General features: G+C 45.7%; 1 protein-coding gene across 2 annotated transcripts; it reads left to right on the top strand.

The window, feature by feature from the left end:
• Positions 1-1,586: 1,586 nt before the first annotated feature.
• Positions 1,587-105,641, top strand: USP12 (ubiquitin specific peptidase 12). Of its 2 annotated transcripts, XM_053900701.1 has the most exons (9): positions 1,587-2,008; positions 57,218-57,298; positions 70,277-70,490; positions 79,632-79,861; positions 85,317-85,393; positions 85,509-85,592; positions 98,405-98,602; positions 101,066-101,144; positions 102,416-105,641. In XM_053900701.1, the coding sequence occupies exons 1-9, from the start codon at positions 1,961-1,963 to the stop codon at positions 102,515-102,517; spliced, it is 1,113 nt and encodes a 370-aa protein (XP_053756676.1). In that variant the 5' UTR covers positions 1,587-1,960; the 3' UTR covers positions 102,518-105,641. The 2 variants fall into 2 exon arrangements, with proteins under 2 accessions (XP_053756676.1, XP_053756678.1); XM_053900703.1 differs by lacking the exon at positions 70,277-70,490 and having other exon boundaries at positions 1,994-2,008.
• Positions 105,642-143,513: the final 37,872 nt, after the last annotated feature.

Here is a 143,513-nt window from a genome sequence, read left to right on the forward strand (position 1 = left end):
AACAGAACAGGAATTGAGGAGGACAGGAGTTATATACAGGCATTTATCCACAGAGACAAGGCGGGGTCTGGGAGCCTGGTGACACCGGTAGGCCCTGGGGGTCTAAGCAGAACAGAACACAAAGAATTCGGGTGGGTGATTCTTCCGAGTCTAGGCAGGGAGGCAGGGAGACAAGCACCGCAAACCTGAGTGTGCGGTGGGGTAAAGTAAGGTCCTCGCCAGTGGCTTGGGTTTCAGGGCAAAGAGGGAGGGACCCAGCTTCCTTGGAAGTAGGTGCCTGGAGAACCAGGCCAGCTACTATGGGGACTTCGCTATATTCTATTCGCAATTTTTGCTCCCCAGGCAAGCTTATAAAGGAAATCACTATGGAAACAGCATTCATGTACCAGAAATCTGTTTTGCACCCAGATTTTGTTTGCTGTGTTTTGAATGCTTTGAACCATTAGATAAGGCATATCTGATTTTTGAGCTTCATCTGAATTCAGGCCCTCGGCCACACTGAAATGGGGGAACCCCGAAAAGCACCCCATCACGGCAGCTCACCCATCGGGAAATGTTGCAACCTTTCTAACATAATAAAGTCACTCTACTAGCTTGAACTACTTTCTTAAGTAGGAAGAAATAAAGCTGAGCTGCCTGACACGAGGAACAGGATGCGCGGAGTATTTTCTCAAAGTACAAAAGAGGAGCTGTACCCTCAGCTGCCACGGCTCAAGTAGCTCTCACACGACATTTTTCTCACTTGCGAGACTTGTCTATGGTAACGTCATCATCACGGCTGGGTTGAGATCTTCCCTGCTTTGGAACTCAACTTTCAGAACAAATATATTTAGGTACTGTATTTATAAACATACTCTAAATTTATGGCCAGCAGGGGAGGCGGGAAGGCAGCTTGGCTCCCTTTCCTCATTATTTATTTCTTGATTCACGGAGCGAAATCTACAGTTTCATTTTTATCTTACTAATTTGTCTTTCGCGAAGTCACGGTGTTCTGACCCAACATATGTCAAAGAAACAGACCACCTTACATTTTGTTAAGTGCCTGGGACGTAGGGATGCTTATCGGGTTATTTTAACCGTACAGAAGCAGATTTCCTCCCACGCCACCCAGAATTATCCAGATCATCAGCTCCGTTTTCTGTTTGGGCAGTGGGGGCCGGCTGTCCCCTCGCTCTCGGCAGAGGCGGCGGGTCAGTCCCTTCCGGGACTTACTCAGGCCGCCGCCGCCCAAGCAGCGGCGGGCGGGCGCTCCCCGCGCGCCGCTCTCGCCGCCCGAGCTCCGCTGGCGCGCGGGCTCTAGGACCGCGCGGGACGCGGGCGGGAGGCGGGGTCCGGCCGTGCGCGGGGTGGGGCCGCGCCGGAGTTCCCCCGCTCGCGCGCTCCGGAGCCGAAGAGGCGTGCGCGGCGGGGTGGGCGGGGCCGCGCGGGGCGGTCGGAGCGCGCGGCGGGAGGGCGGGGGCCGCGCGCGGTGGTCGGAGCGCGCGGCGGGAGGGCGGGGCCGCGCGGGGCGGTCGGAGCGCGCGGCGGGAGGGCGGGGCCGCGCGGAGCGGTCGGACCGCGCGGCGGGAGGGCGGGGCGCAGCGGGAGGGCGGGGCGCGCCGCTGGGCCGCGCAGCTGTCGGGCTGGCCGGGCATTAGGGCCGCGGCGGAGCAGGCTCCCCAGCGCGCAGGGCGGGGTGTACGGCGGGCGGCTTCGCGGGCAGGCGCGGGCCCCGAGGCAGCGGCTGCGCCCTGCGCCGGGGAGGAGCCGGGGGCGGGCGGGCGGGGACTGGGGCCCGAGGCGGGGAGTGCCGGAGCGCCGGCGGCGACGACGGCAGCGGCGGCAGAGCAGGCTCGGTGCGTGGGTCCTCGGCGGCTGGGGGTCCGCCCGCGGGCTGCGGTGCGAGCGGGCGGCCCGGCTCCTCTCCTCCCCCGCCCGCCGCCGCCGCCGCTGTGATTGGGTGGAAGATGGCGTTGGGCGGATGGAAATCCTAATGACAGTCTCCAAATTCGCCTCCATCTGTACCATGGTAGGTGCGGCGGGAGGGCGGCGGGGGCGGCCCGGGACCCCCGCGGGCGGGCGGGCGGGCGGCCGGCCGGCCGGCCGGCCTCGGCCCTTGTCTCCCGCCCCTCGCCCGGGCGGCCCGCGGGGCCTAGCGCGGGGGCCGGGGGCCCGCGGCCCGGGCGGGGGCGGTTGGACGGCGGCGGGCGGGGAGCGCGGGGGCTCAGCTGCACCCCGGGAAGCGGGGAGGCGCCCGGCGAGCCGGGGCGGCGCGAGGGTGGCCGGCGCGGGGGGCGACCGTGCCGGACGTGGCGGGGCGCGGGCACCGGTCGTCAGCGCCCTCGGGCTCAACTGCTCAAGTCTTCCCGCGGCGCCGGGGCGGAGCGGCGAGGCGCACCCCGGGCTGTGGGCGCGCGGCCCCCGGCCGGGGTCGGAGGTGGAAGGACGCCTCTCCGTTTCCGTCGGGCGGCGCGCGGAGCGGGGAGGTGGCCCCGGGCGGGGGTGGGGGGGGTCCGCGGGGCGGGAAGGCAGGGTCTCATTCCTGCCGGGAGAGGACGGAAGTCAAGTGCAGATTTCCTCCCCGCGCCTCTGGCGAGGCCGAGGCCCCCACCCGGTGCTTCAGGGGAAGGGGGTGTGTGTGAAGGTGGAAACTTTAAATAAGTGCTGTTGAAAATTTTCCTATTTTCTGCCCTTGCTGAGCAACGAGCTCTCCGTTTTCCAGCCATGTGTCCAGGTGGCAGTCTCGTCTTTGCGAATCCACGTTAATCTTGAAAACAGCTTAAGCTCTCCCGTCGATTGTTTACTTTAATAACACCAGACACATCTGTGTGTGGCTGGAAGTATTTCTGTACGGGCTCGTTGTTGGGGTTTCGTTGGGGGCTTTGAAATAGACTTTAAGGGACAAGTGCTAATGCCTGTTGCAAAGTCCCGAATGCATTAAAGCAAAACGTGGGGGCGTTTGAATCTTGTTTTTGTGATTGGCCAGAAGGGCCACAGTTTTCCACGCGATGGGGCAAATTCGTTCCATTAGCTGCACATGAGCCACCATCTAGGGATCATAATTGGGAGCCCTCACGGAAAGAAAGTTAACTCTTTGCAACGTGGGCCTAGTGATGGTGTTATTAAAGACTCCTGAAATCTTTCCTTCTGTTTTGTGTCTTGCGGGCCCTTTTTGTGCACCTGATCGCATACAGGAGCTCCCAAGCAAGCTTCGGCTTAAGAGTAGTACATTGTATATGCCTTTCTTTAAGGAGCGGCGAATCAGATTGGAAAGAGGCTTCAGAAGCAGAATCTATACTGCGCGCTGGGAAACAGCACAAAAAATGGCTGAAGTCAGGTGGGATTAAAATCGCACAGCATTAAATCATTGAAGAGTGAACCGTTGAAGAATCCATTTCCCCAAATGGATGTTTGTTCTTTCTCATAAATACACAGTTTAGGAAAGCAGTGATGTTAAAGGGACTAGATTAAAACGATTCCCCAGGATCTTTTGGATTCATTATTGTTAGGTGTGCCAATTATCTTGTTTCAGAAGGAATGTGATAATTAAGTCTTTGAAAGTGATAATCTTGCCAGATTGCTGAGCTATACAGATTGTCTGGTCATAGTTCACTGTCAGAGTCTCTTGCTTCAGGAGCGATGTGTTTCCTTTTTACTGACCATTTGTTCACTCAAGTATATCAGATACATGCTTAGCGCCTGCTAAGTGCCAAGACTGGCTTGAGTGCTGGGGGGGAACAGTCGTGATCAGGGCGGTCCCTGCTTTTCATAGTGTATATATTCTAGTTGAGGGACACAAACAATATTCAGGTTAACATAACAATAAATATATATGCTTTAATTAGATTAGGAGAATGAGGAAGAGGTTTGCCAAGTCAAACACTAAGTCATGCCATCTGACCCGAAGAATGTTAGACTCTTAAGCTCTTTCTAGGGCTTTCACTCAAGTGCATTTAAACATGTATTTGTGCGTCTTACTGGTGAGTAGGGAAATATCAGTGCCTGGTCAAATAAGATTGTTCCAAAAACTAGTGTTAGAATTGGATGTGTCTGTCTTCATATTTGAATAAATGCTGATGCACTCCCAAAATAACTCTAAATATCTCAAAGTAATCTGTAATCTTTAAAAAAAATTTTTTTTTCTTAATGTTTATTTGTTTTTGAGAGAGAGAGAGAGAGAGAGAGAGAGAGAGAGAGAGACAGAGCATGAGCAGGGGAGGGGCAGACCGAGAGGGAGACACAGAATCCGAAGCAGGCTCCAGACTCCATGCTGTCAGCAGAGAGCCCGACGTGGGGCTTGAACTCACGAACTGTGAAACCGTGACCCGAGCCAAAGTCGGACGCTCAGATGACTGAGCCGCTCAAGCACCCCACAGTAATCTGTAATCTCTTGAGGGAAGACTGCAACCCATCTTCCGAGAGTTACAAAATTGACAGTCAAGAAAAGCAAAGATATTTACCTTTATGCCTTTGTAGGTGCTGTTTTGCTAAGCTTCGAACACTCTCCTTTCACCTCTTGTCTGGTGAGGGCATACCTGTCTCTCAAGCTGGTAGCCTTATCCTAATCTAATCCTGCCCCTGTCCCTCCTCACCCTCTCTCCCCCTCGTATAATTTCACAGAATTTTTGTAACCTCAGTGGCATTAATCCTACTGTACTGAAAATTTTTCTGTTGTCTCTTTATTAGACTGTGAAGGCCTTGCGGGGAAGGACTCTAATTTATTTCTGCAGTTTGGTGTAGGGCTAACTTTTGCATACAATAGAACAGCTTCCCAGAGCCCTGCATTTCTCCTACCCATGTCTGGCGGAAGTGAGTTTGGTTGGCATGGATGAGGTTGGGGGTGTGTATGGAGTGTTAGACGGAAGAGGAGTTGGACCGAAGGAGAATGATGCTTACTACTCAGAGAATCAGCATCTTTGGCGATATTTTTTTTTTTTTTTTTTTATTTTTGGGACAGAGAGAGACAGAGCATGAACGGGGGAGGGGCAGAGAGAGAGGGAGACACAGAATCGGAAACAGGCTCCAGGCTCCGAGCCATCAGCCCAGAGCCTGACGCGGGGCTCGAACTCACGGACCGCGAGATCGTGACCTGGCTGAAGTCAGACGCTTAACTGACTGCGCCACCCAGGCGCCCCATGGCGATATTTATGATGAGTTGGAATTTTGTTCTAGAAAATAAAGTTTACCTAATTTTTTCATTTGTCGACGTAAGGTCTCTGGGCAAATTGGCAATACCTTCCTTGGATTAAGTAGCTGTTAAAAACAAATCTTTTCGATATGTCTTACCCTGGATCACCATCGTTCTGCTAACATGTGAAAATCAGTTTTTCTTAAGTTAGTGTTATAGCCTGGCTTAAATGAGTGATTACGTTTAGATTGCAGTGAATAATAAATTTGCAAACATATCTCTGGAAATACCTCATGCTATTACTTGTCCATGAAATAATATATTTTCAGAGTGCCTGGCTGGCTCAGTTGGTGAAGCCTTTGGCTCTTGATTTCGGCTCAAGTCGTGATCTCACGGTGCGTGGGTTCAAATCCCACTCTGGGTTCTGTGCCGACAGTGGGGAGCCTGCTTGGGTGGGATTCTCTCTCTCCCTCTCTCTTGCCTCTTCCCCCTTCCCCGTTTGCATGTGTGTGATCTCTCTCTCTCTCTCTCTTTTTCTCAAGACTTCAAAAAAAAAAAAAATAGTATATGTTTATTTTGCCGGCTTCAGATTTCACAGAGTAGCTACCTAATAGCATGTATGTGATAATTGTGAAATGATGGGAAAAGTGACTGGATACATGTAAAGGGTTGAAAATTGAGGTGGAAGTTGGTAGAGCAGTTTTGGGTGGCCTAGGACAGGACTAGGAAGTTATAGTATGGGTCCTGGCCGTTACACGGAGGCAGGTGCTCTTAGCACAGTAGTGGGGACTCTCTCATACATATTAGCGTCAGCTGACCATTATTGTTTCCTGTTTGGGTTGTAGAAGTCAAGGCTGGGAAGCGATTGTTGGGGAGGGGCACTGGATAAAGGAGAAGTTGTTGCCGGTAGATGGGGGTGGGGGGTGGGGGGGGTGACGCCGGCCTGGCTGCTTGCTCGCTCCCAGTCACGGGTCAGGGAGTAGGGAGAGCCCTTACAGTGTGGTGTCCATGAGGCCAAGGCCACAGGTTAGCTCTTGTTGGCTCTGACAGGTTTACTTCTTAAAAGCCAGTCCCTAGGACGGCACCCGACGCATGGTAACCTTTAAACTACTTCTTGAAAGAAAGGCACGGGCGAGGCTGGCTATTTGTCTTTTCTTATGGTTTGGAGTCTCATCGAGGTCACTCAGTAAGACTTAAGATGTAGGGACGGTCAGTGCAGTTTATCATCACTCCAGAAGGAAAGGAAAGGAAAGGAAGGAAAACTTCTCACACCCTGTGACATGTTGATTGCCGCCCCTCGCCCCCCCCCCCCGTGTGTGTGTGTGTGTGTGTGTGTGTGTGTGTGTCAGAGAGAGAGTGTCTTCATGTACTCACAGTATTGTATTAAATAATAAAATTCTTTGTTTTTTCTCAGGAAATAGGGTGGATGTAAATCTTTTATTAAAATAATTTTTACTAATATTTTATTAGTATACAATAGTGTTTCTATGGAACACTCAAAGTGGGTTGCCGTTGTTTTACTAATTTTTGCTGTTTTTATTGTAACTTAATTTTGGAGAGAAAAATTTCAAAAATAAGGAGGTTTTTTTATCATGTAAATGGTTAAATACTGATAAAGAACGCTTGAGCATGTGTTTGAGGAGGCTTAGTGGAGAAAACGTTTAGAATAAGTATTATAAAAGTTTTATTTAAGCCTGCTAGTCTTCTGATTTTGGCTAAGATATATTTTCGTTATTAAAAATTATTCATTCTCCTTACAGAAGATTTGGAAAATATTCTGTAAAAAAGAGTTTGAAAACTCTTAAGCAAAAAGAAAATAACTTCCTTTACCTGCCAGAGCATATTTTGTCATTTTTAAAAGAACTTAATGGAGCTCACACCCTAGATAAAATTTTACATTTCAGTTTTCCCCATGACTGATTGTCTTGCCAGGTTTTACGTTTGTACAGTGGCAGGGGAAGCACGGAGAGTTTAATATTTAAAATGATAATATGGCGAGATTGTTAACTCAGTAAGGTATGGTGATAGGCCACTAGGTTGTTGACCGGTTATTTATTGATCATTAGAGGATAAAGTTATATAGTCAGTAGAAATAGAATTTTATAAGCGATGGTGGGTTTATTCTAATCTTGGGTACTTATTATCACAAGCAGAGGTAAGACCATTGGGATTTGGAACTTCTAATATGCTTTAAAAGTGTAGTTTTAAATACCGCATTCGAGTGCGTGGAATGTGTAGAAAGACTGTCTTTTGTATCATGTAGTTTTGCTTACCTTCGTCCTCTGGCTAATCTTTTTATACTGGATCTCAGAGCAGGTTAATGATTTACCCTACCGTGACCCATGTGGTCAGTTTCAGCCAGACTGGATCACAGCGTGGCTTCTTGTCTTACTCGCTTCCAGGCCTTTGACGGGCGCCCGGAGATGAAGTGCACCTCCATTGTGTTACGTGCACGTGTCTTTCTTCCTGGCTTTGAAGTCCTGTTTCTTCTAGCTCTCCTGAAACTTTTAGTCTCAGGAAAGATTATTTAAGATTATTATTTGTTTACTTAGTAGCATTAATTCCTTTCCAGAAACCTTCGTTTTTCAGCTTTAGGTAGTCTAATCTACAGGCTAAATCAGATTTTCTTTTAGTAGCTTGATTCCAGAAATTTAATCTAGTGTTTTGTTGTGTATCCTAAAGTATGGCGTATTAAAACAGTTGGACCAGAAGGTAAATTCTAGTCCACATTTTTTTTTTTTTTTTTTTTTGAGAGAGACAGAACGTGAGCGGGGGAGGGGCAGAGAGAGAGGGAGACACAGGATCCGAGGCAGGTTCCAGGCTCCGAGCTGTCCCAGCGGGGCTCAAACTCAGGAACTGTGAGATCACAACCTGAGCCAAAGTCGGGCGCTTAACTGACTGAGCCACCCAGGCGCCCCTCTCGTCCACATTTTGACATTTAGATCTGTATATATGGGAAAGTCTCTCTTAAAAGTTCCAGTTGAATTTTCTCATTTGTAAAATAAGGGGATTAGACTAGACACTTTAATAAATATTTCTCATGTTTCCTTTTTGATCTAAAACTCAATACTCTGATCTTTGAGAGTTTATAAATTATTGATGCTATCGTTTTGGAAGCTTTAATCGTATTTTATGTACTAATTTTTTCTTTTTACTTTTTGACTACCTTCCTCCCCCCACACCTTCCACTGCAACCACCAGTCTGTTCTCTTTATGTCTGTGAGGTGTATGAGGTGGGGGTTTTTTTGTTTTTGTTTTTTTTTGTTTGTTTTTAAGATTCCACATAATGAGAGTTCATACGGTATTTGTCTTTCTTTGTCTGACTTAACCTAATGCCCTCGGATCGATCCATGGTGTAACATGTGGCAAGATTTCATTCTTTTTTATGGCCGAGTAATATTCCACTGTATGCATATACCATAATTTCTTTTATTCATGCATCCGTCAGTGGATACTTAGGTTCCTTCTATGTCTTGGCCCTTGTAAATAGGGCTGCCTGTATCTTTTTGAGTCAGTGCTTTCCTTTTCTTCAGATAAATACCCAGAAGTGGAATTGCAGGGTCATGGGGTAGTTCTGTTTTTAATTTTTTTGAGGAACTTCCATTCTGCTTGCCATAGTGGTCGTACCATTTTATGTTCCACATCCGCAGTGCACAAAGGTTTCCTTTTCTTCATGCTCTCACCAACACTTACTTCTTGTGTTTTCAATACATTCTAACAGGTATGAGGTTTTGTATCTCGTCATGGTTTTGATTTGCATTTCTTTGAGGATTAACGATGAGCATCTTTTCATAGACCTGTTGGCCATCTACATGTCTTTTGAAAAAAGTCTGTTCAGATCTTCTGCCCATTTTAAAAATCAGATTTTTTTTTTTTTTTGCTATTGAATGAGCAATAATAATAATCTATGAATGAGTTCTTTCTATATATATCTTGGATATTAGTCCCTTATCAGATACATGATTTGCAAATACTTCTCCCATTTAGTAGGTTGCTTCTAATCCTGTTTTAGATAATATAAGGAGCGTGGAATTAGATACAGTTAAATATGAGTTATGCCTAGGTTCCCAGTTTTGTTCGTGGAAAGTGACAGTCCAAAGTAAATGCATGTTTCTTCCTTGAAAAGCATGTAGTAGAAGTTAGTGATATTGCCATTTTATTCATTAGCAGGCTATTCTATGTAACTGTTTACTCAGGTTTGAAGTTTTCTTCTTTTCTGATATCATTCAAAAGAATTTTGAATTATTGCCCTTGATGGAGGTTCCACATTTGTTTACTTCATTGTGTGACCTTGGAGAAGTTACTTCTGCATGCGATGGTTTCCTTATCTGTATAATAGGGATAAAATGAGCCTGGGTGGCTCAGTAGTTTGAGCGTCCGACTCTTGACCTGGCCCGGCTCTTGATCTTGGCCCACGTCATGATCCCAGGGTCATGGGATGGAGCCCCGCCTTGGGCTCCATGCTGACTGTGAAACCTGATTGGGACTCTTCCTCTGTTCCTCTCCTGCTCTCCCTTGCTCGCTCTCTCTCAAATTAAAAAAAAAAAAGAAGACAAAATTCTATCTGGCTCATGGTAATCACTTATGTAATGGCGGTGGAGGTTCTTGTTATTCTACCCTTCTAAAGTGATTTGCTCCCCTGGGCATGGAAAGGATCCTGGGGCACTACTGATTAATGTTCGTGGCCTCAACAAATGTTAGTAAGCAGAATTGAAATTTCTTTTATGCAGTGCGGTTCCTGAAGTTCATTTTCATCACAAGAAATAGCTTAGTGGTAGTATATTACACTGTGAAAGCACAGATTTATGTTGAGGTGGATCAGAGTCTGATATTACAAACCAAGAATGTAGATTGTCGTTCTCTGTTTTGAATAGTTCGTAGAAAGATTTTATTCCTTTTGTCTGGGAATAAAAACGGTCTAATTTGTGACATTCTCAACCATGTTTTAGAAGTTTAGGGAAGTTGGGAATACCACCTTTCGATGAGAAATCTTACCTTATTCTTTATACTAGAGGGAAGAAGCACACCAACTCTTTGCCACTGTGAGAACGGGCTGTGTGCATTAAAGTCAGCTTCAGGCCTTATTTCCTTTCATACCTTCCTATTGTTCATGCCTCTTTCCGCTCCTGGAACCACGTCTCTTGCTGGCCTGCAGTGTAGTTACCCAGCCTACTTTCGTATCTTATCTAAAACTTCTCTCCCCGCCTCACGGCTGGAACAGGATTATTTAATGTGTGTAAAGTACTTTAAGGATTGTAAGAGAAAGGTAAATGCTAGACCTTGTCAAGAGTTACGTATGGGTGGCTGGACTGAAAACTTGAAACCGGACACACGGTGTTGTTGAAAATCCCTAAAACTAAAGTTTGATCGTTTAAAGCCCCACGCTTAGGCTTTGTGTTAAAGAGGGAGGTGAGGGGAGACCATTTAAGTATACTTTGCTTTGGAAAAAGCAAAGTTATTAAGTCTTTGCTTTCGCAGACGCGCTCCATCCAGAAGAAAGTTGTGATGACATCAAGTACAAGATATTTAACAGAGGACCTGATTGCAGCTCTTCATGATTTCATGATCCTAGATGTTCTCTGGCTTAGGCTTTTCTGTCGCTTCTCTGTGAGAAAGACCATTAGCTGTTTTTTAAAAAATGGTGTAGTGGCTACAGAGTGTAGACGTTTGCCGGTAATCCCGTTTGTAGTAATCCACATGTCTAAGGCTGCGTGCCAGTAAAAATTTATGTCCAACTTAAACCGAGAAGTGATGTTTATTTCAGTGATGGCTCACAGATGTTCTTCTCGAAATGCTTTAGGTGCGGGAACCATCCATGCATTTCAGGCTTGTGAATGCTGGTTTAAATCACAGCATCTTTTAGCCGAGTTAGAGTACCGTTGCCTTTGATTTTCTTTTGGTGTTTTAGTGACCCAGTAAGTCTTCTGCCTGATAGTAAGTGTTCTCCATGGGAGGATGGGGACTATTCGGGGGAATAACGGGCACTGTTATTAAGCTGATAGTGACGTGCTTTTTTTGTTTGTTCTTTGGGTTTTTTGGGGGTGTGTGTAGAGAGTGCCTTTTCTTCAGTAAGTACTTTCAGGAAATCTGAATGGAGAACTACACGATTATCAGGGTGTGTGTGGGTACTGAGAATACAGAGATGACCATGATAAGCCCTGGCCTCATAGAGCTTCCCCTGGAGTGTGTCCTGACTGGTTTATAGATGTGCTGAGAAAGTAATCCTCGTGGCCACTGGGCAGCCAGGAGCCATCCGGATTGACCAGAGATCCTTGACCAGTCACATCCCGGTGAGAACAGCCTTCTCTGTATATTTTTGTGGGCTCTACGGTTACTGTTGTCTGTGTATACCACGATGAGAAAAAGGTTGGGAAGGAGGGGAGACACAAAAGACGAGTGTAAGGAGATGGTTTTTGCATAAGTAATGATACACACACGTGAAAGAGAAAGTGGTCCACTCTGGGAGAGAGAAGAGGAATTCAGGGGAAAAGCTTCACAGAAGAGATTTGAATTTTGTGAAATGAAGTCATGTATTGCATGGGCAAGAAAGGGGGGATTCCAGATGCAAGCGAAGGTATGCAGTCATGGGACAGATGATGTGCTGCTTTTAGAATCTGTAGCTGGTCTGCACGGAAGGAGTCCTTGGAGGCTGGAGAGGAGGAAGGGGCAGACCACGAAATACCAAGAGAGTTTACCAACAACTATTGCCTCTCTTTAGGTATCATTAAAATGTGTATTTAGCCCGAGAAAATGTAAGTTCAGAGGAAAGTTGTAGGGATCATGAAACAATGGAATTGATAAAAATGTGTCAGTATATTTAATTACATTGATTATTAAAAGTTCCTTTTTTGGGGCGCCCGGGTGGCTCAGTCGGTTGAGTGTCCGACTTCGGCTCAGGTCACGATCTCACGGTCTGTGAGTTCGAGCCCCGCGTCGGGCTCTGGGCTGATGGCCCAGAGCCTGGAGCCTGCTTCCGATTCTGTGTCTCCCTCTCTCTCTGTTCCTCCTCCGTTCATGCTCTATGTCTCAAAAATAAATAAACGTTAAAAAAAAATTTAAAAAAAAAAAAGTTCCTTTTTTTTTTTTTTTTTTAAAGATGACAGTAACAAGATGGGGTAGAAAAGTATTCAGTGGGTAGTTAACCCCCCCCCCCCCCCCCCCCCCCGGGCCCACAAGCCCCAGTATTAGAAAATTTAAAGTTACGTATGCATATTGAAACTCAAGGATAGATAAATACGAGTCCACACAAGAAACAAATTTTCTTGCTTCCAAACCAGCAGAAATGTAAACCATCACTCAAACTCTGAGGGCAGGAAGATGGGAAAAACAAGAAGGGGGGAAAAAGTGATAAACAGAAGACAAAAATGAAGTGGAATAAGCCCTACTGCATTCATTACATTAAATCTAAATAGATTACATTTTTCTGTATTATGGTGAAGGGACTATGAAATTGGATAAAAGCCAAAATATTGCTAAACAAGAAACCTGCCTAAAACAAAAAGACGACATATCTAACAATGCAACACTGCTGCCATGCCTAAGAAAACCAAACCTATGTATAGACTGGTCTTTGAGATATTTCAGGATCATTTCAAAGTTATTTAGGGCTTTTTTGTTGTTGTTAGCTTCATACTTTCTCTGGCTGTCGTCTTGAAGATCCACTTGGGGTTAGGAAGGCTCAGGTAATAGTAACCCCGTTTTCACAGGTTGGAGACCTAGGCTTCAGGTCGCCACCACAGTAACTAGGGATGGGGTCCAGAGTTCTCGACTTCCAAGCCTGTGATGATGTCCACAAGCCAGTATGTTGAAGCTTTCATGGTTGGGACAAAATTGTTTCTCCTTCTTTTTTAAACAAGAATTTGGGAATTTTTGTCTCTAACTTCTAAGCTGTGTGTGTGTGTGTGTGTGTGTATGTGTGTAGGTTTGAGTCCCGCTTCATTAATTATTGGTACTTGGATTTCAGCTACGAAATGGAATAGTAATTCCCATTAGACCCCATGAGTGGATGCATGTGAAATGAGATGATTCATGTGGAAGGCCTTTGTGCTGTGAAGCTAAAATCATTACATGACCATTATTGATAGGACTTCTTGTCCTCATAAGGAGAGGACGCGAGTGCCGTAAACTGTGCGAGTTAAGACGGGGCTCACAAGTTCGCTTTGACAGAGTGTAGTCACGTCAAAGTTTGCAAGTGAGTATTTTACGGATCCTGGTCTTAGGATGCGCAAGTGATTGATGAAGCAGAGTTTTAGGTTATTTGTTTTTTAGTCTAATGGCTCGTAAATTTATGGTTAAGAGAGGGTTTTGTTTTTTGTTTGATAAGGTATTTGTGGGTTTGGCTCTCTTACTAACATACAATTGTTTATTGAATTGTGCTGTGAGGGAGCAGTTAACTTCTTTTTTTTTTTTTTTTTACACGTTGATTTATTTTTGAGAGGGAGAGCAAGTGGGGGGGGGGGGGGCAGAGCGAAAGGGGATCCGAAGCGGGCTCCACCCTGACAGTAGCGAACCTGATGCCGGGCTTGAACTCAGGAACTGTGAGATCATGACCTTAGCTGAACCTACTGAGCCACCCAGGCATCCTGAGAGCAATTAACTTCTGATGTCAGCAAATTTCCTGTAATTCCCATCTAGTAGCATTTTTTTAAAGGTCTAAAATTATGGAAAGTAAATTTTGTTAATTTCTACAGTATTGGTCTGTGTGGGTCTTTCAGGGATCCTTGACGAGAGAATTTTGTAATTGTTTCAAATTACGATCATACCAGGAGCCCATCTGGGCACATATAAAGTAAACAGTGCAGGAGGTTCTAGGGGCAAGGAGGGAATAAAATAAAAGCCTTCTGTTCTTTGGAATGGAAAATATGTTTGTGATACGAGATTCTGTAGACAAAAACAATTATTCTGATTTGTATGTGATTATCTCAGTTCAAAAAATTAGGCATAACTTTGAAGAAGCTACTGTCTTTTTTTCTAGAATATTGTTCCACAACAATGTTTGTTTTTGTTTTGTTTTTTGCCGATGTTGGAAAGATTCCCTGGTATTTAATTTGCTTTATGAAGATACATGCAGGATGATTACGGTGGTACCTTGGGGATAGCAATTGGCAATTTGAAATTTGCATGAGGGAAATGTTTTGAAATAGTAGGGGAAGAAGGGTGTTCTTGTTTCTGGAAAACAAGATACTGTATATATATATATATATATATATATTTTTAAGTTTATTTATTTTGAGAGAGAGAGTGGGGGAGGGACAGAGGGAGTGAGAGAGAGAGAGAGAAAGAAAGAGAGAGAGAATCGCAAGCAGGCTCTGCACTGTAAACGCAGGACCCGATGTGAGGCTTGAACTCATGAATTGTGGATCGAGACCTGGGCCGAAATCAATAACCGATGCTTAACTGACTGAGCCACCCAGGTTCTCCAAGGTATAATATTTAGAATGTTTGCACCTTACAGCCTTGAATGATGGTTCGTCTAGGAACTGGTGAGGAATAGAAATGGAGTGTTTGTCATTCATTATGTGATGGACTTAAGGGTGTAACACTGATGATGTTCTCAGACTGATAGTAGTCAGGGTTATTTATTTAAAGGTGAACAAAAGTTGGAACAATTTTGAAATGTCAAAGGCTCAAACTAAATAGATATAATTGATCAAAACCCAGAAATACTGGGCCTTGATTCTGCTAGGTAAATTTATTATTCTTATTGTCATTATTTGCATATACTTCCTGAAAAGACACCTTTTTTTTTTTTAACCAGTTTCTTTTGTTTATTAGTTAGTTTCATTTGACTCGCTACATTGTTTAGATTTGAGGAGGTTTACCCTCTCCCAGACTGGGAACCCAGTTCAACAAAGACCTGACATGTTCCCATGCTTGGTGAAGTCTATGCCTTGACTTTGTCAACTTGACAAAGCGAAAGTTGGAGGAAGAAGCAGTCTTGACTTCTGATGTGGTCCCCCCCCCCCCCCCCCCCATGAAAATCAAGCCTTAACCCTGTAACCACACTTGGATACTGGCAACCTTCTTGTGTGACAACACACTAGATGGCCTTTTTTTTTTTAAATTTTTTTTAATGTTTATTTATTTTTGACACAGTGATACAGAGCATGAACGGAGGAGGGTCCAAGAGAGAGGGAGACACAGAATCCGAAACGGGCTCCAGGCTCAGAGCTGTCAGCACAGAGCCCGATGCGGGGCTCGAACTCACGGACAGCGAGATCATGACCTGAGCCGAAGTCGGCCGCCCAACCGACTGAGCCACCCAGGCGCCCCAATGTTTATTTATTTTGAGAGAGAGCAGGGGAGGGGCAGAGAGAGAGGGGGAGAGAGAATCCCAAGCAGGCTCTGTGCCATCAGCACTGAGCCCAGTGTGGGACTTGATCTCGGGAGTGTGGACATCATGACCTGAGTCTATATGAAGAGTCAGTGGCTAACTGACTGAGCCACCCAGGCACCACCCCCCCCCCCCCCCCCCCCGTTTGTATTAGTTTCTTAAAACCGCCCAAACTCGAGTGGCTTCAAAGAACAAAGGGGTATTGTCTCCAGGTTGTAGAGGCCAGAGGTCCAGAATGCCGGAGTGAGCCGTGAGTTGGGTCTTTGGAGGGCTGCGGGAGAGCCCTCTCCGCCCTTCCCAAAGCTGTTGGCGCTTGTTGGCGGTCTTTGGCCTATAGATGCATCCCCCAGGCCTCTGCCTCATCTTTGCTTGGCGTTTTCCCCCTGCGCCCCTGTCTCACATGGCCATCCCTCTTGTCTGTCTCTGTCACGTTTCCCCTTTCGCAGAGACACCAGTCGTACTGGGTTAGGGCCCACTCTAATGACCAGTCTAATGACCTCTCACTGGATTATCCAAATAGGGTCACATTGTGAGGTCCTGAGGGTCAGGACTACAGTTACCTTTGTGGGGGGAGGGGGGTCCCGTTCACCCCCTAACAGCAGTGGGGCCGTCGGAATCCGTGAGTGTTCACCAGGTCGGGGGATGTGGAATGTAGGGCTCTTTCCCTTTCAGCCCTTGTCCTCAGAGGACTTGCAGTCTGGTTGGGAGACCAGACTGCCACGTGGCAAGGTGAAGGTGCCGCAGACTGGACGCTTACCCGGAAGGCAGGCTGGCCGCTCGAGCCGGAGGAGGCTCTTGGGAGGGGCGGACAAGGAGCTTGGGGGGATTTGAGAGGTAGCTCCAAGGAAAATGAGGGCGGGGAGAGGGTTTGGGGGAGGGAGCGAGAACGGATGAATGAGTGAAGACAGCTGGCAGATAAGAGTAGTGATTAGAATTACGTAAGAGGTTGAATGTTTCAGCAGTTTTGTCCTCAGATTAGTTAAATTGACTCTGTTGTGTTGGTTTAGGCAAAAAACCTCGTGAAGGTTGTCTGGTACTTTTAAAAAAGACACTCGTATGTGGTTAATAATCACATTTGTAGCGTACGGTTCTCCTTTGGGCTACAGTGAGTTAGTGAAAAGAAGTACGTTCGACCCAGCGGGTAAAGGAAGGTGGGAGACCTCATACAAAGGGCACCCACCCCTTGTCTCCCCAGTAGCGAGTGACAGAGAAAGACAGTCTGAGAACCTTCCGTCCTTTTCAGCTGTGGCACTCTTACTGTTCTTTAGCCTAGTGTATGTAAGACGAGCAAAAAAAGGATCAGAGGGACTCGTTCCGCAGAAAATGTATTTTAAAAAAGTCAGCAGAACCTGGTTACGGTGGGTCAGTCATTAGTAGAAATAGTTTATGCGGAATATATTTTTATGGCAAATACCTGCTGTGAAGAAGCCTCACCAAGATCATTATTTACATTTTAGACCACTTTATTATTACTTTATCTTTTCAGCAACTGTAAAATCTGTGAAATGGGCCAATAGATAGTGGTATCCTGTTTCACAAATGAGAAAATGGACAGATAGCTTACTTCAGACTACAGTTGTGTAGTCTGTGATTTAAGGTTAGAATTCTGCCTAAGATCTCTCTAAATTCCATCTGGTGCTTTTGCCACTGGACTACTGGTAATATAAATGTAGAGCACCCCCCCCCCCCCCAATACTACCACAGTAGCATTTACTGCCCACTCCGCCCCTCATCCCCCAGTTTCTTAATACCCTCAATCCAGTCATTGTTGAAATTGCCTGATTATCTCAAATGGTTTTATATAGCTCGGTCCATTCGTTGCATTTGGATGTTCTCTTTTTTGGGGGGGCGGGGGAGAGGGATGGAGGGAACAGAAGGGGGAGTGGAGGGGGAAGGGAGATAGGGAGGGAGGGGGAGAGAATCTTAAGCAGGCTTCATGCTCAGTATGAGTCCTATGCGAGTCTCCGTGTTCTCGATATTGAGAACTGTGAGATCGGGACCTGTGCCGAAATCGCGATAGATGCTTAACGGACTGAGCCACCCAGGCGGCCCTGGATGTTTTATCTCTTAAATACGGATCCCTCAGCCTTTTTGTAAATGACAGTGTACCAGTTGAAGAAATTCAAGTGTCCCGTAGCTTCTCTCGTATTCTGCATTTTGTTGATTGCATCCTTTTGGTGGTGGTTAGGATTTCCTCCATCCCGTGTATTTCTGTACACTGGTACATCCGGAGGCTTGATCCGGAGTCGTCGTCGTCGTTTTGTTCGTTTTGGCAGGGCTGGAACAAGTGCGTAGGTGGGTGGTGGTGAGAGAACATGTCAGAGGTGATGTGTACTTGCGTTTCCGTCACATTGGGAGGTCCGTGTGTCTTCTCGTGCAAGGGAGGTTGACGTGCGTTCAGGTGTTGTCAGCGGGACTCCTATTATGCAGCCCCCCAGCCGCTTTTCACCTAATGATTTTAGCAACTGTTGCAATAATTGCCTGGATCCAGCATTTCATCAGGGGTTAAGAATAGAGTTTTAACTGCCTTTGTAAGTTTTTTTATTTGAAAGAAATACAGAAAATGCTTAGAGAGGACGTAGACCTATTTTCTGTATCATGTTTAAGGCTGTGTAGATGTGAATTTCTTGCATATGCAGCATATTTTCATAATAGCACTCCAAAGCAATTATTTAGTCAGGGTAAGCTTTAAAACAAAGTTTAAATTTTTTCATACGTAAACATAATTTTGTGATATTACAAATGGATAAATACATGGGATCCTAATACAATTCTTGCATCTGAATGAAGACTCAATTGTGATTGTACAGTAATGCTAGACAAAGTAGTTTCTCTTTTCCCCTTTTTAATATGTTCTGTTTTGAAGTCGTGCACTTACTTTTGTTGTTATTAAAGCAACTTCAAATTTTAAGCATATGATTAAGAAAAGTAGATGAAATAGGACGCCTGGGTGGCTCAGTCAGTTAAGCGTCCGACTTGGGCTCAGGTCATGATCTCGAGGTTCGCGAGTTCGAGGCCCGCATCGGGCTCTGTGCTGACAGCTCGGAGCCTGGAGCCTGCTTCGGATTCTGTGCCTCCCTCTCTCTCTGCCCCTTCCCTGCTCTTGCTCTGTCTCTCGATCTCCTTCAAAAATACATAGACATTAAAAATTGAAAAAAAAGAAAACTAGATGAACTAACCAGGGTCAGTCACTTTGCTTTTCAAATTTAGGCTATTAGAGTGCATTGATTTCTGTTTGTAATGTTTAAAATGAACCAGAAATTTGTGTCTCTGTAACATATTACCACCAATTTAGTGGCCAAAAGCAACGTAAACTTTTATTATTCTGCAGTTCTTGAGACCGGAAGTTTGAAATGGGTCTCCCTGGGCTAACAAGGTGTCCGTAGAGCTGTGTTCCCTTCCGGAAGCTCCAGGGGTGAGACTCTTCCCTTGCCTTTTCCTGTTTCTGGAGGCTGCTGTCATTCCTGGGCTGGTGGCCCCTCCGTTTTACAGAGCCAGTGAAGGCTGGTCAGTCTTTGTCCCACCACACCACTCTCAGCCTGCCTCACATTTACAAGGACCCTTGTGATTGCATGGGACTCATGTGATAATCTCCTATCCCAAGGTCAGTTGATTAGCAACCTGAAGCCCCCGCTCCCTTCCTATGTTGAAAATGGTAGAGGTGATGGGGGCGGGGCCTTTGGGAGGCGACTAGGCCGCAGGGGTGGAACCCTCATGAATGGAAGGACTGTCCTTAGAGGAGACCCCGAGAGCTGTCTGTCCGCGTCTCTGTCGGGTGAGGATCCACCAGAGGTTAGCGGTGCGCAGTCTGGGAGGGGGCTGTGGGCGGGACCAGCTGTGCTGGCCTCCCGATCCGGGGACTTCCGGCCTCAGAAGCGTGAGAAATAGACGTGTGTTGTTTCAGCCTCCTGGTCCGGGGGGTCTGTTAACAGCAGCCTGGGCTGACGAGGACACCTACCTGAAGATGCCTGCTTTAATCTGCTGGAATCCAGTTACCAAGGTCTTACAAATTTTTTCCCGGCTCATGTCTTTTTTTCCCCTGTATTCCCTTTTACTTTTTTCTGTTGCATAATGTGAATGTTTTCTAATGTAGCCTTTTAGTTTCACTATTGATTTTTTTTTTTTTTTTTTGTGGGTGCGTGTACTTTTAGTGGTTGCTTTAGGTTTTGCCATACACATCGTAAATTTTCAGAATCGGCTTCACCTTTATTCTAGCTTAATTCCAGTGGAATAGAGGAATTACTCCCTCGTGGGCCCATTTCCTTTCTCCCCTTTCCTGGCATGATTTGTGTGCATAGTACATCTGTTAATGTCATCAACTCATCAAGCACACGGTTATAATTGGTACTTTACAATTTCTGATCCCTAGCCCTGTCGTCCCTTACAGCTTTGCTCCTACTCCCCTCTTATGTGCTGTTATCGGTACATATATCGCGTGTGTATTTATATGCAGTATATTCTAGTCCCGGCAATATTTTATATACATTTTTTATATAATTGCCTTTAAAATCAGTTGAGAGATGAAAGGAAGAAAAAAAGTGTTTATTTTGCCTTTCGTGGTGAAATAATTACCATTACGGGTCCTCCTTTTCCTTTTCTTTTTTTTCCTTTTTGGCTCGTGTGGGCTTGAATTACCGTCTGAGTTCACTCGCTTTCAGCCTGAACAATCTCCTTGAGTACTTCTCGTAAGATGTGGCCACTAGCAAAACGTTGTCAATTTTTTTTTTCCCTTTTCTGTCTGAGAAGGTATTTCACAGTTAGTTTGACAGCTTTGCCGGATTTAGTGTTCTTGGTTGATGGTTTTTTTCCTTTGAGCACCTGAATGCGTTACCCCACTGCCTTCTTGTTGCCATTGTGTCTGCTGAGATGTCAGCTGTTAATCTTACTGACATTCCATGGTAAGTGATGACGTCTCTTTCTCTCGCGCTTTCCAGATCTTCTCCTTGACTTTGCCTTTCAGTGCCTGTGGTCTCTTGCTGTTTATGACTTGCATCTTCTTACATTCTGGTTTATGTAAAACGCCTCTGCCTTCCAGTTGGAAGTATTGCTGCTTTATATTTGCGTTTCCGTTATAGTATACCCGTGTTGTCAGTCAGAATGATTAGATTAATTCAGAATGGTTTTGCCTCAGTTGAGACTATATTATCATCCTCATTTACAAACATTGTCACAGAAGGCATTTATAAGGAAATTCAGTGCCAACTGAAACGAAGTAAAACTATGAATATTGTTGTGCTTGTTTCACTGCATATCTACGCGACACATTTCCATACGAGCCCTTTAAAAAGGCAGTGGATGTGAGGGTGACTGGCCACATGGAATTTATTAGAGGGGGTGTATTAGTTTCGCGGGGCTTTGTAACAAGTACCACAGACAGTGCTTAGAACAAGAAAAATGTATTGTCTGATAGCTTTGGAGGCCAGAGGTTAGATTGGGTGTCAGCAGGGCTGTGGCCCCTCGGAAGGTGCTAGAGAAGCATCTGTTACAGACCTCTCCGGGCTTCTGCCAGCTTCTGGTGCAACTTAGCTTACACATGGCTGTCTTCCTTGTGGCTCTTCAGATTGTTTTCCTTCTGTGTGTGTCTGTGTCTAAATGCCCCCTTTTTGTAAGGACACCAGTCCTATTGGATTAGAGATTACCTCGGTGACCTCATTTCAACTTGATTATCTCTGTAAAGACCCTATTTCTGGGGCGCCTGGGTGGCTCAGTCGGTTAAGCGGCCAACTTCGGCTCAGGTCATGATCTTGTGGTCCATGAGTTCGAGCCCCACGTCGGGCTCTGTGCTGACAGCTCAGAGCCTGGAGCCTGTTTCGGATTCTGTGTCTCCCTCTCTCTGACCCTCCCCCGTTCATGCTCTGTCTCTCTCTGTCTCAAAAATAAATAAACGTTAAAAAAAATTAAAAAAAAAAAAAAAAGACCCTATTTCTAAATTAAGTCACCCTGAGCTCCTGGGAGGTCAGACTTTTTAACACATTTTTGGGGAACGCGTTCCACCCCTAACAGATGAGTTAAAAGGAGTGTTGCCATCTAAAGTCCTTTCAGAAACAAGGTAGGAACTTAAGGAACTGTACTTTTTTAAGGGGAATAGCAATTGGTTAGTTTAAGTATGTTTTAAACTAACTAGTTTAAGTACCTCTAACTTCACTTACAAGCCAGCACTGGAGCTTTACCTCGGTGGGGCTTATACTTAAACTTTGCATTAACCTGATAATGGCTGACATCAGGAAGTGGTTAACCAGTTGCTTGATTTTCTTTTTTTTCCCCTCTTTGTAATTGCTCGATCCCGACCCTGCCGCCCCCTTTAACAGCTGTGCAATATTTTCATTAATTACATGGATACTTAATAAGAACTTTTGTTGTTTTGGGGCTCCTGGGCGACTCAGTTCGTCTAGCATCTGACTATTGATTTCAGCTCGGGTCATGATCCAGGGTCATGGGATCGAGCCCCACGTTGGGCTCTGCGCTGAGTGTGGAGTCTGTTAAGATTCTCATTCTCCCTTTCTCCCTCCCCTGCCCGTCACCCTACCCGCCCCCCCCCCCCCAACACACACTCTCTCTCTCTGAAAAAATTTTATTGTTTTGCTGATTATGAAAAGAATGTATGTGAACAGGAATGTGTAAAGAAGAAACTAAAAGTCACCTATGACCCATTAATTAATTAGTAGTAATTGATAGCGTGTTTTTGTCTGTTCTCTAGGTCTTTTTCATGCCTAGCAAATATAATTTTTAAAACAATTTGTTTTTAATTTTTTTTTTTTTAATGTTTATTTATGTTTGAGAGAGACAGAGAATGTGAGCAGGTTAGGGGCAGTGAGAGAGGGAGGCACAGAATCTGAAGCAGGCTCCAGGGCTCCGAGCTGTCAGCACAGAGTCCGACGCGGGGCTCGAACTCACGAGCTGTGAGATCATGACCTGAGCTGAAGTCGGACCCTCAACCGACTGAGCCACCCAGGCGCCCCTAAAACAGAATTTGTATGGTTACATATCCTTTTAACGGCCCGTGGGTAATTGGATTAATTATTAATGCTAGTGCTCTCAAATTAGACACTTCTAAATTTATGGCTTCTATCTTTTCCTCTTCTGTAACCTCTTGGAGCCCAAGACATATTTATTTTCATTGTTTCTTATTTTCTTTTCTGACAACAAGAATTTGGTGCCAAGTAGGCTTGGGAGTTAACAGGGGATCTTGGGACAGCTAGCCCTTCATGGTAACAGGTACTTCGGGGTGGGGGGGGACTAAATCTGGAATCACGATATTCACAGCGATGAGCAGATTCGAAATGACCTCCTGCAACATAGTAATTTAGATTGTAGCGAAGGTGGGAGCTAGTTTACATTGTTATTAATTTGCCCTTCATTCTGAAAAGCTACCAAACTGGCACAACAAAGGTTGGGGAAAAAATGGTTATGCGGGAAGCCTTCAACTAACAGATTGGTGTCCGAAGATTCTCTTTAAACGTCAGGTGGTCGGAGCTCACTGTTCATTTCCCTGTGGAAGCAGTAGGTGCAGTTCCTCAGCCAAGTGGACAAGGAGTGTTCGACACTGACCGTTACTGCCGTTTACAACATTATGGTGCAGGCTTCTTGCACAGGGGCTGCTGTTGCCACGGGGAGAGGAGCACAGCTTAGAATTTCACGTCTTTTGCTGCCTGTCCTTTTTCAAGAAGGAACCTCGTAGGGAAATATCTTCCACTTTCATAGTGATTGGAGGAGAGCCCGACACTTGGGGAGGAAGGGAAGTAGGTGTAATGAGTGGGGGGGGGGTGTGTCGACGTTTGACACCCCTGTTTTCAGGCTTTCCCTCTACTGCTTTTAGTTACAGCCAGGGGCAGATGACCTTAAACTCTTGAGTTCATCTGTAAAATGGGCCAAAAATAATAGGTGTGACAGTTCGTTACCTTACCTTCAGCTTGACGTTTTTCTAAGCCCCCTACCCATACTAACACAGTTCCCACAACAGCTCTGAGGTTGCTACTGTCGCTGCCTTTTATGGATGAGAAAACTGAGGCGCAAAAAAGCTTATGGAATTTCCCCAGTGTCATACGGTAATGAAGCTGTGGAGCTGGGAATCCTGTCCCTGGAGTCTGGATCCAGAGTCTCTGTAGTGAGTAGTGATCATACTCAACTTCCTGTCCCAAAGTACGGCTTCCCGGGTTATTGGGAGGAGTAAGTAAATAGCGTATATCAGGTGTCCCATTCAGTGAATGTTCGTTCCCTTCTTCGACTCTTTCAGTGTCCGCCGGGAACCCTGTATCTTCCTGACGGGCTCTACTTGTGATCGCAAATTACGAATTGCCTATAGTAGCCAAAGCAGGGTTTCATAACGTAGTTCCTCTCTTGACTTGTCTACGCGTTACCTTCTCTTTGCAGGTGAAAATCCATCCCCGCTCACAGTTTCGGGCAGTTCCCGGGTGAGTGGAAACGGGAAAGGAAGACACGGGGAAAAGTCTGAATCAGCCCAGTGGCATTGTGACTTGATGTCAGGGATAATCAGGGATTGGGGACCCTGATGCAGCCGGGCCCGCCTCCTGCCTTTTCTTTGTAGTCTTGAATTAAATTTAGCGCTTCCTTATATAGACTCTAATGAAAAAAACTTAACCTTTAGATGAAAAATTATAGACCTCTTCTTTTAAGTTTATTTTTTTGAGAGAGACGGAGCAGGAGCAGGGGAGGGGCAGAGAGAGAGGAGAGGGATGGAGGGGCAGAGAGAGAGGCGAGGGGTAATCCCAACCAGGCTGCACGAATGCTGAGCCCAGCACAGGGCTTGAACCCACAAAACCGTGAGATCATAACCTGAGCTGAAATCAAGAGTCGGTAGCTTAAGCTGACTGAACCACCCAGGCAGCCCAAAAACTGCAGACCTTTCTGATGAAGGAATCGATGAAGGAATAATTAAGTAGGCAGACCCCGATGGATCATCTAAAAATAATGGCACACTTCTCTTGCTGACAACTCCATTTTCTCACCCGAGACAAGTAATGGCAATTTTCTAATATTGTCTAGTATTTAGACCATGTCCTAATCGCCCCAGTTATTTTCAAAATGTCTTCCGTGGGGGCACCTGGGTGACTCTGTCAGTTAAGTCTCTGACTTTGGCTCAGGTCATGATCTCGTAGTTCGTGGGTTTGAGCCCCGCGTCATGCTCTGTGCTGACAGCTCAGAGCCTGGAGCCTGTTTCAGATTCTGTGTCTCCCTCTCTCTCTGAACCTCCCCCACTCATGCTCTTTTTCTGTCTCAAAAATAAACGTTAAAAAAAAAAAAAAGTGTCGTCTATGGTACATATATATTTTTTGAACAACAGTCCAATCAAGGTTCATATTCTGCCTTTGTCTCTTCAGTCTTTTTAAATCTAGAACAGCCCCTCAAGTTCTTTTTTTCCTTAATGACACGGACTTTTTAAACAGACAGGTTGTCTCCTGTAATGACCCTTTCTGGATTTGTCTGGACATTTCTTTGCGGTATTTCTTAATTTGTTCATAAAGTAGAAATGCAGTCGCAAGGCTTGATTAGACTGAGGTTAAACATTCTTTGACAGGAACATGTCATGAGTGATGTTGTGTACTTGATAACGTAACGTGGAACCTGATGGTAGTTGTATCTATTAGCGATGCTGTCTGATACTCTGATGGAAGTAGAAACCACCGTATCTCTTATCAGAAGTGATATATTTCACTTTGCAATTACCGTGTAAGCTGGAGTATTTGACATTTGACTGATACCCTGTTCCCCTATGTACCCACTGACGATTAGGGCAGTTTCAATGATCTCCTTGGGCTTTACAAAATGATATTTTTCTAACTCTGTCCCTTCCATGCTTATTAGCAGGTATTCCTCTGCAAAGAATTTTCTCTCGTTAGCTGGCGTTGAAGTAGACTTCTTGTAAAGGCAGAATAAATGTTGAATTCCTCAATGATGAGGTTTTAGAATGAGGAATCATCAGTGTGACCTTCCCCACCAGTGCTGGGACTGAGTCTTCCCCTATTTTTCACTCTTTTACTCTCCTTTGAGCATCATGATGGATTTCTGAATGTTTAGAATCTGTTACAGTTGTTTTAATATTTACAGTTACCCTCTCTGATGCTCAAACTCTGGTGGATTCTGCGGGGCGCCCCTCAGTGGCTGCCGCCGTGACTTCTGATGTCTAGCCGAGTTGCAAGAGTCGTGCAAGGAATTCCCAAAGAGCCCTCACTGCCGTTCGCTGATTGTTTACATGTTGCTAAATCTGCTTGGCGGACGGACACACACACGCGAGTTTACCCGGAGCATTTGAGGATGAGTTGGAGACTTGGGCCGCTTTACTCTTCAGCTCTTCAGCAGGCATTGCCCAAGAACGAGCGTGTTCTTTTTCATAACCAGCATAACTTAGAAAATCAATACTGTTACCTAATCCGTAGTTCATTTTAAAATTTAGCCAGTTATCCCAGTAATGCCCAGTATCAGATTAAAGATGATCTTACAGTGTAGTTGGTTCGCTACTTGTAATCTGTCCTTTAATAACCGTCCCTCGGCCTTATTTGGTGTGTGTGTCTTTATTGGCCGTGACACTTTTGAGGAGTACACGCCATATGTTTTTGCATCGTATTCCTCACTTGGGGTTTGGCAGATGTTTCTTTATGATTGGAGTCAGGCTCTGCATCTTGAACAGGAATACCCTGGAAGTGATGTGTCCTATTCGGGAAGCATATGATGTTAGTGATTGGTTCCGGTATTGGCGATGTTCATTTCGATTGGTTGGTTGGTTGGTTGTGGTTTTCCAGCAGGTTTCTTCATTGTCAACTTACTGTATTTACTCTGTACTTAATTTGGGGGGAGACACATTTAACACTGAGCAAATATACTGCTCCCCATCCCATCTCACTAGCTGCTTTTAGGACTGCCGTTTTTGTCTCTAGCCGCTGTTACAAATTTTGATGCTTAAATTGCCCCTGGCCTGGCTGGTGGATGTCAGGCCGGCTCCTCTTTCCCTTGGTCATATCTTTGTCACTCTTTGAACCCTTCTTAATTTCCTGACATAAGATATTCTAGGTGCTTCTCACACTTCTTTCCCTTTTCTCTAAAGTATCTTGGTTCCTTTTAGCGGAGAATGGTGTTTAGAAACCAAGATACGGGTTCTAGGTGTGCTCACTGGTATGGGGTGTCACGGATTTGAGGCTTTTTGGGGGGACGTACAGCAGGGGAATTGCTAAAAATTAGTTCACGGTGACATTTTCAAATCAGATTTAACGTTAGAGCGGATTTTTTTCTCTGAACCTTAATTTTTTCAGGTTTAACTGCAATTGCTACGGGAGGCTCTAGAGAAATTCCTGTGTGGCGTTTCTGAAGCTCACTGGTTTTAGTGCCTTGTTTCAGCTGTGTGGTTATTGGCTGTCAGCTGACTGGGAAATAATTGTGAAACCTGCTGATCTCTTGTTAGAGCAAATGAATGTTTTGCAATTAAAATTTGTTTAGATTTCAAGTTACGAACTTTTACAATGAAACTTGTATTTAGATTTACACATGTTGTTATGTATGTATGTTATTTACACATAAAGAAAAAAACAGCATTAATCAAATTTCCAGTCTCGTAAGGATTCACAGCGCTACGCTTGGTTTTGTTATCTATAAAATGAGGATACTATTTAAAAGGGTTGTTCTGAAGATAAAATAGATCCTGTATATAAAGTACCTGGCATAGTCTTTGGCCTTCATACTACTTAATAAGTGGGACCTGTTATTACTAATATGAACATACTATTAATACTATTATAATAAACACTAAAAAATACTCTAAAAATTACTCGTTTAAAATATTTTTAAGTTTCCTCGCTTATTTTGAGAGACAAAGTGCAGTCAGGGTAGGGGCAGAGAGAGGGGAGAGAGAGAATCCCAAGCAGGCTCCGCACTGTCAGCACGGAACCTGATGCGGGGCTCGAGCTCATGAACTGGGAGATCATGACCTGAGCTGAAATCAAGAGTTGGACGCTTAATCTACTGAGCCACCCGGGTGCCCCTAAAAATGACTCGTTTGATTAATATTCCTTGATGTAGAAACAAGATTTCACAGTCTAGAACTTTTGATTTTCTGTGTGTTTAAACTGATTTGTTTGACATACAAATGTAATGAGTTTTCAGACTAAACACACCTGTGTAGCCAGTGCCAATGTTAAGAAAGAACATCACGAGCACTTCTGAAGCTGCCGCCCTTAGGTTCTCTCGCAGCGACTATGGCCATCTTCTCTCTCTGGGGACAGTCCACTACTTTCTCTCCTTTTTCTCTATGATGCCTTACCCCAAACATAACGCACATAGTCAAGGAACCACCTTATTTTTGAAGTTAGAATTGTATTAGATGGGAACCTTTAAATGAGTTTTGTAAATAGCTTTTGATGTAAGTTGCATATCGTAATCTAAACAAAAACAGATTTCTTAATGTGTATTTATTTTTGAGAGAGAGAGCCTGCAAGCCGGGGAGGGGCAGAGAGAGAGGGAGAAGGAGAATCCCAGGCAGGCTCCACACCGTCAGCACAGAGCCTGATGGGGGGCTCGAGCTCGCCAACTGTGAGATCACGACCTGAGCCGAAACCAAGAGTCAGACGCTTGACTGAGTGAGCCACCCAGGAGCCCCCGATGTAACATTTTGTGTGTTTTATCGAGGTTCTCCTTTTTTACACCGTATGTTTCCTGAGGTTCGGGGCCAAATATATTCCATATATGGCTTTACTCTAGTGGTGCCTTGTGTATGCTTAGAAGTCAGGAAGTTCTGTATTCTCCGGTTTGAGTTTGGTCTACTAATTGACCTAGGTTATGTTAGTTATCCATTTTATTCGACTTTCACCTTATTAAACTACCTGCAGGGTCTTCATCAAGGTCTGTTTTGTTCTAGTTGTTCGTACGACTTGGACTTGGGTTATTATAGTCACCCCACCTCTGCCGCCCTCAGCAGTGTGACAGGAAATGAGGGTTCTGCTTAGAGTAACCTTTTTCAAGAAATTTGTTTGTTTATTTAGAGAGCGAGAGAAAGAGCATGAGCCGGGGAGGGGCAGGAAGAGACGGGGAGAGAGAATCCCAAGCAGGCTCCAGACTCTGAGCTGTCAGCATAGATCCGGATGTGGGGCTCAGACCCACGAACCGTGAGATCCTGACCTGAGCCAAAGTCATGAGTCAGATGCTCAATCGACTGAGCCCCCCTCCCCCCCAGGCACCCCTTAGAGTAATCTTTTTATCTCCGAGCAGGAATCGTCCGAGAGTCCTGCAGCACTGGGGAACTTGTCCAGTCTTCCTTCCTGCTTTCTCGCAGTTGACCTGTGCTGGGGAAGCAGCCCTGGCTGAGTGACAGCTGAGGCCTCCAGTGGGAGAGGATAGTGGTCGAGGGGACTGTTGGTTCCTGAATTCTGGACAGAATGGACCCTATGGAAACAGAGTTCGTACGTTTGGGGCAGGCTCCTCTTACACACTGTGGCACGTGGAGAGAAGCGTGTTGGCCTTTGCACTCCCTCCCCACCTTCCCCCGCTGGCTTCTGGCGGTACGTGTATATTTGGCTCTATGCCTGCATATAAAATAGCAGGTGTCTCATGACTTGTAGGCTTTGTGGACCTTAACATTTAAGTGTTTGGACAGAATATAAATGTTTAGGGATTCAGATGGTACAGGGAAGGGTCACTTGTATTTAACTGATAAATTTTGTCACGCGTAGAGATTTGAGATAAAAAGTAAATTGTAAATGTTTTCATCCATTTTTTGATACATTTTTATTCACGTTCAGATTGCTCCTAGGTATCTTTAACGTTAGTGATTAGTGTTTGAGTCACCTCTGGTTATTTTTTGGGACCTAGAGCGTGGCATGTCGTCTTGGCTTTCATTTAGGTGGACCCCCGCGTACAGCACGTTTACGTTCATTTTCCATGGCGTCAGTGGATACTGTGGCGTGGGATAATAGCATTTCTATTTTTATAATATTGACAATTGATTTTTTTTGGTTTGTCTGCTAAAATCCCCACATGATGTATCACTGACTGCTGACCTATTCTTTCCTTTATAAAAGTGATTTTACAAGTCTTATTCATTATAACATCCATCTTATACAATGATGAGATCATATCTCCAGGCATAATTAACAAATGTGTTTAAGCTCTTTACTTCTCTAAAGGCATCTGGAACTCTCGTTTAGTGAGATTGTCTCAGCTCCGGGAGACTTCCTCGGATAACCGTTTGTTGTTCAAAAGGAAGTAATTGTGAGAGTATTTTTTTTGTAACGTGACAGACTTTAGGGGACCTGGATGAAGGTAACTCCCTCTATTCCGAGAGATTTGGAGGAAAGTTCCCCGTATGTTTGGGCATATGATACGTGCGTTCTCACCTTGGACTCCTTGACCTCTCATCTCCCCACCCCCATTGAGTATGGGACGCCAACCCTCCCCTTCTGTGTCACTTTTCAGCGTATAACAGAAGGTGAGCCTAGGTGGCAAGCCAAGAGTGATAGAAATTTTAGAAATTGAATTGCTTTTGGTCCGAACACTTCACTGCATGTTGCCTCTCCAAGTTCTGTCTCACAGATCTTTAGTGACCTTGTAAAGAGAGCTCGATTCCTTTTCGTTTATAGCGTGACACACATCATCACGATGTATGGCAAACAATCGTTTTTAGATAAATCAGAGATTAAAATCTTCTGAAATTGATCCATAATTGTGCAACGCTTAGGAAGACATTGGAGATTTTTGCTTGGAATAGTGGCATGAATGAAAGGGCTTTAATATGGGCTGAGAGTTTCTGATGAGGTTGATTTAGCATCAGAGATATTCCTCCTATCATTGTACTGTTAATTGCCAAAGCTTTTGATATGGTTTATACAGTGTTTATATTCTGGGGACAGTTGACTGACCACTTTGAAGTAATACACTTGTGAAACGAAAAACTCACGTTAGAGGGAACCGGAGGCCAGGCCGAGCTCATACACATCCACCACTTCTTCAACATTGATTTATTTTTGAGAGACAGAGAGACACAGAGCGGGAGCAGGGGAGGGGCAGAGAGAGAGGGAGACGCAGAATCGGAAGCAGGCTCCAGGCTCCGAGCCGTCGGCACCGAGCCCGACGCGGGGCTCGAACCCACGGACTGTGAGATCGTGACCTGAGCCGAAGCCGGTCGCTTAACCGACTGAGCTACCCAGGCGTCCCTCACGTTCCACTTCTAAAAGTTCAGTGGAAACGGCAGAAAGATGGGAGTGTGGGGAGTGTGTTGTGTTCAGTTCATTCAACTCTTAACAGAGCTCGAGGATAAGTGGCGCTCCAAGGGACCAGATTGAAAAGCAGCAGGGCGAAGACAGAGACCGTCGCGGGTGGGAAGGGTTCGGGGCAGGGGAGAGAAGAACCAGTAGAGAACGACCGGCAGGAGCCTTCTCGGGAGAGCCCGTGTGGAAGGTGGAATTTGGAATCTGTAGCTCTTGTTGGGGTGTGGCTGTGATGCAGTCACCATAGCGACCCGTTAAAGAAGCTGGTTTGCGGTAGCTGGCTCTGGAGCCTTCTGTCTTTTTCCGTTCAGGGTAGCTGGCCTGCCAGGATTTTACCTGTAGGATGAAGCAGAGACCTGGTCTTTGCAGGAAGCGGGTGATGGCCTAGGCCCCTAGGCCTCGAGTGGAGAGAGCCCAGAGGGCTTACGGTGGCTCGCTTTTACCACAGGAGCGGGGGACACGGCTCAGCCCGTCCCTCCCAGTGCCACTTCCTTTGTGAGCCTGCCGGCCTGCTCCTCGCACTCTGGAACTTGTCGCGGGCGCTCCCCGGACGAGTGTGGGAGCGGGGTGGGGGGCGACCCCGTGCCAGGTGCTTCTGCTGATCATCTTGCACTCACAAATCCGAACAACTGACCGAGGATTTCCAGACACTGGAGGAAAACCAAGAGCTTGAGAGAGAACAAGAAACTTCCGGAGTCCCCCTTGAGTGTCAGTAGTGTAATGACTAGGGCCACGTTTCTGTTCCTTCTCTTTTTCCCTCTCTTCCCTTCCTCTCCCTCCTTTCTCCTCCCCCCCCCTTTTTTTTCGATGCTGCTTTTTGTTGGAGTGATCATATTTTTTCCTTTATTTTTTTGCTAGTTATCTGTACAATTAAAAAAATTTTTTTTATGTTTGTCTCTTTTTGAGAGAGAGGAAGAGACAGAGCATGAGCAAGGGAGGGAGGGGGGAGGGCAGAGAGAGAGAGAGGAAGACGCAGACTCCGAAGCAGGCTCCAGGCTCCGAGCTGTCAGCACAGAGCCCGACGCGGAACTCGAACTCATGAACTGCGAGATCATGACCTGAGCCGAAGTCGGACGCTCAGCCAACTGAGCCACCTAGGTGCCCCTACAATTTTTAGCATATAATTAAATTTTCTTATGTCTTAAGTTACTCAGTATCTCTTGTCTTCCCCTGTTTTACAAGTGAAGCTCCTTGGCATGCATTAGCTACTCTTTGAGTAATCTCTCTCTCTAGTTACTGTGTTTTTGACTAAGTCATGGCATATTTAGTTATAATTATAGAAACAGATGTGTCACAGTCTCCGCATACATAAGGAACTAACAACTGGGAGGTGGAAGAAATGAGAGGTAGTAGGAAAGGTAAATGTGCTAATTTTGTTTCATAGCAGGAATTTCTCAAGTTACTATATGAAGTTGGTAAATCTAGCTAGGGATTTAAATGTAGAATTACTAGAAACCCGAGAGCAATATTGTAGCCATTAATACACAATAAAAATGAAGAAGTGACCTGGGGAAGGGGAGTTTGGAGGTAGGGTGTGTGCGTGTGTGTGTGTGTGTAGGTACACGTGTACGTGCACACACCAGTTTCTCTTGCGTGGCACAGGTGTAAAGTCTGTTGGCTGAGGCATGTATCCTTGAAAGCGATCGTCGTCACCATAAAAACTAAAACCGAACTGTTACCAGTGTTATCCCTGGAGAAGGAACGTAAAGGGAGCGAGTGGTAAATAATGCTTTTATGTTCTTCGTTTCTGCCCCCTTGACGATTTGCATTGCCTTCGTGTTGTGAGCCTGCAGTGCTGAAGTCATCCAGAAGGCAAGGCATACGGAAGGGATTTGATACTCGTTCTAGTACTCATAACAACTGTCCGTCGGGAGCTCATTTCAGATTTTTGAGTGGATTGAAGATTGGCATATTTGTCTTCTGCCTACACAATAGCTATCAAAATAAAGTGCACTTAAAGAGAATACTGTCTTCTACCGGAATTTTCCACTGTGTTGCTCAGTTTGGTAACGACCACTTAGAAAAACTTGAGTGACTAATGCTTTAATCACACCTTTACACAGTGCTTTAACGGTAGAGAGACGTTTCACATTCAGGATTTGATTTCCATGACAATTTCCACGACAAGGTGGGCACAGGAGATGTTTTTCTGTATCGTAAGGGGGAGGAAACTAAGACTGATGAAGCCACTCGCCAAGGTCACAAGGGCTTGTAAAGTGGTGACCGCACCTGCTCCCCAACTCTTCGGATGCACTGCCCGCCCCACTTCTCTAGCGCTTCTGCCGCTCAGCTCCTCCCGTCCCGTGACGTCGGGCGTCCCTCTTCCCGCTTCCTACCTTTCTGCTTTGTCACGTGACCCAAACTCAAGTGCCGACATCAGTGGCCTTGATTTCTTCCCGCATTCTGAAATTTGTGTTCTAGTCGTGTTTCCAGTACATCAACCTGTGTTTATTTTACAAGACCAACTTCACCGCGGTTTCTAAGAAGCGCCGCCCGCGAGCGCCGGGTGTGTTTCCACCGCCTGTTCTTTGAGCAGCTGGACGGCCCTCATCCCTTCCCCTGCTGCACTGACTGCTGCTCAGAGTCGGAGAATCCTTCCAGATACTCCTCCTACCCCTGTTGGCCACTGTTGTGCTTTACCGATTCAAAGCAGTGGAATTATTTTCTTCTTCTTCTTCTTCTTCTTCTTCTTCTTCTTCTTCTTCTTCTTCTTCTTCTTTTTAGTAATATAATTAATTACCAAGTTGGCTAACATAGTGTATACAGTGTGCTCTTGGTTTGGGGGTAGATTCCCATGATTCGTCGCTGACATCCCCAGTGCTCATCCCAAGTGCCCTCCTCGATGCCCATCACCCATTTTCCCCTCTTCCCCACCCCTCCGCCCCCATCAACCCTCAGTTCTCTGTATTTAAGAGTCTCTCGTGGTTTGCCTCCCTCCCTTCTCTGTTTGTAACTATTTTTTTTTCCCCTTCCCTTCCCCCACGGTCTTCTGTTAAGTTTCTCAAGATCCACATATGAGTGAAAACATAAGGTATCTGTCTTTCTCTGACTGACTTATTTCACTTAACGTAGTACCCTCCAGTTCCATCCACGTTGCTGCAAAAGGCCGGATTTCATTCCTTCTCATTGCCAAGTATTATTCCATTGTGTATATAAACCACAATTTCTTTATCCATTCATCAGTTGATGGACATTTAGGCCCTTTCCATAATTTGGCTATTGTTGAAAGTGCTGCTATAAACATTGGGGTACAGGGGCTCCTGGGTGGCTCAGTCGGTTGAGCGTCCGACTTTGGCTCAGGTCGTGATCTCACAGTCTGTGAGTTCGAGCCCCGCGTCGGGCTCTGTGCTGACAGCTCAGAGCCTGGAGCCTGTTTCAGATTCTGTGTCTCCCTCTCTCTGACCCTCCCCTGTTCATGCTCTGTCTCTCCCTGTCTCAAAAATAAATAAAACGTTAAAAAAAAAAACATTGGGTTGTGTACAAGTGCCCCTGTGCATCAGCACTCCTGTATCCCTTTGGTAAATTCCTAGCAGTGCTATTGCTGGGTCATAAGGTAGATCTATTTTTAATTTTTTGAGGAACCTCCACACTGTTTTCCAGAGTGGCTGCACCACTTTGCATTCCCACCAACAGTGCAAGAGGGTTCCCGTTTCTCCACATCCTCGCCAGCATCTGTTGTTTCCTGAGTTGTTAATTTTAGCCACTCTGATCAGCGTGAGGTGGTATCTCATTGTGGTTTTAATTTGTATTTCTCTGATGAGTGACGTTGAGCATCTTTTCATGTGCCTGTTGGCCATCTGGATGTCTTCTTTGGAGAAGGGTCTATTCATGTCTTCTGCCCATTTCTTCACTGGATTATTTGTTTTTCGGGTGTTGAGTGTATTAAGTTCTTTATAGATTGTGGATACTAACCCTTTATCTGGCATGTCATTTGCAAATATCTTTTCCCATTCTGTCTGTTGCCTTTTAGTTTTGTTGATTGTTTCCTTTGCGGTGCAGAAGATTTTTATCTTGATGAGGTCCCAATAGTTCATTTTTGCTTTTAATTCCCTTGCCTTCGGAGATGTGTCGAGCAAGAAATTGCTGTGGCTGAGGTCAAAGAGGTTGTTGCCTGTTTTCTTCTCTAGGGTTTTGATGGTTTCCTGTCTCACATTTAGGTCTTTCATCCATTTTGAGTTTATTTTTGTGAATGGTGGAAGAAAATGTTCTAGTTTCATTCTTCTTCATGTTGCTCTCCAGTTCTCCCAGCACCATTTGCTTAAGAGACTGTCTTTTTTCCATTGGATACTCTTTCCTGCTTTGTCAAAGATTAGTTGGCCATACATTTGTGGGTCCAATTCTGGGTTCTCTATTCCATTGGCCTGCGTGTCTGTTTTTGTGCCAACACCATGCTGTCTTGATGATTACAGCTTTGTAGTAGGGGCTAAAGTCTGGGATTGTGATACTTCTCGCTTTGGATTTCTTCCTTCCTTCCTTTCTTTCTTCCTTCCTTTCTTTCTTTCTTTCTTCTTTTTTTGTTTTTTTTTTTAACTTTTACTTATTTTTAAGAGACAGGGAGAGACAGAGCATGAATGAGGGAGGAGCAGAGAGAGGGCGAGACACAGAATCCAAAGCAGGTTCCAGGCTCTGAGCTGTTGGCAGGGAGCGTAATGCGGGGCTCGAATCCTGGAACTGTTGAGATCATGACCTGAGCCGAAGTCGGATGCTTAACCGACTGAGCCAGCCAGGTGCCCCTCACTTTGATTTTCTTTTTCAACGTTACTTTGGCTATTCAGGGTCTTTTGTGGTTCCATACAAATTTTAGGATTGTTTGTTCTAGCTTCGAGAAGAATGCTGGTGCAATTTTGATTGGGATTGCATTGAATGTGTAGATTGCTTTGGGTAGTATTGACATTTTAACAATATTTATTCTTCCAGTGCATGAGCATGGAATGTTTTTCCATTTCTTTGTGTCTTCTTCAGTTTCCTTCGTAAGCTTTCTGTAGTTTCCAGCATACAAATCTTTTACATCTTTGGTTAGGTTTATCCCTGGGTTTTTTATGGTTCTTGGTGCAATTGTAAATGGGATCGATTTCTTGACTTCTCTTTGCGTTGCTTCATTATTGGCGTATAGGAATGTAACCAATTTCTGTACATTGATTTTGTATCCTGCGACTTTGCTGAATTCATGGATCAGTTCCAGCAGCTTTTTGGTGATCTTTCAGGTTTTCCACGTAGAGTATCACGTCGCCTGTGAAAAGTGAGTTTGATTTCTTCTTTGCCAATTTGTATGCCTTTTATTTCGTTTTGTTGTTCGATTGATGAGGCTAGGTCTTCCAACACTGTGCGGTGAGAGTGGACATCCCTCTCGTGTTCCTGATCTCAGGAAAGCTCAGTTTTTCCCCATTGAGGATGATATTAGCTGTGGGCTTTTCATATGTGGCTTTTATGATGTTTAGGTATGTTCTTTCTATCCCGACTTCCTTGACGGTTTTTATTAAGAAAGGATGCTGTATTCTGTCATGCTTTTTCTGCATCTATTGACAGAATCATATGGTTTTTATCCTTTCTTTTATTAGTGTGATGATGTATCACATTGATTGATTTGCGAATGTTGAACCAGCCCTGCAGCCCAGGAGTGAATCCCACTTGATCAGGGTGAATATTCTTTTTATATGCTGTTGGATTTGATCTGCTAGTATTTTGTTGAGAATTTTTGCATCCGTGTTCATCAGGGATATTGGCCTGTAATACTCCTTTTTTGTGGGGCCTCTGTCTGGTTTGGGAATCAAGGTAATGCTGGCTTCATAGAATGAGTCCAGGAGCTTTCCTTCCGGTTCTATTTTTGGAACAGCTTGAGAAGGATAGGTATTATTTCTGCTTTAAATGTCTGGTAGAATTCCCCAGGGAGCCATCTGGTCCTGGACTCTTATTTGTTGGGAGATTTTTGATAACTGATTCAATTTCTTCGCTGGTTATGGTTCTGTTCAAATTTTCTATTTCTTCCCGTTTGAATTTTGGTAGTGTGTGGGTCTCTAGGAATTTGTCCATTTCTTCCAGGTCGTCCAGTTTGTTGGCATATAATTTTTCATAGTATTCTCTGATAATTGTTTGTATTTCTTAGGGTTGGTTGTGATAAGTTCGTTTTCATTCACAATTTTATCTATTTGGGTCCTCTCTGGTTTTGAGAAGTCTGGCTAGGGGTTTATCAATTTTGTTTATTTTTTTTTTAGAAAAACAGCTCTTAGTGTCATTGATCTACTGTTTGTGGGTTGTTTTTTTTTTGATTCTGTATTGTTTATTTTTGCTCTAATCTTTATTATTTCCTTCTGCTGGCCTTGGGGTTTCTTTGCTGTTCTGCTTCTAATTCCTTTAGGTGTGCTGTTAGATTTTGTATTTGGGATTTTTCTTGTTTCTTGAGCTAGGTCTGGATTGCAATGTATTTTCCTCTTAGTGCCTTTGCTGCATCCCAAAGGGTTTGGACTGTTGTGTTTTCATTTTCATTTGTTTCCAAATGTTTTTTAAATTTTGTCTTTAGTTGCCTGCCGGACCCATTCATTCTTTAGTAGGATGTTCTTTAACCTCCATGCATTTGGAGGTTTTCCAAACTTCCCTGTGGTTGATTTCAAAAAGCAGTGGAATTTAAATGGTGTTTACTTCAAAAATTAACTTATCTTTTTGGGTTTGCAATACTGAATAAGCAACATCTGGCCTTATCTGAACCCTGTAGTTACATTTTCACCCAAGAAATTTTGGATTTCAACAAATGACTTGCTGTCCAGGAGAACAACAGTGGGGACATAAGTGTATTTGGCTCTTGTCTTGGGAGGCCAGAGTGTGTAATACCCTTGATCCTTGATCGTGTGTGTGTGTGTGTGTGTGTGTGTGTGTGTGTGTGTGTGTGTGTGTAATTGTGGTAAAGTATATATAATGTAAAATGTGTCATTTTAACTAATTTTAAGGGTACCTTTCAGTGTCATTAGTTACATTCACCATGCCATGTGACCGTTACCACTATCTGAAGACTTTTTCATTATCCCAAACAGAAACTCAAAGCCATTTGGTGATAACTCCCATTCCTCCCTCTGTCCAGACTATCCTGGACTCTATTTTCTCTCTTATGAATTTGCCTGTGAATTTCATGTGAGCGGAAGCCTTTTGTGTCTGGCTTCTTTCACTTAGCATAATGCTTTCAACGTTCATCCATTAGTAGCATGAATCAGGACTTCATTTTTTTTTTTTTTTTAAGTTTATTTATTTTGAGAGAGAGAGTGGGAGCACGAGCTGGGGAGAGGCAGAGAGAGAGGGAGACAGACAATCCCACGCAGGTTCCACATTGTCAGTGCAGAGCTGGTTGAGGGCCTCGAACTCCCCAACCGTGAGATCACGACCTGAGCTGAAATCAGGATTGGACGCTTAACCTACTGAGCTGTCCAGGTGCCCAGGACTTCATGTTTTTAAATGGCTGAATAATATCTCATAATAGTCTATTGAATTACTTCACATCTTGTTTGTCCATTCATCTCTTGATGGGCATTTGGAATTGTTTCCATCTTCTGGCTATTATGAATAATGCTGCTGTGAACATTGACATACATGCATCTGTTTGACTTCCTGTTTTCACATCTTTTGGATATGTACCTAGGAGTGAAATTGTTGAGCCAAATGGTTATCCTGTATTTAACTTTTTGAGGAGCCACCAAGTCTGTCTACATCCTATAAAAATAAATTTTTATCTATTATTTTTATTCTAGCCATCCTGATGAGTATGGAAGTGGTACCTTGTGATTTTGATTTGCATTTGCCTGAAGAGTAACGATATTAAGCATCTCTTCATGTACCTACCGGCCAGTTGGTTTGTCTTTTCGTTCTTGAGTTCTAGAAGTTCTTTATGTATTCTGGATATTAATAGTCATGGCCAAAAAAGCTTTTAATACGTTGCTGAATTTGGTTTGCTTGTATCTTGTGGAGTATTTTTGCATCTGTATTCATAAGGAATATTGGTCTGTAGTTTCCTTACAGTATCTTAGTGTGGTTTCATTGTCAGGGTAATTAATGCTGGCCTCATAAAATGAATTAGGAAGTATTCCCTCCTCTTCAGCTTTTTGGAAGAGTTGGAGAAAGATTGGTGCTAATTTTTTTTTAAATATTTGGTAGAATTTGTCAGTGGTGACATCTAGTCCTGGACTTTCCCTTTTTCTTTTTCTTTTTCCTTTTTTTTTTTTTTTTTTTTTTTTTAATTTTAGTCCTGGACTTTCCTTTGTTGGGAGGTTTTCAGTTACTGACTCAATCTCCTTACTTGTTTTAAATCTTCAAAATTTTAATTTTTTTCTTGAGTCACTTGGTAGTTTGTATTTTTAGGAATTTGTCCATTTCTTCTGGACTTTGCAATTTGTTGGCATACAGTTTATAATATTTTCTTCTTCTTTTTATTTCTGTCAAGTTGGTAGTAATAGTCTCTCTTTTCTTATTTTATGAATTTGAGTCTTCTTTTTTCTTCGTTAATCTAGCTAAAGGTCAAATGTGTTGATCTTTCCAATGAATCAATTTTCTTTAGGTGTACAATGGGATCTTCATTTTTAATGTAGGTTTTTCCAGCTTGTAAATTTCTCTCTGAGCGTTGCTTTTGCTGTATCCCATTTGTTTTCAAATGTTGTATTTTTGTTTTCATTCATCTTAAGGTATTTTCTAATTCCCTTTGGTTTCTTCTTTACCTGTTGGTTGTTGAAAGGGTATGTTGTTCAATTTCCACATATTTGTGAGGTTTTCAGTTTTCCTTCCTTCTTTTACCAGTTTGAAGTTTTATTACAGTGTGATCAGAAAAGATGCTTTGTATGGTTTTAGTCATTTTAAATTTATTAAGACTTGTTTTATGGTCTAACGTGCGATGTATTCTGGGGAATGTTCCAACTGCACTGGAGAAGAATGTATATTTATTGTTGGCGGGAGCCTTCCATTTATGTCTGTTAGGTTTATTTGGTTTCTAGTGATGTTCAAGTTCTCTGTTTCCTTATTGAGCTTCTGTCTGGGTGTTTCATCCATTATTTAAAAAGGGTATCATCTAACTATTGTACAGCTGTCCCTTTATCCCTTCAGTTTTATCAGTTTTTAAAATTTGTTTATTTTTTTAATTAAGGTATGATTGACCTGTAACGTTAATTTCAAGTGTACAACATGATAGTCGTTGTGAAGCGGCCATCACCATAAGTCTAGTTACTATCCATCCTCCTAAAGAATTACATAAATTTTTGTTTTTTTGTGGTAAGAACTTTCAAGATCTGCCCTCAGCAACTTTCAAATATATAATAACAATATTGTTGACTATAGTCAACATGGTAGTTCTATTTTTAATTTTTTGAGGAATCTCCATACTGTATATGATTATGTTGAATGAAGTACATTCCATCCAGACCCATTTTGTTAAGAGTTTTTTTAAATCATGTGTTGATGTTGCATATTGTCAATTGCCTTTTCTGTGGTTACGGAGATGATACAATTCTTATCCTTCATTTTGTTAATGTGGAGATTCATGTCGATTGATTTGTGGATGTGAAACCATTCTTGATCTTGGTGCACGATCATTTCAGGGTGTTGTTGCGTTCAGTTTGCTACCATTTTGTTGAGGAGTTTTGCATCTGTGTTCATCAGGGATACTGACCTGAAATTTTCTTTTTTGTGTGTGTGTTCTTATATGGTTTGAAATCAGGATAATAGCTTGCTTTGTAAAACGGGTTTGGGAGTATTCCCTCCTTTTCAGTGTTTTGGGATGAGTTTGAGAATAGGTATTCAATCTTTTTTGAATGTTTGATAGGATTATTCACCAGTGAAGTCCCTCTGGTCCCAGACTTTTGTTTCTTGGGAGGATTTTGATTACTGATTCAGTCTTCTTACTAATAATCAGTCTTTTCAAACTTTCTGTTTCTTCACGATTCTGTCTTAGATGATTGTATGTTTCCAGGAATTTATCCCTTTTCCTAGGATGTCCAGTTTGTTGGCATATAATTATTCATAATAGTCTCTTAGATCCTTTATATTTCTTTGGTATCAGTCGTAACTTTTTTTTCATTTCTAGTTTTATTTATTTGAGCCCTGTCTCTCTTGTTCTTAGTGAGTCTAGCTAAAGCTTTGTCAATTTTTCTATCTTTTCAAGGAAAAGATACTCTTGGTTTCATTGATCTTTTCTGAATAGTGTCTCTATTTTATTTTTGCTGTGATCTGTATTTTCTTCTTTCTCCTAACTTTGGTCTTAGTTTTTCCTTTTCTAGTTCCTTTAGGTTTTATACCTAAGGTTATTCTAACTTTAGGTATAAGTCACCTAAAGTTAGAATAACCTTAGGTATAAATCACCTAAAGTTAGAATAACCTTAGATATAAAACCTAAAGTAACTAGAAAATCAATTATTAGAGTTATACCTAAAGTTAGATTGCTTATTTGAGATTTTTCTTGTTTCTTGAGGTAGACGTGTATTGCTGTAGTCTTCCCTCTTAGAACTGCTTTTGCTGCATCCCGGAGATACTGGTGTGTTGTGTTTCCATTTTAATTTGTTGAACTATATTTTTTGATTTCCCCTTTTGAACACCCACTGGGTGTTCAGTAACATGCTGTTTGATTTCCACATATTTGTGATTTTTGGTTCTGTTTTTTTCTTGTAAGTGATTTCTAGTCATATTGTAGTCAGGAAAGATACTTGATATGGTTTCAGTTTTCTTACATTATTATTAAGACTTGTTTTGTGGCCTAACATAGGATCTGTTTTGGAGAATGTTCCATGTGCACTTGAAAAATATCTATTTTGCTTTGGATGGAATGTTCTGCGTATGTTTATTAAGTTCATCTAGTTTAATGTGTTGTTTAAGGCTGTTGTTTCTTTTCTGATTTTTTGGTCTGGGTTATCAATTGATTTAAGTGGGATATTAAAGGCCTTCACTATTGCTGTCAGTTTCTCCCATTAGGTCTGTTGATATTTGCTTTGTATATTTATGTGTATATTTGTATATTTATGTTGGGTGCATAAATATTTATTTACAAATGTTGTGCCTTCTTGTTGGATTGACTTCTTTATTATTATGTAATATCCATCTTCATCTTTTATTACGACCTTTGTGTTAAAGTCTATTTTGTCTGACATAACTACCCTACCTGTCTTCTGGATTCTATTTGCGTGGTATTTTACATGGTATATACATTCATCCTTTCACTTTGACTGTATGTGTCTTACATCCGACGTGAGTTTCTTGTAGGCAGCACATAGATGGCTCTTGTGTTTTTATTCTTCCAGTCACTGTCTTTTGGTTGGAGATTTGAGGCCATTTACATTTAAAGTAATTACTGACAGGTGTGTACTTCTTGCCATTTTGTAAATTGTTTTTGTGTGTGTGTGTGTGTGTGTGTGTGTGTGTGTGTGTGTTTTGTACTTCCTCTGTTCCTTTCTACTTCTCTTGCTTTCTTCCCTTGATTTGATGACCTTCTATAGTGTTATACTTATTTTCCCATTATCTTTTGTGTATCTGCTGTAGGTTTTTACTTTAGTTTTACATGAGGCTCACTTTTAAGAGCCTATATATAGAAGTCTATTATAAAGGTAATGGAAGTTAAGTTTGGATGCATTCTAAAGCTCTGCATTTTTACTCCTCCTCCCCCCTATGTTTTATATTTTTAATGTCACGTTTTGCATCTTTTTATTTTGTGTATCATTTAACTAATTATGGAAGTTTTATGTTTACTACTTCTGTCATTTAACCTTCATACTAGCTTTATAAAGTGATTATTTCACTACTTTTACTATGTATGTATGTGCTTTTACTACTTTACCAGTAAGATTTTTACTTTCCTATGCGTTCTTGTTCCTATGAAGTTAACATTTCTTGTCAGGGTCATTTAGTAGTGACAGATTCCTTTAGCTATTGCGTGTCTGGAAAACTCTTACCTCTCCTGGAGTTCTGAATGATAACCTTGCTGGATAGAGTTCTTGGTTGGAAGTTTTTTCCTTTCAGCACTTGGAATATACACGCCGCTCCTTTCTGGCCTGCAAATGAATCATCACATGGGCTAGGTGTGTTTCAGTCTGCTGCTTTTGCCCTGGGTCCTGGACGAATGAGTCTGCACACGAGCCCCCCAAGAGCAGAATCTTTGTTTCCTACAGCCCTGTTTGTCCTCGATGTAAGTCCCATTGGTTTTCGAAGCCAGATGTGTTGAGGGTTTGTCTCTCTGGTGCAGGTCCCAAGGGTTCAGGTGCTTGAAGGGATGCTCCTTATTAGTGAGGTTCCTCTTGACTCCTGATTGTGGGTCATCGCACCAGGGGTGGGGTTTTTGGCAAGATAGTGTCTCTTCCTCTCTTTCCCTTGTTGACGTGACTTTGTTGTGGAGGATATGTTTAACTGATTTTCAGCACATCGCCCCCTCCCCGTTGTTGCGTAGGTAGCTATAGATTTGTTGCGTCTGTGGGAGGAGGCGAGGTCAGGATTCTCCTATGCAACCATCTTTTTTCAATTTTTTATTGATAGAGTTTGAGGTTTTGTAGGTTGGTGCGTATTATGTTTATAATTGTTATATTGTCTTGATGGATTAAACCTTTTAATAATATATAATGTCTCATATCTACCACCCCCCCAGTTGTACTGAGGTATTATTGACATATAACATATGCAAGTTTAAGGTGGTGATTTGATACATGTGTGTTGCAAAATAATTACCCACTTTAAGGCTGATTAACATCTCCATTTCCTCACATAATTGCTGTGTGTGTGTGTGTGTGTGTGTGTGTGTGTGTGTGTGTCGCACGATAACATTTAAGGTCTGCTTTTTTAGATCTTTCAAGTGTATAATACAGTATTTTTATAAGATTTGGGGGGGTATATTTTACATACAATGTTACATTGGTTTCAGTTATACATAGAACTTTTATCGACTTAAAACTCTATCTTGTCTGAAATTAATAGCCTCTCCTCCAGCCCTCTCTTAGTTACGGTTTCCTCAGGATATCTTTTTACATTCCTTAACTTTCAATTGCTTGTTGTTTTGTTGTTGTTGTTGTTGTTGTTGTTTAATCTAAAATGAGTCTTGTAGACATCCTATACTTGGATCATGTTTTTTAAGTCTGTTCAGCAAATCTCTACCAGTTAGAGAGTTGAAGGCATTTACATTGAAAGTAATTATTAATAAGGAAGGACTTCTGCCTTGGTAGAAGGTAGTAAAACCTCGGTTTGCAAGCATCACTCGTGCCTGACACATGCTTGTAATCCAAACACTTGTCTGTCAAAGTGAATTTCCCCATAAATAATGGAAACTCAGCTAATTCGTTCCACAACCTAAAAACATTCATATAAAAATGATTACAATACTGTAATAGAATACAAAATAATAAAAAAAATACAAAATATAAACAAAAATAAATTAACTTGAACTTACCTTTGAAAACCTTCATGGCTGGTATGAGGGAGACAAGAGAGAGGAGGGTTATTGTGTAGGACGACTTTGACTATCACTACCGGAATCACCGCTATCTGTTGGCTCAGTGGCATCTTTTTCTGCACGGGGCCGTTGTATATGCTCGCATGGATGTTGAGTACAGTACAGTATTAATACACTCTTGTCATACACTGTATATAATGTAATTGGCAATAAGGCACAGAGGAAAGGGTCTACGTCTGCAGGCAGCCTCACCTAGAAATGGAGCTAAGCATCCCTAAGCCTTCTCTTGCCTGGAAAAGCAGAGGGCCGTCCGTAGGTGCTTTGAAGGGACAAAAAATACTCTAGTGCCAGTTGTGGGCACCTTCCGATGTTCTGAAAAATCACTGATTTCTGCCAAGCGCCACGGCCTGAGACCGAGCCTCCAAGCACGGGAGGTGATCCCCCACAGTCCCGCAGCAAGAAAGAGAAGAACCATTGGTGCAGTTGTGATCACGTGACATTTGGCGTCATGTACTACTCGTATTGCAAGACGTCGCTCGTTTATCAAGTTAAAATTGATTAGAAATGTTTGCTCCTCTTGTGGAACACTCGCAGAACAAGTTGCTCGCAATCCAAGGTTTTACCCTATTTGTGTATTTTAGTTTTGTCCTTGTTTAATCCCTCCGTTAGTGCCTTTTTGTTATTTACTTGATTCCTGTGATGTACCATTTTGATTCCCTTTTCTGTATATTTTTCAAGTTATTTTCTTAGCAGTTTTCTTGAGTGTTACAATTAGCATCTCAAATTTATAACAACTTAGTTCGAATAGTACCACCTCCGTTTCGTTAGTATACAAACATTCTGCACCTGTACATCCCTGGTCTCCGCTTTTATACTGTTGTCACAGACGACATCCATACATTGTGCACCTATTAACACAGATTCATACTTGTTGTTTGATGTGTCTTTTAAATCCTGTATGAAAAAGAGGGGAGTTAAAAGCCAAAAGTACAGTAATACTGGCAGTTGTATTTACCTGTCTTCTTTGTTTCTTTACATGGCTTTGAGTGGTTGCCTAGTGTCTTTTCATCTTAGTCTGAAGGATTCCTTTTAGCATTTTCTTGGAGGGCGGGCCTGCTAGTAATGAATCCCCTTATTAGGCCTGTCTTGTGGGGCGGGACGCCTGGGTGGCCCCGTGGGTTAAGCATCTGAGTCTTGATCTTGGTTCGGGTCACCACCTTACGGTTTGAGTTCAAGCCCCGCTTCGGAGCCTGCTGGGGATTCTGCCCTTCCCCTTCTCTGCCCCTGCCCTGCTCCTGCTGGGGATTCTGCCCTTCCTCTTCTCTGCCCCTGCCCTGCTCGGGATTCTGCCCTTCCCCTTCTCTGCCCCTGCCCTGCTCCTGCTGGGGATTCTGCCCTTCCCCTTCTCTGTCCCTGCCCTGCTCACGAGCTCTTGCGCTCTCCAAATAAAAAACAATGAATCCCCCTAGGCCTGTCTTGGAATGTCCTGACTCTTTGTTCATTCCTGAAAGATAGTTCTGCAGTTACAGAATTGTTTGACACTTTTTTAAAAAAAATTTAACGTTTGTTTACTTAGAGAGTGTGCAAGCGAGCAGGGGAGGGACAGAGAGAGAGGGAGACACAGACTCCGAAGCAGGCTCCAGGCTCTGAGCTGTCAGCACAGAGCCCGACGCAGGGCTCTGAACTCACAAACCATGAGATCATGACCTGATGCAGGGCTCGAACTCACAAACCACGAGATCATGACCTGAGCCGAAGTTGGACGCTCAGCCGACTGAGCCACCCGGGTGCCCCGACGCTTTTTATCCCTGTGCCTGCTCGCATCTACAGATTTCTGATGAAAAATCAGCTCTTAATCTTACTGTGGATCTTTTGTATGTGATGAGTTGTTTTTGTCTTGCCAATTTCAAGATTCTGTCTTTGTCTTTTGACAGTTTGACTGTAATGTGTCAGAACCTCTGAGGTTTTCCTGCTTGGGATTCGTTGAAATCCTTGGATATGTAGATTCGGGTATTTCATCAAATTGGGGCCATTATTTCTTCACATTTTTTCCTGCTTGCTTCTTTTTGTTCCCTCTTCATTGGGGATTCTACTGATGCAGATGTTGGTATTTTGATGGTGTCCCATAGGTCCCTCAGCTTATTTTTCTACATTGTTTTTCCATTGTGCTGTTTGGCGTGGATAATTTTAATTTCCTCATTTTCAAGTTTGCTGATACTTTCTCCTTTCTGCTCAAACCTGCCATTGTTCCCCTGTACTGAATTTCTTTAAAAAAAATAATAAAATTTTTTTTAATGTTTATTTTTGAGAAAGACAGAGACAGAATGCGAGTGGGTTGGGGCAGAGAGAGAGGGAGGCACAGAATCCGAAGCAGGCTCCAGGCGCCGAGCTGTCAGCCCAGAGCCCATCACAGGGCTCGAACTCACAGGTTGTGCGATCATGACCTGAGCCGAAGTCGGACGCTCAACCGACTGAGCCACCCAGGCGCCCCTCTCTACTGAATTTCTTACGTCAGCTGTTGTACTTAATAATTCCTGGTGTTCTGTTCAGTTTCCTTTTTATTACAGTCTCTTTGTTGATATTCCCTATTTATTCATACAGATGCTCTTGCTTTCTTCTAGTTCTTTGAGCATATTTAAGACCTTTGATTTAACACCTTAGTAATTTTAACATCTAGCATTCCTCAGGGTAGTTTTTGTCAAATTCTTTTTTTTTCCTCCCACAGTGCTGTGGTTTTCTGTTTCTTTGTATGTTCTGAAATGAGAACTGGACCATTTGAATATTACATTGTGGTGACTCTAGAAATCAGATTCTCCTCTTTCTCAGTGTTGCTGTTGAGGGCTGTAGTCATCTGTTTGTGCAGTGACTTTCCCAAAACAACTTTGCAAAATCTGTATTCTTTGCAAAATCTGACCTTGTGTGTCACCTTGTGACCTGACAGAAATTTACCCACAGGTCTAGGTCACCCCTCCCACCACCCAAAACGTCCAGAAAGGGAAGTTCGCGCGGTGCAAGAGGGTGGAAACAGATGCACGTATGTGTGCTGTTGCCCCAGGCTGCCTCCAGTGTGACGGGGTGCACGGCCCCAGTGTTGGGAGGGCAGGGTCCCCAACCGCCCCCCAGTACCAGTCCACGCCCCACACGTGGGCCCTGCGCCCGCCAGTGCCGCAGGGCCGGGGGACGGGCTGGTGGCCGAGGCACGCGCCGTGCTCTCTCTGCCTTCGTCAGCTGCCCCCCTGCTCGGTGTCCGTGTTCTGAGATGGTTGCTTCTGACAGGTTTTCCAGCTCGGTGGGCTCGTGAAGGCACTGACCCAGGAGCTTCAACGTTCCACGGCGTCACCCCGCCTGTCCTTACGCGTTGGACGTGACCGCACGTAGTCCAGCTGCGGTTCCTTTCTCTGTTTGACAAAACGAAGCGTGGTGGTAACTTTACTTTGCGTTAGGGTGAGCAGGTACAGTGCGCCTCTGGAATCTGGAGTATGAACTCTGTTGTTGTAGTGACAGAGCAACTCAGGAACTGTGATTTCATTTCAGCTTAGTGACACCTTGTATCTGTGTAGTGGTTTTCTTCACAAGGATGTGAAGGACTTTGCAAATAGGCCGTTATCCTATAACCCGGACTTGAGAAGATGAAGTGTGCGTATTTTTACAGGTGGAAGAAAGTGGAGCATGTTTTTATCATACAGAAACTGAGCATCATCTTACAAATCAGTTACTCGCGTCAGGTGTATGAAGTTGGCCAGTACCAGTCCAGGGCTCCTTGTTTTTATAGTGCCAAAAATCCTACCACCTGATAAAATAGGTTGTAAAAACTATAACGAATGTGGCAGAAAGAGCTTAAAACAATGATACATTTCTGGTTATTTGTTCACCAAAGTAGGTGAATCTGTGCGTTGCCTTCACCACAAGCTGCTGTAAAAACCAAATCTTACCCTTTTTTGTTGTAGGTAAGGTGCCAGTGAGGGAGTTCAGATATGGTTATGCTGTAAATGTGTAACTGTCGCGGTGCCTGGGTGGCTCAGTCAGTTGAGCATCCGACTCCTGATTTGCGCTCAGTCATGATCTCATGGTTTGTGGGTTCAAGCCCCCACGTTGGGCTCTGTGCTGACATTGTGGAGCCTGCTTGGGTGTGTTCTCTCTCTCTCTCTCTCTCTCTCTCTCTCTCTCAAAATAAATAAGTAAACTTAAAAAAAAAAGTATAACTATCCATGAGAGTATCTGATAAATTTCTCATAAAGTTTTTTGGTATTGAGATGAGTAGGATTTATAGAATTCATTGTGCTCGATCACATTAAGTACCGTATCCCATTATGCTGAGTTGGGTCCTATTTTGAGAATTTTCTTTTCGGTATTGTTAAGCTAAATGTGAAGGCTTGGCAGAGCAATTCTTGCTAAGCCCGGCGATGGTGGTGATACACCATTACTTCCTGACAGAGATGAATTAATGAGAGATTTTTCAGTAACTCATCTCATGAATATTTACGGATCAAAAACATGGTTGTTGTTGTTGGCACTGAGTCATGTTCGTACTTTTTTCGTTCCTTGACTGAGTTAAGAGATTTAAGTGACTCTGAATCTTCTTTTCTTTTCTACGTATCAATATTCTCTACAAATGACACATTTACCCATGGATATATAACTCTTCACTGAAGGTGTTAGAGCAAATAATATGAAGATTGTAGCTTTTAACATGTCTGATAGGAACATTGAGGTTCTAATGGATATGGAGATTCAAATCACAGCCTGATGTTTTTGGTCTGGTCATTCATCATTGAATTATAATGATTCACGTATGTAACTTAGCTTTTGTTTCTTACGTGCTATGTTTGTGTATATATCACCGTTAGATGAAAAGGATTATGGGAGTGCTGTCCTGAGTAATTTTAAATGTGCCATGATTTGGCCAGCGATTAATTGTAGTATTGAATTTTCCTTAATTGCTGGATGGGGAATTTTACGTGGGTAACATACCACACGTGTGTTCCTGTGGCGGCAGCTGAAGCAGGAAGTAAGCTGCTTTAATTTCTCCCGAAAAGAGGTGTGTTGTTGAGAACCTGCCAGAAGTCTTCCTGATCGGGCTGAAGGTTTGGAGTAGCATGGAAGACGGGAGGAAGATGGGATGTTCACATACGCCGTTGGAAATAAAGTTTGATGGTTTCTCCTTCGCCACGGAACTTACACAGATGGCTCTCAGAAGGCCCGTGATGGGAACTGAGGCCGGGGCCCTTCAGGAGCGTGATTTCCAGAGCTTGATAACTGGTTGTGTTGTAGTTCAGGGATGCAGCAGGGCGTTCGGACTTCCCCCTTCGTGTCGGAGACCGTACCTCCCTCCTCTGTGGGTGCCATTTGCACCATATGCTGTCTTCCCACGGGGGGCTTTGCTCGGTGCCGGTCCCGGATTCCCAGACGGCACCTGCAGCCCTGCGATAACCCTGCGAGGACGCGGTGCCGCTGTGAAGTCTGGCTCGGGGTTGAGAACCCTTTTCTGCGGGCTACGTTTTCACTTTGATGGCAGAGGTCGCACCAGAGGAGGCCGCTGCAGAGGTTCTTGGGATGGCTGCACATCAGCGTGGAACGTCCAGCGCCCTTGTCGGTTACTTTGGGAATTTCAGTCTTTTGGGCGGTTGATCTGAAGGGCGGGGGATGGGGGGGGGGGGTAAGAAGGGGTAAAGGAACTGTGTTTAGTGCCTTCTGTTGCAGACATTGTTCCAAATCCATACATTTTTAAAAAACAGGCCATAATAAGGGTGTTTGCCCTGTTTTGCAGATTAGGAAATTGGAGCACGAATTCAAAATACTGGGAATATTTTGCCCAAAGTTCACACTTTGGTTGTGATTCTGTGTTGCTGCTAACTATCTTCGAATGAGAGCATTTTAGATTTGCAGTCGATGCCGTGAGTCTGGTCTCTCTCACCTTGCTGATGAGAAAAGCGAGGCGGAGCGATTTGAGGCAGTGACGCAGTGGTTGAACTCCTCCTAGAACCAGGCCAGGTCACTCGGCCCCCCGCGCTGCCTGGGGCTGGAATGTCGAAGTGTCAGCTCGTGTTCCGGGCTCTCGTTTCACCAGCGTGTACAGCTGTATGGAAATACCCGCGGAGAAAAGCTCAAGGCTCAGGCTCTTTTAGTTCCGTCCGCTCACGATGGAACACCGTGATGGGAATGTCCCCCATTCTCCGCTCTCGGGGCCATTCCTGTCCCGATATCCTGGAGTACGAACTGCATACTGGCATAGTTTGATATTGTTTTCTTGTCTGTAACTTTACGTTTATTTTTAATAGTTTTCTGCCTGTAGGTCGTCATGAAAAGCTAATTGTTCACTGTACACGCCCCAGTTGGATTATGACTTTGCGGTTTTTTCTTACCGTTTTTAAATCTTTTGTAACCCTCTATATCAAAACTCTCTTGATTTAAACCCACAATGAGAAATAAGTTTCCCAGTTAGACCTAATAGACACATACTTAGTTCCTGGAAAAAGTCTCACAGACCATTATTTACCCTTAGGGAGATACACGCCATCATGTCTTCTGTTTTACTGAAAAAGCAAATGGTAGAGCCACCAAATTCGTCTCACTTCTCACTAAATGACACTTTGATGGTCACGTTCTACAACTTTCCGCTCAGGGCTGGGTAGAAAGCAGATACTATACTTGGTGAATTTTACCTCTTGTGAAGGTCTACTGCTTTCAGAAGATATTTATGATGCGTGACACTTAGGGTGTGAAATGGCTTGTTTTTTTTGTTTTTTTGTTTTTTTATACAAATGTTTGTCGTCTCTGATACAGTTTCAGGGACCCAGTGTCATCCAGAAGTGCAAATGTGGGCTTCCAGCCTTCCTGTTCTCCGTTCTCCCCTTTAAGATACTTGCTTCGTGTATCTTCTGTACTTTGGGTTCATCCTTTGACGGCTCAGATTCGCTTCGTCTCTGTTGTGTTCGTACCCTCACGTGGGTTCTTCCTGTGCCTCCAGAACTTTTCTTAGTTTACCAAGGTCACTCGATTGTCTCCTTTTCGGGAAGCCTTTCCTGCCTGTTTTGGCAGTTCTCCTTTGGGGACTGACCTGGTGTGACCCTTCGGTGTTACACTTGGAATGACAAACACTGGATTCTAAGATAGGATTTGAAACATGAGAATGGGGAAATGTCATTGTATTTTATTGTACTTGTTTTAAACAGAAATTTCTCTGGGAACTAATAGTTCACTGCAACTATCTAGTAAAAAAAAAAAAAAAGCTAACGTACTTGATAAGTATGTTTCTAGGTAGTAGATGTCCGTCCTTTTACTGTGTTACCGTTTTTTACTTCTTCCTCATGGATGGCGTCCTCTTGCGTCTTTCTCGTAATGGCAGAATGGAGGGCAGTCAGAGAGGCGCGTGCTCCATGTAAAAATGACCGTGTGAAAAAGACTTCATCAGAAGCAGCCTTCCCCTGGCTGGCTTGTTTTCTTTTTTCCTGTTTGCAGATGGTGTGTTCAAAATGATAGATCAAAGGTGTGTATCTTGCTTCAACTTTTCTTTCACTTGGATGGTTTTTTTTTTTTTTTTTTGGCATGAAAAAGAAGCATTGCTCACCTTTCTAGGAATCCACAGTAGGCAGGTTTACGGGGGTGCTTACTCCATGGCCTGCACATTCTCGGATCGGATGGCTTTCTGAGGATGTGAAAATACATCCTGACTTTTTTTTCAGAACTTAATGTTTGACCTTCCGTAGACTATCCAACATTGTATCCTTAACGTCTTAATGAGATTGGACGATCCAGCAGATTCCCACACGTTGCTAGAGGGTGGGGATGAGGGTGCTGTAGGGATCAAGGTCTTACACGGGAGACGACCGGGGTCCAGACAGGGAAGCATTTTGCCTCAAGTTGTTACGGCTAGCTGCTGGCATGGCCAGGACCAGACCCAGGACTCTAGCTTTGCCAGGTCCGGGTCAGTGTCATTAATAGTATGCCGTGGTCTCTACAGCAGCTCGACAAGTGACCCATTCTTCCATGAGATAGTTTTCCGTAAAACATTCCCTGTTTTTAATAAAAGGTGTGGATTACTGGCATTATATTGACAGGAATCTTACTAAAAAAATATTATCCAATATTAACTTTGTTTCTCTGGCACAGCCGTTGAGTTTTTCTTTTTTTCTGATTTAATTATTAAGTCTTTCTGTCTTTTTGTTTGTTTTTAAGAGCAGTTTTAGTTCACAGCAAAATTGATTTTGGATTTCCCATATGATATATGGATTTCTCATATAGACCTGCCCCAGTGTGAGCATAGCCTCCCTCATTACCATCATCCCCCCCCCCACCAGAGTAGTACATTTGTCATAATTAATGAACTACGTTGAAACATCATAATCAGGTAAAGTCCATAGTTTGTGTTACTGTTTACTTTTGGGGTACATTCTGTGGGTCTGAACAAATGTATGATGACATATTCATCATGGTAGTATTACATGGAATGTTGTCACTGCCCTAAAAATCTGTGCTCTGCCTCTTCATCCCTTTCTCCCCAACTTCTGATTTTTTTTTACTGTCCCTCTAGTTACCATTTTTAATTAAAAAAAATTTTTTTAATGTTTATTTATATTTGAGAGAGAAAAAGAGAGTGCACACAAGCGGGGGAGGGGCATAGAGACTGAGGCAGAATCTGAAGCAGACTTCAGGCTCTGAGCTGTCAGCACAGAGCCCGACGTGGGGCTTGAACCCTGGAGCAGTGAGATCATGACCTGAGCTGAAAGTCAGACACTTAACCGACTAAGCCACCCAGGCTCCCCACCATTAAGTTTTTACTTTCAATTATTATAATTTTTATATTTAGAAGTTTGGTTCTTTAAAAAAAAATCTGCTTTGGCTTTAGAATCTCATCTTTGTTCTTAAAATCAAGCCAGTGTTACTTTTTGACACACGTTATGCATTTGTTCTGTATCATGTCGGAAATAGTTCTGATATTAAATGTCTTGAGAGTCTCATTCTGCCGTCTGTGCTTCTGCTTTTATTCATAGAGTACTCTATTTTCCTGTGGCTTTGGGTATGTGTATGAGTTTTGATTGCGAACTCAGGTCTCTTGGAGTGTTATCTGTGGGAACTTTTTGTAGGGTGGATTGGCTTTATCTTCCAGGGTGAACTTGGTCGTTCTGCTGGTTGTAGGGTGAAGAGGGCACTGTCAACTCAGGGTCTCTCTGAATTACATTTTCTGCTCAGGTGGTTTTGCTGTAAGATCATACAGCTGGCATGAATTTGGGTTACAGTCTTTCATAAGTCAGCTTGGGGTTGTGAGTTTTTGGAAGATGCCCTCCACTCTCAGTGCCAAGGACATGCCGGGCGCATTTCCTTGCTGCCTCCTCCTGCGGTACAGGATTATTTCTTGCTCCCCTGACATGACGATCCGGCCCTTTTGGGATCTCAGTGCCCATGCTCAGGTCTTCTCTTGGCCTTTCTATCTCCCGAAGTTTTCATTTTCCCTGCACTCCGTTTCATTCAGCTGTCAGAAGAGCGTGTAAAGGTCACTAGTGTTGACAGTTACCCTCAGTGTGAAATCTCTCTTTGGCATTGGCTTAGCCTCCAGGGTTCCCCCATCATTTTGTTTTTTGTTCTCTGCAGCTTCTTATTTTCTCACCAGCTCAGTAAATTCTTATTTTGTAATATTAAAATTCATCCACCTTTTGGTTGTTTTCATCAGAGAGTCACGGATATCTAATTCCATCCTTATGATGAATTTTGTACTAATAGGTACTGAGTCTAAAATAACCTTTTGTGTAAGTTACAAAAACGGAGCTAGAAACTCCGGAAAGAACGTCGTCTTCCTGTGTGTGTGTGTGTGTCATGTACTCCTACAAAACAGATGAATCCTGATACCTATACGTATGAAAGCGTTAGAGCAAAAATTCTTACCTGAGCATGCCACCATTTCTTTCTTTTGTCCTGGTAAAGCATCACTGATTTAGTAAACCACTGTTAATTGTAGTAGGATCATATTTCTCAAGCGTAGGGATAGAGAATTGTTCAGAGCCGTTGCTTTTGGATATTGACTTATTCTAGGTTCAGTTTAAACCTTGGGGTCCTTGTTGACCATTATTTGACACAAAAGGGTTTGCCAACTTCCAACAAAATCTTCAAGGAGTGACGACACAGAGAACTCTTCTACAGATACTAAAAATTACGCAGCAAACTTTTGGCTTGGCGGCTGTTTTTCTCCAGCTGTGTCTAACTCTAGTGTTGAAAACCAGTCATCAGAAACTGAATTGCTTCGTCTACTCTTTGCCTTTGTAGTTGGCATGGAGTTAGAGTAGAGTTGTACTCTGATTATTTCCGCAGAGAAAATCTTGAATTCATGCCATAAGAGTATCTCCTGCACATTCACAGAATCTGCTATACAGCGTCCTTATCATGGTAAGGTGTATGTTACTAGGCTGTGCTTGAATTTAGAACTGTCATAAAGTAAATCCCGTTCTCTCTTTGTACTTTCCATTTGGATCCGCTACCCTGACTCCATCTGTCACTGTAATCTCTCCCTGTTGAATTGTGTTGCTTGGCATTTATTGGTTGGCTTGGGCTTCCTAGAGTTTTGTGTACATCTAGTACATGTCCTCAGGAGGGTTGATAAAAGTGATCGGTAGTGTTAGAGTGTTGAGTTAGAAGAGACTGTAGAAATTACCTTGTCTTTTAATTTTCTAAACATGTGTAGCTGTGAAAACCTTGATTTGGGTAATGGATTACTTGGAAACACAACAGATCAACGTAGAGGAGTTGGAGGTTTTGAAAATCAGTGGAGACCAACTCCTTTATCTTGCAAATGAAGCGTCTTAAACCCAGAAAGATTAAATGACTATGGTTTATGGCTGTTTCCACCTTCCCACACTTAGCATCTTTCTCCCAGACCTCCGATTGGATTGTGGTTTTGCTTTGTTGTTAGACTTTTGGACAGTACAGTGACTATACCTCTGTGTTCCTTTGTGGGGTTGGCCAAAGTTGTTTTTTTTAATGATAACTATCTCATTTTTTCTTGTGCCTTTGTTTCTTTCTCTTGATATTTCTTAGCTATTGTTTGGAGCAGATATTTGTGATCATTACTGGCTAATGCGAGTAGCTTTTCTTCTCCCCTTGAATTTGAAGGGAAGGGGGAGAAGGCAGCCGTCATTTATGGGACACCTGCTTCTGTGCCAGGCACTGCGGATGCTTTCATCAAGGTTTCAATTCAGTTAATTTGTAGCCGCCCTATAGAGTAGTTGGTGACATTTTCCTTTTACAGTTAGGAAACTGAGGCACAAAGAAGCTAGTAAGTTGATCCGTAGCCAAACCACCTTGAGGATGCGGACGGGGAGAGGGATTTCTAAGCAGTGCATGCATGATACGTCACGGGTAGGGGGATGAACGGGTCATCTGGAGTGGTGAGAATACGTGCTCTGTGGCATGTGATTGCTATTACATTGGAGAGAGAATGTTCACGTGTTATCCTGTTCTTCCCACGGGCCAGAAACGCTTTCCGGAGTTAGGTGCACTGACATTTTACTGTCCACATAAATAGATGTGATGAGGTTGTACTTTGGATCATAGAGCCTTTCTTCTTTTTTTTGTGGGGGAGGGGTTATACTTATTTAAACGAATATTGTTTTGAATTCGTATGGTAAGTGGTAAACATCCGGGTTACTGATAGTTTTCGACCTACGTGAGGAAGCTTTGACGTGATGCTGGAGCTGGCAGCGGTGGAGGGTGGGGCTTGCAGCGTTCCCACCGAGACCGAGTTGTTCAGTGGGTCTCGAAGTTGCTGTGATCATTGAATTTGATGTCAAAACACAGGGCATAGCCAAATTGGAAGTAAAGGGTGTTTGTAAACTAGCGATTCCGTCAAGGTTTTGTGTAAAGCCTAAAACGAGTCCCAAATTAAAAAAAAAAATAACGAAGACAGCGTCATGTTTATGTACCAGCGCTGGATGGCTGGAGGACATTAGAGGAAATGTCTTGTTTTGGTAGAATCTGACCACCAATCAATCCACCCAGTCCCTCTAATCAGTGCTGACAATCAGGAAGTTGAGGATGTGTTGTCTAACAAAGGTTGGCCTTCCCAAGTCCAGGGATGGAGCTCAGTCAGGAAACGGCAAGGTCTTCTGAGCACCGAGGTGATGTTAATTTCGTGTCCGTGCCCCGGAGGAGGCAGTGTGTGCGTGTGGTTTTACTGCAGCTTTGCAGAGTGGCGCGCCGGCATTTTGTGAGTGATGTCGCATGGGTTTTGTCTGGGGGGATGTTTTCTTGGGAGTCTTCAAGTACACATACCTAGAGGTATCATGCTTTCAGCGTTGCTGTCATTTTTCCCTCTCCGGCTACGTTGGGAGTCCATTTAGGGGCGTGTGCCAGTACACAGGGCCCTAGTGGCACCCCACCTCCCCTCTTTTTCAGGGACGGAGTTGAGTCGGTCGTATTCCTGAGACCACGACACGTGATTGTGGTCTGTGCCGGGCCCTTCTTCTGTTGGGTTTCGTTTTGGTTTTTCCCTTTTTTATCCTTCACCCCTAGTTGCAATGCCCCAGTGCTCTTCAGCACCCACTCAAGGACGTTTAACATCCATTCTTAAGCCCGCTGGCCGGGCGCTAGTCTTTATGTATGCGTTAAGCACAGTTTTTCTTTTTTTCATATTTAACATTATGTTTTTGAGAACTAGGCGTGCTTTTGTATGTAAACCTAGCTCCGATCATTCCGACTCTGCTCCAGAGCGGGCCGTCACATTTCATAGACTGGCTGCTTGTTGGCTGTGCGGTCGTCCGTGCCGCCCCGCGCGGCGTTCTTGTCACTGTGGGTCCTGGGTGGGGATCCGTCAGGTCAAACTTGGAGGAACTGTTAGGTCACCTACTACATGCGTGTTTGGTTTCGGCTCCCTGAGATGGCTGTCGAATTATACCCCGTTAGGGCACGGGTACAGCCGGGGCTTTAATCCGCTAGCTAGAAAAAAGTCACAAGTTGTAAGTACAGCTTCTTGATCCGCGCTTTGCTTTCCTGAGAAAGTTCTTGCAAACTAGTCTTACTATTAAAATCCTTCACTCTTCACTATCATCCTTTATTTTCTTTCAGTAATGTTACGTGGTGAAAGGGAACACAGTTTTTTAAGGGATGTCTCTGTGATGCACGTATAACCGAAACGTTATGAAAATACTACGAATACTAAGAGTGCTGTTTCGTTTGTTTTAATTTTTATTTTACAGGGCGCCAATGCCTCGGCATTAGAGAAAGAGATTGGCCCAGAACAGTTTCCAGTCAATGAGCACTATTTTGGATTAGTCAATGTAAGTATCCGTTGGTCCTCCGCCTTCACAACTATGGTTGCAAATCGTTTTCAAAGTGTTGAATGTGTTTCATAATTTATTAAAGGAAAATTGTTCATTTGCATCAGTAGGCTTAAAGCCAAGAAACTTGATTTGGAATTTTAAAATGCTCTTTTTTTTTTTTTTTTTTTAAACGTTTATTTATTTTTGAGAGAGCGAGCGAGTGAGCACGAGCAGGGGAGGGGCAGAGAGAGAGGGAGACACAGAATCGGAAGCCGGCTCCAGGCTCCGAGCTGTCAGCACAGAGCCCAACGCGGGGCTTCAACCCACGAACCGTGAGATCACGACCTGAGCTGAAGTCGGACGCTTAACCGACTGAGCCACCCGGTGCCCCTAAAATACTCTTTTTAATGGAAGGGAAACAAGACTGCTCGAAGTCTTAAGGGTCTTAGATTGGAGTTAGCCAGATTTTTCCTATTTTGTATCAAATTTTTTCATAACGGAAATTTCATATGGCCTATGCTACATGATCTCTTGTTTCTTTGAGAATTATTTAAATGTCCAAATAGAAGCGGTCCAAACGTACAGGTGTAATAAATAAAGTTTTGCAAGTGCCTCCATGTGTCTGTGGACTCTTTGTCAGCCGACTTCTGGCAGTGTTCCACTAGCATAGATATAAAAATGCAAAATATAGGAGAAAGATACATCCCCAGTCCTTGTGAAGATAATTCTAGTTATTATACATCATTGAAATTTTGGGAGAACTTTCTTTGGAAGTTTTAACTCTTTTTCTGACTCATCAACAAATGCCACAAATCTGTGTTCTACAATTGTGGTAGTTTATGCCGTCCTGTTACGTAGATCCGTGGTGAATGTTTTAAACTCTATGTAAGAGATGATAATACAGGGGACAAAGTAAGCTCCATTGAACACACGTGTGTCACTCACTGAGTGCAATCCGTGACGTTCAAGGTAGATTTCTTGTGTAGGTAAAGTGATGTGGGCATTTCCTCTCCTGCTGGGAGTCCCCTTGAGAGCGTAAAGCTGGTAACAAAAGGAGTCTCCACCCCACTGTGCCCACCTCCCCAGAGGAGCCTGCTCATTCATCTACTGGCTCTTTTTTCCGGAATCTACCCCCACATTCTAAATAAAGTGCCTGTATGCTGTTAAAAACAGTCTATCGACTTCTTTTCCCTCACCCTAGACATTCCTTCATGGCTCTCCTTTTCTAGAACTGGTCTTCTTCCTTGGATTTTTCCCTGCTTTGTGGAACATGTTCTATGGTAGCTTCTTTAGGGAGCGTGCATGGGAGGTGAACTTTGAGCTCTCGTGTATTTAAAAACGTTTTGGTTCTTGCTAAAGCTAGATACACAGCCTTCCTTCAGAATTTGTAAGGGATTACTCTGTGGCTTTCTGGCATCTGTTGATGTCAAGAGGGTTGATGCTGTTCTGATTTGTCACCTCTTCTGAGTGTGGCCCCCTCCCCCCAACCCCCCAACAGTGTTTTAGGAGGCTTTCAGAATGTGGATGATTATCCACAATGTTCTGAAATTTCATGATGTGTCTTCGTGTTCCTCCCCCTCCCCCCCCTTTGTTGCATTGACTATGTACCAACTCATTCAGACATTTTTCGTTTTCCTCAAGTCTCGAACATTTCTAATACTAGCATTTGGATAATTTCCTTCCTATCAGTGTAATCTCTTTGTTCTGTCTTTTTTGATATACCCTTCGTTGCGTATCGAAATGCAGACTGATTTCTCTGTTTTTTCTGCGTTTTCTCCCATTTTTGATCATCTGCTTTGTATTCTACATTTTGGATTATTACCCTTTTTTATCTTGTTCATTGCACCTTTTATTTCTTAGAGTGTTACTTTTGTTCTTTGATTTTGTTTCTCTGTGGTTTTTCTCAGGATATTATTTATAGTTTTTATTGTTGAGGTTTTCTTATCCTTACTGGATTGTTTCTGAGACACCCCCCCCCCCCCCCCCCGCCGCCACCATTTTAAACTCTGTTTCCTAATGGAAGCTCTCCTTAAATTTCATTCCTGCATAAAGATGAAATTCTGAGAAGCTGATTGGGGCTCTGTGTATGAGGGTGGAGCTGGTCTACCAAGGGCTTCTCTCCGAGGTGACTGCCCCCCACCCCCATTTCAGTGGCTAGAGCCTTTTCTCTGGGGCTGTTTACCTGGTGCTGAGGGACTTCTTCAGTCTGTGTCTAGGGCTGGCTTCGTTCAGGGTCTTATTGAATCCTGTCCTCTGTTTGGTGCCTCATGCGGTCCTCTGCTGTCCTTAAGGGCTCTTGAACCAGACTCTCCTGTTCAGCTTCTGCGGGGACTAAAACCTACACTTGAAAGAAAGGCGAAGTGCCTAGGGGTCTGAACGGCCCTTTTAAAAGACTTACAACCGGGGGCGCCGGGGTGGATAAGCATCTGACTCTTGGTTTTAGCTCAGGCCATGATCTCAGTTTGTGGGATCGAGCCCCCATGTCAGGCTCTGAGCAGGGAGCCTGCTCCGGATTCTGTCTCCCTCTCCCTGCCCCTCCCCTGATCGCTTGTGCACGCTCGCTCGCTGTCTCCCAAAGCAAACAAGAAATAAGCATTAAAATAATAATAATAATAAAAGGCTTATAACCGGACCTGTGTTTTCCCACCCTCACCCTCCTCCCCCCCCCTTTATTTTTTCCTAATTTATTCTTTTACTGTCATTTCATTGGAGTTTTGTCAGGGGTGGGGGGAAGTTAATTGAATATATTTGAATGTATGTAATGTCCCTTGTTTAACAAGAAAGTCTGGCCTTTACTTCCGATATCTAAGGTGTTTGTGCTTGCATACAGCGTTGTCTAGTGATCAAAAACCTCATTTAACTTCTGGGAATGGGCAGACCCCAGTTTCTTCTCTCTCATTATTACTTCCCTGTGGCTACCCACCCTTATTTGGTTCACACTCAAGCTAATATGTGTCTCGAATTGTAGTAAAGGTGTGTTCATCGATAGTGTCTCAGAAGAACCCATTTTCTTTAGCACAGGAGTATTTTATATATTGAAGGCTGTCTCACTTTTAACCTTCTCCAATATAAATATTTCAATCTCTCCATTTTGTGTCTGACTGTAACCTTTTTTGCAGATAGCCTCACAACAAGGAAAACGGTATCCTAGATAAAATCTTACTATAAAATGAGTTCTACAGGCCTGTTTTCCCCTTGCTGTTAATGTTGTTTTTGCTTGAACATACCTCTCAGAATACCAGGGTCAATTGTGTTAAAGGAAAAAAAAAAAGATTTCTTAGAAGGTTTTATTTTTATTACTCCCCGTGGATCAAGATTAAATTAATCTAAATTAAGAGGGTAGTATTGGTGCTTTTCCCTGAAGCTGACTAACCGAGATTCAGTAAAACCCAAGAGAAGCAGGAGGGAGTAAAGTTAGTACGAGAATTTTAGGGGAATCTTTGTCTTTATCCCCTCCAGAGACTCTTTTGATGGGTGGAAATATAGTTTCTGATCTCTGTGCCTAGTTAGTACACCAAAGAATTGAGCTCCCCTAAGGTAGCCAGGGCTCCAACCTTGAAAGATTGATGAACACCTTGAATTATATTGAGAAAGTAATTGATGGTCAGAGTACATGCAGCAGAACCAGTATAGTGATTAACTTTTTCCATGGTTTAAACTTTCAGGTTCCCTTGCAACTGTGTTGTGTATAGTCTTAACCTTTTTCTAGAAGTCCTATTTTTAAAAAAATAATGTTTATCTTTGGGGGGGGGCATGAGCAGATGAGCAGGGGGCAGAGAGAGAGAGAGAGGGAGAGAGGGAGGGAGAGAGAGAGAGAGAGAGACACACAGACAAGAATCCAAAGCAGGTTCCACAGACTGGATGTGGGGTCGGATGCTTAACCAACTGAGCCACCCAGGCACCCCTGTATTTTTAAGCTCTTAAAATATCACTCTTGTTTCTTTCCCCCTTCCCCCCTCCTCCTTTTTTTCTTTTTTCTTTTTTTTTTTTTAATTTATGGAGTTATCACACTATTTATGGGAGTTCCTAAAAAATAAGGGTGGAGCTTTGAGGGATAAGGGAGGGTAGCTTAGTTAATTCAGAGATCAACATTTTAACCCCTCCGCCCCCCATCTCTGTCTGCCAGGTAGTTCCTATTGAAAACAACACTGGAATGTAGCTGCTTTAAGAAATTCTGTGGTTTAGGAAATTCTGTGGGGCGCCTGGGTGGCTCATTCGGTTAAGTGTCCAACTTCGGCTCAGGTCATGATCTCACAGCTTGTGAGTCGGAGTCCCGCGTCAGGCTCTGTGCTGACAGCTCAGAGCCTGGAGCCTGCTTTGGATTCTGTGTCTCCCTCTCCCCTGCTCGTGCTCACTCTCTCTCTCAAAAATAAACGTTTAAAAAAAAAAAAAAAAGAAATTCTGTGGTTTATCTTTTCTAACAATTGGATTTTGTTAAAATGAGACACACATGTATTTTCTTTTTATTAATCTGTTCTTAGCTAAGTGTGAGTTTCTGAGGTTCATTTTTAAAAAAATGTTTCTTTTGTGGGAGAGAGAGAGAGACACACACACACACACACACACACAAACACACACACACGGGGAGGGGAGGGGCAGGGCAGAGAGAGGGGGAGAGAAAGAATCCCAGTTTCTGATAGTGCAGAGCCCGGTGTGGGGCTCGGTCTCACTAACCATGAGATCATGCATGACCTGATCCAAAACCGTGAGTTGGATGCTTAACGGATTGAGCCACCCAGGTGCCCCTCCGTGGTTCATTTTAATAGCTTTGAAGGAAAAGCTTACACTGAGAAGAGTTCCTGTTAGCCTTGCCTGATTGGATCCTTTTTGTGATTGGCAAGCGGCATACTTACTAGCACTTGCCTTTGGGAAACAGTACGTGTATGTGGACAGGTAGAAAATCAGGCTTTTTTCGGAAACGTAGTCCCCAGGCCCAGTGTGGCGCCCAGCACGGGGCCTGAGCTCTAAGATGGTCAAAACCTGGGCTGAGATCCAAAGTCAGACGCTTAACCAACAAAGCCACCCAGGCTCCCCCAGACTTTTTTTTTTTTTTTTTTTTTATGGAGAAGAAAAATAACCACAGTTGGATTAACAGAAAATTCAGCGTGGTGGTTGATCCCAACGTTGTCAATGACAACGTATTTTCCATTATTTACGGTTGCAGATCTTTTTGTCTTGGAAGACTGTTTTCACGAATGATGACTTTGATGGCAGTTGACTCTTCATAATTCTGATGTCTGCCACTATAATTTGCATAATACATAGCGTGGGGCTTTCCTGTTGGTTTAACTCTTGTGAATGCGTTCGTATTTCTGATGTTATTGGAAGTCTGAGAGGAGAAATACTAGTGTGGTGTGAGGGCTGAGAGATGGTCTTGTGTAGACAAGGGAGCCTTTTGGAAGCTTTCTCTTGTTGTAAAATATCCTGCTTAAGTGTCAGCTGTTTATAGGGCCAGCTAAATTCTCTGAAAACAAATTGTTTTAATCTCATGAACCGGATTGCCTTTTTCCCTTGTATCTTGTCGCTGATGAGTACTTATTTTAGTAAATGGAGTGATTTCAGTTAGTATCTCTTTCCTACTTGTGCAGCCTACATTTTTAAGAGTCTTTTTTCATTATTTTATTGTATGGTTCTATATTAATTTCTAATAACTGCCAAGAGACAGGTGGCCTCATTAAATCGATTTGTGAGGCTGCAGTGGGATGCGCTTTTCCCTGAAATCTTTGTTATAAAATAACAACTGTGTTCCTAGACCATCTTACAAGAGGCTTTTAAGCCTGAATTGCCAGTAGTCATTGGCCGGAATTCTGGATTCGGGGGGCCGTTGTGAAGGACGCAAATAAAAATGAAACTTTCTTTCCATTTGTAAGTCATAAAATTGATTAGGTAAATGTCTCTTGGTTCTATTTGCTTTTACATTGATTTATTCTCCTTTAGTTTCTCTCCACCTGCTGGCCATAGGCTGCTTGAGGGTTGCATTATCAGAGATCCCAGAGAATGTTCATATTAGACCTGACAAAAGAACTCTGGCCCAAGTATTCTGCTGAGATTGGGTCAAGTGGACGGCCCTGTTGGCAGGGTCTATAAGAAGGTTTGTGGTGGACAACCCTATGGCACTTATGTAGAGACGTCAGTTCCTATAAGGAAGGGTGGGACAGTAGAGTGAGGTAGTGTAGGGCAAGGAATGGATGTCCACTAGCATATGGAAGGACATTTTTAGATTAGGTTTACTTGACTGTAGTGAGAGTGGTGGATAGGGAAATGTGGGGTATAGTGTTAAAAAACAGGGCCACCTAGGGCACCTGGCTCCGTTGGTTAAGCGTCCAACTCTTGGTTTCAGCTCAGGTCGTGATCTCGCTGTCGGTGGGTTTCAGCCCCCCGTCAGGCTCCGTGCTAACAGTGCGGAGCCTGCTGGGGATTCTCTCTCTCTCTCTGCCCCTCCCCGCTCACGCTGTCTCAAATAAGTAAATCAATTAAAGCCAACAAATGAACAGAACAGGGCCACCTAAACTGTGCTGGGGAAGAGGACCTTCCTTTAGAAGGGGACGTGCACAGGATAGGCATCATCATCACCAGCCTCCAGCATGGGACAATGGAGCATTTAATAAACATCTTGAAACGTTAAAAAAAATTTTTTTTTAACGTTTATTCTTTTTTGAGAGACGGAGAGGGGGAGAGAGAGAGGGAGACACAGGATCTGAAGCAGGCTCCAGGCTCTATCCGTGTGTGCAGTGGTCCTGTGACACTCAAGTTCGACACCAGCGAGTCGATGGTATCATTGTCTCTTATTCGTTTGTGCGGTTGCAATCTATTATAATTTGAACAGAGATTAAGAGATTACGTGATTTCATTTCATTCGGTTAACCTAGGTTTTCAAAATGGCCACATGACTTAAAAAGATTGTTTCAGAAATAACAGTGTGGTGACGGAGTGCTGGGGAAGTGCTCCATGCAGGTTGCTAATTTACTTCTTTACAAGGTTTTACGAGGTGTGGGCTGTATTGTCAACCACACTCACAGATGAGGAAACGGATGAACGGCGTGGCTCAGTGATTTCCCGCGGTCAGGTAGCGGAACCCAGCTTGAGCCCAAGGCGGTTCAGTTTCAGGGCTTGTGACTTCCTCTCCATGCCATGCTGCTGGCAAGGCAGTTGATCGCTCAGGTGAGTTCCAACAGACGTGGTAGGATTGAAAAGTTAATATCAGGGGTGCCTGGGTGGCTCAGTCGGTTAGGCGGCTGACTTCGGCTCAGGTCAGGATCTCGCGGTCCGTGAGTTCAAGCCCTGCGTCGGGCTCTGTGCTGACGGCTCACAGCCTGGAGCCTGTTTCCGATTCTGTATCTCCTTCTCTCTGACCCTCCCCCGTTCATGCTCTGTCTCTCTCTGTCTCAAAAATAAATAAACGTTAAAAAAAAAAAAAAGTTAATATCCTATTTTAGAAAGTAAGGTAAGGCCATAAAAGAACTTCCCATTTGCACCTCTCTGTGTGTGTCTGAGTCTTTGATAGCTCATAGGATATACTGAGCATAAACCCAGCCTGTCAATCACTGTATAAGCCACAGCTTACCAGAAGGCGTACTCAATTTTATTGCTCTCGCTGAAGCATTGATAATCTTTAGTGAAAACAAAATTAATGTAAGTCAGACAAAAATTTAAAATATCTACTTGGCCTTAGTCACATTTGTTATACAGTCGACCTTTGAACAACATGGGTTTGAGCTGCCCCGGTCCCTCTATACATGGGTTTTTTTTGTTTTTTTTTTTTGTTTTTTTTTAACACAGTACTGTAAATGTCTCTTCTCTACCTTATGATCTTAATAACATTTTTTTTTCTCTAGCTTTGTTGTAAAAGAATACAGTACATAGTACATATGACATATAAAATATGTGTCAATTGATTGTTACTGGTAAGGCTTCCAGTCAACAGTAGTCTAAGTTTTTGCAGAGTCAAAAGTTGCCTTCAGATATTTTTGTAAAAAAATTTTTTTTAATGTTTATTTTTGAGAGAGGGAGTATGCGTGGGGGAGGAGCAGAGAGAGAGGGAGACACAGAATCCGAAGCAGGCTCCAGGCTCTGAGCCGTCAGCACAGAGCCCAATGTGGGGCTTGAACTCACGAACTGCGAGATCATGACCTGAGCCAAGGTCGGACGCTTAGCTGACTGAGCCACCCAGGTGCCCTGTAAATTTTTAATGTTTTTTTTTTGTTTTTTTTGGTTTTTTTTTTTGGAGAGAGAGCACGAGCAGGGGAGGAGCAGAGAGAAGGAGACACAGAATCTGAAGCAGACTCCAGGCTCCGAGCTGTCAGCACATAGCCTGATGCGGGGCTCAAACCACGAACCATGAGATCATGACCTGAGCTGAAGTTGGACACTTAACCCACTGAGCCACCCAGGCACACCAACTCAGATTTTTTTTTAATGTTTATTTTTTTATTTTGAGAGTGCATATAAGCAGGGGAGGGGCAGAGAGAAAGGGAGGGGGGCGGGGAGAGAGAGAGAATGAGAGAGAATGAATATGAATGAATGAATGAATGAATGAATTCCAAGCAGGTCCTGTGCTGTCAGTGCAGAGCTCGACGTGGGGCTTGATCTCATGAACTGTGAGATTATGACCTGAGCTGAAGTCGAGTCAGACACTTAACCTACTGAGCCACTCAGGTGCCCCTACACACAGATTTTGACCATGTGAGGGATCAGTGCCCCTAACTTCCTCATTGTTCAGGGGCCAACTGTATATAATGTATGTTTTTATGTATATAAATTTTATATTTTATAAAAGTAATTTTAATGTGTAGAATGTAACACATATATAATTTTTATTTGTGTTTATTAGGGATGTGTGCTCAAAATGATCTTAATGATGGAGATATGATAAATATTTGTGGAGGGGGCATTGATTTTAAAACTAGGAGAAAAAGGCATTAGGGAAAGCAAGCATAGGTCATTGTGTTCAATGAGCAATTGAAAAATCAGTGATCAGACCTTGAGGAGGTGGCAGCTTTTAAAATTTGTTTCCCTGATTTTAAGCCGGATTATACCTTTGATCTTCAAAATAAGCTGAGAAGATAGGGTAGGTGTCAACCCTATAGCAATATCTTATTTAGAAATTGAGCATTCGGGGGCACCTGGGTGGCTCAGTTGGTTAAGTGTCCAACTTTGGCTCAGCTCATGATCTCACGGTTCATGGTTTGAGCCCCGCGTCAGGCTCTGTGCTGACAGCTCGGAGTCTGGAGCCTGCTTCAGATTGCGTGTTTCCTTCTCTTCTCTTCTCTTCTCTTCTCTTCTCTTCTCTTCTCTTCTCTTCTCTTCTCTCTCTCTCTCTCTCTGCCCTTCCCCCGCTCATGCTCTGTCTCTTTCTCTCTCTCAAAAATAAATAAACATTAAAAAAATGTTTTTTAAAATTTTTAAAAAGAAATTGAACATTCAGAAACAGGAGTGTGGAGGAAATCATCCCAGACCATCTTTTGCATGAAAGCTATGCACTTGAAAGATACATTTTTAGGTCTTAGGAACTTGAATGAAAGGTGCTATCAAGGAAATTGAAAGAAAAGTTTCCGAGTTATGAATAAGATTGAAAGTGATTGTTTATTCTAGAGAAATAGTAGGAGTTTCACACTTTCATTTTTCCTTACTGGAATTGATGAAGATAAGTGCAAGACCATAAGAGAAGACATCAAATAACTGACTATAAAGTTACTTACTGCTTTACATTCAGGAGATGAGCAAGGAAGGGGCTGCCTTCCAGCATTCTCTACAGAATACAGACTCCCTCGGGTTCTTTACTAAGCTTGGAAGCCATTTGCTGCTTTTTTATGTCAGTCAAGTTTTACTGTCGTACGTTTTTCTAATACACTGTGAGATGCTGTCTTTTGTTTGTAATCTACCTACTCTGTGGAAGTCATTGGAGTCTCTGTTGCTTATTCTTGAATAAAAATGACCAAATTATGGAGATGGAATCTTCTCTTCAGTTGACAGAGGTATAGTTTGTTGGTCATTAGCGTCATTAGACCATGGTATGAATCCTAGTATTGCTTTAGACTGGCGAATACTGAGTAATTGGTACATTAATCTCAATATTGTAGGTTCTGCAGTGGGTGTACTTAGCCCCTGGATAGGCTTTATGAAAGTTTCCTTGGTTACATTTATCAATAGTATCAGTGCATCGCCCAGTTATCTATCTCTTTTAGTATTTCTTTGGAAAGCCTCTTAAGCATCTGTTTTTATGAAACTACTTGGCTCTGACCAACACTATGAATGTAAAATCCTCATTGGGCCACACGTTCTGTTCCTTTTTTGTGGTATTGTTTAACTTGTTTCTCTGTTTGAATATCTGTAAATTGATAGTTAGGTCTAGATGCTAGATATAAATGTAGTGTTGTTGTTTTTTTTTTTTTTTTTTAATGTTTATTTATTTTTTTTTGAGAGAGAAACAGCATGAGTGGGGGAGGGGCAGAGAGAGAGGGAGACCCAGAATCCGAAGCAGGCTCCAGGGCTCCGAGCTGTCGGCACAGAGCCCGACACGGGGCTCAAACTCACAAGCTGTGAGATCTTGACCTGAGCCAAAGTCAGACGCCCAACCGACTGAGCCACCCAGGTGCCCCTAGTGGTTTTGTTTAAAAAACAAAAGAACACTTCATAAGAGCTGCTATGTATTTCTCCAGGAGACAGAGAAATTTTGTGGTTCTTTTTTAATGATGCTGGAATGCACTGAGGGTTCAGATCATTTTAAAGTTCTCCATCAGTCTTTAATGCTTTTAGTATCCCCTGATAATCACTGCCCAGTCCATTATTTACAATCATTTCTTTGGAATTTATTAGCTGGGATTGTTCTGTAAGCTAGAATTTCTTTCAGCAGCTATTTAGAGCCTTCTGGAATGTTGTTCTTACAAGAAAGACAAGAGAAAACTTTGATGTTTTCCTTTGATGTATTAGTTTGCGACTTCCCATGGAGAGGTCTCTTTTTTTTAAATGTCATTTTTCATAAATTTCTATGTAGTCAATTGCAGTATTTCTTTTTGACGAAAGTTGGCTCTTGAATCCACACAAAAAGATATTCCAGGCTAATCTATATTTGTGTATTTCCTGTCCCAGACCTTGTATAGATAGCCATATCTGCAAGGCATCCTAGTTTCTTTTTGCGGGTAAAAGGTTTTTAAAGACTATAATCTGTGTGCCAGGGAAACTTGCTGCTGCTGCTAGGCCTTGAAGTGGACAGAAGTTGAACACACGCACACACACAGAAAGACATGAGTTTATAATTGATAACTTCACATTCCAATTTAAGTTTACAAGGCTTTTACTCTTTATTACTGTAGCTTTTTTCCTTCGCATTAATAATTTTGGTTCCTAAGGATATTAATGTAAGTCTTTGCTTGCTTTGTCCTTCAGAAATCTGTAGGGGTTTCAGAATAACAATGTCAATAGACTAATTCTAACAATGCGACTACTGGATGCCATTTAGGATTCCTTTTTTTCTTTTTATTCTTAGACTATTTCCGTAGGCATGTATGATAAAAATTCTGTGTTTTAAAATTGCTTGAAGTAATTTTTTGTGTGGTTCTCCCCCAACTTAATGAACATTTAGTTTTCACTGATCTCTGTTTCCTTTCAGTTTTAGGAATTTCTTTTTTTTTTTTTTTCCTCTGGGTACTTCTTAATTTATTTTTTAAAAAAATGGGTGCAAAGCAGACGTTTTTAAAAATGTGCTTTGAATTCTCTCCACTCTTCCTTCTTTCCTTATAAATAACCATTTTTATTAGCTTTTAATTTATCCTTCCTGGTTTTAAGCATAAGCAGAGGACATGAGTTTGACCTTGCTCATTATTAAAAGTCTCTGCCTAGCCTTTTAGGTTAGTATGCGTGACTTCACTGCATGATGGTGCTGTGAGAATTGCTCTCTTTCCTTTTTTATACTCTCAAGGTACCCCCCCCCCCCCCCAGGTCCTCCCTGGCTTTTGGGTGTTTTGTCAGCTGACTTTGGGAGCCAGTGTCTATTAATGGGAAGGGAAAAGGGAGACAACAAATGTTTGTCAAACTATGTGTCAGTTTCTCTTAAGGTAGGAGTGTTTTCCCCATTATTAAAGAGTAGGAAGTTGAAGTTCAGTGAGCTGTGGTTACACATTCCAGATCACATGGCCGGTAAGAAGTTGAGGATTTAACTCTGCACCTGACGCTCATTTGTAATATATCCAGAATGATGTGACCCGGCATCTCAGCATTTCAGTGGTGGTTGTGCTGGCACGCTGATGATTTTTTTTTTTTTTTAAGTGTATTTATTTTGAGAGAGAGGGAGCGTGACCTGGGAAGGGGCAGAGAGAAAGGGAGAAAGAGAGAATCCTAAGCAGGCCCCGTGCTGTCAGCGCAGAGCCCGACGCGGAGCTCAGTCCCACCAACCCGTGAGATCACGACCCAGGCCGAGATGGAGAGTCAGATGTTAACTGACTGAGCCACCCACGTGCCCTGCTGATGGTTTTTAATGTAATATTTCACAGGATCTCATTTGACTTTGCTTTTTGTTTTGATTTCTTGAACGGCACTTAAGAATCGGATAGAAAACTTTACTTTTGTGTTTTTTTAAAGAATTTTTGAGAGCTATGTTTTAAAATGTATCATATATAAATGGTTGGTTAGTATCCAACCAACATATAATAATAGTGGGAATTGAAAAAGAAAAAATTACACAGGATTTTAAACCTTAACTACTTTGTTTAAACTATATAATTTTTTGAATTTGTTTTCATAAAGGCCAAATTTATCGCATCTGTTTTCCTTCCATTTTAACCTGCAACCAATGCCTGGAGCATCCATTTAATGTTAAAAAGGCAAATTTGCAATCAGAATAATTATTTCTACTCTCAGATACCTTTTAATTTATGAGGGTCATAAATTCCCTGAATTCCCTGTCTTGTCTCTGTTTTCTTAATTGTACACGTGGAAATTCTTTCTCTTGAAAATATGTTGCCCCAAATTTAACAAGATTTTTTTTTTTTTCTATTCTAGTTTGGGAATACCTGCTACTGTAATTCAGTTCTTCAAGCACTTTATTTTTGTCGTCCATTTCGGGAAAAAGTTCTAGCTTACAAGAGCCAACCTAGGAAGAAGGAGAACCTTCTTACCTGCCTAGCAGACCTCTTCCATAGCATAGCCACTCAGAAGAAGAAGGTTGGGGTGATTCCTCCTAAGAAGTTCATAACAAGATTACGGAAGGAAAATGGTAATTCTTCTACTTCTGAATATATTCTTACGTAACAGGAAGGGTAAATACGGCACACTGTAAGTCAGTAAGCACTGACCAAGCATCTGTTTTATGCCTGACAATATGTTAGCCATTGAAGAGACCAAAGCTGATGTTCCTGTCTTTAAGGACATGCCAGTTTAGTGAGGAGGCAGCCACACAGTAATTAAAATGAGGTGTGATTCATTTTGGAAGTATGTTAGACAAAGACCAAATTTCTTTATGCCAGGAGATAGAAATGATTTTTTTTTTTTTTTTTTGCCTGCCTGACTTTTCTATCAAGAGTGAAGTATTATGGGTTTTTCCCCCCCCCCACATTATTGTTTTGGTAATGCTTTCCATACGTTAACCCTTAACCCATTCTATCCTTACAATGACCTGATGCAGAGAGCCTGTTATTTCGCCCATTTTAGCCGTGAAAAGGACAAAAGCGAACCTTTCCAGGAGTCCTACCCCAGGGAAAGGAAAGAGCCAGAACAATAAAACTTTTTGGCTTAGGGTAGGTGGTTTTAACTCCACTCACCCCTTTAACAAAAATAGTTACTGATTAAGCCCCGCTTTCCTTTTCTCTCTTAAAATGTTTTTCACTTAATTTTCACAGCAAGCCCCTATGTTAGACGTTATTCTCTCTCTTGACATGAGATGATTGACGCTCAGAGAAGTAAAAGTGGCTTGTCGGGGTCCCATATGTCTTCCTGACGTCTAAATCCCTTATTCTGTCTAGCAGGGTCTGTTAAAGAATTCAAATGGGACTTAAATAACATGTGGAATTCTGTTTTGTTTGATAAAGGCACTTAAATCATTGTAGAAATAAAATCGAGTGGTATTTTAGTTTGATTTCTTATCAAAAGATAAGAGATAAGATTTGAGAAGTCTTTAAGATTGGTTATTAAACATACTACTGAATAATCCTGTCCTTAGCTGCCGCCATTCATTATCCCATGAATTGAGATAGGCCTCGTGGGTCAAATCTAGTTTCCCAAAACATAACAAGACGCTGAAATAATGTGACAATAGGCTGTTTATTGTTCTTGAGTCTGATTCAGGTGTTAAAAGATTTTATCTCCTCCAAATACAGATACAGAGCAGTGGAACCGTCGCTCACAAAAATAAATCTTTTTAAGTGTTTCCCGTATGAAAGCCAAACATCTTTACTTTCTCAAATTACAGAATTGTAGGGTGTCTTCTGTTTTTTTTTTTTTTTTTTTTTTTTTTTCAACATTTTTTATTTATTTTTTTGGGACAGAGAGAGACAGAGCATGAACGGGGGAGGGGCAGAGAGAGAGGGAGACACAGAATCGGAAACAGGCTCCAGGCTCCGAGCCATCAGCCCAGAGCCCGACGCGGGGCTCGAACTCACGGACCGCGAGATCGTGACCTGGCTGAAGTCGGACGCTTAACCGACTGCGCCACCCAGGCGCCCCATGGGTGTCTTCTGTTTTTAAGGACACCACAAATAACTCCATTAGAGAATGGCTGAGTGATTCACGTCCTCTCTGTCTTTTTTGTCTGTACTGGTATGAAACTTCAGAAATTTTGTCCCGGTAGAAAATTCACGTGCATGGTAATTGAACATGCCATCCTTTCAGTGATTTTGTCAGCATTTTAGAAACGTACAACATCAGAAAGCTGAAACTCACACAGAATACACGTCCTTTTTCTTTTTCACTGAATAGTGTACTTTTCTTGACATTATCGCTCAGTGTATTGTCTGTGCTCTTAGTTGGGGCTGCCGTAACAAAAATACCGTGGATTGGGTGGCTTCAACAATAGATACCTATTTCTCACCGTTCTGGAGGCTGCGAAGTTCAAGGGTAACGTGCTGGCAGCTTCCCCGTGTGATGTCGGCCCTTGTCCTGGTTTGTAGGCGGGCTGCCTTTTTGCTGTGTCCCCCACACGGTGGAGAGAGAGAAGCAAGCTCACTCCCCTCTCTTCTTACGAGGGTGCCGGTCCCAGCCCTCAAGACCTGAAAGTCCTTCCAAAGGCCCCATTTCCAAACAGCATCGCTTTGGGGGTTAGGGTCTCAACCTACGAACTCTGGTGGGGGCACACGCATGCAGTCCTTAACGTGATTGTTAAGTGTGCAGTGACTTGTTAAGTTTAGATTCACTCCTAAACACGGAGCTCAAGTTACTGTGTTTGGAAAGGTGTGTGTGGATTTATGTATTTGTTTGTCAAAGCTGGGATGTTTTTAGAGTGTTTATTGTTTTTTAATAATTCGGTGTTTTCTGAAAGTTTTTATATGTTGAGGCAGAGTAAATTGGCGCACCGTAGACTTATTTTGTTGAATGAAACTGATCGCAGAATGAGTATTCCAAACTTATCTTTTCGTAGTTTTGTTTCATTTTTCTGTACCTCAGGAACAATATGGAATGGAAAAGCATGTTTATTATTCGATGTTGCTGGCTTTTGTATGTTTTGAAATACAGTTTTGCCTTTCGATTCTTTTCCTGATAATCGTGTAAAGGAGAAGAGGAACATACAAATTAAAGAGGATTCAGGCGCACCTGGGTGGTTCAGTCGGTTAAGCGTCCGACTTCGGTTCAGGGCGTGATCTCACGGTTCGTGGGTTCGAGCCTGCATCGGGCTCTGTGCTGACAGTCAGCTTGGAGCCTGGAACCAGCTTCGGATTCTGTCTCCCTCTCTCTCTGGCCTTTCCCAACTCCCACTCTGTCTCTCTCTCAAAAATAAACATTAAAAAATAAATTAAAAAAAAATACAGAGGATTTAATTGTATACACCCTCCTGAGATTGTCTGCTAGTTGTTTTTAATCTCTGGAACATTGGATGCTGCCTGTTTCAGAATTACCACTAACTTTCACTGTTGGACTCTTGTTCCTTTTTTTTTTATTTTTTTTTTATTTTAGCACATGTGGGTGAGAGAGGCGGAAGGAGGGAGGGAGGGGGGGCAGAGAGAGAGAGAGGGAGGGAGGGAGGGAGAGGGAGAGGGAGAGGGAGAGAATGAATATCTTAAGCAGGCTCCACACGCAGCGCGGGAGCCTGACGTGGGGCTTGATCCCACAGCATTCAAGACCTGAACTGAAATCGAGAGTTGGATGCTCACCCAACTGAGCCACCCAGGCACTCCTGGACTGTTGTTCTTAAATCCCTTTTCTTCCATGTTACGCTGTAAACTTAAGGTTTTGCATTTTCAGTAGATACTAGCTCAATATTGTGCTAATCGCTGTTGCTTTATATTACTAATCATTCTGATATCCCTTGGAAAGAATCTGTATTAACTTCAGTAATGGATTTGTGTTTTCAAAATTTTAATTCGTGTTGCCTAATCACAGCATATGACAACTGTGGCATAGTGCTTTTATAGTGTGATAGATACAGTGGTGACACTTAGTGCTTTTACGGTATGATACAGGGCTAACACTCGCTCCATAACCGTGTTACCTTTGATGATGGGAGACTAGCTGAATGTTTGTATTGGTTAACTGTTATGTATTTAGCTCCTGCACAGCACCAGAAACGAGGAGCTGACATTCTCACGGGGAAGGCACTCAATCGTGTAATATAATGTATTGGCTCTGTGAAAACAAAACAAAAACAGGGAAAGGGGATAGAGAATGAGGGAGTTGATAAGTTTTGTTAGATCAGAGAGTTAAAATGAGAAGCCATTGGAAGATCTGGGGCAAAATTGTTCCAACTGGATAGAATAGAAATCGCATTTGCCCTGAGGGCTTGATGGGCAGCGAGGAAATTAATGTGGCTGGAGTGGAGTAAGATAAAGATGGAAAAGGGAGGGGCCTGGGGCTTGGGTTTTATTTCGAAAGTCGTGGCAAGCTGTTGGGGGGTGCTGAGCAGGGGGTGATAGGTTTTGATCTGCATTAGAAGGAGATCCCTGTGGCTGCTGGGGGCGGGGGGCAGCTTGAGTGGGAGCAGGGAGACCATCCCAGAGGCTACTGCAGTCATCTGGGGTAAGAAATGAAGCCCTCTCTTTCACATCGCTAACTCCCTATAGGCCCTCTATTATTTTCGAAGAATTAAAACATAGACTGGTGATCGAACTGTGTGCTAGCCGGCATTGACTCAGCTGAAGAGTTGGGGATCGGTTAGGTTGGGCTTGAGAGTCCGACCCGCTGGTGCCTGTAGCTGTGCGCTCAGACTCGCTGGATCGTCACACTGTTGTTTTGGGCCACGGTTGTTCCTCTCCTGTCATCTTAGCTGTTTCAGCCCCCAGTTTTGTTCATTCGTTCGTTCGTTCACTCCTTCGTTCGCTCGTTCATAAAATGTCAAGCACATCTAATACGTGGCAGGCACTGTTCTAAGTGCTGGGGAGACAGCAGTGAATGGGTAGAAGTGGTCTTTATTCTCGAGAGACCTGCAAGAACGTAGCAGTGGCTCAGGCGATGTGGAGAGATACTAATGCAAATATACATGCATATTTATATGTATATGTTTTAAAGCTTATTCATTTTGAGAGAGTGAGAGACAGAGCATGCAAGGGAGGGAGGGGCAGAGAGAGAGAATCCCAAGCAAGTTGAGCACTCTGAGCGCGGAGCCCAGCGCGGGTCTCGAACTCACAAACTGCAATATCGTGACCTGAGCCAAAGCCAGGAGTCGGACGCTTAACCGACCGAGCCACCCAGGCGCCCCTGTATATATTTAAGTGTTGGTCTTCCTTAAGTGAGGAAATAATTAGAAGTCACACCTATTGGGGCGCCTGGGTGGCTCGGTCGGTTAAGTGGCCGGCTTCGGCTCAGGTCATGATCTCACGGTCCGTGGGTTCGAGCCCCGCGTCGGGCCCTGGGCTGATGGCTCAGAGCCTGGAGCCTGCTTCCGATTCTGTGTCTCCCTCTCTCTCTGCCCCTCCCCTGTTCATGCTCTGTCTCAAAAATAAATAAACGTTAAAAAAAATTAAAAAAAAAAAAAAAAGAAGTCACACCTATTAAGTAGGTTTGAGTAAATAATTTCCGACATTCATTTTAATCCTTTTTCTTCAGAAGGAGCACAAAAGATTTTCTATGTAATAAAAGCTACTAGCTATTTCTGAATTAGGAAAAACACGTAACATTTTTAAGCGTTGATTTAGTTTTCTTTTTTTTTTTTTTGCATTAATGTTGCAGCTATATTAGAACTTTAGTCGTCTGTACTTTCCATATACATTTATTTAATAACGAAATTGTCTCTCCCACTAGACTGTCGGTTCCATGACGGAGGGAACCCATTTGTTTTTGCTCTCCATTGTATTCCCAGCACATAATCCAGTTCCCGGCACATAGTAGGTTCTTACTGAATATTTGTTGACTGAATGAGTGAATTTGTTTTTAATTTGCCAGAACAAGCTGGAAGTCCACCCTTCCCATTATGCTACTTAGCAGAGAAGAAAGCAAACCATAAGGAAACCAAGATTTTAGGAATCTAATATAATACAATTTCCAGGGATTATCCTGTGGCCATTTAGTTGATTTTTCTTTGGGGGGGGGGGGGTCCTGGTTAATGTTTTTAAAGTTGTATTGGGTGCTCTTAGGCATGGCAGGATTCTGGCATATACAGCATACTGTATTTATAGAAAATGGACTATAAATTATTTTAAACATTTCAGCAAAATGCTGAAAGACTATTTTCTGGTTTACTTTACATCTCAGTTCCAGAGCATTCGAGTCAGTGGAAGTATGTCTGTGAGTGTGAAGTCATTGTTCTGTGTTAAAAAAAAAAAAAAAAAAAAAAACAAAAACCCAAAAAAAGATGTTTTAAGTGTTTAAAAAGCAAAAAGATTTGCACATTTTGCTTTACAAAAATTATTATTCTGAAAAACATGCATAGATGCTAAAATAATTTTTAACAGGAAAAAATAAGACTTCATTATTATTTTTCTTAGCCAGAAAATTTTTCATTTAGATCTTTGTAGGTATTCTTTAATTTCGTAGTTTAAGAATTATTTTTTAATTTGAGAGAGAGCGTGCATGCGAGTGGGGCAGGGGGGCAGAGGGGAAGGGAGAGGGGGAGAGAGAGAGAGAGAGAGAGAGAGAGAGAGAGAGAGAGAGAAAGAATATCTGAAGCAGGCTCCATGGCCTTAGCGTGAAGCTCAGTGCGGGGCTCGATCCCACAATCCTGACATCATGACCTGAGCTGAAATCAAGAGGGGGTCACTCAACCGACTGAGCCACCCAGGTGCCCCTGTAGTTTATTTTAAATATTTATGGCAAAAAATGTACTCCTTAAAACTTCGGTTGTAAAAAATGCTTGATTTAGTGGAAAAGAGACTAGATGACAGCATAGAGCCTAGCGTGTAGAGACCCACCATAGTGATTGTTCCTGCCTCACTCCGCTAGGTCCTTACAGTGTCTGTAAAATATTTGTACTTACTTCCTCTTAGTGACTCTAGCATCATTTACTTCTGTGTCTTACCTTAGCGGACCTGGGCGGCTCTCGATTTGTGGCCCGGGGATGGATGAGTAAGTGAGGGATGAAAAGGGAACTTCAAGGGGTCAAGTGCACTTGAGGAAGCAGCCCGGACACTGAAAGTGTCAGGGTCAGTGCAGGAGTCGGGATGAACAAAGACACCATGAATCAGGCCATCTGTCGGTGAGGGAGGGGGAGGCGGCCGACGGCCACAGAAGGATGGGGCTTAAGGCCAGATCTTAATAGCTTTTTTGATGGAGGGCGAGGGTTTTTAATATGCAGATGACATGGGACGATTTAGAAGTGGCCGCAGGGAGCTCAAAAATGCCAAAGGTTGGAGACGTGGGGAGTTTAGAACAGAAACTGGCTCCTGGAGGGAACAGCAGAAAGGGTCGAGAGAGTAGCAAATCCCAAGGTCGAGGAAGGACGTAAGGGACAGTAAATGAACGACAGTAATAGAGGATGGGAGCCTAGGGTTGGGGGACGGAGTAGTATTTTCAGGGATGAAGGATTATTGCATCGAGAGGCAAGGTGAAAGGTGATTGACTTGAGTTTTCCCAACTTTGGCCCAGACCAGTCCAAAGGCGGAACCATCCAAGGTTTCTGAGCGCGACTTGGCTTGGTCTGAGGGATGGAGTAGATGGCCAGGGGGGTCTGCAGTGGAGGGGGCTCTGTCACGATGGGTGTGGTGCCGAACTTCTGGGAGCGGGGGAGGGGAATGGTGTCACGGCGCTTGGCTGCCTCACGGGCAGAGACCGTTGCACACTCGGAACACGAAATTACGCATCAGTAGATGTTAAGTCCACATAGGCCGATGCACTGTATCTTAGGGCTCAGGGCTGTTACTGTTCTGAGAAAGAACATAAGGGGTTTGTTTAAGGCTAACGGGTCCCTCAGGGCAAAGCTTACAGCAGAGAGATGAAGCGTGAACAGATGGATGCTTCCTGTGTGGCTCATAGTACATTTTTTTTTTTTAATTTTGTTTTTGCATTTATTTGTTTTTGAGAGACGGAGCACCAGCGGGGGAGGGGCCGAGAGAGAGAGAGGGAGACACAGGACCCGAAGCGGGCTCCAGGCTCCGAGCGGTCGGCCCAGAGCCCGACGCGGGGGCCCGAACCCACAAACCGCGAGATCGTGACCCGAGCCGAAGTCGGACGCTCAAGCGACTGAGCCACCCAGGCGCCCCTCACTCCACTCTTCACATTGTTGTGCTTGACTTGAAATCCAAGAGAGGTTGAGTCAGTTGCCTGTGACATGCATGTAATTAGTGGTAGGACCGTCATCGGAATCCCAACAGTCTTGCTGTAGCAACTGCACCTTCAATCTGATACTTTTTAAAGGTCTTTCTGACGCCAGGATTGAAATCATTCTTTTATTTTCTTTGAGTATACCTCCCCAGTGAACATTCTCACCTGTTCCCATTCTGTTTGTACAGTGACTTTGCAAAGGAACATGGTATTCCGTTTTACGGACCAGAAAATTAAGACGGTTTTGATTACCATGAAGTTGAACGTCTTTGCGTGTTTCTTAACCTTTCGAATTTAGCTTCTATAAATTGTTGATTCCAAGTCCTTTCCACACTTTGTATTTCCTTCGGCTCAAGCTCTTTCTGTGTTGAAGAAGTTAATAACTTTTAGGTTTTATGGTTTTTTGTAAACCTTTTCAATGATTTCTAATCCAGAGGATTTAACTTTACGCAGTCATAACTGTAGCTCTTCTAAAATGGAATATTTTGTTTTATCTTAGACTCTCCCGAAGTTTTCTTCCTAATTTATACTCTTTTATTTAAAATACGTTAACTGTAATCTTCCTGGAATTCGTTAAATGGTCCTCGAGGATCTATCAAGGTAAAATTTTCCTGACCCGGTACCTGCTGCACGTGTTTGACTAAGCCGCAGGCGTCCGTCTGTCCGTGCGCGGCTCAGTCACCCCGCCTGCCGGAGTCGGGACTGCCTGGTTTGCATCTTGGGCCTGCATTTCCCAGCAGCGTGACTTTTCCTCTCTGATCCCCTTCCCTCATTTGAAGGATAACCATAACGATGTCACAGCGGTGTTCAAAAGATCCAGTGGGACCCCGCCTGTAAAGTCCGTACCTTTCAGTGTCAGGTTGTGTCGGGTCAAGCGCAGGGTAGAGCAGTATTTCCATCACATTTACCCATTTGTGTAGCTGCGGGGCACCTGTCACCTTTGGAAGGGCCTTAGGGACCATCTGGCTCGAATAGGTCATTGGTGACACCACTGTTTCCTGGACCTGACTGCAGCTCAGACTCGCCTGGAGGACCTTTGAAAAGTCCCGGGTCCCAGCCCCCCCCCCCCCCCCCCCCCCCCGCCCCGACTGAATCCCGAGGATGCACAGCCCAGTGATTCAGAATTGCAGCAAACTTTCTGTGTGGTTCTTAAGCATTTGGCTTCCCGTTGGTAAGAGGTTGTCCGGTGTCAGTTTTACAACTTGCCACGTCGTAATATTTACGGAATAATACAGCGGTTTCTGGTCCCTTCCATATGTTATGTAAATGTACAATGCGGGTTTTGCCCTTTTCTCATGGATCGGTTAGTATCGTTTCTCTAAAAGGAAAGTTCTCATCTCAACTGTCTTTTCTCCAAATTTAGTCCTATTTCCATATGTGAAAGATTGTTTCTTGTATGTGACCGACAATGCCAGACGTTTGTACTTGGTTCTGATAGACTATGAGATTCTCGTTTTAAATCTAGTTTTAATGAAGTTACTAATTCTGAAATAATGCCCTCATGTATTTTTGGTTTTAGAACTTTTTGACAACTACATGCAACAAGATGCCCATGAATTCTTAAATTACCTACTAAATACAATTGCTGATATTTTACAAGAAGAGAGAAAGCAGGAAAAGCAAAATGGCCGTTTACCTAATGGTAATATCGACAGCGAAAATAACAGCAGCCCACCAGACCCGACGTGGGTTCATGAGATTTTTCAGGGAACATTAACAAATGAAACCAGATGTCTTACTTGTGAAACCGTAAGTATATGATAAAATTTTAGAGGGAGCAAATTTACTTCCTTTTTACCGAAAGTTCTTTGGAGGATGAGTGAGAGAGTGGAACGCGAGGCTGGAATTTCTTAGGTGTAGGATAAACGAAGATTAAAGATGTACCTGTCACTTGAAAGGGATCTGTCTACACTTTTTCCATAATGTTGCTTATTAACAGTGAATACCTGCGACGACAGAAAAAGTAACTTCCTGCAGTTTTGGACCACAGTTGACCCTTGGACAATAGGGGGTCGAACTTCCTGGGTCCACCTGTTTGCGGATTTTTTTTTTTTTTTGGATACAGTACCGTAAATGTATTTTCTTCATAATGTTTTCTTTTCTCCAGCTTACTTTACTGATATCACGATACAAAGTGTGTGTTCATCAAGTGTTTACGTTATCGGTAAGGCTTTTCTGGTCAACAGCCGGCTGTTAGTAGTTAGCTTTTTGAGGAGTCGAAAGTTACGCCCAGATTTTCAACCGCAGCGGGGGTGTGGGTTGGGGAGTTCGGTGCCCCTGACCCCCCTCTGCATTGTTCAAGGATCTCAACCGTGTTTGATTCTGTTTCAGTAGAAGAGGCCAGAGAGCCGGGTTCTGGAAATTCTGTGTCCGTGTGTCAGGCAAGCCCGTAAGAAACTTACAGGTCAGGGAGGCACATGCGTTTGTTTTTCCTTTCCCTACAGTTATGTGTCTCGTTGGAATAAAAACTAAAGCGTATTTGTTATACTCCGCGGGGAAGGCACCCGCTTGCTGGATACTTTGTAAAGACGAGCAGTAGGGAGGAAGCCCAAAAAGGATTCCACTGGGTTCCACATGGGATCGGATAACTCAGTCCTTTTGTTATATCGTTACCTCGTTACCTCATTTCTCACTTGAGGAATGAAAGATCAGACTCTTGTTGAATCAGGCATCCACTACTCAGTTTTGCCAGTTGAGCCAACAGTGTCCTTCACGGCATTTCTTCCCCTGCAACCGCATCTGGTTAAGAGTTTGCTCGAGCGGTGTGCGTTTCATATAGTTGTCATGTTTTCTCTAGCCGCCTTTAATCTGGAACATTCCCGTAGTGTTTTTGGTCTTTTATGACATTCGTTTTACATTTTAAAAGAAGATGTGCCTCCTTTTTAAAAACAGTTGAACATTGCTCTTACCGAGTTTGCCTGATGCTTCCTTCTAATTAGATGCGGGTGCGTTCTTGGCTGGAGTGGTCAGTTAGTGTTGTGTCCTTCTCAGGGCATCCTGTCTGGGCACACAGTACCCACCTGCCTCTTGATGGGGAAATTAACTTTGATCTCCCATTCAAATTGTTGTTCAGTTTCTCCGCTTGGTGATGACCGGCCTTTATGCCCTTGTAACTAGTGGGCAGTCTGTGGGGAGACACAAATACCTTGTTCTTCATCAACATCTCCCCTAGGATCCAGCATCCGCTGAGGATTTTTGCCTGACTCAGCCGTCAGCATGATGGTCGCACTACTAGTTTTAAGAGGAGAGGAGCATCGTCCAGGGGAAAAGAGAGTCCACGGCGAGAAAAGATCAGATGTTTTATGGATGTTTGGAAGAATAACGTAGTTCCCTGGTTGACTAGATCAGATAAACTTGCACTGGCGGAGGCTAATAAGGAGCCGTATTCTTCTTTTTTAATTAATAGACTTCAGAAGAATTGAGTGGGAAGTACAGAAAGTTCCCGAATACCTCCTCTCCTCCACTTCCCCCTGTTATTAACATCTTGCACTACTGAGGTGCATTGGTTGCAGTTGATGGGCCACTAATTGATGGCTGCATTATCAACTAACTCTGTAGTCCATATTTGAGTTCGCTCTTGGTATCACCTGTTCTGTGGTTCTGTGTATTTTGACAAACGTATAATGACCCGTGTCTTTCACTACAGTATGATACAGAGTAGTTTCAGTGCGCTAAAAATCCTCTGTGCTTCACAGATTCACCCCTCCTTCCTCCCCAAATCCCTGGCAGCCATCGGTCGTTTTACTGCCTCCATAGTTTTGACTTTTGCAGGGTGACACGTACAGTTGGAATCGTAGATAGGAGCGAGGCCTTTTCAGATTTCTCCTTTCTCTTAGCAATAGGTACCTGAGGTGTCTCCATGTCTTTTTGTAGCCTGGCAGCCCGTTTCTTTTCACCACGGAATTCTGTTTCATCGTGTGGACATATCACAGTTTATCCATTCACATACTGAAGGGTGTCTAGGTTGCCTCCCACTTGTGATGATTATTGCTTTGTCTTCTCTGGGCCTCTTGCCTCTCCATGTAAACTGGAGAATCATAAAAGATTTAGAAACTGGTTTATTATCCATAAAATCATGTGCTGTGATTTTGAATGGATTGTGTTGACTCTGTTGATCAAGTTGGGCAGAACTGACTTCTTGACGACGTTGAGTCTTTACTGTCCATTTACATGGACTATACATTTATTTACATCTTTCTTTCTTATGGAAGAAGTCATCTTGTCGTTGTCCTCGTGTTGATCTTGTACATACTTTGTTAGCCTTACATACCTAAGTGTAGGGGTTTTTTGTTGTTCTTTTGTCTTTTGTTTTGTTTTTGGTGCTAATGTAAACAGTAGTGCGGTTTCTTTCTCTTACAGCAAATAGTGATCCTTTTGATTCAACCATGAATAAAAAGATAGGCTCTTTCAGTGGAACCCTAACCAATAAAGCTGAGTGACTGTTGACTGTGGATTATGCGTTCATCTTTTTAACTATAACCAGAGCTCTGCAGGATGATCATTGTCAACAGTGTAATTTTAGTTAATGAAAGGACACAGTTGTAATAAATAAAATTCTCTTTTGTGAATCCATTTTTACTGGTGAACCTCTTTCACATCAAGCGAAAGAGGTTTAACTGAATGCTTGAATGCATTAACATCCTGTGTGGGTGTTTTTGGGTTAGAGTAAGGATTACTGTTCATTGTTGTGGCCATTGCAGTAAGAGCTTGACTGGGCAGTGTTTGATGGCAGGAATTGGTCTCAGGACTCACCTTTATTCGATCTGAGCAACTCCACTGGTTTGAACATGAGTTTTATAGAGACATCTTACAAAGAAAAATTCTGTTGTAGCTGAATTCCAAGCTTTAGGAAATACACTGAGCGGTGTTTCAATCGGAAGAGTGGGTAGAATCAGAATTTGGCAGTTGGTTGGTGTTTGGTGTGATGAAATTTGGTCTGTGTTCGAAGACGTGTATAATTCATCCTCTTCAAGAAGACAGGAGATAGTTAAATTTGCTTAGCATGTTGGGAAATGTAGTTTTGGTGAAGCGGGCAGAGTAGATTTGGGACCCTATGGAGGTCTTTGGGATGCTGTGGTGCCAGGCCTTGGAAGCTTATTTTGTAGACTGGGGACGATGGGGGATGAAGATTAGATGTTTTTGAAGGACAAAGTGATGTCACCGATCCTTGTTTGCTCAAATATTTATTTTATTCGCAACGGATGGCTAGTGATCCTTCCCCCATTCTCTGCTAGGTCCTCCTGTGGCCTGCAGTCTGTATTTGCAGATAGTTTCCCAAGAATTAAAGGTATGAATTGAGAATATTTCCTCAGAACCCCAGTCATTATCTTGCAGATTCAGTAAATGGTCATCAGTACCCCATGGCCTTTATCAAACTCAGCTAGAGGGATGAAATTGAGAATTTCTGAAGAGTGAATATGTGTCATTTCTTTAGTTTTGCATAAATATTTAAGTGCCAGCTGGGCCAGGTAGAAGATGGGTAGAGGTTGGCAGAAGGTGAGTAGGACATAGAGGTCTTGATCTGCAGCTGCTCGTAGAGGAGTACAGACCGGTAACAGGTGGACAATTCCAGTCCAGTATGTTAACGGTTCAGGGAAGCACGAGAGCCCGCGCGAGTCAGAGAACAAGGAGACCTGACCTCTCCACGTAGGAGTGGGCTTCTTGGAGGAGGCGGTGTTTGTGTGGCAGGTGTTGGTAACGCGGTTGTTAATACCCCAGTTGGTTAGGAGGCTGGGTCCCTTGACAACTCTGTCTTCTGATGGTTTCTTCTTGGCCTCTTTCCTTTTCTTCTGTTTAGTCTTCAAATGTGGGTGTCCTCCAGGCTTTCACTTTGGGCGGCCTCTCACTCTGCATCGGGAGGGTCACAGTCCGTTTTCGTTACCGCCTGTGCTGATGACTCCCCACCCACGTCTCCAGCTTAGACTGCTTCTCTGAGTCTCCCACATCCTGGGTGTGACCTGACGTTAGATCACGGGAGTCCGACGACAAGCAGACGTGTTTACAAACACTTTTGAAAGTTAAATAGTGCCCCACTCGGAGATTGCCTGCTACCAGCACGCTTGTGAGCCCAAGCATAGTAACTCAGACATATCCAGATGATCCAGAGCCTCCTTCTATATCATAAAGATGGAAATGTAAAATGAAGACCGCCGAGGCAGCGCCTGAGAACCCGCAGACCTCATTTTGACAAACACCGGGCTCTTAAATCTTCACTCCTTTTTGGCCTGCACGTAAAGCCGCGTGTTAGCCTGTCTCTGCCACGCCACCCTTCCTCCAAAACGGAGCTGATTCTTTTTCCTTAAGCACCTCACGTCCCCTTTCCTCTCTCTCTGCCATCTTCCTTACACTGTACCTTCCTTACACGTGTACACTGTACCGTGTGTACACGGTAAAAACGTACTCCTGTTGGCATAAGGACATAGTAGATGCGGCTCTAAATCCGTACAGCTACACGATGTATCACAAGTTACTGATGCCGAGCTCCTGAAACAGGTGCGCCGTTGAAGCAGGAGAGCACTTACCCCCCGGGGGTACGGCCGTGGTGGGTGCGAGGCTCGGCCAGAGCCCTGTTGTACGCTCACCCCGGGCAGAGAGTCGTCGAAGGAAAGAGCTAGGAAAAGTGACATCCGCAGTTCTACCCTAATCCTGTTCACACGAATAAGCGCTAATTTTTTTTATCAGATGATTTGCCCATAATTCAAACAGAACCTTACGTTAGGTTTTTTTAGGGAAGGATTAGAAAAGGTCATCGGTGAAGATTGTAATTTGGCATTTTAGGCTATAATTATTTCCTGAATGATAAAACAACACGGGCGTCAGGCCCTTGCCAAGCATCCTCATTCCGTCTTGGCCTGTGTGTGCGTGTGTGTGTGTGTGTGTTTTAAGTATCAGTGTATATGGGCAGTTTGTTTCGTGCTTGACGATAATACCGAGATTCAGGAAAGTGTTGGGATTTGACATCCTAGCCTCTGCCAGTAAGGGAATCGGTCCCAGATGTACTTTGCTGTTTAACCTGTCCACATGATGAGAGTCGTTTACTCAGTGTCCCGTTGGATAATCCAGATCAAGGAGATTTCTTGTGAATTTGGGGGGAAAAAGAATTCTTCATATACCTACCACTAATAGAATGAATTTAATTCTATCCTTTCAGAGCAGTGATTTACTGATATTTCAAAAAATCAAAGGTAATTCCCTGTTTTTCCAGATAAGCAGCAAAGATGAAGATTTTTTAGACCTTTCTGTTGACGTGGAACAAAACACATCGATCACTCACTGCTTAAGGTAATTGTAGATGTGTTTATGTTGAAATTTAATGAATGTCTTTGGTTTAGAATATTTTGAAACAAACACAGTTTTCCGGTAGAGACAAAATAAATTTATTTTGAATTTTACGCAGGGGTTTTAGCAACACAGAAACTCTGTGCAGTGAATACAAATATTACTGTGAAGAATGTCGCAGCAAACAGGAGGCCCACAAACGGTAATTTAGAGTTTTTAAACTGTTTTAGTGATTGCTCTGGCAATGGATGTTATCGATGGGCTTTTCTAGCTGAAAGGGATGTGTGAAAATTTACACTGAGTAAAACTTTTGAATGTTATCGTTGAGTAATGAAGACGCATTAACTTCTTACCAGATCAACAGTATCCCACTCCCCACCCTCAGGCCACTTTCTACACTTGTTTAACAATCCTAAACCAGTACGGTTAAAATATTTGACTTTGAGGCTTTGCTGCCTGTGTAGCTTTTTCCTTGGTGGGGAGGGGTAGGGGGAGCTGTACCCGAGTTTCCGCTCTTCCCACATAGGATGTTATACCTTCTCTTCTTTGGGATTCGGTATCAGGGAATGGAGTCATCATCATCATTCTCGTTACCTTACTTCTTACGTTGAAACAATCTCAGATTCAAAGAAAAGCTGTATGAACCGTACCAAGAATGCCATTTTACCCGAAATCGTGTGAAAATAAGGTCCTGGTGTGATGTCCCACGATCCTGGACACTTGAGTAGCCATTTCCTGCCAACAAGGAAGTTTTCCCATGGCCGTATTCACCCACACGGGGAAAGTCACGCTGACACGCCACTGTTCTCGTAGACCTTATTTTATTAGCGCAGATGTCCCGGTAATGTCCTCTATGGAAAAAAGGATCCAGGCCAGAAACCTACATTACATTTAGTATTTGTGTCTCTTTAGTCTCTACATTTGGAACAGTTCTTTAGTCTCTTGTTGACTTTAAAAATCTTGAGAGTTTTGAAGATTGCCGATTCGTTATGTTATAGACCGCCCTCTTTGGGGTCATCTCGTGTTTTCTTAGGATTAGGTTCAGGTTATGTATCCTGGGTGGGCGTCTCCGAGAAGTGAAGCGCTCTTCTTCGCATTGTATCCTCTTAAGTGACACATGGTGTGTGGGGGTCCCTAAGACCACTCCTGACACTCACTAGAAGGACTCACAGGACTCCGTGTATGTAGTCATGCTCACAGCTGAGACTTATTACAGGGAAAGGTGACAAAGCACGTCAGCAAAGCAGAAAACCAGGTGAGCTTCCGGGAGTCCAGTCCCATGGAGTCACGTGGGCGTACTTCACTCCTGTAGCGTTGAATGTGATGTGGGAGAAGTGTTTTCTGCTAGGGAGGCTCATTATAGATTCAGTGTCCAGTGTTTTAAACCGAAGGCTAGGCGCCGTCTGCCCAGCATGTACCAAAATTCCAGACTCTCAGAAGGAGAACAGGTGTTGAGCATAAGCCATATTGTTTGTTCAAACAATTTAGGCGTGTTGAGACACGCTTATCATTTAGGGACACTCCTCAAATTCAAATTCTCATATATTAACCAAGGATCACCCTTATAAGCAGACCTTTCTAATAGAAGTGGTTTTTTTAAGTGTTTATTTATTATTGAGAGACAGGAGGGTGACAGAGTGTGAGCAGGGGAGGGGCAGAGAGAGAGGGAGACACAGAATCCGAAGCAGGCTCCAGGCTCTGAGCTGTCAGCACAGAGCCCGACACAGGGCTCGAACCCACGAACTGCGAGATCATGACCTGAGCCGGAGTGGGACACTTAACCAACTGAGCCACCCAGGGGCCCCACAAGCAGACCTTTGTAAAGACAGTCTGAGGCCTGCTAGGTTAACCCTTTGCTGCACATCCCATTACTGGTGCTGTTACTTTTGAGCACTTGATTAAGGGGATGTCTCCCAGAGTTCTTCACTCTTACACTATGTTTTTGCTCATGTATAATTCATAAGTATTTTGTGTGGAGGTTATTTTTAGATTGTAAATACACCCATTCCTCATCAGACTTCTAGTATTTTTCATTTTCTAAATCTCAGTTTGGACTCCAGGTTTTTTTTTTGTTTGTTTGTTTTCAGCGGGTTATGATCCATTGCCATTCTTACTTTTTTTATGTGCAAACGATCCCCAATTTGGCCAGCGGGAACCCCTTCAAGCTGGTGCCTGTGTCTTTATGACATGTCCCCTCATCCTTGAGTGTTTCTTTACTTTCTGGCACCACAAGATACTCCTGGCTCCTTTTCTCATTTTGTACTTGCCTTGCCCCCACTCTGGTCCAGCCATGTCTCCAGAGAGACCTGGTTCCTTTGAGGAGGAGAATGATGTTTAGAAAGCAAGACTTTGATAGAGGTGTGCTCCCTGCTATCGGGATGTTTCTGTTCTCGAGCCCCCTGGGTGAGCAGAGCTGGAGGGTGGGGGTATATGCTCACATCTATACCTGTTTATCTTGCCTGTTGATCTTTCCGTATTAAAAAACCATAAGTTCCCAATTAAATTCCCAATTTCACATCTCTACCTGTGTATCTTGCCTGTTGATCTTTCCATATTGAAAAGCCATGAATTCACAATTAAATCCCCAATTTCAGCCAACACCATAGGGTCCATTCTAGTTTTCTCCTTTTTCATATTTGTGGTTTCCTTCTCTGAAAGTAAAAATTGGCTCCCGTTATCTTTCTGTATTTATCTAATTGTTCAGTGACGCTGTAGGTAACCGGTCTTCTCCCTCCACCCCCACCATGCACAGAGGTCATACAGACATGCTCTTTGCTCTGCTTGGGTTTCCCCTCTCCCCTGACGGCACAGCCGTCTACCTAGTATGGCCCCACCTGACGGTTGAACTGAAATGTTCATGAAAAGAAGAACTTAGGTTTTTTAAATGATTATGTTTTTGTTTTTATTTTGGACACAGATACATTTATTAGGAAGGGAGGGGTTTTAGGTAGTGGACACAGGTAATCAAAGCAGATGACTCATTGTTCTCTTCTGTTAGTGAAGATGATTGGGGTGGGTACCTCACATAAGTTTGGGAGAGGACGTATCAGATTGATCCTGAAAGTGTAGAAGGTGTCTAAGACTGTTGGTTAAGGAAGACAGAGTCAAGGACTAAACGTAACTAAGAGGAATCCGACTCGCGAACTTCTTTGGCCACATGGAGGAAGGCATATCTGTGAGCCTGGCTGGTCTTTGTACAGAATGACAAATAGCCGTATACGTGAGTAATTAAAGACGGTTTACAAACTCAAGCTGTTTGTTTTGCAGACATCCAGGAGATTTTAATATATCATTTAATATGAGGTTTTTTGTTAATATACATGGGGAAAATATATATATATATATATATATATATATATGCATGCTCTGTAAAGAAATTAGAAAATATAGATAAGTATACGTCAATTAAGAATCATTATGAAAGCGCTGTTAACATTTTTGTGTATCCTGGATTTTTGAAGGGTGTCTGTATGCACACATGTAATTCTGGCAATGGAATCAAATTTTTATATGCAGTTTTGTAGCTTTTTTCACTTAATAAATGACAAGCATGTCACTGAAAGTATATTTTTACATCATTCTGAAGAGGTGCTCCATAGACTTTTTGTATGGGCGTACCATAACATACCATAATCTGTGAACTGTGTTCACAGCTAAATCGAATAGCTTAGATTGTTCCCATTTTTTTTTTTTTTTTACTGTTACATTGCTTTGGTGAACATGCATATTTTGTATGTATATGCCCACCAACAGACACATTTTCACACAGTTTTTAGAGTATTTCTGTAGGATAAGTTGCACGTTAGTTTACAGGAAGACAGCAATACAGAAATTATCTGTTTTCTACTAGGATCTAGCGTCAGCCCTTCTGATAACTTGCGTTGTAATATTGAGCAAGTCTCATTTAGTCTTTTTGGGTCTCACTTGCATTAGGTGACATCTGCCAGCTCTCAAAGTCCACAGTTTGTAGTCTCGGAATAAGAGAGTAAGATTGTGTTGGATATACAGATCATAGTTCTTATTAAAGAAACAGAAACCAGTTTGACTTTAAAAGGTTTCAGTCTGGATGAAGTACAAAAACCACGGGATCATCTCAGTGGACACAGAAGAAGCATTTGAGAAAATTCAACACCCGTCCATGATAAAAACACTCAGCAAACTAGGGATAGAAGGAACATACCTCAACATAATAAAGACCATCTATAACAAGCCCACAGCTAACATCAGACCCAGTGGTTAAAAAAATAAGAGCTTTTCTCTAGGATCAGGAACAAGACAAGGATGCCTAGTCTTGCCATTATTCAGCATAGTATTAGAAATCCTAGCCTGGGCAGTTAGGCAAAAAAAAAGAAAAAGAAATAAAAGGCATCCAAAAGGGAAAGGAAGAAGTCAGATTATCTCTGTTCACAGATAACGATCTTATTGACAGAAAACCCTAAAGATGAAACGACCACAAGAAAAAAAACCTTGTTAGAACTAATCAATTCAGCAGACCTGCAGATACAAAATCAACACGCAAAAATCGGTTGCATTTCTGGGCACTGACTGAACAATCCGAAAAGAAAATTAACAAAAGAATCCCATTTACAGTAGCATCAAAGGGAATAAAATACTTAGAAATGGACTTAACGATGGGGGCTAAAGACTTGTACCCTGAAAACTATCAAATGGTACTGAAAAATTAAAGAAGATATGTACAAATAAATGGAAAGATATCTTGCGTTTATGCATTGGAAGACTTAATACTGTTAAAATGGTCATACTACCTAGAAGAGTCTACAGATTCAGTTTAACCTCTGTCAAAATCTCCATAGCAGTTTTTGATGAAATAGGGGAAAAAAACACCCAAGATTCATAGGAGAAATCTTGAAGGACTCTTAAAGCCAAAACAATCTTTAAAGAAAAACAAAGCTGGAGGCCTCACACTTCCTGACTTCAAAACCTATTACAAAGCTACAGGAATTAAAACGGCATGGACTGGGATAAAGACAGACCTATAGATCAATGCAACAGAGTAGAGAGCCCAGAAATAAACCCTCACTCGCATGGTCAGATGATCTACAAGTGCGCCAAGGCCGCACGATACAAAAATAGGGAAAGTATAGTCTCTTCACCCGATGTTTTGGGACCACTGGATATCCATGCGCAAAACCTTATACCATGTACAAAACTTAATTCAAAATGGATGAAAGACCTAAACATACGACCTGAAACTACAAAACTCCTAGAATAGCGGAAAGTCTTCATGACCTTGAATGTGGCCATGATTTCTCGAATATGACACCAAAAAGCACAAGCAACAAAGGCAAAGGTAGACAGATGGGACTCTGTCAAACTTAAAAACGTACGCATAACAAAGGGAGACGATAAATGGAGTGAAAAGGCATGAATGGGAGAAAATATTTGAAAACCAATACGTGACAAGAGGTTAATAACCCAGAACATATCAAGAACTCGTACGGCTCAGCAACAAAAACCAGGCAAAGAACTTGAGTAAACGTTTCTCCAAAGAAGATAAACAAAGGGCCGCCAAGCATATGAGAAGATACTCGACTAAAGCTAATCGTCGGGAAGAGGCACATCAGAACTACAGCGAGGTATCCTTCCGCACCAGTTAGGGTGGCCGTTATTGGAAAGTGAGAAAATAAGTGTGGCGACGATGTGGAGAAACTGGAGCCTCGTACGCTGTTGGTGAGACTATAAACTGGCATAGCTCCTATGGAAAACAGCGTGGAGGTGCCTCAAAATACTGGAAGTAGAACTACCTTAGGATCTCGCGTTCCTTCTTCTAGGTATATATCCACAAGGATTGAAAACGGTGTCAGAAGAGATGTGTGTGCTCCGGTGTTTATTGCTGCATCGTTCACAATAACCAACAGGAGGAAGCAGCTTAGATGTCCATCTGCAGATGAGCGGATAAAGAAAATGTGGGATGAACGTAAAATGGGGTATCGTTCAGCCTTAACAAGGAAGGAAATCTTGTCACATAAAACATAGATGAGTCTTGAGCATATCATGTTAAGTAAGCCGGTCACAAAAAGGCAAATTCTGTACGATTCGAGTGATCTGAGGAATCTCAAGTAGTGACGTTCTGAGAGACAAAATAAAACGGTGCTTGTCCGGGTCTGCGGGGAGGGAAGAAGAGGAGTTATTCAGCGGGTGTAGACTTTCTTTTTGCAAAATGAAAATCGGGCGATTTTCTCCACAGTTCTGGAGATCTGTGGCACAACTGTGTGCTTATAGGCAACACTGCCATACTCTCTGTTTAAAAGGGGTGAAGATGGTGAAGTTCACATGTTTTTTACCACAATAGAAAAATGCATGTGATTTGGCTTTCATTCGGAATCTGTGTTTGTATTAACGTAAAGACAGTGTCGTCTTTGCAACCAGCCGATCTTGGAACAACGTCAAAGAACGATTTCTGGAAATGGTGCCCTAAAATGAGTATTCCGCGATCAAATGAATTTGCTATATAGTAAAATTTCCTCTTCATTGTTTATTCATGCTTCATATTGTGGACTCTGAGAAGATCCACAGAATAGAAGAAATTTATCTTTTTATCTTTCACACGGAATTTGTCCGCACATTGACTCCTTTCACGTAGCACCCCTGTATAGCGCAGTCCAGGGAAAATACGAGGTTGGTAAATGTGGATGAAACAGTCCTGAGCTGTCACCCAGTGGGAGGATAAAAGCATAGGGTAGAAGCAAGGTGATGAAGCCGGGGAACTGGAACGAGAGGATTTGATGGCTTATGGCGTTGTTTTAGGTGCTGTTTTCCTGTCCTCTGGGCTGGGAGTGCCGCTTGCGATTTTAAGGAGCACTCGCCTGTCACTCCCCTCTCCCTGAGAGTGGGATCTGATGACGAGTGACAGTGGAAAGCTGAGCCAGCCTGACCGGCTCTCCACTACACACCCCTCCTCGCTCCCCTCCCTGTACTCTCTCCCCTCCCTGTACTCTCTCTCCCTTTAGGCCACTTTCAGCCGAGCCCGCCTCCAGGCCCACCCCTGTCCGCGGGCGGCGTTGAGGACGACTCACGCAGTGCCCAGGTGACTCAGCGTCTAGTTGTTGTGGCCGCTGCCTGTCTCTGTCCACCCTGATCTAGTGGTAACTGAGGTTCTTCCTGTTCCTGAGGCCAAGTTCTTCCCTTCTGCTCCGTTTCCCTAGCTAGATGCATATCGTTTTCCTGCGTGTGCAGGTTCTAGTCACGGGTAGTATCACGTCGGGAGTAGTCAGCCCTTTCACACACACCCTGTCTCCGTCTGCTGAGACTGCCGTAACAAAACCCCATAGACTGGGCGGATTATAAATAGCAGAAATCTATCGATCCGTTCGCATTCTGGAAGCTGGCGGTCCAGAACCGAGGCACCAGCATGTCGCGTTCCGGTGAGGGCCCTCTTCGTGGTCCCCAGCAGGTGCCTTCCTGCCTGGTGGAAGGACTCCCGCAAGCTCTCTAGGGTCTTTCATAAAGACACTAATCCCATCTGTGAAGGTTCCACCCTCATGATGTAAGCACCTCCCGGAGGCCCCACCTCCTAGAACTGTCACGTCGGGTATTAGGTTTTGAACATGAGTTTTGGGGGGACACAGGCATTCAGACCGTAGCACCCCCTCCCCCATTGGGATCCTCCTGAATCTGACCCGTGTGTCCGGTTGCCTAGGTCCTTCTGTCTTTTGACGGGTCGATGCTGTCCGGATGCGCGCCTGGTAGCATCCCCAGGTAGCGATCAGGACTCTCCCCCACTCCCCCCCCCCCCCCCCCGGTCGTGGCACTGGATCTGCCCGGTCCCCCCACCTGCCTTCGTTGATGACACCCACTGGAGTCAGGCTCCGTCGGGTCCAGCTCTCCTCTCAGTGCTTCCCACTCAGTCTGGTGTCTTCCTCACGCGCAGCCATAACTTCCGTTTCCCTGTCACACTCGGCCTAACCTTCCCCAGTTAGGCCTCGTTGACATGACAGTCCACGAGAAGGAATTTTCTGTCTGTACGATGACGAAACTCTTCTGCGTGGTCAAGACTCCTCTGCCAACAGAATTCCATTAAGTTCTTACGTGCTTGTGCTGATGGGACGTTAAAGTTGTCTGGGGTAGAGTTTGCATATTAGTGCCCTCTGGCCCGCAGTGTGTGTGGACCTCTTTGCTCGCCTCCCGCCGTTTACACAAATGGGAAAGTTTCCTTTAAAAAATGGTTTCTGGCCATTCTTGGGGAATCTGCAGACAGCAGACAGCTCTAGAATATGGAACTCGCCTTCGTGGTGCCCCCCTCCCCCCCCCCCCCCCTTGCCTGCAGCAGAGTGGCCGGTATTCTAGTCCGGGAGTGGCCTCAGGGCCCATTCTCCGCCACCCCCACTCCTTTGGGGCACTTTCACGCTGGCTCTCCTTCAGAGGACTCCTCTGGGGCTGGGGCTACCGCGGAAGGAAGCTTCTGGGAATTTCTTTAACCTGTGACCTATGACCGGCAGGGGGAGAAGAGAGTGTGAAAGCCCGGTCACCTCGCCACGGTCCAGGGAAATCTGCAGGGAGATTCAGAGTCCAGGCAGGGTTTCCCCGAGGGACCAAGCTGGAGCTGCTCTCTGTGGGCTTTTTCCCGAGACTGAACCCTCAGCTGGCTGCCTCCTCTTCCCTCTTGGCTTTGCTCACTCGGCCCCCAGAGCAGCGCTCTGATAAATCTCGGGCACGCGACTTCTTTCGTCAGGGTCTGCTCGCTGGGTCATGGGGCCCCAGGTTGAGAAGATGTGCCCGCCACCCCTCCTGACGGTGGCTGCCGTAGGCATTGACTTTGTAACCTGGTGTGTGACGAGGGCGGTACACTTTTGCTGAGAAAATAGTATCTGCCGTCCGCTCGTTCCCGGTCCAGAATACTCTGATTAGGTTGGAAGGGGACGTGCTTGTTTTTCAAAGTCACATCGCTGGGAAGCATCGTTTTTCTGCGGAGATCTAAAATTTCCGGAAAACTGAAGTTGGGCTGAGGACGCTTTTGTTCCGGAGGAGAAATGGGCTCTATTAATAGTTTAAAATGCTCCTTACGAATTTATGATTACTTTGTTAATTCAGGGACATAAAGGAATCTTGCCATTTTTGCAGTTGCTGGTCTTTATTTACAAGAACCTGAGGCAAAAACGTCAGCGTTTCATTTAGGACAACTATAATATCATCGCCAAGGGAGGTTTATATGTTGCCGGATTCAGTCTGCTAATGTTCTGTTGATTTTCACATCTTTGAGATACTGTGAGGGATATCATCGGTCTGGGATTTTCTTGTAGTACCGTTGTCAGGTTTTGGTACCGGCTTTCAGCTGGCCTCAGAAATGAGTTGGTGATCATTCCCTCTTTTACGAAGAAGTTTCTGTAAGACAGGTACAGGCACACCTCATTTTATTGTGCCCTGCTTTGTTGTACTCCGCTGCGTTTTTTTTTTTTTAACATAAGGTTTATGGCATCCTTGCGTCGAGCAAGTCTATTGAGGCCCTTTTTCCAAGAGCATTTGCTCACTTTGTGTCTCTGTGTCATATTTTGGCAGTTCCCGCCAAATTTCCCGCTTTCTCGTTACGATCACATTTCGTATAATGACCCGTGCTCTCCGATGTCACTGGTGTGATGTTTGGGGGTAGCACAGACCACTCCCTTACAAGATGGTGAGCTTCCTCGATGAGAGCTGTATGTCTGTCCTCTGAGTGCTCTACCGTCCGTCCCCCCCCCCCCGCCCCCCGCCCCGGCCCCCTTTCCCTCTCCTCTGGCTGCTCTCGTCTCTGAGACACAACAAGATCGAAACTAGGCCCATTAGTAACCCTGCAGTGACCCCTCCGTGCGCCAGTGAAAGCAGAAGTCCCGCGTCTCTCGCTTTGAATCAAAAGCTAGAGATGGTGAGGCTTCGTGAGGAAGGGCGCGTCGACGGCTGAGACAGACTGAAAGCTGGGTCCTTTGTGCCAAACTCCAGCCGCGTCGCAAGTGCCGAGGGAACGTTCGTGAAGGACGTGAAGAGTGCTTTTCCAGCGCACGCACGAGTGACAGGAAAGCGAAGCGGCCTTATTTCCGACACGGAGAAAGTGTGAGTGGTCTAGACAGAAGAGCAGACCGGCCACAACATTCCCTTGAGCCAAAGTCTGACCCAGAGCGAGCCCTCAAAACTCCCTTCAACTCTCCGAAGGCGGAGAGAGGCGAGGAAGCTGCAAGAGAAAAACTGGAAGCTGCGGGGGTGGGGGCTGAGGAAAGAAGCCGTCTCCGTGACGTGGAGGTAAAGGCGGAGCAGCCGGTGCTAATGCAGAAGCTACAGCAAGTTCTCCGGAAGGTCTGGCTGAGATCGTTCACGAAGGTGGTTGGTGTAGACAGAACAGCGGTCTGTGGAAGACGACGCGTGCCATCAAGCACTCGCACACCTAGAGGGAAGTCCGTGCCTGCCTTCGGAGCTTCAAAGGACAGGGCTGTCTTGTTAGGGGCTAACGCAGCTGGTGACCTGAGACTGATGCTCACTGGCCATCCTGAAAATGCTGGGGCCCTCCAGAATTACGCTCAATCCGCTCTGCTCTATAAATGGAACAACAAGGCCTGGATGACAGCACATCTGTTTACAGCATGGTTTACTGAATATTTGAGGCCCGCCGTTGAGACCTTCTGCCCGGGGAAAAGGCAGAAAGAAAGATTCCTTTCAAGTTTTGCTCTTCATCCACTGATCATGCTGCCTGGTCACCCAAGAGCTCTGATGGAGATCGTGCCCTGAGATGAATGTTTTCGTGCCTTTTGACAAGCGTCCATTCCACAGCCCGTGGATCAAGGAGTCATTCTGACTTTCTTATTTTTTAAGAAATCCCATTTCATAAAGTTGCAGGTGCCATAGACAGTGATTCCTCTGATGGATCTGGGCAAAGTAAATTAAATCCCGCCTGAAACGGAAAGCCATTAAGAACAACGGGAAGAGGTCAAAATATCTTTTATAAGAGTTTGGCGGAAGTGGATTCCCACCCTCGGGGACGACTTTGGAGGTTGGGGACGGCAGTGGAGGCAGTCACGGCGGATGTGGTGGAAACAGCGTTGCTGGGATCTCGTGACAGGACGCGATGGGGTGAGGACTGCTGCTCACGGCTGAGCAGAGAACGTGGTTTCTCGAGATGGAATCTGCTCCTGCTGACGATGCCGTGAAGCCGGTTGAAGTGTCAGCGAAGGATTTGGAATACTACACAAACTTGGTAGTTGAAGCAGGGCACGGTTTGAAAAGACTGGTTCTAATTTTGAGGAAAGTTCTGCGGGTGAAATGCTCTCGGACAGCATCTCGTGCTATAGAGAAATCGTTCACGAGAGGAAGAGTCCGTCAGTGTGGCAGACGTGATTATCTTCTTTTAAGAAGTGCCGCAGCCACCCCAACGACCTTCATCATCACTACCCCCATCAGTCCGCAGTGAGCCGGGACCCTTCCCCAGCAAAGAGGTCATGACTCGCTGAAGGCTTAGGTGATGGGTTGCGGTTTTTCACGATGAAGTGTTTTTTAGTTAAGGTGTCTGCACTGTTTTTTCTGGACGTAATGATATCGCACATTTAATGGACACGGTATAATGTCAGCCTAACTCTTATGCGCACTGGGAGACCAAAAATTTCATTCCATTGGCTTTATTGCAATGCTGACTTTACTGTGGCGGTCTGGAACTGAAGCCATACTATCTCTGTCGCATGCCTGTCTCTAGGATTTTCCCAGTTTTTCACGATCTAAAATAACTCTAGAAGTGAATGTGTTTCAGACGTCTTGTATCTGAGAGGATATATTTAAGTTCTAGAAGTTGGGATTGCTGAGGCAAAGGCCATAAAGACTCTTACACTGTTAGCTTTCTTTCCGGGAATGAATATCGGTTTATGTTTTTTCTCGCTAATGTTTTTCAAAGGCCAGGGTAGAATAGTAAATGTTTCCGGAATAACAAGCTGCCCACCGTAATTTAAGATCTGTAGGATGCAGGTTTAGCGAGATGCCACAGGATGATTTTTGTTTTCACTTCATTAGAGGCAATGGCTTAGTAAATTTCGTTTTTTAATTAATGAAGTGTTTTGCTTCATTGAACACTTACGGAATTCAGTGCTGCAACACTTGTCAGGTATCTGTCACGTGCCAGGCATGTTGCTCGATAGAGAAAGAAAATGAAAACAAAATAAAAATGGTTTCTCCCTGGCAAGATTTTAGACCCTAGAAGAAGAGGAAGACCCATAATCATCATAAACATTTGATGGGGTCATAAACTGTACATGCATAGAGTGAATCTAGAAAGTGCCGATGGGGGATTGAAGAGAGGGGTTACTTGTGTGGGGGGGACAGCGTTTGAGCTGAGCCTGCAGAAGAATAGGCTGTCATTAGGAGGAGCCAGGAGTGTGGAGTCGTGTCGGGGCGAAATGACATTTAAGGGCGTAATAAAGATTATTTAGAGTGTGGAGGATAGCCGGTGTTTTACAGTAAAAAACTTAACCCTAAATTTGCGGGTCATTTTACTCTCTTTTCGAGGATACACGTAGTCCTTATTCCTAATGCGGAGTTACTTCTTATCTCTGACAAACACCTTTCGCAGAACGGTCTTTCATGCTTTTCTCGTTGTGTCAGTCTGTTACTGAATTATATAGACTGATGGGACAGATGGATTTCAGTCTCCCCTCACATCCAAAGGAGTTAGCAGCTCTAAGGAACTGGTTTTCCTCCACCAATCATAGGCATCATGTGCAGTTTGCCTTATCATTAGGGACCTGTATTTCAGAATAAGGATTTCTTAACAGCGGACTGATGTCGTTCATCTATTTTGAAGCCGTATTGCGTATGAATTAGATTTATGTGGTTTGTCGATGACGGGTGGGGTGGGACAGTCTTCAGATGTTGAGAATGTTGCTTTGCCAATATAAAAGTAATTGGTAGAAACATGCAAAACTGGGCAGTGCTGGGCTATTAAAACTACTAATGGTTTGTTAACGGAATCCTAAAGTTTGATAGTTCTTTTAAGGGCATGGTGTGAATGTCTTTTATGAAATTCTGTCTCCGTGTTTATTTGAATAGGATGAAAGTTAAAAAACTGCCCATGATTCTAGCTCTGCACCTGAAGAGGTTTAAGTACATGGATCAACTTCATCGATACACAAAACTGTCTTACCGGGTAGTTTTTCCTTTAGAACTTCGTCTGTTTAACACCTCTGGCGACGCAACCAATCCTGACAGAATGTACGACCTCGTCGCCGTGGTGGTTCACTGTGGAAGGTAACTGCATCCGAGGGACGAGCTGGCAAGGTTCTTGGTCTGTGGGGCGGGCGTTCAGGATGGTCCCGGCGTGGATCTTTCCGAGGCTCTTGATCCTTCCGGGTCGTCGTGTCAGGATAGGTTGATTGCAAGATGGGTGTTTCAGATACAGTGCGTTTATCATTTCCTCCTTAAACTTTGGTGTACCGAAATATTACTACATTTGGTTCCATGCCTCTGTGTTCACGTAGCTACTAGATGTGTATTGCTAGCCGTAACTTACTGCCCTGTGTTGTATTGTTTATCAGTTTGTATATGTTTCCCTTGTGAGAACAGGCACTTCTTAAAACAGGAAATGATTTGTCCGTTAACAAAAGAGTAGCAACATTTAGGACGCCTGGGTGGCTCAGTGGGTTGAGCGTCTTGATTTCAGCTCGTGGGTTCAAGCCCCACATCAGGCTCTGTGCTGACAGCGCAGAGCCTGCTTAGGATCCTCTGTCTCCCTCTCTCTGCCCCTCCCCTGCTCGTTCTCTCTCTCTCTCTCTCTCTCTCTCTCTCTCAGAATAAATACAGATTAACAGCATTTAAAAATCTTTTTTATTTTTTATCAGATTTATCTGTAGTAAGATTTCACACGAGAGCGTAGATGGTTTACTTTGCCTGCATCCTTCAACTGTCGAGGACGCTCGTCCTCAGCAAGCCCGTGCCAGTCCAGCTATGCGTTCTCTCTCCTCAGTGGCGCGTAGATTTCTAACAGGTGCTTGCGGAATTCTTAAGTGGGACCCTTTTGGCCCGTCTCAGGCCCCCCCCACCCCCGGAACCAACCTTCCTGGAGTCCTCAGCCCTGTCCCTCCCACCTCCTCTCTCGCCGGACGGGGTCTGTCCGTTCCACTGCGCCCGCAGCTCTGCTTTTATGTTCTGTTTTGCCCCGAACTGTGTTTGTGGAGGGTTATCTGCTGCACTGACCGTGTCCTCGGGGCAGGAAGTGTTGGTGTCTTTCTGATCCCCACAGAAAGCAACACCCTTATGTGCACACGATAGGCACTCACGCCCACTGCAGTGAGCGTGTTTTATGTTCAGGATGCAAATCCCTAATAAACGGCCTTCCTGGGCGCCTAGTAAGTTTATGAGCCTCAGCCCTTCCTCCTCCTATTAGTTTCTGTAACCGACTTCTGTCTGTTCTTCAAACCACCTGTTTGCCGAAGGAAAAAGCCAAGCTGCCCGATGCCTAACTTTTGTGTCCCCCACCTGCCTCCTCCCTCTCAGGCTCTGTTCCTCAGCCTTTCTGTGATTCTCTCTGCCTTTCTACCACCTTAAAAAAGTACAAAACAAAACAAAAAATAAAATAAAATTCTTAGCCTCTTATATAAACACATGATTCTTTAGATGAACCCCCGAGAAATGGGGAAAATCCGTTTATTTTGGTTTTTATTTCAGAATTTTAGAATTAAAAGCCTTCTTAAAAAAATAGTTCTGAGGGGTTTTCGTCTGTGGGGAAAGAGCGGTCCTCTTGTTTGTGTCGTTTTGTCACCTCGGGTACTCGTCTCCCCTAACCGGGTCAGAGGAGTCGACACCAGGAGGCACAGAGGCTGCTTATTCCTTTATCTCATGTTGCTACTCTTAAGATAATGTTCACATTAACAATACTTTGTGTGGAAAATTATCTCAAATTCTATACTATAACAATTACAATGGAATTACAATTTAATGAAGAATTATGTAGAAGCTTTTATAATGAATCATACTTAAACGGGGAGAAGTTGAAATCTTCACCACGTCTTTTATAAAGCAAAGGATTTATTGTGTTTGAAGAAACAGTCCCACATGCATTTTGATGAGTTTCTAGATTTCTTTATTCCAGATTTGTTTAAAATGAGACGCAGAGACCATTCTAATAATGGTGCTAAGATCTAGGTACTTAAAAATAGCACTAATAATACTAACAAAATGTCATTTGTTTTTAAAGAAGTTTATGAAGGTCAAGCTTGATTGATTTCAGAACTGTAGATTTGATAGCTTTGCTTGTTTAACTATCACTCGATACCTTTCCTCAAGAGAAAAACTTTTCCGAAGAGAGTAAGACTTAGAAAAAAATGTTTACTTGTGTTGTTCTGTAGTTTAACTCAGACTGTGACACCCCCACCCCCCTCAAAATGCTAGAAAAAAAATGTATTTACATTTTTCATAGAAGCAAATTTGAAAATTATTTTAAAAATAATAAGTTATAAAAGACAAATAATTTTAATAGTGTAACTTCATATAAATAGAATGCTGATTATATCTTTCAAAGTAGAGTGCTAATTATTTGATTTTAAAATAGAATGCCAGTTCACATCAATGTGGCTTGATATTTTGGGGAAGGATAGGTAAGGAGTATTTTTATCGGTTTCAGTTATGCTGCTTTATAGAACGTGAAATTCGGGCATAGAAGAATGATGTTAATAAACATTGTATGAAATTAACTTTTCTTTCTCTTTGTTTTAGTGGTCCCAATCGAGGACATTATATCGCAATAGTTAAGAGTCATGATTTTTGGTTGTTGTTTGATGACGACATTGTAGAAGTAAGTAGTTCCTGAATTTCTTCTTTTTCTTCAAAGTTGGGTGTGTATTTCACTCTTCTCTTTTTTCTCCCAGCCTCTCATTCATAGGACAGGTGACGAATATTAGGCAACTGTTGAGGTCTTCAGATTATCTGATTCCTACTTCTTACTCCCCAACAGGCAATCCCAATGCTTGAATGGTCAGGTAACCTTTAAAATGCTTAGGATAAAACAAAAGCTTTCGACAACAGAGCCAGCTTTAAAAAAAAAAAAAAAGCTTTCATTGTTTAAAAAAAAAATTTGAGGTTAAAAAAAATTGAGTTATAATATACATAAAGTACACAAATCTTAAGCAACAACTTGAATTTTTATGTGAACGTGCACGCACCCGTATTTGCATGCGCGCGCGCGCGCGCGCACAGCGCGCGCGCACACACACACACACACACACACACACACACACACACACACACACACACACACACTGTAACCACTATCAAGATCAAGTGCACTCTCAGCACCCCAGTGAGCCTCCTTTATCCTCTTTCTGGTCTGTCCTCACAGCTTTCCTCCCTTCTCCCCACCATCCCCTTCACCGGCTCCTGGCTCTCTTGAGGCTTATCATTCTCATTATTGTTTTGCCTCTGTTTGAATATAAATGGACTCATTCAATATGCCTTCTTTTGTGTCCGCCCTTTTCCGCTCATCATTGTATCTAGCAGTTTATTCGTGTTGCCAATAGTAGGGTTTTCTTTTTTATTGTAATTGCCCGTTGTCAGAACAGAACGAGTTGGAAGCTTGCCTTTTTGCCCCTTACTGAAATAAAACTGCCTCCACGACCCTGGTGTAAGTCTTTTGCTAGACACGCGCACTCATTTTTCCTGGGTGTGTTAGGTGGGACCATCTGAAATTGCCATTTTCGTAGGTCACGAATGGTTGGGAATTCGTGGTTTCTTACAGTCCAGGTAGAAATTCTGTCCCCTAGGAATAGGATTGCTGGATCAAAGGGTAGTTTGTGTGTTCAGGGTATAGAAGACAATGTGACACGTTTCCCCAAAGTCTCCGAATCGTTTTACATTCCTACGAGCTGTGTCTGAGAGTCCTGTTTGCTTCACGTTCTTACCAGTACTTGGCATCATCAGCCCTTTTAACTTAAGCTGTTCTTACTGTGCAGAGCTGTTTTATAGCCCCGACGAAAGACACGATTCTAAGAAATGTGGAAGAAAGTTTTATTGGATTGAAGCAGTTCCCAGAGCTCACTTTCGTACTAATGTTTACATTTTGCCCCGCAGAAAATTGATGCGCAAGCTATTGAAGAATTCTACGGGTTGACATCAGATATCTCAAAGAACTCTGAGTCTGGTTACATCCTTTTCTATCAGTCTCGGGACTGAGGGGGACCGTGATGAAGAGATACTTTCTGCCTCATTTCTTCTCTGGTTACTTTGCAAAGGATCAAGCACTGATGTTTCAAGAAAAGAGAAATGCAGGAAGCTCAGGGGGCAGTAGCACACTTTGCACACAATAAAGCAAAGACTGTGGATTCACACGCTCTTCCTATCCTGGTAGTTGATTTATTTGCTCAGGTATCATGCCGTCCGTGCAGTTCCACACAAGGAAGTGAGATCAGAGATAGCAGCTCCTCTCGGGAAACCGCCTTCCAGTAATTGACATGCATTTTCTCTTTATTCGTCGCACCAGTAATGGTTTGAACTCCTTGGGGGTGCAGGAGAAAGAGTGGGAATCTGTGCTAGGTTGTAGCGATCGTTTCGGGAGGTGATACTGAACGCACCGCGTCAATTTGCCCGTGTCGAATACACACACATAGAAGGAACATCCGGTGGTCTTTTCAGGCGTAAACCAGAACTACATTTGGGCCCAACACTTGCAGTTGCCTTTCTGATGTAAAAACGAACAGATGACTAGAATCCGGTGTCAGGAAGACAAATATGTTTTGCTTCTCTGAAGAAGCTTATAATAATATACAGTATATGTATATGTAGGGAACAACTGGTCAAAAGTGGCTTTTTGTTTCCCCAAGGGGAAAGACTGGCTTTGTAATTATAAGTTTTTTTCTTATTTATTTTACTTAAAACTGGTAGAGTCTAAGTATTGTATGAAGTGCCCATGATTCTGTCAGTAAATTTGAGCTTATTTTTATTAGTTTTTGTCAATTGAACTCATCCTTTTGTTTGTTTCTATTTTTAAGGTGAATTTTAAACCATTTTAAATCGTAAGATACCTTAAGAAAAATTACACTGAGAGGAGGTAAATACTCTTTTTCAGGAGGAACTGATATCTCTGACTAAATATTTGTCCTTTTGTCATGGTTTATAAGTCACTGATTTTACTCAGCTTTAATTTTGTAAAGTAAAAAAACTTATCAAAAATTCCCTGTCACGGTTGGAACCATCGATGAAATTCTGGTGCAGTGGTGGCTCACCAGTCTTCAGAATCCTTAAATACCCTGACGTTTCAAGTTGCAGCCGTGTTCGGAAAAGTCGTGTCTTGGCAGTTAACGTTCTTTTCGAATGTCATTCTTTACCCTGGGAAGAAGGAACCTGTCGTAACCCCAGCAGCCTGGGTGCCTAGCTGCAAACCGGGCGAGGATGAAATTTTAAGGAAGCAGACCAGAAACACACGAAGCAAGTCCTTTTCTCCCCATCCCTCCCCCCCCCGCCCCCCCATCTTTGCAGATCTACTGGAAGAGTGTTCAGAAACTAAGCTTTGCATTTGTCAAGACTTCATTCTGTCGGGGGTTTTAAGAAGTAATATATGTAATGTAAAGTGTATGTAAACCATTGAGGTTGACGCTTCCCCGTGCATCAGTGAGTTGACGGTGGCCGAATGTAACGTGCAGAAAATAATTGACTGTATATTCAGAATCATAGCAATCAGGCCTTGGATGTTCTTCAAGTCTTTTCAGGCAGTGATTTTTTTTTTTTTAATTGCTGTAATTTTCTAAACTTATTTTACTAATACTGTTGAATATGAAAAAAAACCACGAAAAAAAATTTTTGTCTGCTGCTATTTATTAACATTTTATTATCTGTATCTTTTAGCTCAGGAAATGACTTCACCTATATTCGTTCCGTGAACTGATCTTTAACAGGGTCGCTTGGCTAATGGGGCTGTTTAGACAGATACGCTGGGAGAAAAATTACGACGTATTTTGACACCTTGCTCTTTCAGATACAGTCGCTAAAGCCTTACGGCCGGCTGGAACGGGCTTATACCGATCGATCGCGATTGCGTAGCCCGCCTGGTTACCACGTTGCACAGAGACTCACGACTGAGAATGCGGGGAAGGGGGAGGGGAAGGTCACAGGACGGGGGAGGTGGATACATTTTTTTTATTTTGAGGGCTTAAACCAAATTGTCTCGGGATTTACGGCTGTGTTTCCGTAGCTTTCAGCGCAGAGGAAGTAGAGTGAGGCCGAGTCCGTTGTTTACTTGAGTTAGGCCACAGCATGTATAAGAAGGATAGATGAGGTCATTTGCACAGAGGTACAGCACTGGGATACTACGCTGTGTTCGTGTCTCCATTTTGCATTGTAAAAACCACAGTAAAAGGCAAGGCGAAATTTCCTGTCGAAGCAAGTTCTAGCATTTTCGTTGAGCTCCTTGGTAGTCGCACACTGTTCACATCTACACCGTGTTTAATAGTATGATTTGTCAGGGGAGGGACTGTGGGGCGATGGGTCTCAATTTCCTTTTTACTCTTAGTACAGCCGCGTCTGCGTAAAATGTTTGGAAGCTCACCCGAGACGCGGCAGACTTTAAAAGCACAGGGTTGGGGTTGGGGGGCAAATGCAGGTATAGCGAGAGAAGGGACCCAGAGAGGAAGCATTGTGAGATTGTTGGTTGACTGTGACTGAAACGAGGGGTGGGTTTACGGTGTAAATGGCGGCCGATTGCTAACTACGTACATGTTTGCTGGGATGGCTGTCCCATATTTTGTATATTGGAATAAAAATTTCCACAGGTCATCGTAACCGGAAGTAAATATGCTAAATTCAGTCTCACTGCTAAGTCGTACGGCTCCTGTCTCAGAAACTTCACCTGTAGACGATTGCTCAAGACGGGGGCCGTGAGACTTCAGGAAAAGGGAAAAAAGGAAATGTGTAATATATGGATCTCGTTGCCTCTACCGATCAGTATCGGGTTTTTCTTTTCCGTGGTGGCAGTAGAAAGACCTCACTTTCGTAACATACTACTCTTGATACTTTCTTTAAGGATACTTTTCATTAAAGATTCTCTCATGAGGTATTAAACTGGGAGCCGGGAGGCTAAGGCGCTCAGGTCCTGGCTCCTCAGTGAATTTAACTGTGTGACCTTGGGCAAGTCACTTAACCTCTCTGTGCTTCAGTCTCCCTGTCTTGTAAAACGGGAGTAATACCTACCTCACAGGGTTGTTGTGGGGATTAATTAGATATAATGTCTGTAAAGCATCTAAGGTTCTTGAAGAAGGCGCTATATAAATACAAAATAATATCTATTAAAGTTGGTTTATTTGTGCTTGCGGGTTTTTAAGTGTGGTTTTTTTTCCCCTTTTTTGCCTAAAACGTCTTTGAGAATGGGAAGGGCAGACCCTTGAACAACATGGGTTTGAATTGCGTGGGTCCTACTTGTTAAGCGGATTTTGTTCCTTAGACACGGTATCGTAGTACGGTGAACACATTTTCCCTTAGGACTTTCTGAACACTTTAGCTTTATTCTAAGAACGCAGGTATGTAATAACGTATCCAAAATGTGTGTTAACCGCCTGTTTATGTTATCGGTAAGGCTTCAGGCCAACGGTAGGCTATTAGGGGGGCGCCCGGGTGGCTCAGTCAGTTAAGCGCCCGACTCTCGATTTCGGCTCCGGTCACGATCTCACGGTTTGGGAGTACGAGCCCCGCATCAGGCTGTTCACTGACCGTGTGGAGCCTGCTTGGGATCCTCTCCCTCTCCCCCTCTCCCCCTCTCCCCCTCTCCCCCTCCCCCCTCTCCCCCCTCCCCCTCCCCCTCCCCCTCTCCCCCCTCCCCCCTCCCCCTCTCCCCCCTCCCCCCTCCCCCTCTCCCCCCTCCCCCCTCCCCCTCTCCCCCCCTCTCCCCCTCTCCCTCTCCCTCTCCCCCTCTCCCCCTCCCTCTCCCCCTCTCCCTGCACCTCCCCACTTGCGTGGTCTCTCTCGCTCTCTCAAGATTAAAAAAAAAAAAGGCTATTAATAGTTAAGTTTGGGGGAGTTGAAAGTTCAACCTGGATTTTTTTGGCTGCACAAACATGGTGCCCCTGACCCCTGTGGTGTTCCAGCTTCAGCTGTATACACTTGGGGAAGTGCCTTTACTGCTCTTGCTGCAAACTTGCTGCTTTTGTTACCCAAAGAGATTTTCCGAGAACAGCATTCCGTGTGTGTGAACCAGCACCTGTAATCCCGTGCCTGCATTGGTCTTTAGGTAGTCGCCTTGCCTTTCCAAAAATTCCGAGTTTAAAAATGTAAATTTAGAATCCTAGACTCTTACTGTTTTTAGCGCTCCCTTAGCCCTTGCGGTGTAGTCCTCGCTCCTGTAAAATCGGTCACTTGAGAATATTCACCTGTGCTTGAGTACTTGAGATCCCGTTCCATTGTTCAGTAACTTAAATTTCCATACCTTGCCTTTATTTATATTTAATCTGCTATATTTAATCCACCGCTCTTCATTCTTGGGAGACCTGTCCTGGTAACACTCTTATTTATTCATCTCTCTGGAACAGTGTTCTTAGAATAAGCTTCGTAACAGGTGAACTGGACCGCCAGTGGGGACCTACGATTGCTTGCTTGCCTTCTGTCTATCTATCATTTTACATTTATTTACTTTTGAGAGACAGAGCACAAGCAAGGAAGGGGCAGAGATTGGGAGACACAGAATCCGAAGCAGGCTCCAGGCTCTGAGCTGTCAGCACAGAGCCCGACGCGGGGCTCGAACCCACGAACTGTGAGATCATGACCTGAGCCAAAGTCGGACGCTCAACCAACTGAGCCACCCAGGTGCCCCTGCATTCTCTTTTTTAGATGTCTATCACATGCTTCATACTGAACTTTTAATAAGTGAAATTCGCTGTATTCAAGACAGCTTCTCATGAACTGTTGAAAAGCCAAGACTTTCCCTCCCTTTTTTTCAAGTGTCCTTGTCACCCAGTATGTGTTCATGTTTGTTTGAAGCTTTTTTACCTTTTGTCATTTATGTTTTTCTATGATAACCTACCTTTTTTAATTTCCAGAGCTGCTAAAATAACCCATCACTTGTTAGTTGATGGCAGGATAGGCCCTACACTCAGCATTTTACTTTTTCTTAATGTTAAGAAGAAACTAAAACTCTTCAGAGGTTGAGTAATTGTCCCAGAGTCCCTCAGCTGGAAAACAGCAGATCCAGATTTCAAAAAGGTGTAACTTCATTGCCAAGCTCTTCTCTGTGGCTTTCGTAATCAAAGGGTTCTCTTTTATGGCAGAAGATGCACATAACCTGGAGTTTCCTGCTTCTGCCATTTTTAAGTGGGCAGCGAAGTGACGTTAAGCACCATCCATGTTGTGCAGCCATCACCGCTCCCCATCGCTAGGATTTTTCATCTTCCCAAACAAACTCTACCCATTAAATACTAACTCCCCATTTCCCTGACCCCCAGCCCCTAGTCACTTTTCTACTCTCTATCCGTGTGACTGCTCTAGGTAACTCCTATCAGTGAAATATACGGTATTTGTACCCTTGCATCTGGCTGCTTCCATTTAATGTTTCAAGATTCACTCAGGTTGAAGCAGGTGTCCGAATCTCCTCCCCTGTTAAGACTCTGTAATATTCCATTGTATGGATGCACCCCATTTTTAGACCTTCATCTCTTGGTGGACATTTGGGTGGTTTCCACTTTTTAGCTATCGTGACGCCACTATGAACACAACTATCTGTTTGAGGTCCTGATTTCAGTTCTAACAGGTATATACGAGAAATTGCTCGGTCATACGGTGGTTCTAGGCTTAACTCTTTAAGGAACTGTTTTCCATGTGGTTTTCTACAATGGCTGCCCTGCTTTACATTCCCCGCCAGCAGGGCAGTAGCATTCCGGTTTCTGTATAAACACTTGATCTTTTCTCTGGAGGTTTTTTTGGTGGTGGCCGTCCCAGCTGGGGTGGTGGGATAACTCACTGTGGTTTTGATTTGCATTTCCCCGATGATAAGTGATGTTGAGCAGTATTTCATGTGTTTACTGGCCATTTTTAGAGCTTCTTTGGAGAAATGTCTATTCAAGGTCTTTGTCTATTTTTTTTTTTAATTGGATGTGTATTTTTAAATATTGGATTGTTTATGTGTGGGGGTTCTTTAGAAGTTCTGAATATAAATCCCTTTTCAGATATTTTCTCCCATTTTGAGAGTTGTCTTTTCACTCTCTGATAGAGTGTCCTTTGATGCACAAAAGTTTTTAATATCGGGGCGCCTGGGCGGCTCAGTCGGCTGAGCATCCGACTTTGGCTCAGGTCACGATCTTGCAGTTCATGGGTTCGAGCCCCGCGTCGGGCTCTGTACTGACGGCTCAGAGCCTGGAGCGTGCTTTGGATTCTGTGTCTGCCTCTCTCTCTGCCCCTCCCTGGCTTACACTCTGTCTCCCTCTCAAAAATAAACATTAAAAATATATATATTTTTAAAGCTTTTAATATTAACACAGTCCAGTTGATCAACTGTGCCTTTGGTGTCCTATCTAAGAAATCACCAAATCCAGTGTCATGAGACTTTTCCTCTGTGTTTTCTATTAAAAGCTTTATATATTTTAGCTCTCAGGTTTAGGGCTTTGATTTATTTTGAGTTAATTTCTAAATACAGTGTAAGAATCCGGCTTCATTCTTTAGCACGTGGATATCCCGTTTTCCCAGCACCACTTGCTGAAGAGACTGTTCTTTCCCCATTGAATGATCTTGGCTCTTTTGTCAAAAGCCATTGGCCGTTATGTGTGAGGGTTTGTTTCTGGGCTCTGTTCTATTCCATTGGTCTGTATGTCTGTTGTTAGGCCACAGGCACACTTTTCATTGCACTTACAGCGTAGTGAGTTTTGTATGAGGCCTCCAACTTTGTTGTTCTTTTTAAAGATTGTTTTGGCTGTTTAGGGTCCCATGAAATTTCATACAAACTTTAGGGTTTAAATTTAAAAAAATAAATGAAGCTTATGCAAAAATTGCTGTTGAGGTTTTGATAGGAATTGCATTGAATCTGTCTTCCAGTCCACGAACACGAGATGTCTTCAAATTTATGTTGCCTTTAATTTCTTTTCTTTCTTTTGTATGGTTATTTATTTTGAGAGAGGGAGGGAGGGAGGGAGGGAGGGAGGGGCAGAATCCCAAGCAGGCTCCACGCTGTCAGCGCAAAGCCGGATGTAGGACTTGATCTCACGAACTGTCGGTGAGATCATAACCTGAGCTGAGATCAAGAGCCGGCACCTAACTGACTAAGCCACCCAGGCGCCCCCGTCTTTAATTTCTTTCAGCAATATTTTATAGTTTTCAGTGTACCCTTGGTTACGTTTATTCCTAAGTACTGTGTTGGTTTTGATGCTATTGTCAATGGATTGTTCCCCTAATTTTCTTTTTCAGATTGTTCATTTGTGAGTGCAGTTAGAAACGCAGCTGAGTTGTGTGTATTTTATATCTTGCAACTTTGCTGAATTGGTTTATTCTAACAGTTTTGGGGGCAGCCTTTAGGATTTTCTACCTATAAGATCCTATCATTTGCAAACAGATACTTCATCTTTTTCCAATTTGTGTGCCCTTGATTTCTTTTTCTCTTGCCTCATTGCTCTGGCCAGAGCTTTCAACACTGCATTGAATGATAAGTGGTGAAGCCTGGCATCCTTGCCTTGTTCCTGGTCTAAGAAGAAAAAGCTTTCAACCCGGCACCATCGAGTGCGATGTTAGCTCCACGTTGCACATTTTTCATGTATGGCCTTCGTCCTGTCGAGGAAGTTAGTCTCTCCTCTCTCTAGTTTGAAGGTTTGTCTCGAGAAGGGGTATTGAATTTTGTGAAATGCTGTATCATCGAGATGGTCGCGAGGCGGAGGGAGAGTGGCTTCATTTTGTGAATGTGTTACAGTGATTTTCATAGGTTGAACAGTCCTTGCATTTGGGGAGTAAATCGTATGTGGTCTTGGTGTCTGATCCCTTTTAATATGCTGCCGAATTTGGTTTGTCGTACTTTGTTGATGATTTTTGCCTGAGTGTTTATAGGGCATACTGGTCTGTAGTGGTTTTTTGTTGTTTTTTTTTGTTTGTTTTCTTTTTGGTCACGTGTTTTTAATTGCCTTTGTCTGGCTTTGGTCTCAGTAATGCTGGCCTCATAGAATGAGTTAGGAAGTAATCCCTCCTTTTCAGTTTTTGGAAGAGTTGGAGACTATCCAAAGATTTTTACAGATAGCTAATACTAATTACAGAAAGTTTACAAATAACTCATACGCTCTCTGTAGGTCATTACTATGCCTACAGGTGAAGGCATCGTTTTCGCCTCCGAGGAGTCCACCACCTAGAAAGGAGTCAGGAAGTAGCTTGTGAGGAAGGTCAGCTGTGCATCTGAACACGTACACAGCTATACAGAACAGGTGGAGAAGAATGGGGTAGAAAGGTATCATTGACCTCCACGGGATGCGGGCGGATTGCTAGGCTCGCAGAGAGATCTGGGAATCGAAAACAGTCAAAGGGGTTGGGGATACGAAGTGTAAAAGGATTTGAAAAACACTCATAATATTCTTTGGTAATAGAATTTCTAAGCCTGCTTCCATACTTTCCTCCCCTTTTTCCTAAGGAGAAACTCTAACTTACTCTCGGGAATTCTCAGGCTGCTCCTATGGACCCGATTCCTGAGAAAACAGGCTTATGCTATTCTGTATCCTAGGCCTCTTATTATAATCCACCTTAATAATCAGCTCCTTTTGGGGTGCCTGGGTAGCTCAGTTGGTGAAGCGTCCCAACTTCGGCTCGGGTTAGTGATCTCACAATTCGTGAGTTCGAGCCCCGCATAAGGCTGCTACAGCACAGAGCCTGCTTCGGGCCCTCCGTCCCCCCCCTCTGCCCCTCCCTCGCTCGACCTCTCTCTCAAAAATAATCATTAAATAATAATAACTGACTCCTTTCTTAAATGTCCTCACCTGTTGCCAATGATTTGCCCTATAATTAAACCCTGGCATCACGACTTAATTAAAACTTCCTACCTCCTAATTTGTTTTCAAATAAGCGACCTTCTGCTTTAAGATCAAGAAAGATAGTCCCACTGTATATTGATTTGCCGAGTCATTCCCACATCTGGGTGCTGAGCAGAATCACTGGGGCAGTTGTACAGATGTTCAGATCCCTGAGACCCACCCGCAGCGATTTTTGATTCACTGGAGAGGAGACCTCCAGTTTTGGCAAGTTCGCGGGAGTCTCTCATCATCTGGGTTTGGGACTCGTTGGGGCAGAACTCCTCGAACGTTCTGGATCGTCTCTCGGTACGGTTATTATCGCCAATCAAGTGTTGACCTGGAGCGTTACCCGAAAACCCGATCACGTGAGGAATGGTCTTGGGAAATTTCAGGGGAGGGGTGGGGAGGGGGCCCTGGGGAGGGTCCCCCCCCCCCCCCCGAGGGTGTTTTGCTGTGGTGGCTGAACTGAGCCGGAGGGGTGGGAAGGGCAGAGAGGTCATATCAGGCACAGGGAAAGCCTTCTGGTGGTTCGGCCGCAGTGAGGAACCGAGAAACTAAGAAATGAGATGGGAAGCATCCCGTCCCCAGTCCCTGACTTGGGAGGAGCGCTGTGGGTGGAATACAAACACCAGACTCCGGATTTGCCTCCAGACTCCAGGTGCAGCAGGCAGGATGGCCTTGGGCGCGTCTTCCCACCACGGCTCCAAATGCTTTCTCCGGAAGAAACTTCAGGTCCTTTGGATTTTAGAGGCTGCGGAATGGTGACCGACTTAACAGAAGACCCATGCAAAGTGGCCCGAACCTTAACCTCGCTTTTCAGGAGGGACGCCCTGCTCCCCAGGCGCACGCGGGAAAACGCATGTTGGGTCATTTATAAGTAACACTGCAGGAGAATATAAAGTGGCATCCTGATTTTGCTCGACTCAGCCATGTCGTTCCAAGGTCTTCATCCGCTGCGAGGCCCAGAAAACAAAGCAGTAAACTCATGCTGTCTCTGCAGTTTGGGATGATGAATGCGGTGATTGGATGTGTGGTTTTTTTTTTTTTAACAAACTTTTGTTCGCCGGTAGCTTTTCCCTTCAGGTGGAAACCAGTTACCAGGGGCGCCTGGGTGGCTCAGTGGGTTGAGCATCCGACTTAAGCTCCAGTCATCTCACGGTTCGTGGGTTCGAGCCCCGCGTCCCGCTCTGTGCTGACGGTCCGAGCCTGGAGCCTGCTTTGGACTCTGTGTCTCCCCCTCTCTGCCCCTCCGCCTGCCTGTTCGTTTTCCTTCCCACCCCCCCCACCGCCTGTCTCTCAAAAATAAATAAACTTAAAAAAAAAAACCAAACAGTTTCCAAATGTTGTTTATTTTAGGCTGCAGAAATGAACATTTTCTTGACTTCTACTGGCTGGTTTTGTATAACCTGCCAGAGTTTTTGCATGCACTTTAAGGGGAAAAAAACAGGGATGATAGAACGATGAGGAAGGTAAACTTGCAAAGTTGTGTGTCCATGGGTTAGATTATTAGATCTAATAATGGAGGCTTCAGAAAACAGAACTACCAGTAACCCCTTACCTGCTTTCCCAGTGTTACGTGTGTTTATCATTCGAAAAGTCGTATCAACTGTTGCACTCTGTTCAACAGATACATTTTTGAATTCCTATCCTAAACACAGTATAGGTAGTGTAGTGTCTGATTTCTGTGCATCATATGTGGTCTTTATATAGCTCTTGATTACAACTGGTTTGAGGGGCGCCTGGATGGCTAGTCAGTTGGGTATCTGACTTCAGCTCAGCTCATGATCTCATGGTTCGTGAGTTCGAGCCCCGCGTCGGGCTCTGGGCTGATGGCTCAGAGCCTGGAGCCTGCTTCGGATTCTGGGTCTCCCTCTCTCTGCCCCTCCCCTGCTCGTGCTCTTTCTCTTTCTCTCTCTCTCTCTCTCAAATAAAATTAAAATAATTTAATGTACTGAAAGTAAAGATACAAACTGGGGTTAAAGTTTATGATCCTATGCCCAAAGCAGGCAGGGGTGGGGAGATTCTGCTTTCAGAAGATACTCCTGGCTGTGGTGTGGAGAGGGGTGTGGAGGGGGCCAGCGTGGGTGTGATGAGACCTCGGGGGGACGGGACTTGGGACTGAACTGGCTGGCAGGGGATGAGGGAAAAGGCATGTTGGGGTGGTGGGGGGGGGCCTCTTAGCTTGCACACCTGGGGAGAGGGGAGCCTTTTGCTGGGAGCCCACGAAGAGGACGAGGCTTGGGGTCAGATCATGGTGCTCCGAGGCGTGGAGGTACAATTTGTTTACGAGCATTTATTTGCCTTTCATAAACCGGCATTGCCTGGCAGTTTGGGGAGGTCTCGCCGTAGTCGCGTGTGCACCGTTGGCCTTCACGCGCTCAGCGTGTACCCTCATGTGCCACACATGCAAAGCCTTGACTTTAGAATTTAAGATGCGGTACAAAGTTGGAAGGACTGTTGTACTTCTGAGGTAATTACTCGGTTTTGATGAGCCCACCGGATGTGTTACCAAGTCTGTAGCGGTTTTGAGGCATTTGATAACTGAGGACAGGTTGATGAAATTAGCCTCGTGTTGAAGAATGTCGGGTGCCTTTTGAAAGCTTTTCCTGGAAATAATTACATCTGTATCATTTGCCCTTGCATTAAAACAACAACAACATGGGAATGCAAGCTGGTGCAGCCGCTCTGGAAAACAGTATGGAGGTTCCTCGAGAAACTAAATTGCACTGTTAGGTATTTATCCAAGGGATACAGGTGTGCTGTTTCGAAGGGACACGTGCACCCCCGTGTTTATAGCAGCACTATCGACAATAGCCGAAGGGTGGAAAGAGCCCAAATGTCCACTGATGGATGAATGGGTAAAGAAGATGTGGTATATATATACAATGGAGTATTACTCGGCAATCAAAAAGAATGAAATCTTGCCATTTGCAACTACGTGGATGGAACTGGGGGGTATTATGCTAAGTGAAATTAGCCAGAGAAAGACATCATATGACTTCACTCATGAGGAATTTAAGAGACAAAACATGAACACAATGGAAGGGAAACAAAAATAATATAAAAACAGGGAGGGGGACAAAGCATAAGAGACTCTTAAATAAGGAGAACACACAGAGGGTTACTGGAGGGGTTGAGGGAGGGGGGATGGGCTAAATGGGGAAGGAATCTACTCCTGAAATCATTGTTGCACTAGATGCTAACTAATTTGGATGTAAAATAAAATTAACAACAACAAGAAAATACTTCCTTTCTTTTATGGAAAACTGATCGATTTTAAGGACCCTGGAGAGGCCTTAGGATTTAAAAAAAAAAAAAATACGTTGATGGGCAACTTGAAAACTTTTGGAAAGAAGTTATGCAAAGTGGGTTTACTGCTGGGTAGATCAAACCCTGGTCTGGCGAGGTCTGAAGAAACTCCCAGAAGTTGGCTGCTGCCCACTGTGGGATGCAGGTGGTGCGGTCCAGACGGAGCTAAGAGGCTCCGGAACCATCTTTCAGTCCCAGCTGCTGTGTGATGGCTCAGTGGTCTGTGCCGGAGAATCTTCTCCAAGTGTCTCTGGCAGAGGTTTCTTGGGGTGTTTCCCAGTCTGGGTCTGAACTGTTGATCACTCACTGACCGTGATGTTTACCGCCTTCTTGGCATGTCACGAAATCGCACGCACCGAACCAGCAAGCAGACCCTTCCGGCCTCAGGACCTTAAGCAAGTCACTTAGCCCCCTGAGCCCACATTTCCTCGCTCATAAAATGGCAGAAGTAGTACTATCCTGTAGGAGTGTTGAGAAACGCCTAGTTCAGGGCAACAGTTGCTCCCATAGTGTCGTCTAGAAGAAGTAGTACTATCCTGTAGGAGTGTTGAGAAACGCCTAGTTCAGGGCAACAGTTGCTCCCATAGTGTCGTCTAGAAACTTGGGCTGTAACCCAACACTCATTTCTTAGCTCCTTCCTGAACTGGGGGAAGGAGGCATTATGGGAAAAGCATCGCACCCATTGTCTCGTGGGACGTCAAGATGACAGGATGACCAAGACGTGATTTCTGTTCTCATGGAGCTTACGGTGTAGGACATTAGCTCATTAAAAAAGAAAGAAAGAAAGAAAAAGAAAACGTAAGTAAGAAAAGTGTCTGCTATTAGGCGCCAGTCGCCGAGATCACAGAGTTGAATGCGACGTCGTATATTCAGTTCAGGAAGAAACAGACAAATCGAGAATTAATTGCAGTGATGCAGAGTGTTGAGAGCCATAATGGGCACATAAATAAGGTAACGTGGGGACAGGGCAAGAGCATCCTAAGTCAGATTGCCGGGCTTGGAGGGCCTCCCGGAGGACATGCTACTTGGACCGAGCCTTCAAGAAGGAAGGTTATCCGGATCCGGGAAAGGAGACGGGGAGGCATCCCAGGTAGAAAGAAACAAGGATGTGGGAAGGCCCCCGGCACAGAAGAGCACTGCATATTTGGGAAACGTGGGTTTCACATGGCTCGAGCAGGGTACCTTTGGCAATTCGAGGCAAGCAAGGTGTTGTTCTAAATCCAAGAGGCCTGATGTATGAAGCTAACAAGTTCGGATTTTACGGAAATGGACCCCGGGGACCTTCGAAGTGTTTGAAGTAGATGACTAATTTCTCAGAATGACGTTCTGGGGGGCTCATTTTAGTAGCCGTGTGGGTGTCAATCCCTCCTGATTGGAAGAGGGAGACCAACGAGAAGCTTGTGGTAATCCGATCAAGAAGGCTTGAGAGCCTGGATGAGGTGGTGGCAGTAGGAACCGAGCTGGGGGGTTGGGACACAAGATGCTGCCACACAACCTGGAGGGCATGATTGAAGAATTAGCTGCGGAAGTCGGTGGGAGGGGGGGTTCCGCTCGGTCCCAGGGTGTTGCTGTTCTCCAGGGTTCTCTTCCGGGCTCTTTGCTCTCTTCTCCTTCCTGGGCATCTCCGTCCGCTCCCACAGCTTCAATGATCACCTGATGCCAGACCCTATCGGAGCTTCACCGCTAGCCCAGGTGCCTGGGGTTCTAGGCCCATGTGTCCAGTTGTGTCTCCTGGGTACCTCCACACAGACGTCACACTGACACCTCAAACTCAACTCACAGAACGGCGGCTGGGATCCAACAGGGAGTATCCCGAGAGAGCGAGGCGGTAGCGCACGATGGTGTTTTGGTGATCCGTCTTCGGAAGCCACGTGGCCTCACTTCTGCCTTACAGCATCGGTTGAGTCCGCTCCAAAGGCTCACTCAGATTGAAGGGAGGTGGACATCTCTCTATCCCGTCCTGTGGTGGGAGGGATGTTTGGGTCACCCTGCAAGAACAGGTGGGATAGGAGGTGACCGTGGCCATCTCTGGAAAATACGATCGGCCACAGGCAATATCCCATTCCTTCTCTGTTTGACTCGGTTGGGGAGAGCTGTCATCTAGAGAGCACGTGCATTTAGTAAAAGCATCTTGGTTTTGCCCCTTGCTAAAAGTTCGAGGTGCAGAGGAAAGAGGGAAAGAGCAGGAAGGAATTCTGGGCCTGGAGCTACCAACAGGGACAGGTGTGGGGAGCAGGTCGCATCGCGTAAGGGAGTTTCACCCCATTGCGATTAGTCTTCCCACGGATCAGTCTGGGTCTGAGGCCACTACGTGTGCAGGAAATGGAAACGGGGAGAGGGGGTGTTGCCTTGCACACGGCAAGCAGCACACGCGCTCCCCGTCTGCAGTCATTGTAGACGGAACCCTGGCCGATGGAGCTCCTTTGCCCTTGGACGTCTGCCACGAACACCTGAATGGGGGGCCAGCAGCTTGAGAAGGCAGCAGAAGGCCAACAGAGAAGCTTTGGTTTGGAGGCAATATCATCTTTTGATGTCAAAGTATTAAATATAATCAGCCAACACTTTAGTTGCCGTAGGTATGAATCCGTGCCTTTGCAAAGCCATAGTGCTCTAATAGGTAGAATTTCTTGAACTCAAGATATACAAGAGATAAACCAAGCACAGGTGGGTAGGCATTTAAAACTAAAACAGAAGACCGAAAACCGGTTCATCAGTAAGAGTTCTATTATGGTTAAGAGAAAACATGTCGGGGCGCCTGGGTGGCTCAGTCGGTCGAGCGTCTGACTCTTGGTTTCCGCTCAGGTCATGATCCCAGGGTCGTGGGATTGAGCCCCACGTCAGGCTCTGCCCTGATCATGGAGACTGCTTGGGATTCTCTCTCTCTTTCTCTCTCTCTCTCTCTGTCCCTCTGCCCCTCTCTTGCTCTCTCTCTAAAATTAAAAAAAAATTTTTTTTTAAGAACCACATGTCCGCCTCCTTGAAAAAAAGTGTCATTCGGGCACTCTGGACAGGAACTTAAACTGAAGGGGTCATTCCTTCGTTGATTCATTCAAGAAATATGTGTTAAGCATGCAATTTGTGCCCAGTGCCGTTCCAGGCCACGAAGAGGTGAATGAGATTGGCTGCCTTCAAGGAAGGTACGCTCCCATGAGGGCAAACGGGACACAGCATTGGATACCGTGATGCGTAGGAAGAGAAGGAAGAGGGCCATGGGCTGGCGTGACCATGAGGGAGGCCTGCCATAGATCGGGGTAAGAGGCAAGGCCTCTGAGGAGGCCACACCTGAGCCGAATCCAAAGGGTGGAAACGAGTGAGCTGTGCAACGCGCCGGGTAGAGAGCGTTGCGGTCACTGGGCAGGACGGCAGACGCACAGGCCCCGAAACGGGAACGAGTTTGTGGTGCAGAGTGAGGCGGTGTGGCTGACGCCCCGGGAGCCCTAAACGTGACCTGCTTTATCGGCCGTGTTTCAACATGGCGAGTCTTTTGCCGAGTGCAGACGCTTGAATAGTCGTTAGGTGGGCATTTTGAAAATGGCTTGAAAATGATCACATCCGTTTTCTGTGCACGTCGTAAGAATCTTTGCTGTAGGGATGAAGGAGGTAATCAAAATAGCTCGCTGGTTTTTCCAGGGCCATTCACGGAGTCAAACGTCTTTTCCCCACGGAGTTGATAACACGTGCTGAAATCCCACACGAACTTGTAGCTCTCGGGGAGCCTCTCTTCGGTTTCATTGGTCTGCCTGTCTGGCCCTGATTTCATCTCTGGTCCTCAGTCTTAGCCGCACCTTACTGAAAAATAGTATAGGGGCGCCTGGCCGGCTCAGTCGGTTGAGCGTCCGTCCGACTCCGGCTCGGGTCGTGATCTCGCCGTCCGTGGGTTCGAGCCCCGTGTCGGGCTCTGTGCTGACAGCTCGGAGCCCGGAGCCTGTTTCGGATTCTGTGTCTCCCTCTCTCTCTGCCCCTCCCCTGCTCGTGCTCACTCACTCGCTCTCAAAAATAAATAAACATTAAAAAAAAGAAAGAAAAGAAAAATACCATAGACAGCTATCTAGCGGTGCCTAGCGTTCTTCTTGTGTGGCTGTTATGATACATCTCAGAAAAGATTTTTTTTGATGTTTCGTCCACGCAGTCCCATGGAGTGCATGTGTTCCCTCGATTCCAGTTTGAGAAATACTGAACTTGTACTATCTTGCGTCAGAAAGGACTAGAAGGCCTGGAGCTGACTCTGGAAGAGGCCAGATTCACGTGACATTTGCGACGCGTCGGGCGTCGTAGAGCGCGTCGCATCCCCTTTAACCCTTGCCTTTGCCTGCCCTTTGGAGGGATCTCTGTTTCCCTGGGAAGGGTCAGCGCGGTTGAGGGACGATATTACGGTGAGTGATGGATGCCGAGCAGGGTGCCGCGTGTTCTGGATGGGGAGCATCCTTTGGCCCCTATCCGACCTGCAGTCAGATCAGGCCGCCCCAAACACCCAAAATAGCGGCTCATATGTGGGGAGCACTTCTACGGGCGAGAATCGGGCCCAGGCCTTCACACGCATCATCACAGTGCACCTTGGTACCCTCCCACCCCCCCCCACCCCCCCACCGGATGTTTTTCTCCTGTGGGAACCCTAGCTTGTTCACAAGCGGTGTGGAAGAAAGTGCAGGAAGCTTGAAGGCAGACGGGATCGCTTCCCATCCTACAGGAGAGGAAACGAGGGTGGGGAGGGTCGGGTCACTCGCTGGCAAAGTCACATTGCTACCAAGGTGGCGAGGCCGGGATTTGGACCCTGGAGGACAGGCTCGGAGCGCACGGACAGCCCCGTGGACCGTGCCCCCCCCTCCCCTGCCCCGAGTCCTGAGTTTTCCCACTTGGAGGACTTTGAGTATATGCCATTCCCGCCGCCTCTGTTTATCCTTCGAGGCCGATCTGGAACACCAGCCCTCGTGCAGCCTCACCCGCCGCTCAGCTGGATGCAATTGCTTTCGTTCGTCTCCCCTGACCGGCCGCGCGTGGCAGGCGGGCTAGCCTGGCTACCAGATGGCAACTTGCCGGAGGTTCCGGGGCCACGTCTGGCTCATCCCTGACTGCACGTGGCACCGGGCCCTGCGGACAGACGGGTACGTATCGGATGTTTTGAGCTGACTCTCTCAAGGGGCCAAACCCGAGACCTTCTCTAGGGATGAGAGCTGGGCCAGAGTTGGAGCCCATCATCCTGGACAGACGAGTCCTCTCTTGCGATGCCCTCGGAGAGTGGTACGGAGAAGAGGACGAGGCCCAAAGGCGGGCAGAACTGGCTTGAAAATCAGTCCCGCCACATATTGGCGACGTGCTCTCTGGAGCTCGGGTTCCTCACTTAGCAACTGTGAGTTTTATATAATGTGCTAGGGCAATAAATGCAAAAGGTCCTGGGGGACCTGCCACTCTCCATCCCCAACTCCCGCCATTTGCTCAGCAAATATTTATGAACCTACCCGTTGTATTTACCAGTTGTTTCTACGGAAGAGCATTTCACGGTTCAGGCTGGAACGGATCGATCATCGGAAACTCGTGGAGCTGAGAAAGATGTCTGTGTCGTCATGAGAATTCTCCCCGCACCTGTGCTGTGGATCATGTCCCCAACACCGTGCTCGTCCACTGGCTGTGGACGCCTCATTCTCCAGTTCCCAAGGGGATGCCTTCACGCGCGGTGATTTGATCAAGGTCCCACGTGAGCTGGCGTTTGGATAACTGAGTTCGGCTTCCGGGTTTCCCCATGGTTGTTACAGAACCCAGAGCTGGTGCCGCCACCCCTGGGATGATTCCGAACAGGGCTGTCGGTCCGGGGGTGTGGGGACAGGCGGGAGGCCTGTCCCCACAAGTGCTTTTAGGGTAATGCTATGGGTTCCTTATCCCTCGGGAGTTACTTCTGCAATCAGAAGGGCTCTCTGTCTCGGTGTCTCATGCGCCTAATCCCACTGTCCCGTGCACGAGTGTGGTCAGATTCAGGAAGTGCAGTTTGTCTCCCAAATCAGGGCCAGAGTGAGTTCAGTGGGGAAGGCTATCGTTTCCTCCAGGATTAAAATAAGCAAAGAGGATGGGTTCTTACATAATCAATGACGTTGGCCCCTTGGTTAAAGACACAAATATGATTTATGGCCAAATTATCCTCTAGTTCCTTGTTCTACAAAATTAGATTACAATAACAGATGTGTTGGGCCTCTTGAACACGGACAGTTATTCTCACCCAGCAGCCTCTGGAGGGACGGTCTTCCCGGTCCAGATTTTCTATGGATGGAATTTGGGGGGGGTAAAAAAGCATTACCAGTCCAAACATTGGAACCACCGATCTTACCGTCATTAAGAGCTAAGCGACGACATGGCCTGATGGGGCAAGCTCGGATTTTGGAATCAGGTAAACCTGGGCTGAGACGCTGGCTTCTGTACTTAACCAGCTGCGCAAGTTTTGTTCACGTTAACCTTTGTGAGCTACGAAATAAAATAAAACACTTAAAAGTGGAAATAACAGGGGCACGTGGGTGGCTCAGTCGGTTGAGCGTCTGACTCTTGATTTTGGCTCAGGTCATGATCCCAGGGTTGTGGGATCCAGGCTCGAGCCGGGCTCCGCACTGAATGTGGAGTCTGCTTAGGATTCTCTCTCTCTCTCTCTCTCTCTCTCTCTCTCTCTCCCTCCCTCCCTCCCTCCACCCCCACATGCTTGTTCTCACTCTTCCTCTTAAAAAAAAATGGGGCTAACAATATCTACCTTACAGAATTGCTTTTGGGTTTCAGTTTTACTGTATATGAAAGTACATTGTATTTGGCACATATTAGGCCCTCAGTGTATGGTAACTGGTGATATTACAAATGCTTAGTAGAATACAGATCAAAAGACTGTTTAAATTGGTTCCAGAACCTGAGGGCTCTCTCTTCGAGAGATCCACGAAGCCAGTGGTTCTCAACCCTGGCAGCTCAGAATCTTCTGGGGAGCTTCTTTTTTTTTTTAATGTTTATTTATTTTTGAGACAGAGAGAGACAGAGCATGAGTGGGGGAGGGGCAGAGAGAGAGGGAGACACAGAATCCGAAGCGGGCTCCCGGCTCCGAGCCGTCAGCACAGAGCCCGACGCGGGGCTCGAACTCACGGGCCGCGAGATCATGACCTGAGCCGAAGTCGGCCGCTTAACCGACTGAGCCACCCAGGCGCCCCTCTTCTGGGGAGCTTCTAAGAAAAGTCACTGTCCCAGTCTCGCCTCCCAAGATTCTGCTTTTAACTGGTTTGCGCCGAGGCTGGGTTATGGAGCTACCGCAGTGCCCGGGCTGAGAACCCGTGCCCTGCGCGCTCGTCAGCTAGGGCTGGCCGACCGCACGACGGGAAGCCTCGCGGAGGCGTTTATCTGGGGTCGGGCCTTCAGCCTCTAGAGTTCAGAAACCATCTTGTCAGACCTTCAAGGTCGTCGGTCTCAGACCCACGCTGTAAAGAAAATGCAGAAGCCGTTAATTTATAATTAAAAATAAACCTGCCGGGCGGACCAAGTGGAACACCTGCCTCACGGGACCGTGAGGCCTACACAGCGTGTCCTCCCCTTAAGCAAACGCCGGAGGAAGCCAAATAATGGAGAAATGAGTCAGGGCAGAAGTGGTTACACAATCGAAACGCTGCCTGGCATCTGGTCGGATGGCCCAGCCAACACTTGTGCCCTTGAGGCAGGCTGGAAGCCCTATCTTTCTTCCCGGCCCCTTCGCACCCGCGAGTGGCGTTGTCGCGGCTCGTCCAAGGTTTGCCGCTGAACCCCTCGCGTGTTGCCAACGCCAGGTCATTCAGAAGCGGGCCCCGTAGTGTGAGTCAAAGCGGTAGAACGAGCTCACCTCTGCATCTAAGAAACCGACTTGCCAACACAACCAGAGAGGGGAGGGTGTGACCTCAGCCGTGGTCTGATGTCAGCGAGGGTCCTAAACGTCCGTGAGAGGGCCCCAGAGGAAAGGATTTTGGCTGTGACCTTCATCCTTCTCGTTCCAAAGGAAGGTTTGAAAGCCGTAGCTAAAATGCCCACAGGGTCGTAAACGTGTCACATTGCTTTTAGAGCCCAGGACCGACGCCACAGGGGCCCGGCCTGCTGGGACGGAGGTGAGGCATAGACAGACCAGGGCTCAGCAGAGAGAAGTTGCTGGGCTTTCGAAGCCTGGGCATCCGAGGGGGAGGGTGACACTCTCCGGGAACAGTGTGTGCGTGAGAGTTACCCTGCAGGGCAGGACCCCGGCCGTGGGGCCAGTAGGCAGGGGGTCTCCGTGAATGATGGGATGGGGAGTGTGGTCGGGACAGGATCCACAGCCAAGGCCGATCAGTGGTCTCATCAGCACATGCGTGGCAAGTGGGCAGAACAACGGGGTGGTTGAGATGCCTGGGTTTGGCATAAAAATGTTACCAAGTGAGGAAAGCAAGAGTCAAAAGCCGGGGTCACTCTGGGTTCAGAAGTCTTATCCCTGAAGGGGATAATTTATTTATTCGGGATTGAGAATCACCGTTTAGTCATTCTTCCTAGAGAGTGAGAACTATGTTTGGCTTATTAATCAATGATACAGGATAATTACATTTATCAAAGTGCAACTTTCATCATGGCTTAAACCTCAGTTCCTTTGCGTGCTGGGTATTCCCCTGGCCGGGAGGGGCAGAAGGAGATTTCTTGCCTGGGTTCCGCTTGGATCCTTGTTGCAGTTAGCTGACCTGATTTGGCTTCGCCCGTTCTCTTGGGTGGGGTCCACACTGGTTTCCATCAGAGTGGCCATGGGCTCGTGCCAGGATTCTTACACCGCAGAACAGGTTTTTTTTTCCGACCCCCTCCAAGCCGACTCGCCAGAGCAAACTCCCTGGCAGGTGCCCACGGCCCAGTGAACATGGCGGCCCTCCAGCTCACCCAACCCCTTTGAGTTGAGTGGTGTCTATTCCTAAACCAGCTTAAGTCCACAGTACATGTTATAGTGATTAAGTAATTTAATTACCTATTCTGTCAACCAACTTAATATTACGTAAATCATGATGAAGAGTGTAAAAAAGGAAGAGTTGTCTCTTTGAGAACTAAGTTAAATGATTTGGAAAGACTCTCAATAAAAGGGCAATTATTTGGGGAGAAAATAAGAAGACTATGGAAGAATTCTATACTGGAAGTCCTTTTGAAGAGTCTTTAAGATTTCGTGCCATTTTATTTATTTTTTTAATGTTATTTTTGAGAGAGAGAGAGAGAGAGAGAGAGAGAGAGAGAGAGAGAGAGAGAGAGAGACAGAGTGCAGGCAGGGGAGAGACAGAGAGAGAGGCAGACACGGAATCCGAAGCAGGCTCCAGGCTCCGAGCGGTCAGCGCAGAGCCCGACGCGGGGCTTGAACTCATGAACCGTGAGATCGTGACCTGAGCTGAAGTCGGACGCTCGGCCGACTGAGCCACCCAGGTGCCCCTCATGCCACCTTAAAGGAGTTGAAATTGTGGATAACACAGTATAGGCATGATTTATGCAAAAAGAAGAAAGAGACAGCAAGGATCCCCAGTGAGGGCACCATGCTCAAAGGAAAGGCTTTGGCCCTATGTCAAAATATTGGCACACAGGGGCGCCTGGCTGGCTCCGTTGGTAGAGCAGGGAATTTTTGATCTTGGGGTTGAGTTTGAGACCCACGTTGAGCATAGAGTTTACTTAAAAAAATACGTGTATATACATATTTAAAACATCGGCAAATAAATGATAGATGTGTTTTCAGTTAAAACGTTTAAAGTATTCCTATATATATATATATTTTTTTTTTCATGGATTCACCATTTAAGGTATCTTTATTGAGTGCCTACTGTGCATCAGAATTCTAGGTTCCAGGAATGCAGAAATGAATCAGGCTACCAAAGGATCATCCCTGTGCTCCGATGATCACTCTGGTGAAGGGGACACGGTGAACAGCATATAGTGTAGACCGCCGTGCACATGTATGAATGACAGGGTAAGCACATTCATGGTGGACGGGCAGCCATCGGACAGGCCTTGCCAGTGAGGAAACCAGAGCGGAGACGGAACTCCGTGGGCAGCGGGGAGCCGTGTGGAGACCCAGGGGACGCTTTCTGGGGCAGAAGGGCCAATGGAACTAAGACCCCGGGTTGGGCCTGAGCTGGTATTTAAGGAACAGCAAGAAAGCCGGCCTGCCTGGAGGAGGGGGTCGGAAGACGAGAGCCAAGGGTTGAGGTGAGCCCGAGGCAGGGCCGAGTCGTCCGGGCACGGGGACCCTGGGAGAGACTTTGGATCTTCACCTGAAAACGAGAGGAAGCCACTGGGGGTTCTGACCAGGACACGGGCAAGGTCTGGTTTCTATGTTTCAAAGGTCACCCTGGGGCCGTATAGAGAGTTGATGAGGGGGCAAGAGTGGAAGCTAAAGGCCACAAATGGGACAGACAGGGAAGAGCCAGAGATGTCTGAGGGGGCCCAGTGGAGAGGCGCTCCCAGAAAGCAAAGCCGGGGAAGGACCGGAGGACGCCACGGAGGCCTGGCGAGGCCCCCGGGGAGAAGCCCCCGAGGCCCAGGGGCAAAGACTCATGGGAGCACAGGAAGTAGAGCTGGGAGTCTGAGCCCTTTCGAGTGGCTGGAAGGGAAAGGGCAGGAGGCACGAGGCATGGAGAGGAGAGGGCCTGTGCTGGGAAGAAGGGCAGGGAATAGGCCGGCAGGCAGGAGCGGGGAGGTGGCCTGGACCTCGCCCTCCTCGGGATGCGGGGCTTCCTGTGAGTTAGAAGAGAGATGACTTTGTTTATGGCCGTAAGGTAACAGGGCAGAACTTGATTTACTTCACCACGAGAAGCAGTTTTCCTGACTTGGGAGCTATTTCCTTATTGTCTTCTGCTCTGGGTTCCTTCTCCCTGCAGGGGTCTGGTGGGGCAGCGGGGGGTGGGGAGCCGGGAAGCCGGCCAAAGCCTCCTTTTTGTAGGTCTTTGCAGTAGATTTGACCCGGGGTGGGGGGGTCTGGAGGCCTGTGATGGGGCCTTCAGAGCATCAGGGAGATGGCCCGGTGCCCGAGGGGGGTGATCTTGCCCATTTTTGGCAGTCACTGCCGGGGAATGCTACTCGGCAGGGTTCCCACGGCAGAGGAAAAGTAGGCCCAAGGCTTACATTTCTCAGGCTTTATGTGGACTCTCTGTGGTTTGTCGGCTTTAGAAAAAACGTCTGTTTCTGGGAATCTACCTTATGTATAGATGTCAGCAATCGGACTGGAGAAGAAGAGGTTTCTGGAAACCTCGGGACCTGGCTGGGACCCCAGTGTGGACTGGAAGCGTCCGGGCATCAGGTCACTTTGGAGGATCAGATATTTCTGACTGAGGGATGGAAGGAGACTGGTTCAGAGATTTTACCCCAAAGGCCTGGTCTTCTGCTCTGGGTTCCTTCTCCCTGCAGGGGTCTGGTGGGGCGGGGTGGGGGGGAGCCAGGAAGCCTGGCCCAAAGGCCTGGCCTTACCTTTTTGCCATGTTCGCCTCCACCCTTAGGTGCAGGACTTTGGGAACAGACGAGGTCAAGGGGTTGAAGATCCGCAGTCTTTGAATTCTGCCCCAACGCAGCCCATCTTCCCCTTGATGTGCCCAACACAGGGAGGGAGGCGAACATAGGCTTTTTCGGACCACAACGCCTAACGTGGACCCCAGTTAAAGCCAGTGTTGGCTCTGGGGAGTCGGCCTCGTGCCTGGGCTGGAGGCCGGCCCGGGGCCCAGACCCAGACCCAGACCAGGCTGAGTGGTCATGCCCTCCGAGCCCACACCCGAGTCTTTCCAACAGGCACCCCGGGAAGGTCCTGCGCCCCGGGGGAGAAGCCACAGCCGGAGCCTTCACGACAGGACCTGTAGCCTGCAGGTTGCCTGCCGTGCCCTAGGCCCCCCCCCACCCTGGGGGTTTGGGGGGACTCCTGTGCCCGAAGGTGGGAGAAAGAGCAGGTGAGTGAAAGGAGCAGAGAAAGACAAGGGCGGAACTTCTCCTTGGCCAGGACAGCTCCCAGGGGGCACTTGGCCCAGGCTTTCTTACGTTTTTGAAACACTGAGCTTGTGGTGGTAAATACCACGGACACACATAAACTTGCGTAACAAGAGTCTAAGAAAGAATTATAAAGGGAACCACCCCCCCCCCCCCCGGGGAATCACTGCTGAGTCAGGAAGTGGAGGGCAAGGTGCACCCCAGGCCCCCCCACCTGGGGAGCCCCCCACCCCCACCCCACCCAGAGTGACGACCGTCCTGGCTCTTTGCTTTCCTTTATGGTGTGATCGCTTATGTATGTATCTTACACGACACACTCTTGCTCTGACCGGTTTTAAACACTATGGGAATAGAACCATGCCACACGGCTTCTTTTACCTTGCCTCTTTCGCTCAACACGTTTCTTTGAGACTCGTCTGTACTGTTAGGTCACTGCCCTGATATTCACTGAGGTGTGTGGTCCTCTCGTATGCATATGCCTCGATCGCTTATTCACTTGGCTGTAGATGGGAAACGGGCTGTGGTGCGGGGCTGTTGGCAATGGATATCGTTGACTGTGGCCATGGGGTGGGGGGGGGGCATGTGCACAGGGACCTCGGCGGTGCGTCCCTAGACTTGGAAGTTCCGGGTGTGCATATCCGTGATTTTAAAGATAACGCCCTACCGTTTTCCAGAAAGGGGGCGTGGCTTGTTTTTATCTGTCAATTCCTGAGAGAAGTATGTCGATGTCTCTCCCTGGGTTTGTACATCTGTTTATCGTCTGCGTTCGGCTGGGGTGTTTTTGCCGTATACATTTGAAGCTAGGTTATTAGATAGAGATACAATCGTTGTATCCTCTGGGTGAGCTGATCGTAGTCAGAACAGTTTGGACTTTTATTCCGGAACACTTCTTTTTTTTTTTTTCAACGTTTATTTATTTTTGAGACAGAGAGAGACAGAGCATGAACAGGGGAGGGGCAGAGAGAGAGGGAGACACAGAATCGGAAACAGGCTCCAGGCTCTGAGCGGTCAGCACAGAGCCCGACGCGGGGCTCGAACTCACGGGCCGTGAGATCGTGACCTGAGCCGAAGTCGGACGCTCAACCGACCGAGCCACCCAGGCGCCCCTATTCCGGAACACTTCTAAGAGCACTCACTGTGCATTGCCAACTGCACCAAACAACAATCCCCAGTGGGAAATTGTCCAAATGTTATTTTATCACGAGGAAATGACCCTCATTACCTCTGCTAATGCTTTCTGCGTCGAAGCCTATTTTGTACTTCTAACCTTGTTGCCTCCAGGATCTTGGGAGAAAGGGAGGCCCAGGCAAGGTGAAGTCGCTACGAGGAAACCAAAGAGGGCCGGAGAGAGAGGAATAAAACTGCTCCCCAGTGAACGCCTGGCCCCTCTGGGCTCAGGGAAGCTGAGGGAGCCCCCGCTCACTCCCTTGGGGGGACTAGAAGGAGGCAGGAGCTGGGAAACCCGACTGTGTGCACACGGGGCCTCCCCACGTGCTCACACCCCCGCTCCAGGCGGCTCGTGGCCCGCGTGTGCGAGGATGTTGTAGTCCCTGCCAGCCCAAGACGGAGCTCCAGACCTTTGTTGATTCGTCACTCCCTTCTTCGTGTTGAGTTACCCACTCAACAAATCCTTATCAAGTGTGCAGACGCTGAGCCCATCCAGACTCCTCTCCTGGAGTCTCCTGGCCGCTGCTTCATGGGCAGCGGGCAAAACCTCCCATTCTTGAAAGGCCCTGGCGGCCCTCCGTGGTCCTTCGGCGACCAGGAAGGCTTTGGCCAGTTAGCAGCCGAGAACAGCAGACTAAGGCTTCCCGTTCCTTCGGGCCCGCTCTCTCCTCGCGGGTTGGAAACCCTGATGTGGACGTTTCCTTCCTCCAGGACAGTTCTAGGCTCCTAAGACCCGAGAAGGGCCGGTGACAGGGAAATGCCCTGCCAAACTGGCTGGATATTTTCCAGCCTGAGGGTGCCGCGAAGTGAGGAGCGTGCCTGTCCCTGATCCTTTGTCCTCAACTGGACAAGCCCTTCCTTAGGCTTCACCCCAGCAGACAATTCGGGTGTAAAGCCTCTGCCAGTTGCCACGGGGGCTCCCGAAGCCTGAACGCGCGGGAGCCGTCACCCGGACTGAAGGTGACTATGTAAAGTTGTTGCCAGATTTTGGGGACACTGGGACACCTTCGAGGATGACGAGGAGCTCTGTTAGCACGCGCACCATAACAACAGCTGTAAACCACGACCGTCCTGGGCAAACTGAGGCATCTGGTCACTCTCTCTAGAATGGAGTTTCTCAGAAACGGTCTGCAGTGAAGAACTCGGGGCGCCTGGGTGGCTCAGTCAGTTAAGCGTCGGACTTCCGCTCGGGTCGTGATCTCGCGGTCCGTGAGTTCGAGCCCCGCGTCCGGCTCTGTGCCGACAGCTCAGCGCCTAGAGCCGGCTTCGGATTCTGTGCCTCCCTCTCTCTCTCTGCTCCTCCCCTGCTCGCGCTCTGTCTCTCCTTCTCTCTCTCTCAAAAATAAATACACTTTAGAAGAGGATATTTGCCAATGGGGAGGCATTTATGACAGTGGAGTGAGGCAGCCATCGCTGGCTGGGCCTCTGTTCTGGGTGACTCGGGATGGGATGGTGTTCGGGACGTGAGTGGGGCTCGGGGCGGGGGGCGGGGGGGGCCCGGCCTGTTACAGGTGGACAGGGACCTAAACCCTTCAACTGAGAGGCAGGCCCCCAGGTAGACCAGAGGCGGGGATTGGCTCCAGCACCTGGGCTTCCCTGGGGGGCTGGCACGGTGCTGACCCGACGTGTCTCAGCCCCCACCTGAGTATCAGGCAGACCACGTGTGTCCCACCTTCACACCAGGTGTCCTACCTTCTCGAGGTGCTCCAGGCGTGGGGTTGGTGGCTGCGGACGAGGAGGGGGGCGCTGCCTGACCCTCTAGGCTGAGGGCACGGCGCCGGGGAAAGATTCCACCTGCGTTTCTGGTTCGAAAAACGACAAGAGGAAAACCCGGGGAGACCAAGGCAATAGACTTGACCTTTGGTCCTTACAGCTAGAGACTCATCCTAATAGTTGTGTTGGTCCTAACGATGGCAGCAAACAGTAGCAAACGTTTACTGAACCTGCTTAAATGCAGGAGTTTTAATTTTTTTTTTCAACGTTTTTTTTTTTTTATTTATTTTTTGGGGACAGAGAGAGACAGAGCATGAACGGGGTAGGGGCAGAGAGAGAGGGAGACACAGAATCGGAAACAGGCTCCAGGCTCCGAGCCGTCAGCCCAGAGCCTGATGCGGGGCTCGAACTCACGGACCGCGAGATCGTGACCTGGCTGAAGTCGGACGCTTAACCGACTGCGCCACCCAGGTGCCCCTATGCAGGAGTTTTAAAAATGTGTATTTATTTACTTTTGAGAGACAGAGCGTGAGCGGGGGAGGGGCAGAGAGAGAGGGAGACCCAGAATCCGAAGCGGGCCCCGGGCTCCCAGCCGTCAGCCCAGAGCCCGACGCGGGGCTCGAACCCACGCACCGTGAGATCCGTGACCTGAGCCGAAGTCAGATGCTTAGCCGGCTGAGCCCCGCCCCGGCACCCCAAGTGCAGGGTTTCAGTGAGTTCTCACGGTAGCCCCCTGAGGTTGGTGTCACTGTCCCATATTTCAGATGGGGAAACAGGCAGAGGGAGGGCAAGTTGCTCACCGATATCCCCCTGCTGGAAGTGGCAGTGGTGGGGAGCACAGCCTCCATGACGCGCAGGACACGAGAGTGATGACAGTGGGTCAGACAGGAGTCCCCCTGGGCTCCCGCCACCGAAGCCCCCGACTTCCCCTCGGCTTCTCCCGGTCCTTCCCCCTTCTGACCGGTGACAAAGGAAGAGGGGGCTCGACCGGTGCAGGGCCTGCCTGTCTGAGGGACCATCCTCCCGGCCCTGTCTCAGCCTTTCCCTCCCGAACGGGTCCTTCCCGTCACGAGAAAATGTGTTCAAGTCCCTCGTGAAAAAGGACTGGAAGCCAAACCCACTTCCCTCCACCTCCCCTTTCTTCTCCTCCCACCACTCAACTTCTAGAAGAATTTGTCTGGGTTCTCTGCGCCCGCTTCCTCTCCTTTTACTCCGTGACCTGCCGTGAACTGCATTCTGCCCCGTCCCCCCTCCACCAGTAACCTTACACCCGACCCCACGTCGATCTCTGTCCTTGCCGCACGGCCTTCTTGCGGATTCCATCCTTGTTGGCCGCTCCTTCCTTGCTGAAGGTCTCCCTCCCTTTGGTTCCCCCGTATCACCTGTCCTTAACCTCCTCCTGTTCTTCTAGCTGTCCCTCCATCGGCTTTACGGGCTCTACCCTTTCTGCCCATCTGTGACCGTCAATTTTGTCAACTTGACCGGGCCCCGGGATGCCCAGACATTAGGTTAAGCGTTATTCTGGGCGTTTCTGTGATGCGGTTTCAGCACGGGATGCACACGTGAATCAGTGCATCGGATAAAGCCGATTGCCCTCCCCAGTTGGGGGGGTCTTCGTCTAATCCACCGAAGGTCTAAGGTGACAAAAAGGCTGAGAAAGGGTGAAGTTGTTTGAGCTGGGTCATGGGTCTCCTGCCTCCGGACTCAGACTTGGACTTGAATTACACTGTCCCTCCCGGGTCTCCAGCTTGCTGACTGGAGGTCTTGGTTTTTTCCAGCCTCCGTAATCCCGCGAGCCAATTCCTCATAACCAACCTATCTCTACCTCTCCTTGTCTACATATCTATCTACCTGTTGCGGCTATAATATATATAATCTCCTATCGGCTCGTTCTTTTCGGAGCACCCTGACCAAAGGGTTGGATTGAGCGCTCTTTACTCCTTGCCCCCATAACATTCTGTCTGTAATAACAGAATTTGTTTCCCACACGTATTGTCTCTCTGACGCTACAGACAAGATTTCAAATCTCAGCTCCACGCGAGGCCTTAAATTCCCTTTCAGTGTGCGCTGTGTCTCTTTCTCTCTCCACCTGGCCCCTTCCCATCACTCAGTCGCATTTGCAGGGGGGCGTCCTTGGAGAAGAGAATAAGAAGCCTGTGTGCCTCTTTTCTAGAGTTAGAAATTCTTTGACAGGTTAACAGTTAGCCCTAGGCCTTACTCTCTATCTTGAACTTTTAGATGAAGTATCTAAAGTCCTCAGGCTGACATAAAACAAGAACCTGTTTCGGCTTTCGTTTTGGGTGTGTCAAGACCAGTCTTCGGGCGCCTGTCCAGACAGGGCAGTGTAAATGTTGGAAGGCTTGTCCAGGCCCAAGGGCCGTGGGTGGTGACAGCAGGAGAGAGTTTTGACAGATGCTTATAAAACAGAAAAGGGCAGAAAAACAGGTTGGGAGGGTTCATGGGCCGATTACGTAGAACATTCCATCTCATTCCTTATGTGTTTTTCCCAGCGACACAGAGCTGGATTCCCCCCAACAGGTCGTGCGCTTCACCCGGGACACAAAGTGGCGTGTGACGTGACAGAGGAGACGAGTCAGTGCTGGCCTCCAACACGGTCAGCCCACGGTATAATCCTGGATCGGGCCGCAGAAGCTCCTTCTCTTAAGAGATGTAGGAACACTGCCCCCAACATCCATTGGCTTCCAAAGCAGAGCGTGTGAAGATATGCTCGTGTGCACCAAAACGTTTATTACACATCATTAAGGGTGCTGCCTACAGCTAACTGTTGGTATTGAAAGTGGCTGGTGAATATTGGGGTTACTCAGACTGACCCAACTCCACGGAGCTTGTAGAAAGCTGAGCTGAAGTTCTTCTGTAATTTTGCAGGGGGCTCTAGGGACAAAAGCAAAAATGCCCACAGTCCTGTGGCACCAAAGGACCCCACCATTCTTGGGGAGGGTTTCTCCTGAATTCTTACCCTCGTGGCTGAGCATGTCCGGCCCGTCTTTGTGGGGGGAGAACGCCAAGGCGGCATTGAAATCGGTCACTTGTAGGTTGGAAGTTGACGGATTCTTGGCGCGTCCGGGCCCCACACCCGACAGTCCTGAGACAGAGCCCGAGGACTTTTGTGAGTCTCAGTAACACTCAAGCTACCGCTCGATGACTCTCTTCGGGGTCAGGCCTTTTGTACGGTAGGCTGATGGCTAATCAAGCCGGATCTTTTCATGGCTAAGAAAATCTGAGCCCGGAGAATTCTGCCCCCAGTTAGCTAGCAGCAGACCTGAGTGTCAGACCCTAGTGTTACTCACTTGGGGCTTGCGATCTCCCCGATACCCCACACAGCGTATCTTCCATCACTCCTTTGATCTCGTTCATTCTGTTGCCCCTTTCCCTGCTCTCCAGCGAAGCTAGGGAAGAAGAGCCTCTCGTTCGCTCAGAGGGATACGTTCCTGGCAGTCCTGGGAAACCCAAACACCTGCCAAACCCCTTGTACTGAGAGAGCCCCATTAGGCGCCTCTGATCCCTCCCTGTCTGCTCCTGTGCCCGGGGAGCGTCGGGTGCCAGGCTGTGGGCTTCTGGTCAGCAGCGCCTGGGTCTGGTTCATCTTTGTCTTCCTGGGCTGAGTCCCGACTGGAACACGGTACTTTCTTGGTATGGACATAACCTCCCTCCTTCCTCACCTCCTGTGACCCGTGTCCTGCCGACCCTTCTTCCCCCGTCCCAGGGTCCTGAGCGCTCCCTCTAGCTATCTAGAGGCCTTCTCCAGAACATCTGCGGCCGCTGGAATAGATCGCCACCAACCAAGGGCCTTAAAGCAACAAAACGTGCTCTCTCACTGTCCTGGAGGTAGAGGTCTGAAATCAAGGTGTCGGTGGGGCCACGCTCCCTCTGAAGGCTCTAGAGGGGAATCTGGTTTCTGCCTCTTCCAGTCCCTGGGGGCTCCAGGTGTTCCTTGGCTTAGAGTCGCCTGTCTCCAAAGTCGCTGCACCAGTCACAAGGCTTCCCCCTCGTCTCTCTGTGAACTCTCCCTCTGCCTTTCTCTTATGAGGACACACGATGACATTCAGGGTCCACCGTGAGTGATCTCATCTCAGCATCCTTAATGTAGTCACGTCTGCAAAGACCTTTCTCCAGCGAGGTCATATTTACCATTTCCAGGGATCGGGACTTGCTGTCTTTGGGGGCCAATGTTCGGTTGACCCCGGTCCTTGAAGCACGGGCAGGGAGGGGTCCAAAGGGCAAGTGAGGGCATTGAGGTGGGCAGCAGGAGGGGCCTCACCGCTGTCAGAGCAGAGGCAGGGGGCAGCTGGGACTCGGGCACGCAAAAAAGGAGTCGGGGGTGAGTGGTCGGAAAGGGCTCCCAGGAAGAGTAAGGAGAATGTGCAGTAAGTCCCGAGAGAACTAGAAAAGTGACTGGGGACCCAGAGAAGGGTTGCCACCAGCAACACAGAGGCCAGGAGCTTTGTAGGGACCCCAAATTCACGCCCCGGAGGGACACATTCTGATAGTTTAAGTAGCCTCTGTGTGTGTGTGTGTGTGTGTGTGTGTGTGTGTGTGTGTGCGCACGCGCGCGTGCAAGAGAGAAAGAGAGAGCGGGAGGGAGGGAACACGGCACAGAGAGCCCACCTTGTCCACAGTGGACGTTTTGCCAGGCAGGTTTGCCAGGACAGGGGGCTTGGCGGTTGGCGGTACTGGTTCACGGCTAGCCTGCCCCGGAAGGAAGGCTCCCTGGGGAGAGCACAGGTGGACGGGCAGCTGGGGCACACCCGAGCCTTATGGTGGCAGGGTTTCATTTTGCTAAGCAAGGGTGGAGGAAAGGAGTTCAGAAGTGCTTTTTTAAAGCAGCCATGGAGACGGGGATGGCAAGCTAGAAGCTCACGTACAAGTCAAGGCCAGCAAGTAAATGAAGCTTTCCTTGGTGAGATTCAGGATACAGGGGACTCTACCACGAAAGGAGAGTTCCAGAGGCGCAATAAATACGCAGGCCCGAGGGAAGCAAGAGCTGGGGGAGTTTGGGTCAGTGCACGGGAGCCCGGGCACTATGGGAAGGTCGAAGGAGATCTAGGGGGGTCTGGTGGGACCGATCTGCCTCAAGGTTGCAAACACAACTCTAGTCTTTTCAAGACAAAGCTGTGCCGGGGCCCCAGACCGTATGGGGCATCAGTGCTGGTAGCTTCTGTTCCGTATTAGTTGACTGTCCTATGTTTGCGAGACGTAGCTAAGGTGGGCATGAGCCAGCAAGAGGCAGTTCCGGAACAAAGGAAGGAGAAATGGCCTACTCATCAGCCAGGGCCTGATGTATGGTTGTGTCCCATAGGGGAGTCTTCTATTTGCGAAAGCAAAGGCCTTCGCTTAAGCTTGTGCAGTCTGGGTCGCCGATGAAAGCCTCTGCAATCGAGGTGTGGGGGACCACCCTGTATGGGGGACCACCCATACAGGACCCAAGGCTGGGGGACCGTCCTTCCGGCGGGACAGACGGGTTCTGCTCTCCTGCGGCAAACCCTCTCAGTGGAGAGATGAGACTCTAGGCCACTCTGGGGAGGGGACAGGAGCTGCAAACACGGGAAGGCTTGGAACCTCGGAGTAAGGGGTGTCCGCATTTTAGGCAGGAAGTGACTTTTGACTCGTGTAATTCAAGATCTATTTTGCCACAGAAATAAATACGAAGTAGGAAGACCATGGCTTCTTAACATGTCTTTAACGATTACTGTTTATTTTATTTTATTTTATTTTATTTTATTTTATTTTATTTTATTTTATTTTTTGGCTAAGAGCTGCTTTAAATCTTCTCAATCGTTGGCTTTTAATAGTTTGCAAAATTCTCTCTCCTAAATTAACAGGGAGTGGGGGGAAATAAGGGTACAGCTGGGGTTTCTCTACAGCATGTTTTTTCACATTTAACTTCTGCTCCAAAGCTAATGAATTTCAGGCAAATTTTTCACCACCTGCACATAGTGAATACTTGGATGACATTTTTATAGGTACCAAAAATACTTTAAGTTATGATGTTAGCCAATGATAAAATAATAGCACGCTAGTCATCAAAATCACTCACAGGCTTTGCAATGTTCAAGCACAGCTTGGCTCAGGGGATTGTGAACCCGGTTTCCCACTAAAATGGCACCCACTGTTGTGATATACTGATGTGTACAATAAAAAATATACATTTGATCTTCGTCCCTGTTCCTGGCACAGAGCTCCTCACATAGTACACTAAATTAATATTTGGTTTTCCTCCCTGGTTCTTGGCACAGAGTTTCTAGGAGCTTGGAATTTCCTGAAGGATGGGAGTGAGAAGAACTCCTTTGTTATTCGTAACAAGCCCCTTCCAACCACACTGAGTTTATGTTAATGAGGTGACTCTTGGGGGGATGGGGCTGGTTGCCGAAGGAACCAACCTGATGATTACAGGGTTGGAGCTTTCAGCCCCATCCCTCCACCTCTCCTCTTGGGGAGAGAGGCTGGAGATCCATCACCCATGGCCAACTGAGGGATCTGTGTAATGAATCCTCCACTAAGGCGGAAACTGAAAGGGTTGAAGAGGTTCCAGGTAAGTGAACACGGGGAGGTGCCGGGAGGGTGGTGCTCCTGGAGCGGGTGTGGAGGCTCCGCGCGCCCTCCCACACACCTTGCCAGATGCACTCCTTCCATCTGGCTTCTCCTGGGCTGAATCCTTTATGATAAATTAGTAATAGCAAGTAAACTGCTTACCCGGGGGCTGTGAGCTGTTCTAGCAAATTATTGAACCTGAGGGGGCCCGAGGGGGGTGGTAGTCGTGGAAACCTTTGATGTGTAGCCAAAGTGGTGGAAATCTGGAGACCCGCTCCGTGTGATCGGTGGCTGAGGTTGGGAGGCCGTCTTGTGGAACTGAGCCCTCAGCCTGTGGGGTCTGGGTAACTCTGGGCAGTTAGGGCCAGAAGTGAGTTAGACCGTAGGGCACCCAGTCAGTGTCTCTTAAGAAACGGAAATTTGCTTGATGTAGAAAAACACACACATTTGGTGTGAGAGCGTGAGGAACACAGAAACAGGTTTTTCTCGTAACCAAGGTTACCAGCCGAGACACAGCTTATTACCTCCCTGTCCTACCAACTTTGAAGTCCTGTGACTCTTGATGAAGTCTTAGCATTTGGAAACACTTGAATCACTTCGAATTTTGCAAGCAAAGTGAGCCTTTATGAATATTTTACATGGTACCCTTTCAGCTTTGCATAGTTTTCATTAGCATGACAGATATTCATTCGTTCAACAGATCTTTTTGGAGTATCTTCTGTGGACCGGACTCTCTTCCGGGCGTTAGAAACTCAGCAGTAAACACAAAAAGTCCCCACCCCCTGAGGACGTCGTGGTCAGTTTGTAACTATGTGTGGTGACGGCTGTTACCAGGACTTTTAACGGCAGATCATTTGCAACATGTACACGCATCAAGTCATTACGCTGTATGCCTGAGACGAATACAATTTTATATGTCAGTTATATCTCAGTAGAAGAAATCTCCAAAAAAAAAAAAAAATTAAATTATTTCTTTAAGCAGAGGAAGGGAGAAGGAAAGGTAGAGGAGGAGGTACCCTTCCAGAAAGGATGCTGCAAGGAGTTGTGCGGATACGGGGTTGGGATCTGGGATAGGCGGAGGGAACGGCAGGGAGTAGACATGTCCGTGATGACTGTTTGGCTCACGAAGGACTGGGTCTGGCATCGACACAGAAGGGGGGTGCAACCCACTAGTTACGGGATCAGACCTGAGTTCCAAACCCAGCTCTACCCTCTCCCGCCCGTTAACTGTGTGTCTTCGGGGGAGGGAATTAATCTTTCCGAGTCTGTGTTTGCTCCCATCTGTTGCGTTGGGATAAGGGTTCACTTGGCTCATAGGGCTGCGGTACGAATAAAATGTGATAATGAGCACGATGCCTCGATCTCTGAGCCTAATACATAGGATGGGCTCAACGCACGATGCACGATGGCCGTCTCTGTTATTATTATTATAATTACCAGGAATAATCAGCCCTTTGAGAGCAACATCGGTGCGGTTCCCACTGTCAAGGCAGGAGGCTCGGACAGCGCCCAGAGGCCGTCTCTCCTGGGAAGAGTTTTACCTCTGCGTCAACTTGTCTGTGGATAATCCAGCCCGTCTGCTCTCCTGACAAGTGCTGGTGGGGGCCGAGGGCAAGAGAGCCGGGTTCAGGACAACCGAAGAGGGAGAACGGGCGCGAACAGGACCCACTTTTGGAGGACCCGCTCCTTGTTCGGCACCTGCAGGCCTGTCTCCAGCTGGCTCTCTGGAAGCCTGGTGATTCGCCTCTGCACACGCTGTTTGCAGAGCCCGCGGATGCTGTTTGTAGAGCCTGCTCGGGGCTTCCTCTTAGCTTCGAGATGCCCAAAGCTTTAGCCCAGCCCAGCCTGAGGGGACCGCAGCGAGAGGTCAGCACTGGGTGGCACGCCTTCGAGTGCAAAATAGAGAATGGGCTTTGGCAAAAAGAAGCGCTGATGTTTTTCCAAATGCAAAATTGAAGGACACAGCCCTCCCTTACACCTGTCGGTGGCATGCCAGCTGTGTTATAACGCCTGTTACCTTTCCTGTCTCTCCCAGAAGAACGGGAGCTCTTGAGGGCCAGCCAATGTAGTTTTCTTGTGTCCCCAGAACCTAGTACCTAATAGATACTCAATAATGAATGGACGGATGGATGGAGGGATGGCTCAAATGTCAAGGGAAGAAAAGAATTCACAGTAACAAGTAGCCTTAATATAACCATGTATTTAAAAAAAATTTTTTTTAACATTTATTTATTTTTGAGACAGAGAGGGGCAGAGCATGAACGGGGGAGGGTCAGAGAGAGGGAGACACAGAATCTGAAACAGGCTCCGGGCTCTGAGCTGTCAGCACAGAGCCCGACGCGGGGCTCGAACTCACGGACCACAAGATCATGACCTGAGCCGAAGTCGGACGCTTAACCGAGTGAGCCACCCAGGCGCCCCATATAACCACGTATTTTTGTGTACATGTGTGTGAATGCAATTTTATTTCTTGACCTGTGACCTATTAGTATATCATGACGCTTTCCCCTGCTATAAAAACTCTCAGAGTCTCTTGTTTTAAACGACCGCGCAAGATTCGAACGTGCGGCTGGGCCGTGTGCGCTGCGAGCCATCCTCCACTGTTGAGTGGCTCCCATCTGCCCCCACCCGGAGGCTCTCCTCCCCCCCACCCCCCGCCGCCACACCCCCATCCTTCCCAGCCGATCCTGGCGCTCTCGGGCTGTGTCACCATCCAGAAGTTTTGTGGTGACCGACGAGACCTCCCCTGTGACCTGACGAAAGGGAGGCAGGCAGTCTGGGAATTCTGGGAATTGAAAGGCAGAGTTGCTCGGATGATGAGGGAAGGTGCATGGCGGGCCCTCTTGGGGAGTCTTGCTGGGCAGGTGGTCGAGACCAGGAAGGGGATTCTCACTCAGTTCTCGCTTAGTCCTCTTTGACCTGAGGTGGAGGAATCACCCTCGCCCACCCTCACCGTCCTCACCTGTGTTTTCCCAGAGCCTGGCTAGGCCAGTTGCTGGGTCTTGTGGTGGGGGGATAGGGTCTAGGAGGTTCTCTATTGGATTCCCAGTGCTTGACATTATGCCTGGTATACAGCAGGCACTCAGTAGATGTCTGCTGTCCCTCTCTGTGGCTCTCCCCCCACGTGTCTGCCTCACACACTGCCTCTCGTTCTCTCATTACACCTGCTGCTACCCCTTCTCCTCTGTGCCCTGTCCCTCTCTCTGCCCCTTGCTGTGGGGACCGCCATGGGGTTTCTGCAGACCAGTTCATCTGAGCTGCCTTTGTTTTTTTGTAAGGTTTTATTTTTAACTCATCTCTACACCCAACACAGGGCCTGAACCCACAACCTCGAGATCGAGAGTCGCACACTCCCCACCCCCCCCCAACCCCGGCCGAGCCAGCCAGGCGCCCCTCTGAGCCGCATCTGTTTCCTCCACCCTCAACGGGCAGATTGTTGAACTGGCCTCATTAGAATTACCACTTGAAAGCAGTTTACAAGAGGGGCTGGTTACGGAAACTGAGTCAGCAGAGGGAAGGCGTCTAATGGAAAAAGAGGTGTTCAGCCTGGCACCTTCCACTCTGACAGCAGCTGGTGTTGTCCTCTGAGACAGAAAGTGGCCGCGAGGAGTGAGTCACTGAGCGTGGCCACATCTGTGAGCCTGTCAGCCCGGTGTGTGTGTGTGTGTGTGTGTGTGTGTGTGTGTGTGTGTGTCGGGGGTTGGTCAACGTGGCTCTGGGCCACGAGTTCCCACATGTGCCCTCTGCACAAATGAGCCAGCATTTCCTAAGAGCTGTATTCTGTCCTGGGTGGGTGTTTTTTCATCTGGAGCCACTTAGCTTCTCTCTTGACTCCCTGCCTTATCGAGTTGGTAACTTTAGGGCTGATGTTGAATGTGACTTTAGACGAATTCTTTTTTTTTTTTTTTTAACGTTTATTTATTTTTGAGACAGAGAGAGACAGAGCATGAACGGGGGAGGGTCAGAGGGAGAGGGAGACACAGAATCTGAAACAGGCTCCAGGCTCTGAGCAGTCAGCACAGAGCCCGGCGCGGGGCTCGAACTCACGGACCGCGAGACCGTGACCTGAGCCGAAGTCGGACGCTTAACCGACTGAGCCACCCAGGCGCCCCTAGACGAATTCTTAACATGATACAAAAGAATGTAACTCAGACACCACTAATGCAGTCTTTAATACCTTTTGTGTGTGCTGTACCGATACGAAGAACGTTTTCACGCTCCTATCGACTCCCTGGAATTATGCCCAGGTATGTTAAGAAAGGCGTATAAGTACGTACATACCCCCCTCAAATGGGTACTAGCTGGCAGAGGAGACGCAGCCCCTCCCCGTGGTGCTTCTCCTCCTTTGCCTCCTCCTTCTCCTCTTCTCATGCTCTTTTCTGTGTTTTAAAGTTTTTTTCTTTTAATTTTTAATGTTTATTTTTGAGAGGGAGGGAAAGACAGAGCATGAGTGAGGGAGGGGCAGAGAGAGAGGGAGACACAGAATCCGGGGCAGGTTCCAGGCTCCGAGGTGTCAGCACGGAGCCCGACGCGGGGCTCGAACCCATGAACCGTGAGGTCATGACCTGAACTGAAGCTGGACGTTTAACTGACCCAGGCGCCTCTAAAGTTTTTTTTTATTTCTTATTTTTAATTTTTTAAAATTTACATCCAAATTAGTTAACATATCATGCAATAATGATTTCAGGAGTAGATTCCTTAGTGTCCCTTATCCATTTAGCCCATCCCCCCCACCCCTCCAGTAACTCTCAGTTTGTTCTCCATATTTATGAGTCTCTTCTGTTTTGTCCCCCTCCCTGTTTTTATATTATTTTTGTTTCCCTTCCCTTATGTTCATCTGTTTTGTCTCCTAAAGTCCTCATATGAGTGAAGTCATATGATTTTTGTCTTTCTCTAATTTCACTTAGCATAAGACCCTCCAGTTCCATCCATGTAGTTGCAAATGGCAAGATTTCATTCTTTTTGATTGCTGAGTAATACTCCATTGTATAAATATACCACATCTTCTTTATCCATTCATCCATCGATGGACATCTGGGCTCTTTCCATACTTTGGCTATTGTTGATAGTGCTGCTATAAACATGGGGGTGCCTGTGTCCCTTCGAAACAGCACACCTGTATCCCGTGGATAAATGCCTAGTAGTGCCATTGCTGGGTCGTAGGGTAGTTCTATTTTTAGTTTTTTGAGGAACCTCCATACTGTTTTCCAGAGCGGCTGCACCAGCTTGCATTCCCAAGGTTTTTTTTTTGTTTGTTTGTTTTTTTAAGTAAGCTCTATGCCCAGCGTGGGGCTTGAACTCAACAACCCCGAGATCAAGAATCACATGCTCCATGAACTGAGCCAGCCGGCGCCCCTATTTTTTAAAGTCCTCTTAATGTCCATTTTTTCTAGGTCATGAAACCTGTATTCAGGAGTGTTGTGTTTATGAACTAAAGTACATCAAAATCAATAAATACTCTAGTGCAGAAACAGCCAACGGTGTTCCGGAGGAAGGACAGCTCTGCGGGAACAGTCGTTTTCACTTACAGTCAGTTCTGCGGGAACACTCGTGAATCCGCTCCAAAGCGGCTGGTAGATCAGGGAGCAGTTTGAACATAACGCGCACGCTGTGTTTGCCCGTGAACATCGAACTGCACCCAGCTGATCTGAACTGGGGAGGAACGCGCGAGACGCGTGCACGCGTGCACGCGTGCACACGCCTCACACGGCGACTTCAGTTCACCATGTGTGTTACCCCAAAAGGTCGTGCTCGGCTGTGTTTTTGCACGTGTGAGCTTTTCTGTATTCAAACAAACGAACAGACATGCCTCCAACGTCCCAAGCACGTCTCAGTGAGCTGGTTCCAAACCCCGAAGGGTACGTGCGAGGAGGCGCGCATTATTCATACATGAAGATCTTCACGGAAATCGCCGAGTCCCGCGGAAGCGACGCCGTCGAGTGCCGGTAATGGCTCGTTTCGTGGTCTCGGGCATTCCTCCAGCTCCCAAAGCGCTGAGCGCAGATGAGAAAAACGAGAAAGTTGAAGACAAATTTCCCGCGGGGAGACGGACTTGTGAGAGGGGCCTGTAGCGTTGGAGTCGATTTGCAATTTCAGGCGTTTATCATAAACACATGCCACGGAGGACCTTGATCGCCAAGGCAGAAAAACACGCCTTGAAGGTTCCAGAAGGTTGCTTACCTTTGGTCCTTGTTGCCAAGGGAAACCAAGGACAATAAACCCCGCCCCTGGCCATGGCTCCAACAACTCTCTGTTCAATTTCAGGCAACGCTGTTTTCACCACTCAGGGTCCCCCCCGCCCCAACCCTCCCCAGCCCCCTCCACAGGCATGAAACCCCAGTTTCAAGGGGGGGAAAACGCCATGTCCGCTGTAATGTTTTTGTATTTATTAACCACTTCACGTGTTCACACCGCTCCCGTTTTTATTGGGGTCCTATCTTCTTTCTTGGGACATGTCACCGATGACATTTAAAGTTGTTCCTCAACCCCATTTACCCCCGTTAGCCCTGTTTATTGAGTGATTCTGCGTAGTCGGGTGATTTTTAGGAACACGTACGTCACATGAAGGCACAATGGACTGTATTTGGAAGTGGCTTGTCAGCTGCCTTACTTAATTAGGCTTAGTAATCTTGCCACATGGCCCTTAGTGACTCATGAGGTGTGGGGGGAAGGCTGGGCTGGGGTGGGAGGGCCCGAGCCGGTGAAGGTTCGGAGCACCTCACATTTATTTACTTTTTATTATATGGGTCTCCGAACATACACAAGTGCTCCTGCTTTTTGAAATGTTGAGAAATACCCATCTGGAGCTTCTCACGTCAGAGAGTTCTGGAACTGGAAGGACACCAGAGCAAGCATCGGGAGGGGGGTGGGACCTATCCGCGAAACCAACCGAGGACCGGGAGAGAAATTGTGGTGGGTGGCGGGTGACCTGGGCAGACGCTGGGTTCGTGCAGCAGGGTCAGAGATGGGAGCTCGAAGTGTGGGCTGGTGCTGGCAGAGAGGGTATCCTGGGGACACGGGGGGTGGGGAGGTCTGGAGGGGCCTAGAGGAAGAGGTCTGGAGGGGTCTAAGGGAAGAGGGGGGAGGTGGGGGCTTATAAGCAAGAGAAGCCACACATTCGAAGGCCTGGGTGCAAGAAGGAGGTGACCAAACGGTACCCCTGTACAAGACCAGTAATTCCTCTGGGCTCCTGACAACCAGTCAGGCTCTGTGGATGACGTCCGCATTGCTTCGAGGTCTCAGACGGAATCAAAACGGGCTGCTGTTTTTGGCCTATGCAGCCAAAGGGAATGCATTAACGTTTGCTAGAAATGCCCTGGTAAAAGCCACCAAATCCATCCCTGAAGTGAGTAGGGAGACAGAGAGAGAGAGAGAGGGCATAACTCATCTGCGGTGACTTCCGTGGATCGCAGGAGCCTCCTTGCTTCACTGGACACCTAGTTTTAAGAATCAGGGAGAAACTGTGCCAGGCGGGAAGGGCAGAAAGAGAATGGGGCGGGACGCCGGGGACCTGCCTCACCGCCTGGGCTTCTGCCACACGA

This window comes from Panthera pardus, unplaced genomic scaffold (genome assembly GCF_024362965.1).
Source record: "Panthera pardus isolate Hobbes unplaced genomic scaffold, ASM2436296v1 HiC_scaffold_1, whole genome shotgun sequence".
In the NCBI taxonomy this organism is placed as follows: Eukaryota; Metazoa; Chordata; class Mammalia; order Carnivora; family Felidae; genus Panthera; species Panthera pardus.

Coding starts and splice junctions, on each gene's coding strand:
- USP12 (XM_053900701.1), top strand. CDS start 1,961: ATGGAAATCCTAATGACAGTCTCCAAATTCGCCTCCATCTGTACCATG. Junction 57,299..70,276: donor ACTATTTTGGATTAGTCAAT/GTAAGTATCCGT, acceptor TTTCTATTCTAG/TTTGGGAATACCTGCTACTG. Junction 101,145..102,415: donor TTGATGACGACATTGTAGAA/GTAAGTAGTTCC, acceptor TTTGCCCCGCAG/AAAATTGATGCGCAAGCTAT.